We start from the raw sequence: 144,179 nt of genomic DNA, 5'->3' as shown, positions 1-144,179 counted from the left end.
CGGGGATGCAATAATACATTTAGATACATTAAGATGTCATCCTGCAAGTGAACCAAGCAAGGTTAATAGGTATATCTTTATCCTTGCCACTTATTCAAATCCCTTATTCCTAAAAATAATAAGAACTAGCTCCTTAAACTCTATGATCTATCCTAATAATTCTCCTCTTGAATTCATAAGGGATTATAGATGTATTTTAATTGTGGCCACTCATCAAAATAGGACGTACAAGTGAACAAGAATAACCTATATGATAAATCAACATTAAACCACTTTAAGAATGTCAAAGTATAATCTTGTTCCTAGCCTCAACCATAGAACACGGGTTTTTAGCCACTCACGTTTGAAATCAACAACAAAGTAATATAACTAAACATACGTAAAATAAATATTCGAAGATGAAGTGTTCAAAGAACACTAAGAAAAGTCTTGTAATCGTTTTAGCCTTTATTGTCCATCTTCAAAAGTCCCTTCAATTGATTTGAAGTGTTCCTTTTATAGTAGGACATATTTTACTGAAAAATAGCCTTCACCACGTCATGGGGCTCAACGTAGGGACTAGGGTCTACAACACAGTGGTCATCATAAGGACTAGGGTCTGCACCACGGCGCTATCATAGAATCTCACTAGAATGTGACTTGAGAATTAATCAAGCCTCAGCGACGTGCAGCTACCATGGAGACTTACTGGAAGCTGCCATTGATTCAAAATCACTCATCGCATCGCAGAGCTCAACGTGAGGACTAGGGTCCGTGCCGTGGAGATTAATATTTTCATTCCTTTCCAGCTCATTGCCTATTTTGTTACTCCCATATTTTGTTTCATGCTTTCTGATCCCAATTCTAGTAGATTCATGCCCAAAAATTCATTCCCAATGCTTCCATCATTATTAGCTTCACGTTAATACATCCAATTATGTACAATTTTACGACAATTTAGCCTTGCATCAACTAACCATGTCCATTAGATAAAGACTACAATTATTGCTCAAACACAATTAGAATAACATAATTTAGCTCATAGAACAAGTCAAAATATGGGTAGATGTTGGCACTTTGATGTATAAATATGCCCAAGATCACCTGCAGCATCTTATGACCCAACAAAATTTTAATGCTTAATAGCGTTGATGGATGGAGTTTCTTAAGGAACATGATATTTCCATATTGTATCATCCGAGTAAGGAAAATATAGTGGTTGATGCCTTAAGTTGCAAGACAATAAGTATGGGTAGTTTGCCTTGCATATTAATTTCTCAGAGGCCGTTGGCATGGGACATTCAATCCTTAGCCAATTTGATGGTTCACCTTGATATTTTAGATCTTAGGAGTATTTTGTCTAGTGTGGAGGTGAGATCCTCACAACTTTAGCATATTTGTTATCATTAGTTTTAGGATGGCAAGCTTCATTTTCTTTATGATTGGGTGTCGAGTCATGAGCCTGAGAGGGATACTATTGATTTTGAGGGCATTTTGAGGTTTGATACCCATATATGTGATCCTCAGATTTGTGATTTGATTTAATAAATTCTATGTTAGGCTCAAAGCTCTGGATATTCCATCCATCTAGTACGACAAAGGTGTATAAAGATTTGAGGTAGCACTATTGGTATAGTGATATAAAGATATGTAGAAGACTTTGTAGCTTATTTTCTATGTTGCCAGCAGGTAAAGGCAGAGCATCAACATCCTGGTGGTTTGACTCAGTGGTTGGCCATTCTTAAATGGAAATAGGAATGAATTACTATGAACTTCGTTAGTGGTTTGCCTCTACTTCCCATGGTTTCGATGGCATTCGGGTGATTATGTATTGTTTGATCAAGTCAAAATATTTCATTCCTATTTAGATGACCTTCAGTGCTAAGAGATTAGCCCATACTATGTCTGGGAGGTAGTTCATTTGCATGGGGTTTCCATTTCTATTATTTCAAACCATGGATCTCTATTCACTTTGAGGTTTGAAGAGTATTTCAGGAGGATTTAGGTAATCTAGTGGAATAGAGTACAACCTTTCACCCGCAGACCAATGGTCAATTCGAGCGGATGATTTAGGTACATGAGTATGTGTACCAAACTTGTGTTATTGAATTTATAGGCTAGTGGGAGCAGTATAAAGCCTTGGCAGAGTTTGCATACAACAACAGTTAACATTCGAGTATCAAGATGGCACCTTTTTAAGATTTCTATGGTAAGATATGAGGTGAGGCCCCATGGTACATATTTTCTTCAAGACTCATTAAATAGAGTAGGGGTGATTCAAGATAGGCTGAGTGCAACCCAAAGTAGGTAGAAGTCCTATACAGATCGTAAGCTTTGTTCCTTGAAATTTAGAGTAGGTGACTGCATGTTCCTCTATGTATCACCCAAGAATAGTGTGATGAGGTTTGGAAGGAAGGGTAAGCTCAATCCTCGATACATTGGTCCTTTTGAGATTCTCTACATAGTTGGTGATGTAGCTCACGAGTTAGCCTTACCTCCAAATTTTGTTGTTGTCTATCTAGATTTCCATGTATCCATGTTGAATTGGTAAATTCGTGACCCGCCCCATGTTCTTAGATGGGACTCAGTCCAGTCAGACGAGCATTTGACCTTTGTGGAGGAGCCTGTGCTTATTATGGCTAGTGGTGTGAGGTGGTTATGTACTAGGGAGATTCCTATAATTAAGGTTCATTAAAGGCACCACCCATGAAAGGAGGCCACATGGGAGATTGAGAGTGAGATGTGGGCCTAGTATCTTCAGTTGTTTGGGACTTCAAATATTTTCTCATCTTTATCGTTTTGGGATGAAAGTTCCTTTAGTAATGGATATTGTAATTACTCTTCAGGTTGTTTTCTATATTTCTACCTATTTTTGTTTTTAGAGCTTTTCCATAGCTTTCCCAAGTCATTTATGACTTTTTGGAACTAATGGCACAGTTACCAGGCAGCTCGTTTGTTTTTTAGAATTGATTCCCTAGTTAGAAGTCTTCAATGGTTCCAAATAGCCATCGGGCAAAAAGTTCAGTAAAGGGATCTCAGATACAAATTCCTAATGCACCAGCAGCTCCAGAATATTGATTTTAGGCTAGGTAGATGTTTGGTTCGAGCCCCAACACACCCAAACCCATTATAACCTTTTGGTTAGAAAGTCAGAAAATTTGAAGTTTAGGTGTAAGACCTACATTTGGTTGAAATTATCTCGGATGGAAAATCTTACTTCACTTATGTTCGAAACGTTGAATTTAGTGTGGTTACATAGTTTATTTGGATATGTCGAATTTTGAATGAATCCCGAGGTGTCATTGAAAAACTTAGAAATTTCCCAAGTTTGTTTGTGGGTCATGATGCTAATGATTCTAAAAAGTATACTTGTTGACAACATGGGAAGTTATGCTGCTAATTATGCATGAGAGCCGATGATAATTGTAATGCTCATGTTACATTTATATATGTCTATTGAGAAGTTTATGTTGAAGATGAATGATGAGTATTGGAGGTATGATCTTTTTTACTTCTTCTTTATATTCATTTACTTTTGCCCTCGTAGGGATTGTCATTTATTTTAGCCCTTGAGGGGCTTGTTATTTATTATCGATATTAAATTACATATTGTGATGCTATTGATACCTGGCAAGGCTGGAGGTATTGTGATGATGATATTGACACCTAGTAAGGCTGAAAGAGTTTGTGATGATGGTATTAATACCCAGCAAGGCCAGAGGATGTAATGATGATTATATCGATGCTCAGCAAGGCTGGAGGATGTTATGATGATGATATTGACACCCTGCAAGGCCAGTGATTATGATGAGATACCCGACAAGGCCAGAGAATGATTGTTGATATGCCTATGGGTACATCTATCGGTTCAAGTTCGGCTAGCCTTATGTTTGCAATTGTATGCTCATATGTGTATATATTATTTATATTTAATATGGATGGACTGTTGACATTTGGATACCGATTGTAGCCTACTAGTGTTAATTTATTATAAAGGGGTGTAGTTAATGATTAATAATAACCGAGAAGTAGTGATGGGTATTGTTTAATTGACCAATCAATACTAGATAGTAAGCGAAAACTAGTGTAAATTGAAGATTAATTTAGTGAGTAATGATAGTGATAATTGTTGGTTTGATAAGTAATGTTTATTATTTAAATGGATATTTGGTGAATAGTTTCCTAATAAATGATTCTAACATATAATGGCTAGGAATCTAATAGACTATTTAATGATCCTTGCTTAGATAATTAGTAATGGCTAATGGGTATTGATGATAAGTAGCCAATAATGGTCATTGTATGGAATATGATGATATGGTCAATGCTGGTAACAAGTGAAGGTTTGGTAAAATAACCAATTGATGATAAATGTGAAATACGGTTGAATAATGATGAGAAGTGTATTCGTTGTTGGTTAAATGCATTATTATTATCTCTCCTGGGTGTACTCTCCTGTAATATGGGATACGGTGCTGAGTTCCTTACATTATGAACCAGTTGGCGTATGGGCACCAACTAGTTACTTATGCTTGCTTGTGTGTATTCCTTGTGATGCATTATATTTCTTAATTGCCTATTTCCCATGTGTGATGATATTGGCATGTGTTGATGCCTTATGTTATACTGTAATTTCTATTTAACTACTTATTATATACAGTGATGATGGAGATGATTCGGGTTTGATTCTATACCTTGATTTACTTAAGTTTATCTTGCATTATATCATAGATCAGTCAGTCGATGATGCCTATTGATTACCCATTGTTTTGGTAATCATACTACACTTTTGTACCTTTTGTTGTATATTCGAGTACTATCCATCGCTATTGATCGTGTTCATACAGTGATTGATTTTTGGAGATAGGGTGAGCTTATGTAGTACGAATCACCCATTTTCCATATATCTTTTACATTCAGTCTTTAGTATTTGAGACAGATGTATTGACTATATTATAACTTTTTTGATTTGTATTATTGACATTAGATGCTCTTGTACTGGATTTACAAGGTCATGGGATTGGTATCTTATGGTGACTATTTATCTATGTTAGAACATTTTGTTTATACTTAAACTTGTGTTCATTAATTTTTTCTGATATTGGTATTTCTCGCCGACTTAACCCATTATGATAGCTCTAGGTTATGCTATCAGCATACTTACTAGCGGGACTTTCCCATCATGACCTCTAAATCGGGACGTGACACTCATATGCAGCGCCAGATTTATTGTCACTACAAGACTAAACTCACAATTCTTAACCAGAGTCTCTTATCCTTTTCCTCTTTCTCGGTGCCGATATTCTTGTTTTTTTACCTCTTGAGTTCTTACTCTCATGGTTTTCATCTCTTTATACACTTACCTTTACAGGATCCTCTACAAGTTTGTCAATTTTGAGTTTAATTGTTAATTAGGACAACTCTATAAGAGAGCTTGAAATGATATTTAGAGGTTTCACTCCTCGAACCCACATTCATGTACTTCTATAGCTATAATCATGCATAAATATTTGTAGCGTGATGGTGTATTGAGTGTTTTGTACACTCTAAAGACCACCTTTGTAAACTCTAAAGACCACCTTTTCATCACTTGCTTTGGATTTTCTATACACTAGGAAAACCCCCTTGAGGTCTTGTGTTCTACGCCTTATCTAACTAGCCTAATTGTATCTCTAAAATCATCGAGCTAGTTGCTAAATTTTTTTACAAGCATTTATTCATTGTTATCTAGGTTATTTTTAAAAATATCTTTTGTACTGCTGGCCTGAGTGTTTTTCTAAATGCTGTATTGTTGCTAAAACGTCTAAGGTTGATTATTTCTTCATGAGTAATTGGGCTGACTTTGCCAGGTTTGGTTGTAGGAATTACTGTAATTCTAATTTCCCTTTTGTACATTGCCCACAAAATTAGCTAACTCTAAATTTACTCCATATATGTCTTTAGAGTGACCACTATCTCTACAAATTTTACACCAAGTCTGACCCTGCTTAATTGTACTAACTTAGGCCCAAAGTTGATTCACACTCAACATGTGAATTGCGTTATTATTTGGTTCTAAAAGGAGGCCAATTGTGACGTCACGGTTGGGATACTGCATACCTTGATCATACCTGCAATCTTTATCACCTCATTTCTGGATACATCATCCTCAATTCAAAAGTACCATGTGCAATTCAGTTAAGGAGAGTATACAACTCAAAATAGTTTTTTCTCCAATGATTAACCACCTGCCCCTGAATCTAGAAAATTTGTTGTGTTATGGTCAATTCTTTTAAGAAATGTATATGCTAATACATATTGGTTTTTTGGTGATGCAGATAATCCCTGAGAAGGGACTTGAATCTCTCATATGCATGATAAAGATTCTCATTTGGCTTCTATTTAAAACTTATTATCTCAATCTTTAGCCTTGCTGTTGCCAGAAGGAAACAATCAGATGAGGAACTTCCTAACCAAGTCACCGTAAGTTGTGATTGAGTTAGAAGGTTCTGCCTTTAACTATTTCTTACCTTCCCCTAATAGTGAGAATGGGAAGAGTATGAGCCTTATGCAACCTATGGGAACACCAGTAGAAATAAACATGTCATTGATATCCAAGAAATTCTATAAGTAGACCTGTAGACCCGCATGTGACAAGTGTAATACCCCGCAAAATCCTAGACACGTTTCCAGCTACTAGTATCGTGTTTAAAGAGTCGTAAGGAATTTATTTCAAACAAAGTACAATAGACTTAGCCATTTTAACACTCCAAGATTTTGAATATTTCATTTCTGGCTTTCCCAAGTTTAAAACATTGTTTTATGAGTTGAAACATGTTTAGGAGTATCAAAAGGGTCATCCGTGAGAGTTCCAAAATTTTTGGAAGAGGTTAGGGATGATTTTGGACCGAGGAAGCTTTGAACATGTCACAGAGACTGGACCTCCATGATACACAGAGATTAGCCTCCGCAATACACGCCGTGTCACGTAGGCTAGTTTTTCCTACTATATTTTTAAACGTCAAAGGGGGAATTTTTGGGTTTCCCCTCTCCCAAATCACCCAATTGACGAATTAAAACCCAAAAGGGTCATTATTTACCCCATTCCCCATCAGTTATCAATGTGAAACCATTCCCTATTCCCAAGAACTCAAATTTCAAGCTTCGTCCCAGGGAATCAACCATTCAAGGACTCAATTCAATGCTTTTTTTTCAAGAAATATAGCTACTCAGGTATGTGGGGAATTATCAATGGGTTCCTTCCACCTAATGAGTCCCAAAAATTCCTTAACTTTCAAGTATAAACCCTTATCCCTTTTTTTATTAAAATTTTAAGGTTAAGTGTGGATTTACTCAATGTTTCCCTTGTAGTTTTGAATTCAGGCCATATCTATATGTTTACGCATGTGATTATATTAATTACATGCTTTAGATTTCAATCATCCATATAATTGTTAGTTGACACCATGCTAATTTACTAATTCATGAATTAAACCATGTGAGCATGTGGATAAATTTAATATATTCCTATACTCAAAATCATGGGTTTCATCAGTTAGGGGTATATTCTGTATTTGAGTCTCTAAAACCTGAATTTCCTAATAGTGTGGTTAAATGATGTATTGTTTAAGGCATTATTCAGTGTTGGGGGGTTATGAACACTTGATACTTGTCTGCTTATACATCTTTCCATTTTCAAGAAACAGGTCAGTTGGATCATGGTTTTATTATCATACTAAGTTGGTCACAATCATGTTGAGAATTATCAGCTGTGAGATCCAATTGACTATAATCAGTAACAGTGTTATTTCATTTAAGAGTAGGATTTAGAATTGAGTAAACCCAAGGATGGGGGCTCACATGCCAGTCGAGGGTATGACCTTTAGTAGCAGTCCCTAAGTTCCAAAACTACGTATTCAGTATAGGTTTTGAGAGGTATTACTTCCAGTTGACACTCTCTTAGGGACACCTGCAAGTAGATGGTGACATCTAGTACTTTGGGATACTAGTTTAGTGGATCCACACAGCCAGTGTCGGTACCCATGGCAAGGTATTGACACCCTTCTAATTGAGCTTAAAGTTTGGAACTTCATTTTCTCAGATTGGGGCATGTCGATTACATGATAGCTCCCATGGTTTCAAATCAGTATTCATATCATATCTACTTAAGTTTGCATGACCAAGCTTTTAGTTTATCAGTTATTCAATTTTTTCTAGATATTTTCAGTACATGTTTTACTTGGTCTTGCATTTGTTTTACATGTCCATGTATTCACGTTCAGTATCCCTATGCATTTCAGTTAGTCCCTATCCCATGTACCAGTACATTCAAAGTACTGACTATATACTCTCTTTTGCACTATATTGATTTCATAATATAGGTTTGGATGCTCAGTTTTGCGATCACCCTTAGCCAGGTCAGTGCCACTCATAAGTTGTAGTGAGTCCTCATCTATTGTGGACAAGTTATCTTTAGTTATTTTCAGTATTTTTTATCTTAGACAGTCGGAGTTAGTTAGGAGTTTGTTCCATCAACTCCTCATGTTCTTATAGGCTTTTAGACAGACATATTTGCCTTCAGTTTTATCCTTTTTTAGGCAGGTTAGGTGATGTTCCACTATTCCTCCTTAATCGTATTTCTGTCTATTTAGCATCGGAATATAATCTTTATCACTATCTTATTCAGTACTCACAGCAGGTACCAGATCATGTTTTAGCTTGGGTTCACTTCTGGCCTTAAGCGTCGTGTTACGACTAAGGGATAGTCTCACATCGTGATAATAGGCCTATGAATGTCTGCTACTATGCAATAATTGCACCATGTTCTTCTTAAGATCAAATTGACCTCTTATTGTTGATCGTCAAATACTGGCGGTAACATTAGTTGCGAGTGGGATTACCATATTATGCATTACCCTGCGGGCTGGTTATTCATCTCCCGTGACTATAATAATGGTCTCGCCTTATAAAACTCATGGGATTACATAGAGAAGTGCTACTTCTCTCTGCAATTGGTGCAAGCATCGCTCAGGTTTGGGATATGGTTCAACTAAATCCCTTTCCCTTGTCAGCTTACTTGAGATTCAAACTTGTACGTGAAAGTTCAGGAGGTAAGACCAAGTTCTCAGTACTTATCAAATAGAATATCAAAACAAAGTATTAAAAGATTACTAATTTTAAGTCCCCAGCAATGACGCCAAAAACTTATTGCGTCTTACTGCATATGTAAGTGTACGTGGTCATACAAGTAATAAAATGTCCCTTTTGAGACAAATATTGATCCCTCAAGGACATGGTAATTAAATATTGATCCCTTAAGGACATGGTGATTAGCACACAATCCAATTCAAGTGTTGCTGTTGAAGTTAGGCTAGTCTAACTCGTAACCCAAGTGAATTTAAATTTTGAGGTCTTAAAAGTGAAAATAAATGATAACAAGAAAGTAACACATTTGAAACAATAATTAGGAGAAATCTAGAGTCTAAGGCAATGTAAAAAATTCTACAAAGTTGCCACAACCCAAACTAGGTCCTGGCTGTGATGGGTATCCTGAGTCCACCAAAGACCGAAGACCACCCATGTATCCTAGCAAACTGAAAAACAATACAGCTAGCAGCAGATGAATTTCAAACGTATAATAAGATAGACACTACCAGAAATTTGGTATTTTCCAATAGCACATGTAGTCGGAAAATAAGGTATTTCAACCGCATTCTGACTGTTTAATGGTAGTCGGAAAAATATTTCTGACCATATCTGTCGGAAATTTCTGACTACTATAGTCGAAAACATTAAATTAAGAATTAAAAATAATTATTTAATAAATAAAAACTTTCCAACTAATATAGTCGAAATATTTATTAAAAATTATTTTATAAATAAAAACCTTAAACCTTCCGACTAAAGTGGTCGGAATATTAATAAATAAAAGCTTTCCGACTATAGTGGTCGGAAGTTTAATAAATAATTATTTAATATATACATTATTTTTTACTTCGGTGGTCAGAAATTTGATAAAAATTATAAATTATTTCCCACAACAGTATTCAAAAATAATTTATATATTAAATAATTATTTATTAATCTTCCAACTACCGTAGTCAGAAAATTAATAAATAATTATTTAATATATACATTATTTGTGACTACTGTTGTCGAAAATTTGATAAAAAGTTATTTAATAAATAAATTATTTTCAATCATTGTAGTCGAAATACCCTCTCATGTTCAACTATAATTTAAAAATTACAAATAAAATTGAAATTTAAAAATTTAACCACTTTAAAACATAGTTTAAGCATTTCAAGACAAGTCTAAACGTCACAATTTAAAATAAACACCAATTGTAATAGTTTAAGTCTAACTGTCAAACAAGAACCAACCACTACAAAATAATCTAATCATCTGATTCACTATCTTCCCAATCCTCAAATACTTGCAACATATGCTTCTTGACTAACACCTCAAACTTGGAAAATTTGGCATCACTAACTGCATAGAATATTCAACAATCAAAGAAGAAAAAGAAAAAAAAATTTACAGCCCCATAACTTTTTGCACTGGGAAAACATAACTAATAGAATAAAACTTGGAAAACCAGAGGATCAGAATTTTGAACCAGTTGATCAAACATTCAATAAATATTAGCAACACCATGCAAAGTATTTACCTTTGATGACTTATCGAAAATTCACATGCAACAAAAATGTGCAAGAAGATTCAACAACCACAAAAACAGAAAATTTAACCAAAAAATAAACCAACCCCAACACTAGCAGATAAATAAAGGTAAGGGAAATGAGATTCATACTCATTATCAAGACTCTCAATATGACAAACATTATCTCCAATAATAGCAAGTTGTGAGGTATTAACGTTAACAGTTAGCTATCTATATATATAACATCAATTGGATTATTAAGCGACAATTGTTGGAGATTTAATGGCCTTAATATTATTTATAGGAATCAAGATTAGACAAAATCTTTATTTTTGGAAACTTAGTAAATTTAATTCTTTTTATTGGATATGTTGACACCTAGGATTTTTGATAGTATTATAAAATTTAGATTAGACCGAATATTTAGGTTAGCCTAATCATACGTAAAATATGCACATTGTAAATTCTTAAAAAACCAAAGCAACAAAAAGACATAGTTTCCTCTAAACAGAACTTCATACCTCGCTCAAAGTTTATCAAGAACTAGTACTAACAAACAGTACTATCCCAACGACAACAATCAGAGGTGGAATTCTAGTCCTCAAGTCCATTTCTGATTGTCAAGTAGGTCTTGCAAATGGTTTTCAGTATGTTAATGCCACTTCCTATATATACTATCCTTCACTCGGAGAGTAACAATCCGACAAGTATTTACCTAATATCTGTGATCCACATTTATTCCTATCATACAAATGTAACAAATTGAAATTCTACACCGTTAGTAAAGTAATAATAAAGCGATACAAAACTATCTAGAAGGATTAAGACACACAACAAGAATGAACTATCCACCAGTGTTGTCGACCATTATGTACGAATCTAATATCTTAAACTAGAGCAGAACTAGCCATCAATAAAATCAATGGTGTCCTGATAACCATTAAAAAAAAGAATAATTAACTTTAGATCATATCTTTATTGGAGTCCCTTTTTAGGGTAAGAACAACTACTGCTATTATGATATCTTTTAATAAGAAAATAACACCATGACACCATATACAGGAGAATTCTTCACCGTTACAAAATTGGTAGCCAATATAAAGTAAGCATTTCAAATCAATATGAAACATTGGCTTAAAATGCAAGAGTTCAAAAACCAATGGTCAACTAGCATGGCAAAGGAGACAAACCTACAAACTGTACCGAGAAATTCTTTCATGCAAATCCTCACAATCCTCCTGCCTTTTTTTTCAAGTACCTATACTTACACATTTTTTTAAAACTTAGTTCCTGCTTTATTTCTGGTAACAACATTTGATCAGTCAAAAAGATGACATCCCTTTACTTAGCCATGCATAATAACACATTATTTGATTCAAACAAACTCCGTTAACTATTGCTGGAACTATTTTACTGAATTAGCAGATTTATTTTAGCAAAACCTGAAAAAATAGAGGATGTAAGAAGTACTATTATACATTTAGGCACACGAATAAGAAGTACTTCATCACCTTATACATATGGTACTTTAATTCCCACACCATTAGAGAAATTACAAAACACAGAAATTGAAAACTAGAAAAACAATAACTGTGCATTGATCAGTAGCGTAACTAACTCAAAATACATAATGGAAACAAAGCACAAAAATACATTAGAGACTCACTACAGGGACATTGTATACAAAAATTAAAAACAAGAAAAATACTAAATTTGCAATAATTAGTAGATTAACTAACTCAAATCGTCACTCCTTTCCAAAAAATAGTTGTCATGTTTGTCTTTTCAACAGATAATTTAACTAGATCAAGTACTATAACTTCCAATTTTTCTCATGTCAATATTGTTTGACTCTTAAAAAGGAAACCACGACAAGTAAAAAGGAACACGGAATACATCATAATAGAAATAGAGCATAAAATACAGTAGAGATTCATATCAGAAGAATCACCATTAAGTTAATTCAGTAATTTAGTAGGAGAAATATTGAAGGGTGGTATGCATATCTTACCCCTACTTCACATAGATAAAGACGTTGTTTCTGATATCCATATCCATCTTAGTTTTGGGATATGAAGAAAGTAATTTCAACCAACGAGCTACCTTCAAAGACATAGAAAATTCAAATTACTGAGTTATATCTAGTAGAAACTCCCATTAGCATCAAAGTGAAATTAAGCGATTACCTACCAGAATCATGACACTTTCATCGAAGAAACTCTTAGAAGTAAATACCCAAAATATGTCATATATGAAGGCACAACCCAAAAGAACTGAACCAACCTAATATTTAATACTATTTAATATTTATTGGAGATGATAAGATCATTATAAAATCTGCTCTGTAAAACAGAAAAGCCAGTAAAGTTAGAACTAGAGATGCTAATAATAAGATAGACAAGGTTGGTTTGACACCTTAATAATAATGACCAATAGTGACTGATGTTAATCAAGGAGCACTTAAGATAGTAAACACCCGTAGCAGCTAACGAAGAAAAAATGGTAGGTTATCATCGTCGGGCTGCTGTCATCACCGAATAGCTGTTGTAGTAGACGAAGAATGTGAGGTTGTTAGGTTATGGTATGTTGAATATGAGGGCAGGTTAGGGTATTTTGATTGAAATGAAAATCTAAAAACATGATCCCAACGAAAGAAGCTCAGTGAAAGATTTGCAAATGCTACAACTGGAATTCCAAGGATGTAATTATGACATGAAGATAAACTTCAAAACACCATCTGGGTATCATTTATTTAAGTCCCATATCAATCTATATAACTAAATGAGGATGATAAACTGCCATGTATTATAAATATTTGAACTCTCTAAATTAAGTACAACTAAAAAGACAATGAAAATGAACTTATAGGGCAGAGATTAGTTGTTAGATTTTTTGATGTATGTCTTGCCAAATAAAAGGGTATCCAGATAGAGAAATCAAGCATATAGCACAACTAGGACAAAAATTAGTTGTATATAAGAAAACAATTGATCAAAATAGCATAACCGAATGAGAATAAGCCCATCAAATTCCTATAATTTAACTCCAAACTGAATGACAAATCAAAAATACAAAATTACCCAGATAAAGAAATCAAGTATTAACATAGCTAGGACGAAAATCACATTTACACATAGCATAACTGAATGATACATTTAGCCCTAAACCACTAAATTCCTAAATTGTGACGCTAGCCCTTACAAATCATGGATACAAGACAAACCAGAAGGAGAAATTCAGCTAATAACAAAATTAGGAAGAATATAAATCAAATTGCAACAAACCTTTTCTAACTCGCTGTTCCCATTACCACCAAGTCGCCATCACCACCAAGTCATCATCCTCGCATTCAAACCATCACCATCACTGAGATTGTGAACCCTAGTTTTTTAGATGTAGTCAGAAAGATATTTAATAATATATTTAATTATTTATAATATTTTCGATTACAATAGACGGAAATATTTTTAGTAATATAGTTATTGAATTATTTAATTTTTCAACTACAGTAGTCAGAAAAATATTTACTAATATATTTATTGAATTATTTATTTTACCGACTACAATAGTTGAAAAGATATTTAATAATATATTTAATTATTTATAAAGAGAGAGAAAGATGGATCTTCACTTGGAGGCGAGAGGGGTCTTATGGTGTACATCAAAGCAATTAAGGACATGTAAGAGGGGGCAAAGACTCGGGTAAGGATAGTGGAAGGAGATTCCAAGAATTTCCCATTCTTGACTGGATTGTACCAGGGATCGACTCATAGTCCGTTTCTTTTTGCCGTGGTAATGGATGTGCTGACGAGGAGCATACAAGTAGAGGTGCCTTGGTGTATGTTTCTTGTGGATGATGTAGTTTTTATTAATGAGTCGCGACAAGGTGTTAATGATAAGCTAGAGGTTTGGCGACAAACCTTGGAGTCTAAAGGTTTTTGGTTGAGTAGGACTAAGAGGGAGTACTCTGAAGGCAAGTTTAATAACTCGAGGCAAGAGGATGAGGTGGTAGTAAAGTTGGATTCCCAGGAGGTTTACAAGAGGGATAGTTTTAAGTATCTTGGGTCTATGATTCAGGGGAATAAAGAGATAAATGAGGATGTCTCTCACAGTATTGGGGTAGGTTGGATAAAATGGAGGCTCGCTTCAGGAATTTTATGCGATAAGAAGGTGTCCCCCAAGATGAAAGGTAGATTATATAGCGTTGCAGTCTGACAGACTATGTTATATGGAGCGGAGTATTGGCCGGTTAAGAATTCTCATATCCAAAATTTGAAGGTGGCGGAAGTGTAGATGTTGCATTGGATATGTGGTTTTACAAGGGCTGACAGGGTTAGAGATGAGAGTATTCAGGAGAAGGTGGGAGTGGTGTCGATGGAGGAGAAATTATGCGAAGTTAGGTTGAGACAGTTTGGCCATGTGATGAGGAGAGGCACTGATGCCCCAGTTCATAGGTGTGAGAGGTTGGTCTTAGAAGGTTTCAAGCGGGGTAGGGGTAGACCAAAGAATTACTGGAGGGAAGTGATTAAACGTGATATAGAGCAGTTACAGCTAACTGAGGCCATGACCCAGGATAGGAAGAAAAGGAGGAAAATCATTATGATAGACGGCTAAAGTATGTGGTTGAGTCATAGGTAGTAGGTAGGAGGGCTTTGGTTTCCTTGTTTAGCAGTGTTCAATTTTTTGGTGGATGTCACACCTATGTTATTTTATCATGTTCCAAGCATTTTTTTTATCTTTTTATTTTTATATATATACTGTCCTTTGTCTTGAGCCGGGGGTCTATCGGAAATAGCCTCTCTACTTCTTTAGAGGTAGTGGTATGGACTGCGTACACTCTATCCTCCCCAGACCCCACGATGTGGGAATTTACTGGGTTTGTTGTTGTTGTTATAATATTTCCAACTACAATAGTCGAAAACATTTTTAGTAATATAGTTATTGAATTATTTAATTTTTTGACTACAGTAGTCGAAAAAATATTTAGTAATATATTTATTGAATTATTTATTTTTCCAACTATAGTAGTCAGAAACATATTTAATAATATATTTAATTATTTATAATATTTTTGTCTATAATAGTCAAAAAGATTTTTAGTAATATAGTTATTGAATTATTTAGTTTTCTGAATATAGTAGTCGGAAAAATATTTAGTAATATATTTTTTGAATTATTTATATTTCAGACTACAGTAGTCGTAAATATATTTAATAATATATTTAATTAGTTATAATATTTCCAACTACAATTGTCGAAAATATATATATTAATTCATATATTTATTTAGCTGTTAGTATTTCCGACTACAGTAGTCGGAAATATATTTAATAATTTATATATTTGATTATTTATATTTCTGACTACAATGGTTAAAAATACAATAGTAGTAATTTATTTAGATAATTATTTAATTTCTATATAAGAATATTAATATATATTTAGTCATATATTTATTTAGATATTAGTATTTTCCACTACTGTAGTCGAAAATATATATTTAATAATTTATTTATTTGATTATTATTTTTCGATTATAGTGGTCGAAAATATATTGGTAATAATTTATTTAAATAATTATTTAATTTGGTATGATTATATATTTAGTCATATATTTATTTAGCTATTAGTATTTCCGACTACAGTGGTTAGAAATATATATTTAAAAATTTATTTATTCAATTATTTGTATTTTCGACTACAGTGGTCGAAAATACATTGGTACTGATTATATATTTATTAATATATTTATTTAATTATTTATATTTTCGACTACAACAGTCGGAATATATATTGTCTGAAATTTACCGCCAAATATTTTGACTGTTGTAGTCACAAATAGTATCAAAAAAATATTTAATTAAAAAATTATAAAAAAGTAAACTTTCCGACTGAAGTAGTTGAAAATTTGCGACTACTTTTTTTTAGTCAAAACTTTCGGCTGGAAAATAGCAAATTTCTGGTAGTGAGAGCTGAGTTTAAAAAATATAAAAAGATTGGAAACTCAACTAACTCATAAGTAAATCTAAGAACTTTAACATCTATCCCAATCCACAGTAATCCACAAAGCTTCTAAAATCCAAGAACAACCTAATTCTTCATATTCCCCCGATCATATCCAAAAATAGTCCAAAAAATTAGTCTAAAACAAAATGAAACAAGAACATAACATGAGGGTTTTCCGAAGTATGGAAGTTCACTAATTTAAGATAACTCACGATCGATTGAGGAATCACCTAATCAATGTGTATGAAAAATAGAAGTGTCGTCATTCCCTGTATTGCATGGGGATACAACATTTATGAATGGTTAGCAGGGTGAGCTTTAGCATGTAACTCAGGGCAGGGATAAAATAATGCCAACTCAAAATCTAATCCAATCTAAATGTACGTGTGCATATACAAGCATATATATATATATATATATATATATATATATATATATTGGGACAAGGAACAAGGTTTAACATGAGATTTAAAATTATTAATTTGGACTGTGTAGCTTTAACCGTCCTAAGGTCACACACGAGTTATATATGTTCAACTCCCCCTACTAAAAGGGTCCTTATGGATGTTAGCTGCATGAACTAGGAAAAATACAAGGATGAGCCAGTGAATACCTCGACCCCAGCCTATCCCAAATATATATATATAAGTATGAACCATATACACAATCATAAAGACCCCCACACTGGCAAATGTGGTTTCTAATATCGGTCCCCCAGGACCTCCACCTTCCACAGTGAGATACACAATCCTCTTTAATCCCTATTAAAATAAGTTTCACATAACCCATCCATTTAACCAAGGAATTATCCATTAAGGAATCAACCATAGGTATCGTCATACTATTATGCTTGCAAGCTTATAATAATGACATACCAATTCCATCCACTTAGGGGAGTTTCACAACCTCTTTTGTTTATTAAATTAAGTTGAGATAATATAATGACCCCCTTTGTTAATTAAATCAAGTTTAAAATCAAAAAATGGCCAACAAGGCCTTCAATATCCTTTTATCCATTTAACCATTTATGCAATGCAATTGTTTTGGGAAATAAGCCAAATCATATGATTTACCATTTTTTAAAATCCAATTATGCAAATGGGTTGAGGGAACATAATTTCCAAACCAAATTTCAAAATGAAAATCATCAATTTAGAGGAATACCTCGCCACCTATCCCATTTACATACCCATGCACCCCAACGGGTTTCAAAATACATAAATAAAATATGAACACTTGCATTAAAACCATGGGAATTTAAATCGAGTAAAAATTCTACCAAAACCCTTAACCCAATTAAACATCCATATCCAAATCTATATGAATAAACATTTAAGCACATGCTTAAAGTAAAATAAGTATAAGCGAAGAGGTACATGCCTAAAAGTATCACAATTATGGTGCGAAATCAGCACTTGAAAGCTCTAAATGATTAACCTTGAGAAACCCTAGCTTGTTCTAGACTTAGGAATTTGAGACAGTTAAGAGTGTATTTGATTATGTCTTATGGAAGATGGTGGGGTCCCAAAAGTGTTTTATTATCATGGGTCATAATTGGTCAAAAACGTAAATGTACAAACAACCCTTAATAAAATACTAACAATTTGCCACCTAGTCATTATGGATCACCTTACAAATCATAATGACTGACTACGAGTTATTCCATTGACTCGTAGTCTAAGCAATATCCCAGGTATCCCCACTTTTGTACCTATTAGTAATACCATATGACTCGTACAGAAACCTTATGACTCATAGGTTCCTAGTCATAACCACAACAAAGACATTGGGCACCTACACTGGTTTGACTACGGAAAGCACCCTATGACTCATAAAGAGTCATTACGACTTGTGATATCCCAGTCATAGTAATAAAGGGAACATGGGCAAACCTTACTGGTCACCCGACGACTCAAGACCTATGACACATAAGGAGACCTTACAACTTGTTAGGTGAGCCGTAGTCTGGGAAGTAAGCTCCAAACTCCAAAAATTTTCAGAGGAAAAATATTTAGGGTGTTACAAATGTTATACAATCTCATCAGTTAAGTTAATTATCTTGGTTGTTGGTTCACGGGGTTAATAACATGATTAAAGTCTTTTGAGCCTCATATCATCTATCTAAATTATCCCTACAACTACATCATTGAGAGGGAATATGAGAACTAATTTAAATACATTTGTATGGCATCCCGTATTTGAACCAAATAGGTCAAATTTGGTATATTCATATCCTAACCGCGAAACCTATCTTTAACTCATATAAAAGACAAAAACCCACTCCATATGTTCCACATTCTAATCTAATGTACCTTTTTTCGGGATCACAATAGAAATATAAATGTATTGTAAAGCTTGCAAGTTAATAAAATAGTGATTACAAGAACATATGAACAACCAAATATGATAATAAACTTTAAACCAACTTGATTAAACACTAAGTACTAAGGTTCATAGACTCAGACATAGGATGAGGATGTTTATCCACTCATTGTTATATAAAGAATCACAATAATTGAATTCATAAGTAAAACCCACAATAAAATAAAAGTAAAGAAACAAACATCTAACGTAGAGCCTTTGATGCCTTCTTCTCTCTCCAATCTTGCATTTTTCCAAAGGTTAGGTATAATTGTGGATATGTACACTGGATATAGTGTTTAGGTCTTTTATGGGATTCCTAATATGAAACATCTGCATTTATAACTTTTCCCCCAACTTAAAAAAGTTAAGAAAATAGCTTTTTGACGTTCAAGGGGTTGTATCACAATCAAATCACATAGATAGGGGTGCAGTCTAAGTGCATAGTAGGGGTGAAGCAGTATGCCATTTCCCTAGAGGGTTTGGCGCAAGGCCCTGTACTATGATATAAGGTGTTTTAATGACCCTCTAGGTCATTTCCTTGATTTGCATGCATTTTTGGGATTTTGATACTTTCTAGAGCGGTTATAGGTTATTTATGACTTGTCAAAATTATCGGTTCGGTGATCGGATAGTTCATTTGATTTTAGGATCATTTCTATGTTTTGGAGCTTTTATTGTTTAAGATTTGGTCTTGAACTGAAACTAATTTTAGTGAAATTGAATGAGAATTCCTATTCAACTAACAGCTCTAGAACATTTATTTTAGGCTAGGGTGACCCTTGGTTCTGGTCTCGAAGATTCCTGACTTATTTTGGGCTAATGGTCGAATTTTATGAAAAGTAGAACTATAGGTGTGGGATAAACATTTAGTTAAAATGATCTCAGAGGAAAGTTTTAATGATTCCATTGTATCTAAAATGGGTTTTAAAATCAAATTTCACTATTGGATAATGTTCATAGGGTTCCAGATAAGTTTCGTTAGTCAAAAATAAATTTTTTACTTTTTTGGTGTTGGTGTGTTCGCGAAAGTGATCCTTTCACCATTTCACCTATTCGATTAAGAGAAATTTTGGTTGCTTAAGTTACATTTTTACACTCTGATCAGGTCGCTTAAGCTATCAAAATGTCTCTTAAGCGACCATCGCTGAGTATAAGACCCCATATTCGTATTTTTGGAATTTTGAGTGCTAGAAAGCTCCGATTTGGATGATTTTCAATGTATTTTTCTCGCCTAATCTTTTATGTATCAATTTATAAATCTATTACCCCCATTTCACAAGAAATTATTTTTTATTTTACATGATTTTCACCCAAGATGAGAATCAAAAACCCATTTTCACCATTTTTAGGCTTGGGAGCTCGGATTTGGGAGATTCCAAAGGCGTTTTCAAGATTTCTTCTATGGGTAAGTTTTATAATTTTATAATTATCATTTTTTCCTCAATTTCATCTTTAAAATAACTTCAAATAATTGATTTCAAAATTTATCTTAGGGGTTTTGCGGTAAAGCTTAAAAATGATTTTTCTTTGATTTGAAGCCCAATTTTAATTTATTTTTGCATAGGTTTTAAGTTGTAGACTCGTATGAGAATGGAGAATATGCACAAAAAAATTATATTTTTTATCTCTTTTATTTTTTGAACCCATTTTTGGATTCGTTTTTAGACTCGTCTTGAGTATAGGAATTTGGGTTTCATTTTACTCCTAATAATGTGTACATAATGATTTTGATAGAGTGATGGTATTTTGTGATTGTGGATCAAAGACGGACAATTTATGGGAGATTGAAGGATTTTTGTTAGGCATCAAGGTAGGCTTTTGTCTCTTCCTCATTAAATAGTGAATTTTATATATGGCATGTTAGATAGGAATGTTAGGATGTAATATTGGGTAAACTACCATGAATTATCCCAATTTATGAGTTTGGAGACCAGACGAGAAATTAACCCATAAGGTGAAATACTTTTTACACTTCTATAATCCTATTACCTTCTTTTATATAGAGCTAATTTGTATTATGATTATGATATTATTCTAGATATGTAGTGGATTTAGGTATTAGAAGCATAAATATTATAAATAGTCTTATTTGTACTTTTTAGCTTTTCTTGGACCGGAAATTTTCATAGAATTGACTTAATTGTTTGTGTTATAGGTGGAATTTCTATCTTAGTGCTAATTATGACTTATTTAACATCAAGAAATGAATTTAGATACCGTAGCCTAGATCAAGGTAGATGTTCATGAAAAATGGATTTTGGAGACTAGAAGTTGACCCCCGACCTACCTTAGGCTAAGATTTATATTCTTAAGGTAGTATGTTAGACATAGTTGAGACTAATAAATCTTTAATATTGTGTTTAATATATTACTTAGTGGATTGCATTAGTTTTTTGTAGGATTATGATGTTATTATTATTATTCTGGATATATATTTGATCCTATGGCCATGATTATTATGTTGTATTTATTTGGGACAGATTATAGGACCCAAGGTCATGTTTATGATATTGGTTGAATTTCGGGAAGTGTTTATCATTGTAAAGGATGTGGTCGTAGTCTGTAGACATATTAACGCTTATAATGGTATTTTTTGTGACTATTGGTGATGGAATGCAAAGATTCTATACATTCATGATCACTTAAATAGTAAATGGTATGAGTCCAAATGAAAATATGATATTACTACTCTTTTCCTAAAATGGGATTCGTTCCAACTTTTTACTTTAAAAATAGGTTTTCTCATAATGGGTATCATACAATCTTAACGAATAACTTATGAGCCTTGCACACTAATAATGATGTTCTTAGAGATTTGACTGAGATAGATTTTGATCCATAGTATTTACCTCATTGAGGGAGATTTTGACCCTTTCTACACTCGTATGATTATTTAGTCTTGGTGTTTATCCCAGGCATTAGATTTATGATTTACATTCCTTTAGCCATGGTTCTTTCCATGCACTGATATATATGTATATATACACACACATATATCTATGGTATTGAATAAATAGTCAATTAATGATGATATTAATGATTTGAGTTCTGGTTCAAGTCAAGCGATTTATAATGAGAGTTTCAGTTCAAGTTTGATGGTTGATGAGGATATTAATGATGTGAGTTCTGATTCAAGTATGGTGATTGATGATGATATTGATGATGTGAGTTTTGGTTCAACTACAGTGATTGATGATGATAGTTAGATATAAGTTTTTGTTCAAATCAAGTGACTGATGATGATATTGATGATATGAGCTTATACACTGGGTTACTTTATTGCATTCGAATGGGTTATGGTATTATTGATTATATCTTGGCTTTTATTCTTGCATGCGTATTACCTATCACCAGTTTGCCCTATATTTATCAGCCTTATGGAGGGTTGCGAATGTATAGGTATGAGTATTGCTCGCAGTATAATGTTTGGAGCTTGTATCTATCAGAATTATGGGAGCTTTCATAAGTATAGGCTTGGACTATTGTTTTTTGAGTGTTGATTAAAACTTCGGAGCCTATGACGGTGGTGGTTAATGAAAAGCACTATTAGGCATTGTTTGTCTGGACTATCTGGTTACCTTATATTGTTATTGTTATTTTTATTATGGTTAGTTTGTGACAGGTTAATTATTGGATCGATATTGATACTTGAGGTATATTTCTATCCTTTTATTTTACGATTATATTATTACATATAATTATCCCATGGTTAGGCATTATGGCTTTAGACCTTGATATATGATCCCTTTCTTTATGGTTTCCTTATATGGATAATTATCTCTTGTATGGATGTATAGATCAGAGACCCTGATTATATTAGTACTAGTTCCTACTATGATTAGGAGGCTTGGAGATGCTAGTGTGATTACTTAGCTTGTATCCTTTAGTTTGCCTTATTATATATATATATATTTATCTATAGTAGTGATGGTATTATTGTATATCCCTTTCTTCTTTCAGTTATTCATGTTGTATATCCATTCCTTGTCCTTGAATACCACTATACATATTCTTATTCAACTCTTTATTCGTATATTGTCTTGTGATACACGGTATACTGCTAGGGTCTCAGAGTATGGTTGGAATATGGTAACTCGTCCTTACTGTTCTGTTAGCTTACTATGTTAGTTGCTTGGTAATGGATAAAATAGTTATGCTTATGGTCTTATTAACCTTATTAGGTAGTTTGCTAAATATTTAGGTGTAGTTTACATTCCTGCTTGCATGCAATTTATATTAGCATTATCTTTGGAGCTCAATCGCTAGTTGCCTACTGATTACCACGTGTTGGTACTCATACTACATCTTTGTAGCCTGTAGATCATAGTACGGGTTCTCATTATTGTTGTGTGCATCATGGGGCCAGCTATGGTTCAGATACATATGGTGAGCTCCTGGCATTTGGAATATTTTTACTCTCCCTTTTATGTACTAGACTAGTATCTGTATTGTATTCAGAGATGGGTTATGTCAGTATATTTATGTAACACCCCACATTTTTAGGATAGAATTTGAACCGTTATTCTTACATTTATAAACTCTAATCCCATGATTTGTATATGAATATATATGTATCATTATCATTTACCTAGTGTGTAAAGGGCTTTTGAGGTAAGTTAAGAACTTTTAATTTGACCAAATTTTTGTATTCAGTCCTACAAGGGTCAACTTTGAATGCATATAACTTCTTGAATTATGGAATTTGGAGCTCAAGACCCACCAACTTATAGATAAATATTTCCTCTTTCTAATGCATCCAATTTTACCTCAAAATCTGTCTTTGAATCACCAAGTCAATGTGTAGGAGAAGTGGAAGTATGGTCGGTTCCTACATCACTTGGGGATACAACATCCAAAGATGATTAGTGGGGTGAGTGAAACCATGTAACTCAGGGATAAAGATAAAGTAATGCCATAAATCCAAAACCATTAAAACCAATGTACATAACCATATGCAAATACATATATACATATATACCATGCAAGGATAAGGAACAAGGTTTAGCATGCATTTCAAAACCTTAACATGGGCTGTGTAGATTTACCACCATAAGTCCATTCATGGGATATATGGGTCCAGTGTTACCCCCCTGAACGGGTCCTAGTGCGTGTTATCCCCAGGAAATAGAGATATCATAAATGGCCAAGGATTCTCTTATACCCTTCGCCTTCTATGATACATATATCTATGTATAGACTTAGGGGAGTCCCTTGCACCACACAAGAACACTATCATCAAGACCAACCCTAATGTCGGCAAACATGAGTTTCTAGTGTCCATTCATCGGACTCACACCTTCATGACTAGCTATCACAATATCCATTATTGACCAATTAAAACATTTAACACATAACCAAACAACCAATTCCAGGAGTCAATTATTGAGGCATTATTAAGTAGTATCGTCACGCCAACTGTAGTTTGTAAACAATGTCATTAACCAAGATTTAGGGGATTTCTGTGTACCCCGCATACTCTATTATTAAAATCACTTAGGGATTCCCATTTACTCTACGAGGTTTTCCCAAATCGTTGACTTCGGTGATTCCATTGTACCCCATAAGGTTTTAAAACCACCCTTAACCATTTAGTCATTTACACCATGTATTAGTTTCAAGAAACAAGCCAAGCCAAGTAATAATTCATAAACAAAAATCAATTATGCAAGAGGGTTGAGTTTATTACCAATTACCATACCAAAAGAACCAATTTGGGTATTCCATTATACCCCTATTTCCATCCACTGTTACCATGCAACCCAATGCATTTACTAACCATTAATTTGAACACACTAGTTCCATAAATATCATGGAATAAATATTTAAACAATTTAAATTAGAAATGTTTAACCCATAGTTCAAAACCCAACATCAACAGTTCATGAATAACACTTTAAATCACATACTTTTACAAAATGGACAATGAGGGATGAGGAACATTCCTTTAACACCAAAAAGTATGGAGCGAAATCAATCTTGGAAAGCCTCAATTGGTTAATCTCTTGAAAACTGTAAGTGTCCTTGACCTTGAGGATTTGAGAGTGTTTAAGAGTCCATTTTATGTGTTTATGAGGGTTAAGGATAACCTAAAGAGGTTATAAGACTGGGTTTCAAGTTGGAAAAAAAAGGAAATGTCCAGAATGCCCTTAACTTAAAAGCGGGGAAAATATTGCCTTTGACTATGAGTCAACCACTGACTCATAACCACTCCTTAAGATATGTTACCCTGAGTCGTAACCAGGACTGTCTTACCAAGAACACAAACTATCATCCTTACGAATCTATCAACCAACATATAATAAGACCCTATGACTCGTAAGGGCTAGGCATAGTCAACACAAAACCCTAATAGGCTAAACACTGGACTTCTTTTTGACATCATCCCACAACTCGTAAGATATCTTTACTGCTCTTAGTGAGCCACTCGTACTCAGAGAAGAATCTTCCACAAACTTACATTATTTGGTTACGAATCCACTTGATGATTCATCACGAGCCATTAGGACTTATTCCCTCAAGTTATATCCAGGTCAAAAACTCAACACCATATGATGATCACCTTACTGCTATATTCACCTGACCCATCAAGATACTATACGAATCGTGGGTCAAGTTGTAACCAAGACAGTGAGATCAAAGCTAAAGAAATTTTTAAGGGCCAAAATCTGGGGTGTTTCTACTCTCCCCCACTTGGATCATTCTTCCATAAATTATGGGATAAGCTATTTACCCACACGATTAGACCCCAAACTTCACTACTCTTACATTTAAGACATAAAACAAGAATACCAAGGAATTTTACAATTTTCCCTTTAATAAAGACAAAAAATAAACATTTTAGGAATAACACATAACTTAAGCATGATTTTCAAAAGATGTAATAGGAATCTATATTTGACTTGATATCCTCTTCTGCTTCCCAAGTATCCTCTTCAACCTTGTGGTTCTCCATAAAACATTTATCGAAGCTACATCCTTAGTCCGCAACCAATAACTTGTCGTTCCAAGATTTCAATTGGGACTTCCTCATAAGAAAAGAAATATGAAATACCAATATCCTTGATAGGCACAATTAACGATAGGTCACCCAAACTCTTTCCCCACATCAAAACGGAACACCGAGTAAATAGAACTCAAAGTAGAGGGAAAGTCCAAGTCATACTAAACACTACCAAACCTTTTTCAACACAAAGTTTGGACCAACATAAAAGGGACTGAGTTTCCCCTTCTTCCCAAATAACATCACCCCCTTTATGGTAGACACCTTCAAGAACACTCTATTCTTCACCTCAAACTTTAACTCCCTATGCATAATATCTTCATAGGACTTTTGAATACTTTGGGAGGCTTTAAGCCTATCCCAAATTACCTTCACCTTCTCCATTTCTTGATGAACAAAATTTGGGCCAAATATATTTGCCTCACCGACTCTAAACCACCCAATATGAGATCTATAGCTTCTACCATATAATGCCTCAAATGGAGCCATCCCAATACTAGAGTGGTAGATATTATAATAGTCAAACTCTATAAGAGGAAAATGATCAACCCAACTATCACCATAGTCACTCACGCAAGCTTGAAGCATATCTTCCAATGTCTTAATAATCCTTTTCACTTGCTTATCCTACTGCCGGTAGAAAGAAGTATTAAGGTTTACCGTGGTCCCCAAACCTCTCTAAAATGAATGCCAAAATTGTAATAACAACTGAGTACCATGATCTAACATAATAGAAATAGGCACCCCATAAAACTTCACAATTTCCTCAAAGAACGATTATGCATAATCTTTTGCTAAAAAATTAGTCCTCACTGGCAAGAAGTGAGCAGGCTTAGTTATCCCATGTACAAAGACCCAAATCAAATCAAAAGTAATTCTGAGACCAAGAGCAATAACGAAGTTCATATTAATCACTTTCTACTTCCTCATGGGCAACTAAATTTCATGATACAACCCCCTGAGCCGCAAATTCTTTACCTTTACTTGTTGGTACACCATGCATTTAGCTATAACACTTTCTATATCTTACTTCATATTATTCCACCAATAGATTTCCTTAAGGTCATGAGATATTTTTATCGAATAAGGATGAATGGCATCACGTGACTCATAAGCCTTAGCCAAGATCCTCTCTCATAATCTATCTACATCAGGAACACATAAACTGCCTTGGTACCTGAAGGTACAATCTCTATGAATTTTAAAGGTCATCACTTTCTGCTCACCTACATCCCCCTTGATTTCCATCAAGATAAGATCTAACACATGCTTCTCAATCAACTCAGCTTAATGATATAACTTTTCCACCTCTTGAACAAACACACCACCATCTTCAGACTCTAAGATATGAACTCCAAGGTTAGCTAAATTGTGAACATCTTTCACTAAATCCCACTTATGTTCATCCACATGAGCTTGAGTCCTTATGGATAACCTGCTAAGAGCATCACCAACTACTTTAGCTTTACCTATATGGTAGTATAGACTCATGTCATAGTTTTTTAATAACTTAAGAAATTTCCTTATCTGAGATTAAGCTTCTTCTGGTGAACATATATTGCAGGCTCTTATGATCAGAAAAGATATCTACATACCCCTCATCAAAATAGTGACACCAAATTTTTAATGCGAAAACCACACCAATAACACCAAGTAACAAGTCAAATAATATTTTACATGCACTTGTAACTATCTAGAGGCATAAGCTAACACCTTGCCATGCTGCATCAAATGCAACCAAGCCCCACACGAGACACATCACAATAGATAACAAAACCATTAGTGCCTTCAGGAAAAGTCAAGACCAAAGGAAAAAATAGGTTATCATTCAGCTTGTCGAAACTACCCTCATAAGCATCAGACCATAAGAACGCCACCCTTTTTTGTGTTAACTTAGTTAATGTGATAGCTATAGAAGAGAAACTTTCCATAAATCTCCTATAGTAACCAGCTAAACTCAGGAAACTCTGGATATCGATTGGAGTTGTGGGTCTAGGTCACTTCTTAACTACTACAACCTTCTGTGGATACACCATGATCCCTTCACTATATATGTCAAGGCCTAGAAAAGAAACAACATTCAAATACAATTCACACTTAGCAAACTTAGCATACAACTACTGCTCTTTCAAGTTTTGCAACACAATACGAATGTGATTGACATGATCTTCTTTAATCTTAGAGTACACCAAGACATAAAAATTAAATATGATGACGAACAAATCCAAAAATAAAAATCTCAATTCATCAAGTCCATAAATGGTGTCGAGGCACTAGTCAACACAAAAGATAAACCAATAATTGAAAATGCCCATATTGGGTACTGAAGGAAGTTTTAGGGATATCTACCTCCCTAATTTTTAACTAATGATACCCAGATTGAAGATTGATCTTAGAGAAGAACTTAGCACCATAAAGTTGATCAAACAAATCATCTATCCTTGGAAGAGGAAACCTATTCTTTATCATCACCTTATTTAATAAATGATAATCAGTACACATCCGAAGGTAACCATCCTTCTTACGTACAAATATTATTGGTGTACCCTACGAGGACAAGCTAGGATAGATGAAACCCTTTCCTAGAAGATCTTTTAATTACTCCTTAAGCTCCTTTAACTACGCTGGAGCTATTCTATACGGTGGAATAGAGAATGGATAAGTGTCCAAAATAAGATCAATCCTAATATCAATCTCCCTATTAGGGGGAACACCAGGGATCACATTAGGGAAGACCTCTAGGAATTCATTTACCACAGGGACATAATATAAAGGACCCTACAAGTTAGAATTTTTAACCCAGACCAAATAATAGCGATACCTCATGGAAATTAATTTCTTGGGTCTAATATATGATATGGACCTTCTTGTAGGAACTAGAGATCCTCCTTCCCACTTAATAACTAGCTCATTAGGGAATTTAAAGATGATCGTACGGGTACAAAAATCTAAAGAGGCATAGCACGAGTCTAGCTAGTCCATCCTCAATATTACATAAAAATCAACCATGTCAAATTCAGACAGATCCACCAAAATCTCCCTACAACCCATAGATACCATATAACCCCTATACATTCTTCTAGATACCATAGATTAACCCACCGAGGTAGAAATAGATAATTGGTCCGAAATATACTCAGGATTAAAACCAAAATACACCGCCACAAATATGGTCACATAAGAGAAAGTGGACCCTGTAAGAGGTAAATAGTACTCATCAAAATAAAAGAGTTTTAATGTACCAGTAACAATATCAGGCAATGCCTCAGACTCTTGATGGTTAGTTAGAGCATAGAGTCGGTTCTGACCTATACCAAAGCCAGATGGTGTACCCTTGGTGCAGAAGCTGATAAAGAGGCAACCAAAACTTTGTTTTCCCAAGATAAAACCTTACCCACGGGATAGTTTCTTATCATATGCCCTAGCTGACCATATTTAAAGAACTTTTCCATTCTCTTATCACAAAAACCCCAATATAATACACCATAAAATCTATAGAGAGGATATAATGGAGCTTATTGGTCGCCACTAGCCTGAGATTGATCACCCTGTGCCTTGGTATGGGGCACTAGTCATCGAGTAGGACATAGAATTACCCCACTTCTTCTTGGGCCACTTTTCACCATCCCTTCCACTCTGTTGTTGACCTTCCTTATATTTAAAATGCCAAAATTTCTTGCTCTTCCTTTCCCTAATCTCAACTTCTTTTCTTTTCTCTATCTCAACTTGATGCATATAAACCACAAGTTGATAATTATCTATGTCCTTGTTCAATATGGCAGCCTTAATGTCTAGACTCAAATCATGGGACAACCTAGAAGTAAAATTTTTCATTCAAGCCCTTATGCTAATACCAACTCAGAAGTATATCGGGATAACTGATGGAGCTTCAAGTTATTCTCCTTAATTATTATCCTTCTTTGCCTTGGATTCACAAATTATTTAATATTTACCTTCCTCAAATATTGAGAAAAACCAATCGAGAAAAAATTTAATAAAGTCCTCTTGGAAGGCGGACTCAACATCTACACCCATGAGCTGCTCCCACTCTTCATACCAGTTATGTTCTACATCATTCAACTGACAGGATGAAAACTTCATACCTTCCACCTCAATGACATGCATAATATGAAATATCTTTTAAATCTCATATATAAAATATTGAGGATCTTCCTCAACTTTCATACCAATGAAAATAAGAGGGTACAATATCATAAATTGGATAATTTATAGCATTAGATGATTTGAAAGCAAAATCAACATGCTCAGCTTAGAGGCAACCAACTGAGTAAGTAAATGGATCGACTGGCAAAACTTAACATTAGATATATCAGCTTGAGGATCTAAGGAAGGATAGAAGAAATCGGTGGAGCTCTATTAGGACCATCAGAGATAATGTCCCTAGACCTAGATTGATTTTTGGAGTAGGATAGGCTCCATTTCTATTATCCTCAGATGGGATAGAAGGCTTCCCACGGACATCAGATCTTCTGGGTGGCATGATCTAAACAACAAATAAATAAGAATTAGAGAGATACAGGTCCTGAGATTGCAATAACCTGAGTTTTAATGTCATAAACCTCTTATCTCTTCCCTTTAAACTCAGATCCAACCGAAGGTGATAGTCTTCCTTAATTTCATTCTTTTCTAATCATAGATTCGGCTATATAGCTATTTTATTATGATTTCATGAATTCCCAAATGTACTTAAAGGATTAGAATGATGTAGCATCAGTTTAGTGATTTATTTTAGATGTGCATCCTCAATTTTCTCAGCTTTGAGAACAAATGTTCCCAAGGGGGAGATATTGTAATATCCGGAGAATTTCAACTGATAGTAGAACCACACTTCAAACTCATGAGAAATAAATTTTAGTGATTTGGTAGTTTTATGATCAAGTTTAATATGTATTAAGGTGACAAATATGTCCTAGCTATTAGGCAAATCAAAACTTCCCTCACCGATTGAATTCTTAAGAAGGATATTGGTACAGTCAACTTCAAAAGAGAATATCTTTTGTTCTACTACAAACTTTTAAGATCATGACCCACCAAATGATAGATAATTAAATTATCTTTTCAATGATACAAATTTTGATAAATTTTTGTATCAGGGTAAAAAGTTATGGCAGTTTTATAGTGAGCTATTCGGACTGCCAAAGTGCAACGGGAAGGCCGATAGACCATCGTGCCTGTGATGGACCATCGTCCAAACCATCACAACTGAGGTAGTAAGATTATTTCTTGCCAAAAAGTGATGGGTCGAAAGGACGGTCCATCCCCAGGGCGACGATTTGTCGCCCAAACTATTGGGGATCTCTGTTTAGCAATTTTAAGCCATTTTAAAAGGATTTTTGGGTTCTTTCCACCCTTTCTAATGCCTAATTCAATCAAATCAAAGCTCATAACTTCATATTCATCCATAGCTGCAAAATTAGGGTTCCTTTCAATATCAAACCTCAATAATAAGGTTCAAATCCTTCTTCAAAAAAATTCAAGAATCAAAACATCATCATTCATGAACCTTCAAGAAAAGCCTCCAAGAACATTCTCAAGGCTTCAAAATTCAACTTGTTCCATTGAATCAAGACAAATGAGGTATGTGAGGTTTGAAAAAGGAAAATTTTTTTATTCGTGTTCCCAAAACCTATTTTAATTACAAAAGTTATTTGATTTTTAGTGATTTCTCATGAAATTGAAGTTACGATTTATGCCCAATTTTTATTGTTTGAAGATTATGATATTTCAAGCGATTGAATATTGAATTACATGACTATTTTCATACATTTATGTATGTAATGTGGTTTTCCAAAATTTTCCAATTGAGTTTAAGCATGATATTGAGATTCTTGATTTCATTATTTTGATATTGTTGATGTATTTTCAAGAAGCTATTGAGTATGATATTTTGCTATGATATTACATGACTATGTTTATATTTTCATGCTTATTTCTGAAATTTCTAGATTTTGAGTTGATTTATCATTAATTACATTATCGAGCATGAACCTTTTGGTGTTTTAATATAAGTTTGAAACATGGACTTTAAGCCCTAAGATTTAGCCTTGATATTTTAAGAAGATCATGATTTTAAGCCTCCTTGATGATTGTTTATCATGTTTTAAGAAAGAAAGTTGATCTTTGAATCCTAAACTAAAATTGGAATCCGCAGTATTTATGATTTAAAGAAAAGAAAAGCATAATTGACTTCCTCTGTACATCCTTGTAATGTTGTAAGGAGGATTTCCTAAAAGTTCTACGCCTAAGTATTGAAGTTGTATTTAGCACCGAGTTAGGCTTGATTCTAAGGTCTCATGCCTCAGAACTATGAGCCACCATAGGATTATGATTTACCCCAAGTGGGTTAAGATAGTGATCACTAAAGTTAAGGTTCTACCTTGATGGCAAGGTTAGAACAACTCTTCCAAATATGGGTAAGATGTTGGACTCCATGTCAGCTCGCATGAGTTTTGTTGGTTAGAATAAACTCCTAAGTTCCCAGAGTTTACAAGTCTTCAAAGCTTTATAGTCCTAAAGTTCCCAACTTCTTGTGTTCCCAAAGTCCTATTCTCCACAATATAAAAGCATAAGTTTTGAAAGTTATTATTTTAAGATTTCTTTTGCTTACAAGCTTTAAGAATAAAAGGAGAACTGTAAATTTTAGAACTAAGTATAATGACTCACGAGATTTATGCCACATATTTCATTATTCATGATTTTTGAGATTTAGATCTTAGATTTATTCAAGGTATATGAGTCATTTATATCAGCATACATGGTTTTATAAAGAGAAATGATATTGTTGACTTAATGCATACACCCCCATATACTCAGTACATCCTCAAAGTACTGATCCACATATATGTCTATGTGCTACATTATCTCATAATATTGGTACATATTCTAGGAGACGTATTTAGACTCAGACAGTAAGGTGATGAGTCCTCCTACTTCAGGGACTACAACTGGATTTATTTATGTTGTGCCTTTTCTTATTCATATGTATTGATTAGCGATAGTTGGAGTAGCTTCTTAACTATTTATAGTCAATATAGTAGAGGCCTCATAGATGTCAGTTAGAATCAGTATTGTATATTTAGTCCCTTTCTTTAGATTTTATTAGAATGTAAAAGTGGTATCAGTATTGTATTTTATAGATTTTAGCATTTCTCTATGTTTCTGCATAGTAAACTCAGTCATCCATTTTTATTTAATCAGTTACTTATTAGTATGCCATTAAAAGGGTTATCTTAGGATCACTTGTGGTTCTAAGCACCATGTGACGTCTCAGGACAGATTTTTGGGGCATTACAAACTTAGTATCAGATCACAGAGTTCAAGTATCCTAGGGTGTCTGTGAAGCCGTGTCAAGTAGAGTCTTAAGAATGGTACAGAGATGTCTGTACTTTTCTTCGAGCATCAATAGGGCATTTATAAAATGTTTTTCTTTTTTCATGTCTCAAATTGTGCTATAGAAAGGTTCTCTAAAAAACTTATATAGATTCTCATCTTTCTCTATTCAGACCATCTCTGCCTTACTTTTAAGGTAATAAAAATAGTCATGCTTAAATCTTTATAGATAGAGCTTTCTTAGATAGTCCCCACCGATAGTTATGCGATTATACGCAATCTCAAAAGTATTTCATCAATGCTTTTATGTTTCAAGTTTTGAAGAACTTCATTCATGTTAATGGAAATAGTGTATTAAGACCAAGTCAGATATGCTTTCAGATTCCTTCTTAGAATTCGTAATGTTAATCTATACTTACCCATCTAACATTATTCTTGAGATAACACAATTAGCAAGTTCCAATTTTCTCCCCTGATAATGCTCTTAGATATGCTAGCAAGAAGTTTCAGAATGCACCCAAAAGGGTAGGAGAGGATCTCTTTAGTGTTTCATAAGTCCCTTAAGCTGAAAGTTATGTCCTCATTCTTATGAGTTGATCAATTGATGCAAAATTAGATATGCATTCAGATTGACCATTCACCCCTTTAATATAGTTAATGCTTATGAGAGGAGATAGTATAAACCAAGACTGTTAAGTATAGTATGCATTCGAGGGATATTATGAACTTCAGTGTTATGATTTATGAATAGTAGAACAATATTATAGTTGGAAGTATAGGTATAGAAGAGTAGTGTCAAGAAGATGTGGGATTGATAATTGGTAGGAAGTATAGATGTAAGCGTGTGCATGTTATTGAGATGCATTAAGGTGATGTGTCCTTGTGTGTTAGTTTAGTGGAAGGTAGAGAAAGAATTATTAGTAAGGTGAATTATTGTTGCTTGAAGTATGGGAAGAGTTATTGATAGTATTTATTATGTTTGAAAAGTATAGGATATTAATGAAGCATCTAGTGGTCTATTGGCATTGATTTAGGTTTCCCTTGAGCTGGTAAAAAGCGTGTTTAGTTGAGACTTATAAAGCTATGATAGTAATTCAGATGTATAAAAGGGTAAATAGTAATGAGGTGTAGAAGAAGGATGTGTTAATGGGTTATGAATAAGATAGGCCATATAATTTTGATCAATTATTGTTGCTCGAAAGTTCTAATGGAGAAGTGTTTCTTGATGTTATATTTTATAGTTTCCGAGGGAGAATTATATGTAAGGTGAGTTGTCAAATCATGCTTGACACTATACATTAAGTTTGAATAGTGGATGGTTACAAAGGTGGGTGTAATGATTCCTTAGTTAGTATGGCTAATTATATGGGAGTGATCTTGTAAGCTTGAACTATGTAAAATTGAGTTTGCGTTTAGTTATTCGTTATTAAGTATGGTGTTGCATGTATAATATGCGACTATATGCTTAAGGTAATATAGTGTTGCCTTGTATTTCTAAGGTTATTACATATTGTGTATGGTTGGTAATACCCTTGAGTTGATAAGTATGAATGAGGTTGTATAGTATATGATGTTCTTGTCAGTTAACTTATGGGTTACAGATTGGTGATATGGTAAGTTAGAGATGTAATATTAGCAGAGTATGAAGGAAGTTCAACAAAGGCTTATAGATATCCATGTTTAGTGTGAGAATCTAAGTTGGCGAGTTTTGAAGTTGTTATATGATGGATTATGGGGCTATAGAAATCTAAGAGTTGAATCTTAGAAAGAGGTGTTACAATTGGGTGTTATACGTGAAGATATAGTCCTTCAGGGTAAGTTTAGTTGTATGTGTATTGATTTTATCCCAGACTCTAGAATAAAGTAATTTCAGTTTAGATTAAAGTTTATATAATGGTTCACAGACTGAGAGTGATAGATTAAGTCTAAGAGGGAGATGACAGAAGAAGTAACCAAGTCAGACTTCCAGATTCTTATTGAGATGCCTGTGTAGTGTAGAAAACCCATAAGAGAGGATGATGCCTGAGCTATTCTTATTTCAGTATTTCCATTTATCCCATTACCTACTCATGCCTTATGTTTCAGTTCCATAATCATATTTCATGTTCATGCATATGATAGAGAATCATGTACCCTCCTAGTTCCCAATATTATGAGTTCTAGTTCTTTCGGCAGTTGGAGTCACATTCTATAAGTGATGAACTCCAAATTTAGGTCATGCAGCTCATGACACATGTACTCAAGCTTTATAGTATGTTTAGTTCAAGCACTCAAGAAATACTCTTAATGATCAGCGAAATTTTGATTTATATCATGTATGTCCTCAGATTAGACCTCTTTGATGAGTTCATGATGTTAAATATTTTGTTCCTCAAGCCTCAGTTGAGTGTCAAGTTGTACACATTATCCCTTCATCTTTCAGTTCCTCATGTTCTAACCTTTTATTACCTTTTCTTAGGTCAAGGTAGTGATGATGAACAGTTGTCTGGATGGGAGAGAGTAAATATTTCTTGTTAATAGAAAATTGTTGTATGCTTATTTTAGCTAAGGCTATAAGTGTGAAGTAGGATTAAGGCCAAGTCATTGATACACATCATGGTAGGTTAATATTTTATATGCTATGTGTGAGTAGTTGAAGTTTTATGTATGTCTTTTCGAAGAATAGTGCATGGAGCTGATCTTGATAGAGGTTTGTAGGATATGTAAAAGATGTTTTATCAGTGTTTGTTTAGAATTGCATATGGGGTTGTGAAGATAGGCTTGAATGTCATGTTTGTATACATGCGGAGGGATGTATTGAGTGTTAGTAAATGTCTAGTGCTAGGTAGATTGTAGTTGTTGGAGTGGTATTGACGATTATTCTGGAGATAAAAAGTTGTGAAAAGTGCATATGCATGTGAATTCATGATTCTGACTGGTGTTATGTTATGGTGTTATGTGTGGTACCTTGTGATTTCGAGTTAGGTTTGACCATAACTAGAGAGTTGAATTTTGTTAGACTTTTGTAGATGGATTTGTCAACGGACAGGTAAGAATTATAAGTTGAGTCAACAAGTATGGTGTTTAAGGGGAAAGTTTAGTTGAGAGATTATTTTAGAAGTATGGTTAATCTTTAAAGAGAGAAGTTGCAGTGCTTGAGGCCTAGTACTTCTATCTTAACTTATGATTCACAGGTCTATGTTCCATGCTATATTTGGAGTAATGTTGTAATTCTTTATTCTGAAGTCTTCTTCAGATCATGCCCAGAGTCCCTTACTCCCTAATGGCCTTAGAAATTTCTTAGAAAGGTATTGCAGAAATACCCTATTTGGGGGAGAGCATTCAACATAATTTAGTCCATGCAGCCGGAAATCCAGTTTACATCTTCCGATTTAGTATAGTCTCACAACCTAAAATTTTATGAGTATGAACATTTCAAAAGATAGTTTGTTCGCATCCATGTAGATTGTGAAATTCAGTTTATTTCATGCATCATGAATCGGTTTAATATTCAAATATTAAGTCATGGTTCAGTCCGTAAGTATCTTGTATATCATCTTAGTCTTTTCTAGTATTTCAACTAAATAAGTATAATTCGGGGATGAATGATCCCGAGGAGGGGGTGTTGTAATACCCAAAGTTTTAATGTTATAAACCTGTTATCTCTTCTCTACGAACTCAGATCCAGTCGAAGGTGATAGTTTTCCTTAATTTAGTTCTTCTCTAATCAAAGATTCAGCTATATAGCTATTCTTATTATAAGTTCATGCATTCCTAGAAGTACTCAAGGGATTAGAATGATGTAGAATTAGTTTAGTAATTTATTTCAGTTGTGCATCCTCAATTTTCTCAGCTAGCCAACCTTATTCGAGGATGAATGCTCCCCAGGGGGAGATATTGTAATACCCCGAGAATTCCAACCGATAGTAAAACCATCCTTCAACCTCATGATAAATAAATTTTAGTGATTTGGTAGTTTTATGATCAAGTTCGATCTGTATTAAGGCCTCAAATATGTCCTAGCTATTAGGCAAATCAAAACATTCCTTATCGATTGAATTCTTGAGAAGGATATTGGTATAGTCAACTTCAAACAAGAATATCCATTTTTATACTATGAATTTTTGATCTCATAACTCACTAATAGATATATAATTGAATTATCTTTCCAATGATACCAATTTTGCCAAAATCCGGTATCGATATAAAAAGTTATGGCCATTTTACAGTGAGCTATCTGGACTGCCAAAGTTTGATGGGAAGGCCGACGGACCATCGCGCCTGCGACGGACCATCGCGCCTGCGACGGACCATCGCGCCTGCGACGGACCATCGCCCAAACCATCACAACTGAGGCAGTAAGCCTATTTGCTAGACAAAAAAGGATGAGTTGAAGGGACGGTCCATCCCCAGGGCGACGGTTCGTCGTCCAAACCGTCGGGGACCTCCGTTTTGTGATTTTAAGCCATTTTTAGAAGGATTTTTAGGTCATTTCCACCATTTTTAATACCTCATTACATCAAATCAAAGCTCATAACTACATATTCATCCATAGCATCAAAATTAGAGTTCCTTTCAAGATCAACCCTCAATAATAAGGTTCAAACCCTTTTTCAAGAAAACTCAAGAATCAAAACATCACTATTCAAGAACCTTCAAGAAAAGCCTCCAAGAACATTGTCAATACTTCAAAATTCAACTTGTTCCATTGAATCAAGCCAAATAAGGTATGTGGGGATTGAACAAGGATAAATATTTCATCCTTGTGCCCAAAACCTATTTTAATTACAAAAGTTATATAATTTTAGGTGATTTCTCATGAAAATGAAATTAGGGTTTATATCCAATATTTATTGTTTGAAGATTATGAGATTTCAAGTAATTGAATGTTGAATTACATGACTATTTTCATATATTTAGCATGTAATGCGATTTTCCAGATTTTTTTTATTGAGTTTAAGCATGATATTGAGATTCTTGATTTCATTATTTTGATATTGTTGAAGTTTTTTCAAGAAGCATATTGAGTATGATGTTTTTCTATGATATTGCATGATTATGTTTACATTTTCATGCTTATTGCTGAAATTTCCAGATTTTAAGTTGATTTATTAATAATTACTTTATCAAGCATGAACCTTTGGTGTTTTAACATAAGTTTGAAACATGGGCTTTAAGCCCTAAGATCTAGCCTTGATATTTTAAGAAGAGCATGATTTTAAGCCTTATTGATAATTGCTTACAAAGTTTCAAGAAAGAAATTTGATCTTTGAATCCTAAGCTAAAATAGGAATCAACATTATTTATGATTTAAAGCAAAGAGAAGCATAATTGGCTTCCTCTATACATCCTTTTACTGTTAAGGTGGATTTCCTAAAAGTTCTGAGCCTAAGTATGGGAGTTGTATTTAGCACCAATTTAGGCTCGATTCCGAGGTCTTATGCCTCAGAACTACGAGCCACTGTAGAATTATGATTTACCCCAAGTGGGTTAAGATAGTGATCACTAAATTTAAGGTTCTACTTTGATGGCAAGGGTAGAATAGCTCTCCCCAACGTGGGTAAGATGTTGGAATCCAAGCCATCTCACATGGTTTATGTCGGTTAGAAGAAACTCCCAAGTTCCTAGAGTCTCAAAGTCTCCAAAGATTTATCGTCCTAAATTTTCCAAGTTTTTGAGTTCCTAAAGTCCGATTCTCCTAAAGATAAAAGCATAAGTTTTGAAAGTTATTGTTTTAAGATTCCTTTTTCTTACAAGCTTTGAGAATAAGAGGAGATTTACAGATTTTAGAAATAATTATAGTGAATCACGAAGTTTATGCTAAATGTTTCCTTATTCATGATTTATAAGATTTAGATTTCAGATTTATTCAAGCTATGTGAGTAATTTATATCAGCATGCATGATTTTATAAAGCGTAATGATATTGTTGATGTAATGCATACACCCCCATTTACTCAGTACATCTTCAAAGTAATGATCCACATAAATGTCTATGTGCTACATTGTCTCATAATATTGGTACAAGATCTAGTAGGTGCATTCAAACTCAGATAATTGCAGATTCCAGCTAGCATAGTGATAAGTCCTCCTACTTTGGGGACTTCAACTGGATTTATTTATGTTTTGTCTTTTCTTATCCATATGTATTGATTAGCGATAGTTGGAGTAGCTTCCTAATTATTTATAGTCAGTATAGTAGAGGATTCACAGATGTCAATTAGAGTCAGTATTATAATTTTAGTCCCTCTTTTCAGACTTTATTAGGTTGTAAAAGTGGTACCAGTATTGTGTTTTACAGATTTCACCATTTCTCTATGTTTCTACGCAGTAAACTCAGTCATTCATTCATATTAAATCAGTTTCATAGTAGTATTCCATTAGAAGGGTTAGCTTGGGATCACTTATGGTCCTAAGAACTATGTGACATCTTAGGACAGATTTTTTAGGCGTTACATAGACTCTACAACCCAAAAATAGAATAGAAGAAAGAGAAATATTCGTAAATGCCTCATATCCTATCCCTTATATGTGTGGCACGCTACACACTATAAAAGAGACTCTACTTGACACAACTTTTTGGACACAATATTAACCATGAACCTAGGCTCTGATACCAATCAGACATAACTCGAACCTACACCTAATTGTGTAGGGTATCTCAAGTCCAACAGGGATAGGTGACCACTCCCAATACCAAAACCATTACCCATCTTACACCCACGTTGGATGAATTATAAAAATATAACAAGATACGAGAATATCATTTTGATAACATTATAATAAGTCTATTAAAAAATGAACCATTTACAACCTAACATCTAACATATACAAAAACTAATGCGAATGCTAACAAAATTACCGACACTGCCAATGCCCAAAGTAGTCCAACAAAGCCTTTAATCAAAACCTAATAATATCCAGTCGGGATATGACCCCGACCATAGCCAAAACAAAACCAAAGGGAATAGTAAAGACATAAATAAATCCATTGCATGAAAAGGGGTCTTCCAAAATATAGAAACTCACCATTTCAGCCTCACTCAAAGGTTGTCCCTAAATCTTCTAATCACTATGCAGAAAGAGTTGAAGTATAGCCAGTTCCTACATCCCATGGGGATATAATATCCAAAAAATAATTATTAGGGTGAACTCTAGCATGTAACCCAAGGATAAAGATAGTTTAATGCCATTAATCCAAAATTAATCAAACCAATATACATAACCATATGCAAATACATATATATATATATATATATATATATATATATATATATATATATATATATACCATGCAAGGATAGGGAAAAGGGTTTAGCATGTATTTTAAAACCTTAACCTGGGCTTTGTATCTTTACTATCATAAGTCAACCCAGGGGCTATATGGGTCCAGTGTTTCCCACTGAATGGGCCTAGTGCGTGTTAGCCACACGAACCAGAAATATCATAAATGGCTGGGGATTCTCTTGTACTCTTCACCTACCATGATTCATATATAATTGTATAGACATGGGGGATTTCTTGTACCCGACAGTCACATGGTCATCAACACCAACCCTTATGTTGGCAAACATAAGTTTCTGTGTCTATCCATCAAACTCACACCTTCACGACTAGCTATCATAACCCCCATTATTTCCCAAATAAAACCTTTAAAAATAACAAAACCAACAATTCCAGGGGTTAATAATTAAGGCATTATTAAGTGTCATCGTCATACTGACTATAGTTTTCAAACAATATCATTAGCCAAGACTTAGGGGATTCCCATGTACCTGCAGGCTCCATTATTTAAATCATTGGGGGATTACGGTGTACCTTACAATGTTTTCATAAATAATTCACTAGGGGATTCCATTGTACCCCATAAGGTTGTCAAAACCATCCTTGACCATTCAATTAATTACACTATGCATTAGTTTTAATAAATAACCCAAGCCAAGTAATAATGCACAAACCAAAATAAATTATGTAAGAGGGTTGAGTTTATTACACATTTCCATATAAAAACAACCAATTTGGGGATTCCATTGTACCCCTATTTTCATCAACCATTCCCATACACCCCTATGCATTTACCAACCATCAATTTAAATAAAATAGTTCTATAAATATCATGGAAGAAGCATTTAAAAATTTATATTAAAAAACTCAACCCATAGTTCAAAACCTAACATCAATAGTTCATGAATAGCACTTTAAATCACATGCTTTTACAAAATTAACAATGCAGGAATATTAACATTCCTTAAACAATAAGAAGTACAGAGGGAAATCACCCTTGGAAGCCTCAATTGGTGAATCTCTTAAAAACCCTAAGGTGTCGTTTGGTTGTGAATGTAGTTATGCTGGGATAAGTTATGATGGGATAAGTTATACTGGGATTAGTTATACTAGGATTATTTTTTATTGAGTGCTTGTTTTGTTGTTTTCAAATTAATATGCATGGTATAATTTCTAAGAATAAAGTATTTGATTACCAAAATACCCCTATCTTATTTAACTTCTTTTTTGTTTATATATATTTGTTTTCAAGCTTTAACTATTTATTCTTAAAAGTAAAACTTCCATCTTATTTACCTTAATTTTTTTGTGTGTGCATTTTCATGTTTATATCGTGTGTATTTTAAAAATAAAACTTTCATCTTATTTAGCTTTAATTTTTTTTTCATGTTCCTTCCCATGATTATACCGTGTGCGTTTAAAAAAAACTTACTACATCTTATTTAGTTTGAATTAAAAACTTCCAAATTAAGTTTAAAGTAAAAGAAGATTTTTTGTTTATGTCACTTCATTTAAATACATATTATTCATATAATATAGAATATTAAAATTCATTATTATTGATATATACAATATCAATTTTCAAGTTATTAAAAAACTATTTAATTTAAAATATGTAATTGAACAATAGAGTCGATTGTGAAATGATAATGTGTATTAAAATTAGGCAACACCTTTACAGTTGTTAAAATATTTTATAGATTACTAGTGAATGATAATTATTATTATAAAATCTAATTATTTTAGTTAATCTTTTCATTGCGTAGTAAGAACTTTTTGTGTTATCAATTCACAAAAATAACACTTGGAAGGAAAAAGTTGATGTTGAATTCCATTTTTCTATACTTAAAAAATTATAGTACCTACATTTTGTTGGATATATAAAAACTTATAGTACCTAGTTTTGATCCTTATTATGTATGAATCTAACATATTTTAATTTTTTATTTGTTAATTTTGCATTTTGATCCGTTATATAAGAAAATAGCGTATAAGTTTATAAAATTCACAAGCAATGGAATGAAAAAAAATGCAAAATTTAATTAATAAGAGGCTAATTTTTCTTAGTCATATATTTCCTTCGTTCCAAAATAAGATATTTTAGTCTTTTTAATTTGTCATAAATAACACATTTTAGATAATCAAGTAGATATCAATAATCTTTTTTCAATTTCAAAAGAAATAATTAAAGATGATGAGAAAGATTGGGGAAATGTGTTTGTAATCGATTTGGGATATTTTTGTCATTTTATAATTTATCCCGAGATAAATTAAGGTGGAATAACTTATACCACCAAATGTGTGGTATAACTTATCCCGAGACTATTATTAATCCCAGAATAAGTTATTTCAAATATTATCAAAACAAACGATGTATTAAAAAGTTAATCCCGGGACTATTATTTTATCCTGGGATAACTTGTCTTAGTACCTCACACCAAATGGCCCCTAAGTGTCCTTGACCCTGATAATTTAAGAGTATATTTGATGTGTTTATGAGGTAAAATGATAATCTAAAGAGGTTATAAGACATGGGTTTCAAGTTGGGCAAAAAGAGAAATGTCTAGAATGCCCTTAACTTAAAAGCTGGACAAATATCACCTTTGACTACGAGTCAACCATTGATTTATAATCACTCCTTATAAATCATCACCATGAGTCGTAACAAGAATAGTCTTACCAAGCCCACAACCTATAATCCTTACGACTCAACCAACCAATCTGTAATAAGACCTAATGACTTGTAAGGTCAAGTCGCAGTCAAGACAAAACTCAAATGGGTTAATTATTGGAGTTCCTACAATTTCATCCCACGACGTATAAAAATAAATATGTCTCTTAGTGAGCCACTCATACTTAGATTAGAATCATACCCCAAAATTACATGATTTTGTTATGACTCCACCTAATGAATAATCATAATCCCTTACGACTCGTGTCCATAAGTCTTACCCAGGACAAAAAATCAACACCACATATAGATCACCTTATGACTAGGGTCATCTGACACATCAAGACACCATATAACTTATGGGGTGAAGTCGTAACCATGACAGTGAACTCAAAGCTTAAGAAATTTTCAAGAGCCAAGATCTGAGGTGTTTCAGTTGACATTTTATGGTTTTGTAAGATTCTAAAGTTGGCAATTTAGTTATATTTCCTGTTCTTGAGTTTGAGACTCTTAGACTTGCCTCCTAGGTTACAAATGTTTTTACTTTAACTATTCCTCTCTCCATATGGTGCATTATTTGAGCTTGACTTATTTTGGATCCATTCTATGATTAAGGCTATCTTATTGCATGATAGTGTGTCTGACTTTTACATTGAGATATCTTGAGTTCATCTCTTAGATTTATTAGATTTTTCTCCTTGTGATCGTTTTCACTTGTTGTAAGTATAGAGTTGTATGATCCATTTCCCCCATGATATGATTTTTGTCTTTTTTAGAGTCAAGGGTTTAGAGACAAATGGTAGTTCCTATGATCGCTACTTGAGTTGCCAAATTGGAAATTTCTTTTCTCAAGTAGTTTGATTATTCTGGTAGTGGTATTGACTTTGACATTGGTTTTGAAACTAATGTTTGTCTTCTTTGATAATATGAGTCATGGATGGATCAAATGATGCTTGTCCTACTTAGGTAGATTTAGGAAATCCCTATCTCAGAGTATATTTGTCCTAATGTGGCTCGGTGGGAGTATTCCTACTTAATGATATGAGCCTATGGCTATTTTTTACTGAGATGGAGTGTTTGATTGGTTAGGTTTGGGATTGAGTTTTATTGTTCTAATTTGCCAGAGTTTTTGCCATCAGTATGTGTTGTTTTTGGACTCTATGAGTTCTTGAGTAATCTTTGATAGTTTATTCCCTCCAGCAGATATGGAGTGGATCTCTTGACTTTTCAGTTGATGATTTATCCTTTATTATGATTTTATTCTTCAGCTATGTATTGATTTTGAATTGACATGATTTGGAACAAATATGTCTGATTCAGATAATATGGTCGATATGAGTATTTGACTTTAGTTTGGATTTATTGGCTCAAATTTGGATTTGATGCCTTGGGATAATGATTTTTAAGATATGATAGATTTGGAGTATTAATTTCTATTCCATGGTTACCTATTTAATCTTCTTAACATTAGATTGATTATAGTTGATAATTATTTAGATAATAGAAAGCGAGATAGACATTTTTTCTTTCAGCTTTGACCTTAGGTTTTCAGTCTTTCTTGAGAGTTTTTGATAATATAATTAGTAGGAGCAATATTATTGAGTTGGATGGAGTATGGATTCATTTTTTGTTTATGGGACCTCCTAGAGTGTATTATTCAGTGATAAATAGTTCATCCTTGATCTTCTAGAATTAGGTTTTGATTACCATTTGGGTAGGTTGTAGAATTGGCATGGATTGTATTCCGTGATTATCTCTATTTGTGTGCCTATATATCACCTTATGAGTTTATTCTCATGGTTTCCATGTGGATTTTCAGTGGATTTGTTTTAGTTCTTTGAGTTTTCTATGATAAGATTGTGCTAATAGGACTCGGGTGATTTTTCTCCCAGTTTGGAGTAGATAAGTATAGATTGTTAATAAAAAATTAATTTTTTATCTAGAGTCATTGTATAACTCATGACTTGGGTTAGTTTTGTCTTTGATTAGTCTTTGTTGATTTATATGTATATAGGCATGATATTAATGCATTGTGGTTTAGATTTACATATATCAGCCATTTTGGTTCAGTTGAAGGCTAGTTGGTGGTAGAGGTTAAGTTTTAACTGTTTGAAAGTGAAGTGAAAGAGCTGGTTGAAGAAGGGATACCTGTGGAAAGTCCCTCAAAAGTGGACTCTCTTAGTCAAGGTTATTTTAGATGTCATGCTCAAAGCATGTGGGCTCAGTACGTTATACTTTTGAGCTTTTAAGATCTCTTAATTCGTTGACTTTTGGGGATGAAAATCCTTTTAGTAGTGGATATTGTAATGACCCTTTAGGTAATTTTTTATATTTCTAGTTACTTTCATCATTAGGAGGTTCCCTGTAATACCCTACAAAGTTCTCTCCTAGTCTAAGCCCTAGATCGTTTTCGGAAAAACAAAAATTTGAGTCTAAAATTTTTAGAAATATCTTCCCAAGTATGAAACACTTTGAATCGTATTGTATTTCTCTAATTTCAACTTTTTGTGATGTAGAGAATTGAATAAGCTTTCCACCAATACCAATTTCATCAAAATTCAACATCGGACAAGAGAGTTATAGCTGTTTTACAAACGGTATCAGAATCCCCTAGGTTTGACGGTCGACCTAGCGGACAACCAAGTCCTTGGTGGACCGTCAAGTTTCCCATCAGGATAAGACAAAACATTCCATTTCTATCCCCCGAGTGACGACCAAAGTAATGGACCGTCAAAAGTTGATGGACCATCAATAGGTTCGTCAGGTAGAAACAGAATGGCCCATTCCTGACACTCGGATGATGGACAATTTGGTGGACCGTCAGATTCCTAATGGACCGTCACTTAGACCATCACGTCGAGGCATAATGTCCCAGTTTTATCACTCGGGTGATGAACGACTTAGTGGACCGTCAGTCCCTCTGACGGACCGTCAGATCAACCGTCATAGACCCCGATCAGAAGTTTCCAACTCCATTCTTTAAAGGGAATTTTGGTCTTTTCCACTCTTACCCCAACCTCTATAAATACCCACTTAAGGGTTGAAGGCCTCATTTCTTTTCTCTTCTTTTACCCAAAATCTAGGGTTTTCATAATAAAAAATTCTCACTTTTTCCACCAAAAATTTAGAGAGAATCAATAGCAAAAATCAAGAATTCTTCCAAAGGCTTTCAAGAAAGAGTTTCTCCAAGGTATGTAGATGTTGATTCCTGGGTCCCTTTCATCCAAGAAGCTCAAATACCTTTTTCTAAGTCTCCAAAATTTATGTTTATGAATTTTTTTTAATGATTTTTGTGATTTGAAATTGATGTTCTTGCTCTGATTGAGTTATGGTTCATGTTTGTCTACAAGATTATCAATCCTCGGCCTTAGTAGGTGGTATTTGTGTGGTAAATGGATTATGTACTTGTTGTTGATGTTGAATGACCTCCAAGATGGGATACTTATGTCATTTTTATGAATCTATGATAATATATGAGTGGAAATACATAAATTTGGCTGTTCATGATGAGTAGTTAGGTTATTATACTTATGCCTAAGTTGTGCATGTGAGGTGTTCGATAAAATGTCTAAGAGACTAGAAATTAAGCATTGTAGTTAAATTGTGATCTAATGACTTTTAAAATAGGATTATGTGTTACGATTGTTGATGTGTTCATGACTTTTGGGTGTAGAATTGGTTGATTTAGCAGAGTATGTCTCCCATTGGTTGATAAAAGCTTTGAAAAAGAATATGGGCCATTATAGCATGTTGAATAGGAAGCCCCAAATTGTGAGCTAGTCTATACGTACCTAGTGTTTGATAAAATGACCAAGTGAATGAATTATTCCATGCTAGTAGGAAATCCCCAAATAAGTGTGAACCTACGCATGTCTAGTGTTTTTTGAAGGACCTTAGTTAATGAGTGGAGATGTGATGGTTGTAAATTCCCCATTATGTGCCCTTTAATATATGCTAATTTTTTAATATATGCCAAGTGATTAGCAAGTGACCTATGACATGATAGTATAAAGTTTCCCAAGTGCTGTGAAATCCAAATAATAATTGAGATGATGCATTAATGATGGTCACAATTAAGGTATGATTGCAATAATACATGAATAATTGCGATAATACATGAATGATTGTGATGGTGAATGGATGATCCTGATGATGTGAGAATGATTATATTTTACTTTTATGTTTTTGAGTCCTAGGGTATTTATACCCCACAATAGAGTTATTGTCTAAAGCATGTGTTAGTTTCGTGATAATTCCAATCGATCCATGATTCTCAGAACTTAGTGAACTATAGAACTATGTATCTTCAGAAAAGTACTGAGTTTAATCAGGCTCTGTAAGCTCAGTTATCTCTGTAATCTCTATATCCCTAGTAATCTAGCCTCCATCCTGTAATTAGCTCAGATCTAATAGTATTCAAGTGATTCAATTCTAATCTCAGAAGTGATTTGAATTATCTATTCAAGCTCTGCATCGTCAGTCAGCTGTTATGATTTAATACCTTTCCGTCAGATATGGAACTAAGTAATCTCAGTGTAACTCAGTCAGATTTCTTAAGAAATATAATCAGTATCATTTTCAGCTTAGTCTAAGTTCAGTAAAGAATCAAATAAGTGTCTTTTAGTTGGGAGTAGAAACTAGCACTGAGCAAGCTCAAGGATGGGGACTCACCTACTAGTGGAGGGTGTAATCCTTAGATGCGATCCTTGTGCTCCAGAACTATGTAGCCAACATAGGTTGAGACATCACACCTGCTAAATAAGGGTGGATGAGAGACATCATACCTGCAAGATAAGGATAGATGAGGTGGCTTGACCTGTTAGATGAGGGCTCCACCATTCTCGTATAAGGACCTGATAGATGAGAGTCATATAAATATAAGGTCTTTACCCGTGGCACGCTATTGAAACCCTCCCAACGGGGGTAGAGATTGGACCCCTAAGAGATAGTAGGGGTATATCGGTTAACTACTTTCTACAGTCTCAGTTTCAGAATCAGTCTCAGACTTTAAGAAAGACCTCTGTTCAGTGTACAAAATTTAAGGCTGTTAGATACAGGCCATCAAGTATGATTACTTACTAATTCGAAGATCCATTGCTGGATAGGCCGATCTCAAAATCATTTATGAAGAAGTATTGTTATCCATAGACTCAAAGACAACCTGTTAGATAGGGTTGCTATCCATTTTAGGAGCTTCAAATACTCGTAATCTCAGTATGTTTAGAGATTTCAGAACTTACTCCTTTAATAAATTTCATCCATATTTCCTAATTAAGAATATCAGATAAGTCAGTGATTCAGTATCACAGTGTCAATAGTGAGTTCAGTTTGTAGGAAAGTGGTATTTGAGTTATATTCTCTAGAGTTATGATAATTGTGATTATGATCTGCGCATTCATGTATGTGTTCTCGTGTGACATTTTCATGACTATTCAGTTTACGTATTATGCATGCATGAGCCCTTGCATTTAGCCTTACCTCGTCTACATACTCGGTATATTTTTGTACTGACGTATTTGCGCTATGGTGTTTTATTTCACACCATAGTTTTAGAGGCAGAGGATTTAGAGTTTCCTCAGCAGTTCAGTCCCAGTTAGCAGCAGTAGCAATGAGTCCTCTTCCTTCTAGAATGAATTTCAATTTACTATTATTGCTTCAGATTTTGTTTATATTCTTATTTGATGGAGTTAGTTTAGGACATGTCCCATTAACTCTATTGTTCAGATAGTTTAGAGGCTCTTTAGATGGATGTTGATGTATTAGTATTCAGTTTCCAGTTTGAGTATGTACAGATGTGTTGAACCTTATGGCCAGTTTTCGCATTTATTTTAGATACTATGCAGTGTACAGGTACCGATATCAGTAAAGGGTTAGCTTGTGGTCCTTCGGGTCCATAAGCACTGTGTGACATCACGATATGGGATCTTGGTGTGTTACATTCCCATAGTTTTCCCAAGTCATTTATGACTTTTTGGGACTGATAGTTTGGTTATCGGGCAGTTTGTTTGATTTTTAGAGTCAATTCCCTATTTAGAAATCTTCAATGGCTCAAAATAGACACCAAACAAAATCATTAGTAAAATAATCTCGAATGCAAATTCTGACTATTCCAACATCTTTGGAATATCGATTATTAGCTAGGTAGACCTTTGGTTTGGGTCCCAATTAGCCCGAGCTTATTTTGACCTATTAGTCGAAAAGTTGGAAAATTTGAAATTAGGGTGTGGGACCCATATTTGGACGAAATGACCTCTACAAAAAAATCTGACTTCATCAATGTGATTGAAATATTATATTTAGTTGGTTAGTTAATTTGCAAAAAGTAGATTTCGAGTAAATCCCAAGGCATAGTTAGAAACATTGAAATTTTTCCATATTTGTTAGTGTTGGTGTATGACGATTGCCCAAGGACCATCATCATCATTCTATGGCAATCGTAAGAGGTTTGTGGCAATCTCACAATCGTGATAGCTATCGTTGGATTTCTATAGCAACATCTACATACCTTGTATGGGTTTTAAACCCCTTAGGTAGTGTTTTGGCCATTCTCTCTTCATCCTAGAGAACCAAAAACCCTAAAAAGGTGTGATAACTCAAAATTGAGTCATGACTTGGGAGCTTTATTAACATTTGTTATCATTAATATCATTGGATTTTAGTTAATAATCCTTCAATTTCATGTTTGAATATCTTAATTATTTGACCAAATCCCTAAATCATATAGGGCTTGATTTTAGCCAAAAGTTAGCTTGGTTTTCACCCATTTCTTGAGGTTTATAAGTTATCTCGATTTTCACCCATTTCTTGAGGTTTATGATACCTTGATCATGTATTAATGTATGGTTGACCTAAAAAATATGATTTTTGTAAGTTGGACCCATATTGGATTTGGGGTGTCGTTTTTGGACAAGAAGCATAATGGTTCAATATGGGTATGTTTTTCTTGTATTAGTAGATTATGATTTTTATTATGTGATGGAATTTTGGGATAGTAAAATGAAGATGAGCATTGGTGAACGATGTAAGGATTTATGGTTCGGCTTTGAGGTAGGCTTCTATCTACTTTTCTTCATAAGATGATGCGTGTTATATATTTTGTGTGAATGTGAATGTTAAGTCTTATTATTGATAGAAAAACTTATTATTGAATATTTTGTATAAATTGCCTAAATATAGGAAATTAAGGATTAGAAGTGGGTTCTTTTGGTTCAACTTAGGCCAAGACTTCTGTTAGCCCTTGTGGATTTTATTGCAGCTATTAGGACTAGTTGAGACTATTGAGCTTTTAGAATAAGATTACTTCATGATTTGGTAAATCATGATGACTTTCCCTGGATTATGATTAATGTCCTATAGAGATGATTTTCCTCTTAGATATGACAATTGGCCTATACATATGATATTTTTTTTAGTTTTGAGTTATGCATTATTGATGCATTATGCCTCCTAGATATGAGATGCTTATCGATGTATTATGCCTCCTATATGAAAGATAATTATAGATATGTCTTATGGATCATAGAGATGTTATGCCTCATAAATATGCTATGGCTTATTTAAAATGAGATGATTTATAAATATAAATTTTACATAGGTTCCGGATATGTATGTAGGACAAAGGCTGTGATTATGATGTTATTATTGTTCTGGACACATTATTGGGCTAAAGGCCGCATTATGATATGAGTTGACCATCCAGGAAGTGTCTATGCTTTTAAAGGATGTGATTGTAGTTTATTGATAATGCATAGATTTGGTACTTTGATGATCTTTGCATCGATGATAGATATGATTCCGATTAGATTATAATATTATTATTGTTGCCACTAACTAAGGGTTAAATCACATTTCTTTCCTTAATAATGGATTTTCTCTAAAGAATAAATGGCACTTTTAATGAATAGTTTATATGTAAAAGAGGTAAATAATGCTTTTAAAGACTTGACCAAGAAAAGTTTCGATATATGATCTGCTATTACTAATTGATACAGTCATGCAAGATTTCAACTCTTTCTATACTTTTATAAGAATTTAGTCCCAAAGTTCACTCCAAGCAAAAACTAACAAATTTACACTCTTCTAGCCACGACTTTAGCCCATGCACCTATTATATCCAAATATAGATTTATCCGATATGGGACAGAGGAAGAAGCTAGATTGATAATATATATTCTAGGTAAAACCCAATGAAAGTTATAATATTCATGTTATATATATATGTAACAGCCCAAAAAATGCAAACCAATATTAGATCCATGTACCAAACTCATGCATAGTACATCATGGTTCTTTTATAGTTTTATGAGTAAGTTAGATGTATATTAAGGCTTCAAATAACTCCCAGCTATCAGATAAATCAAAACATTCCTAATCGATTGAATTCTTGAGAAGGATATTGGTATAGTCAACTTCATACAAGAATATCTCTCATTATACTTGGAATTTTTGATCTCTTGACCTATCAAAAGATAGATAATTCAATTATCTTTCCACCGATACCAATTTCTCCTAAATTTGATTTTGGAGCAAAGAGTTATTCCTATTTTACTCCAGCATGTTAGGTTGGAAATAGAGTGAGGACATTTGTGGTAGCTTACAACATTTGTGATGCCCTATCACGAAGGTCATCAGCCTTAGGTAGAAACAAGCTCCTAAGTGACGGCATTCGTGGTAGCTTACCATATGTTTTACGCCATGTCACAAATGTCGTCAGCCTTAGGCAGAATCCAGCTTCTGTGTGACAACATTTTTGACGGCTTACCACATTTTCGATGCCAAGTCACAAATGTCGTCAGCCTTAGGCAGAATCAAGCTTCTATATGATGACATTTTTGATGGCTTACCATATTTTTAACGCCATATCAAAAATGTCGTCAGCCTTAGGTAGAATCCATCTTTTGTGTGACGACATTTTTGACAGCTTACCATAGTTTTGACGCCATGTCACAGATGTCGTCAGCCATAGGCAGAATTCATCTTCTGTGTGATATCATTTTTGATGGCTTACCACATTTTGGACGTCTTGTCACAAATGTCGTCAGCTATTATTTTCAGCAACTGAAATTTTTTTTCATAAAGGTATTTTTATATTTTCCCTTTACTTCCCACGACTTATAACCCTAAAGAGGTGTAATTTTTCCCAATTATCTTCAGTTAAGCATCTCAAAAACCCTCACTTATGCTTTTAACCACAAGATTAGGGTTTTCTCTCAAGATCATCTCCTTAGGAACAAGAACATTCTTTCCCAAAGGGGTTAAACCCTATTCAAGAAAAATCAAGGCCAAGCCTAAGGATTTCTTCAGGAACCTTCAGAATCATTAAATCTCTTTCAAGATCAAGCTTTAAGGTATGCATAGTGTTCATCTATGGATTCAATTCATTCATAGAGCTCAGGAATCATGCTTTTAAAATTATTTTGTAAACTTTTTGTGGTGATATAAGAATGTACTTGTTGATGATTTTTCTTTAACTTTCAAGATGATATCTAAAGGTGTTTTCATGGAATATATGTAGTTGTTAGTTGAAAACCATGAGCTTTGGGTGGTTTGATATAATGCAAGTATGAAAACAACCTATGCCTTAAAGAATGCATGCAAGGTGTTTGATAAAATGCCTAGGATGCTAGAAATTCATATTTACATGACTCCATGATATCTAAATGACAATTCCATGTAAGCTATAAACTTCATTATGGATTTCCATGATATTTATATGTTGTTATTGTTGTGGTATGAAGCATGTATGGTAATGGAGATATGAATTATGTACATGAAATACATCCATGATTTCCCATACCATGTGTGAGATGTTTAATAAATACATGGTGTATAATATTCCCTACCTATGACAATGTGAATTGTTAACTCCAATCTAATGATCAAGTTAGTCATGTTATGTCTGTTTCCTTCCATCGAGTCCTGGGGGTATTCTTACCGGATAATATAGCTGTGTGCCTAGAGCCATGTCATGTTATCATGATACTCTTAGTCAAGCCATGATCTATAGAATTCAGTCAGTCATGTGTCTCGGGAAAATACAGTAACCCCAGTAATCTCAGTAGTTCAGTAATCTCAGTGATCTCAGTACTCTGTAATATCTGTAACCTCAGTATTCAAAGTCAATCTTAGTACTTTTAGTACTCTCAACCAGTCCTCAGATCTCAGTATATTTAGTCAGTCATCGGAATCCAATAAACTTAGTTTACCTACGCTAAACAATACCACTAGTATCAGACTAGTTAATCAGTATCAGTTCAGCTAATCAGTTCAGTTTAGTTATTTAGTTCAGCTCGATTATTTAGTTCAGTGCCTTTCAGATGAGAGTAGGATTCAGCACCAAGTGAGACTAGGGATGGGGACTCACATGCTAGATTAGGAATGATGTCCTTAGAAGCAATCTCTAAGTTCTAGAACTACATAGCCATCGTAGGTACGAGATGACACCCGTTAGATAGGACTGACATAATCAGGGGTCACCCGTTAGCATATTTATATATATAGGACTGATCCCAGAAGTCACTCTTTATATTAGGACTGACTCCATAACAGATGTCTTTACTGGTGGAGTGCTACTGACACTCTTCTAGTTAGGGCAGAGATTGGACCCCAGTCAACTTAGCTTGGGGTATGTCGGTTAGATGAACACATCCCACAGTTTTAATTATAGATTTAGGATTGTCAAACACAGTTAACTCAGCTTAGTAGTACAGATTCTGTACTATTAGATACAGTCAATACTTATCATTGTAAATAAACTTCAAGATCACCCATTAGCTAGGATTGATCTCAACTATGATTAATCAATATCAGAATTATTAGATTTAACGATCACCCGCTAGATAAGACTGATCTCAGACTAAGTTAAATCACCCTTATTATCAGTATACTCATGATAACCCGCTAGATAAGACTGATCTCATAGTTAGTTACTCCAAGTAGAATTGAACTCAGATAGTTCTATTAGAACATAGACTATCAGATACAGTCGCTTAGTGTCAATTACATCTGTTAGGCCGATCATCAAAGTTATATTAGTTATATCAGTTTATTGAAGTCACGTAATAGTCATATCTGTTATCAAAATTTATGATATCAGTATTCAGCTTCAGCATTGTCAGACACAGTCAACCTGACCAATTCTTCATAATTCGAACTGCCAGAAATAGTCGTTCACCTATTCTGTATCTCAGTATCAGTACACTCAGTAGTCAGTATCTCTACGAGTTCAGTTACAGTTATGTATGCATGTATGTATTCTCATGTTCATATTAGTCAGCATTGGTCATGAATATAAACCTTTGCATTTAGCCTATCTCACTCGTATACTCAGTACATTTATACTTATTGACGTATTTACGCTATGGTGCTTTCTCTTATGTTACACCATAGGTTCATAGGCACAAGCTCCAGATCAGCAATAGCATTCCAGTGTTTAGAGTTTGCAGTAAGTCCTTTTCATTCGAGGACGATATGATTATTGCTTCATTTGCTATTTTAGTTCAGTTAATAGATGGAGTTAGTTGGGGACATGTCCCATCAACTCCTTATTCAGATAGTTTAGAGGCTTTCCAGACTATAGCATGTCAGACAGTTATTTCAGATTTGTTTTGGCATTGTTATACCATTTTCATACATTGTCTTATCAGATGTTTATTCAGATTTGAACCTTATGGCCATTCAGTACATGTTTCCACATTTTCATGTTATATTATCCAATGTACAGGTGTAGATATCAGTCATGGGTTATCTTGTGTTCATTCGAGGTCAGGAGCACCGTGTAGCATTCTTATTCAGAAAATCGAGGTGTTACAAACTTGGTATCAGAGCCTATGGTTCAATAGAGTCGGGGGAAGTCTAAAAGTTACATCTAGTAAAGGCTTGTACATGTGTGTGTTGTGGACCACACTTATGTGCAGGAGGCTATGAGATGTTTTAGGAATAGTTTCCCTTCTTTCAGTATTCATGTCATGCCAGTGAGCATAATCTCAGTCTAATCCATTTGTCCCTTTCTTTTACAAACATGCCTCCTAAAACAAAAAAATGGAAATCAGTCAGCCCCTTAGCCCGAAGACCCTTAGGGAGATCGTGTTTCTCATGTGGAGTTCAGGGCCGTATTCACCACTCTTTCTCAGTTAGTTATTGCCCAGAATAAATGACCAGCTATCGTTCTAGCCAACCCAGTGGCCAGTTTAGCTGCAGCTAGAATTTGGGACTTTACCCAAATGAATCCTCCTACCTTCATAGGGTCTAAGTCAGATAAGGACCCGCAGAAATTCCTAGATTGGGTTAAGAAGGTGACAGCTATTATGGGGGTAACTACTATTCACAGTGTTGAGTTAGCCTCATACGAATTAAAGGATGTCGCTCATACTTGGTATAAGTAGTGGAAGTCTAAAAGGTTAGATGATGCATGCCCTATAGAGTGGGAGGAGTTTTCCTCTACTTTCCTTGATAGATTCTTTCTGCTAGAGCTTAGAAAAGCTAAGGTACTAGAGTTCATCAACCTCAGGTAGAGAATTATGATGGTAAAAGAGTATTCTCTCAAGTTTAGTCATTAACCAGATATGCCCCTTATGTGGTTGCAGACGGTAGAGCTAAGATGAGTAATTTCGGGTTAGGGTTTAATGATAGTGTGGTAAATGATTGCAGATCTACCATGTTGAATAGTGATATGACTTTGGCCAGACTTATGACACATTCTCAGCCGATAGAGAAGTAGAAGATGAGGATGATAGAGAGATATAGTAAGAGAGCAAGAATAGGTAGTTTTAGCTTTGCTCAGCCTAAGTCACAGGGTGGTCACCATTCTCAGCATAGTCAAGAATTTTTAGTCCTAGCTCTATCCCAAACTAGTGTGCCAGCACCTAAGTTCAAAAATGATCGTTATGGTGGAGCGCCAGGCTCTGAGGCCCAGGGTAGTGAAAATAAAGGTATTACTTATCCGCTTTGCGAAGTGTGTGGTAAGAATCATCTAGGTGCATGTATGGCAAGAAGTGATGTATGCTTTGGGTGTGGCAAGATAGGCCACAGGATGTGAGAGTACAGGGTTCTAGCACAGAGGGGTAAGGAGTTGCGTTAGCAAGGTACCAATAGTGGTCAGCATCAAAATAGACTTTATGCACTCCAGACACGTCCTAATCCGAAAAGTTTCCCTGACTTAAATTCAAGTATATTACCAGTATTTCATGTTCATAGTATGCATTGTTAGATCTTTTTCTCTCATTCGATCATATGTTTCACTATGAGTTAGCTAGTAAAGCCAGCAAGTTACTTTTTCAATCGAGTAGTCAGATTTTTATAGCTTGTTTTCTCATCCTTGCATCTATTCATGCTATCCAAAATCTCAGAGAAAGTAACTATTTCAAGGTATAACCTCCTAGTAGTTGCAAGTTCAGTTTATCTCATGCATCATGTATTAGTTTCAGACTCCCAAAGTTTAGTTATAATCTAGTTCATAGATGCCCTGTGCATCACCCATTATCTTCGTAAGGTAAGCATTCTTAGAGGGACATAGCATCCCAAGGAGGAGATACCTCACTTTCTCTTAATGCTCTTATTCCTTAGATCCTTTAATTTCCCCTTTTATAACGAATTCAGTCTAGAACAGAGGGTACTCATAAGTTGACCTTCAAGTTAGACCTCAATTATAAGTCAAGTATTCAGAGGTTAAGTTCAGTTCATGATATTCAGTCCATATGTCACGTAGCAGAATTAGTTGTGTTCTTATGTTTCAATTCAATCTTAGTGTCTTTACCATTGCATGTTCAGTCATATGTTCATGAGTCAGTTCAGTTATGTATTCATGCATCAGATATGTGTGGTCAGCTTATCATTACTTTCAATCATGCATTCACGTATCATGTCAGTCATATAATCATGCATCAGATATGCATGGATTTAACTTATCAGTTAAGCATCAGATATACATTCTCAATTGAGAAACTTAGTTTATCGAAACACTCACTCCAACATTTATAAATCAACTACCTATGCATTAGATATGCATGTACAGTATGATATGCTCAGTTTTCAGTCATGTCAGCCATGAAATCATGATCAGTAATTCATGCTAAATATGTGTCATGTTATCTTTTCTCCCCTCTCAAGCAGTCATCATTCGAGGAGGAATGTTTCTAAAGGGGAGATACTATAGTACCCCAAAAAATCCAAACCAATATTAGAGCCATGTACCAAACTCACGCATAGTACATCATGGTTATTTCATAGTTTTATGAGTAATTTATATGTATATTAAGGCTTCAAATAACTCCCAGCTATCAGACGAATCAAAACATTCCTTACCGATTGAATTCTAGAGATGGATATTGGTCTTGTAATATTTAAATAAGCATATCTCTAATTATACTTGGAATTTTCAAGCTCATGAACTGTCAACAGATATATAGTTGAATTATATTTCGAACGATACTAATTTCTTGAAAATCTGATTTCGGAGCAAAGAGTTATTCCTAGTTTACTCTGGCATGTAAGGCTAGAAACAGTGTAACGACATTCGTGGTAGCTTACCACATTTGGGACGCCCTATCATGAAGGTCATCATCCTTAGGCAGAAACCATCTCCTAAGAGACGATATTCATGGTAGGTTACCACTTTGTTGACGCCATGTCACAAATATCGTCAGCATTAGGCAGAATCCAGCTTCTATGTGATGACATTTTTGACGGCTTACCACACATGTCATAAATGTCGTCAGCCTTTAGCACAATCCAGCTTCTGTGTGACGACATTTTTGATGTCTTACAAAATTTTTGAGGCCATGTCACAAATGTCGTTAGCCTTAGGTAGAATCCAGCTTCTGTGTGATGACATTTTTTACAACTTACCATATTTTTTATGCCATGTCACAAATATAGTCAACCTTAGGCTGAATCCAACTTCTGTGTGATGACATTTCTGATGGATTACTATATTTTGGACACCTTTTCACAAATGTCGTCAGCAATTATTTTCAGCAACTGGGAATTTATTTCATAAGGGTATTTTAGTCTTTTCCCTTCACTTCCAACGACTTATTACCCTAAAGAGGCATAATTTTTCAAATTTTTCTTCAGTGAAGTACCTCGAAAACCCTCTCTTATGCTTTCAACCACAATATTAGGGTTTCCTCTCAAGGTCAACTCCTCAGGAACTAGAACATTCATTCGCACAGGGGTTAAACCCTAGTCAATAAAAATCAAGGGCAAGCCTAAGGATTTCTTTAGGAACCTTCAGAATCATTAGATCTCTTTCAAGATCAAGCTTTAAGGTATGCGTAATGTTCATCTATGGATTCAATTCGTTCACAGAGCTCAAGAATCATGCTTTTAAATGTTATTTTGTAAACTTTTTTTGGTGATATGAGCATGTACTTTTTGATGATATTTCTTTAAGTTTCAAGATGATATCTAAAGGTGATTTCATGGAATATATGAGGTAGTTAGTTGAAAACCATCAGCTTTGGGTGGTTTGATATGATGCAAGTATGAAACCCACCTATGCCATAAAGAATGCATGCAAGGTGTTTGATAAAATGCCTAGGATGCTAGAAATTCATATTTACATGATTCCATGATATCTAAATGACAAGTCCATGTTAGCTATACACTTCAATATGGATTTCCATGCTATTTACGTGTTGTTGTTGTTGTGGTATGAATCATGTATGATAATGGAGATATGAATTATGTACATGAAATCTATCCATGCTTTCCCGTACCATGTTTGAGATGGTGAATAAATACATGAAGTATAATATCCCCTACTTATGAAAATATTAATTATGGACTCCAATATTATGATCAAGTCAGTCATGTTGTGTCTGTTTCCTTCCATCGAGCCCTGGGGCTATTTGTACCTGATAATATGGTTGTGTGCCTAGAACCATGTCATGTTATCATGATACTCTCAGTCAATCCATGATCTATTGAATTCAGTCGGTCATGTGACTCAAAAAATGCAGTAACCCAGTAATCTTAGTAGTTCAGTAATCTCAGTGATCTCAGTACTCTATAATATCTGTAACCTCAGTATTTAAGGTCAATTTTAGTAATCTTAGTACTCTCAACCATTCCTCGGATCTCAGTACATTCAATCAATCATCGGAATCCAGTAAATTTAGTTTAGCTTTGCTAAATAATACCACAAGTATTAGTCTAGTTAATTAGTATCAGTTTAGCTAATCAATTCAGTTCAGTTATTCAGTTCAACCCAGTTATTTAGTTCAGTGTCTTTCAGATAGGAGTAGGATTCAGCATCAAGTGAGCCTAGGGATGGGGACTCACAAGCTAGATTAGGACTGAGATACTTATAAGCAATCCCTAAGTTCTAGAACTATATAGCCAGCGTAGGTATGAGATGTCACCCATTAGATAGGACAGACATACTCAGGGGTCACCCATTAGCACATTTATCTGTATAAGACTTATCCTACGAGTGACCCACTAGATTAGGACTGACTCCACAGTATATGTCTTTACTAGTGGCGCGGTACTGACACCCTTCCATTCAGGGCAGAGAATAGACCCCAGTCAACTTAGCTTAGGGCATGTCGGTTTGATGAACACATCCCAAAGTTTCAGTTATAGATTCAGGATGTCAGACACAGTAAACTTAGCTTAGTAGCACAGATTCAGTACTATTAGATATAGTCAATGCTTATCATTAAATAGACTTCAAGATTACCCATTAGCTAGGACTAATCTCAACTATGATTAATTAGTATCAGAATCATTAGATTTAAAGATCACCCGCTAGATAGAACTGATCTCAAACTAAGTCAAATCATCCTTATTATCAGTATACTCATGATCACCCGCTAGATAGGACTGATCCCAGATTTAGTTACTCCAAGTAGAATAGAACTTAGATAGTTCCATCAAAACTTAGACTATCAGATACAGTCGCTCAGTTCAGTTACATCCGTTAGGTCGATCATCAAAGTTATATCAGTTATATCAGTTTTCTGAAGTCATATACTAGTCATATTAGTTATTAAAATTTATGATATCAGTATTCAGCTTTAGGATTGTCAGACATAGTCAACTATACCAGTTCTTTATAATTTGAACTGTTGGAAATAGTCATTCATATATTCTGTATCTCGGTATCAGTACACTCAGTAGTCAGTATCTCCACGAGTTCAGTTACAGTTATTTATGCATATATGTATTCTCATGTTCATATTAGTCAGCATTGTTCATACATATAACCCTTTGTATTTAGCCTACATCACTCGTATACTTAGTACATTCAGACTTACTGACGCATTTGCGCTATGTTGCTTTCTCTTATATTACACCATAAGTTCAGAGGCACAAGCTCCAGATCAGCAGTAGCATTCCAGTGTTCAGAGTTTGTAGTGAGTCCTTTTTATTTAAGGATGATATGATTATTGCTTCATTTGCTATTTTAGTTTAGTTACTAGATGGAGTTAGTTAGGGACATGTCCCATCAACTCTTTATTCAGATAGTTTAGAGGCTTTCCAGCCTATAGCATGTCAGACAGTTATTTCAGATTTGCTTTGGCATTGTTACACCATTTTTAGACATTGTCTTATCAGATGTTTATTCATATTTGAACGTTATGGCTATTCAGTACATGTTTCCACATTTACATATTATATTATGCAGTGTACAGGTATAGATATCAGTCATGGGTTAGCTTGTGGTCATTCGAGGTCAGGAGCACCGTGTAGCATTCTGATTCAAAAAATTGGGGTGTTACAAACTTGGTATCAGAGCCTAAGGTTCAATAGAGTCCTAGGAAGTCTGAAAGCTGCATCTAGTAGAGTCTTGTACATGTGTGTGTTATGGACCACACTTATATGCAGAGGCTATGAGATGTTTTAGGAATAGTTTCCCTTCTTTTAGTATTCATGTCGTGCCAGTAAGCATAATCTCAGTCTAATCTATTTCTCTCTTTTTTCTACAGACATGCCTTCTAAAACAAAAAAAATGAAAATTAGTCAGCCCATTAGCCCGAAGACCCTTTGGGAGATCGTGTTTCTCATGTGGAGTTCAGGGCCGCATTCACCACTCTTTCTCAGTCAGTTGCTGCCCAGAATGAATGAACAACTATCATTCTGGCTAACCCAGTGGCCAGTTCAGCTGCAGCTAGAATTTGGGACTTCACCCAAATGAATCCTTCTTCCTTTACAAGGTCTAAGACAGATGAAGACCCGCAAAAATTCCTAGATTAAGTTCAGAAGGTGACAAATGTTATGGGGGTTACTACTATTTAGAGTGATGAGTTAGCGACATACCAATTATAGGATGTCGCTCATACTTGGTACAAGCAGTAGAAGTCAGAAAGGTTAAATGATGCATGCCCTATAGAGTGGGAGGATTTTTTCTCTACTTTCCTTGATAGATTCTTTCCGCTAGAGCTTAGAGAAGCTAAGGTACTAGATTTCATCAACCTCAGGAAGGGCATATGATAGTAAAGGAGTATTCTCTCAAGTTTACTCAATTAGCCAGATATGCCCCTCATATAGTTGTAGACGGTAGAGCTAAGATAAGTAAGTTCATGTTAGGGATGAACGATAGTGTTGTAAATGAGTGCAGATCTACCATGTTGAATAGTGATATGACTTTAGCCAGACTTATGACACATGCTCAGCTGATAGAGAAGTAGGAGATTAGGATAAGAGAGAGATATAGTAAGAGAGCAAGGACAGGTAGTTTTAACTTTGGTCAGCCTAAGTCAAAAGGTGGTAACCGTTCTCAGCATAGTCAGAAATTTTCAGTCCTAGCTCTATCCTAAGCTAGTGTTCCATCACCTAAGTTCAAAAATGACCGTTATGGTAGAGCGCCAGGCTCTGATGGCTAGGGTAATGAAAATAGAGGTATTACTTATCCGTTTTGCGAAGAGTGTGGTAAGAATCATATAGGTACATGTATGGTAGAAAGTGATGTATGCTTTGGGTGTGGCAAGACAGGCCACAAGATGTGAGAGTATAGAGTTCTAGCACAGAGGGGTAAAGAGTTGCGTCAGTAAGGTACCAATAGTGGTCAGCATCAAAATAGACTTTATGCACTCCAGACCTATCCTATTCCGGAAAGTTTCCCTAACTTAGATTCGGGTATGTTACCAGTATTTCATGTTCATAGTATGCATTGTTAGATCTTTTTCTCTTATTCGAGCATATATTTCAGTATGAGTTAGCTAGTAAAGCCAGCAAGTCAGTTTTTCAATCGAGTAGTAAGATTTTTATAGCTTGTTTTCTCATCCTTGCATCTATTCATGCTATCCAAAATCTCAGAGAAAGTAACTATTTCAAGGTAGAACCTCCTAGTAGTTGCAAGTTCAGTTTATCTCATGCATCATGTATTAGTTTCAGACTCCCAAAGTTTAGTTATAATCTAGTTCATAGATGCCCTGTGCATCACCCATTATCTTCGTAAGGTAAGCATTCTTAGAGGGACATAGCATCCCAAGGAGGAGATACCTCACTTTCTCTTAATGCTCTTATTCCTTAGATCCTTTAATTTCCCCTTTTATAACGAATTCAGTCTAGAACAGAGGGTACTCATAAGTTGACCATCAAGTTAGACCTCAGCTGTAAGTCAAGTATTCAGAGGTTTAGTTCAGGTCATGATGTTTAGTCCATATGTCACATAGCATAATCACTTTGTGTTCTTATGTTTTAGTTCAATGTTAGTGCCTTTACCATTGCATGTTCAGTCGCATATTCGTGAGTCAGTTCAGTTATGTATTCACGCATCAGATAAATGTGGTCAGCTTATTAGTACTTTTAGTCATGCATTCAAGTAGCATATCTGTCATATAATCATGCATTAGATATGCATGGATTTAATTTATCAGTTAAGCATCAGATATGCATTCTCAATTGAGAAACTTAGTTTATCGAAACACTCACTCCAACATTTATAAATCAACTACCTATGCATCAGATATGCATGTACAGTATGATATGACCAGTTTCTAATCATTTCAGCCATGAAATCATGATCAGTCATTCATGCTATATATGCATCATTTTATCTTTTCTCCCCTCTCAAATAGTTATTATTCGAGGAGGAATGTTTATAAAGTGGAGATTATGTAGTACCCTAAAAAATCCAAACCACTATTAGAGTCATGTACCAAGATCATGCATAGTACATCATGGTTATTTTATAGTGTTATGAGTAATTTAGATGTATATTAAGGCTTTAAATAACTACCAGCTATCAGACGAATCAAAATATTCCTTACCGATTGAATTCTTGAGAAGGATATTGGTATTGTCAACTTAAAAGGGGCATATCTCAATTTATACTTGGAATTTTTGAGATTATGACCTATCAAAAGATAGATAATTAAATTATCTTTCCAACAATACTAATTTCTCCGAAATCTGATTTCAGAGCAAAGAGTTATTCCTATTTTACTCTGACATGTCAGGCTGGAAACAATGTGACGAGATTCATGGTAGCTTACCACATTTGTAACGCCCTATCACAAAGGTCATCAACCTTAGGCAAAAACCAGCTCCTATGTGATGATATTTGTGGTAGATTACCATATTTTTGACGTTATGTCACAAAAGTCGTCAGCCTTAGGCAGAATCTAGCTTTTGTGTGACGACATTTTTGATGGCTTACGACATTTTTTATTCCATGTCACAAATGTCATCATTTTTAGGCAGAATCGAGCTTCTATGTGATGAAATTTTTGATGGCTTACCATATCTTTGACGCTATGTCACAAATGTCATCAGCCTTAGGCAAAATCTAGCTTCTTTGTGCCTATATTTTTGATGGCTTACTATATTTTTTATGCCATGTCACAAATGTCGTCAACCTTAGGCTGAATCCAGCTTTTGTGTGATGACATTTTTGATGGATTACCACATTTTGGACACCTTTTCACAAATGTTGTCAGCTATTATTTTCAGCAACTGGGAATTTATTTCATAAGGGTATTTTACTCTTTTCCCTTCACTTCCCACGACTTATAACCCTAAAGAGGCATAATTTTTCCCATTTTTCTTCAGTTAAGCATCTCAAAAACCATCTCTTATGCTTTCAACCACAATATTAGGGTTTTCTCTTAAGGTCATCCCCTCAGAAACAAGAACATTATTTCCCAAAGGGGTTAAACCCTAGTCTAGCAAAATCAAGGGAAATCATAAGGATTTCTTCAGAAACCTTCAAAAACTTTAGATCTCTTTCAAGATTCAGCTTTAAGGTATGCGTAGTATTCATCTATGGATTCATTTCATTCATAGAGTTCAAGAATCATGCTTTTAAAAGTTATTTTGTAAACTTTTTGTGGTAATATGAGCATGTACTTGTTGATAATTGTTGTTTAAGTTTCAAGATGATAGCTAACGATGTTTTCATGGAGTATATGTGGTTGTTAGTTGAAAAACACAAAATTTGGGTGGTTAGATAAGATGCAAGTATGAAACCCACCTATGCCTTAAATAATGCATGCAAGGTGACTGATGAACTACCTAGGATGCTAGAAATTCATATTTACATGATTCCATGATATCTAAATGGCAAGTCCATGTTAGTTGTACCCTTCAATATGGTTTTCCATGCTATTTATGTGTTGTTATTGTTGTAGTATGAAGCATATATGATAATGGAGATATGAATTATGTACATGAAATATATCCATTCTTTCCCCTACCATGTTTGAGATGTTGAATAAATACATGAAGCATAATATCCCCTACTTATGACAATGTGAATTGTGGAATCCAATCTTATGATCAAGTCAGTCATGTTTGTCTGTTTCCTTCCATCAAGTCCTGGGGGTATTCGTACTCAAAAATTTAGTTGTGTGGCTATACCCATGTCATGTTATCACAATACTCTCAGTCAAGCCGTGATCTATAGAATTCAGTTAGTTATGTGACTCAGGAAAATCTAGTAACCCCAGTAATCTTAGTAGTTTAGTGATCTCAGTGATCTTAGTAATCAGTAATATATGTAACCTCATTATTCAAAGTCAATCTCAGTAATTTTAGTACTTCCAACCAGTCCTCAGAACTCAGTACATTCCGTCAGTCGTCGAAATTCAGTAAACTTAGTTTAGCTCCGCTAAACAATACCACTAGTATCAGTCTAGTTAATCATTATCAGTTCAGCTAATCAGTTTAGTTCAGTTATTCAGTTCAGCCCAATTATTTAGTTTAGTGTCTTTCAGATGGGAGTAGGATTCAGTACTGAGTGAGCCTAGGGATGGGGACTCACCTGCTAGATTAGGACTTAGTTACTTAGAAGCAATCCCTAAGTTCTAGAGTTACGTAGCCAGCGTACATAAAAGATGACACCCGTTAGATAGGACTGACATAATCAGGGGTCACCCGTTAGCATATTTATATATATAGGACTGATCCCAGAAGTCACTCTTTATATTAGGACTGACTCCATAGCAGATGTCTTTACTGGTGGAGTGCTACTGACACTCTTCTAGTTAGGGTAGAGATTGGACCCCAGTCAGCTTAGCTTGGGGTATGTTGATTAGATAAACACATCCCACAGTTTCAGTTACAGCTTCAGGACTGTCAGACACAGTCAACTCAGCTTAGTAGTATAGATTCAGTACTATTAGATATCGTCATTGTTTATCATTGTAAATAGACTTCAAGATCACCTATTAGCTAGGATTGATCTCTATTATTATTAATCAGTATCGAAATTGTTAGATTTAAGGATAACCCACTAGATAGGACTGATCTCAGACTAAGTCAAATTATCCTTATTATCAGTATACTCATGATCACCCGCTAGATAGGACTAATCTCAGATTTAGTTACTCCAAGTAGAATAGAACTCATATAGTTCCATCAGAACTTAAACTGTTAGATACAGTTGCTTAGTATCAGTTACATCGGTTAAGTCTATCATCATAGTTATATCAGTTATATCAGTTTTCTAAAATCATGTATCAGTCATATCAATTATCTAATTTTATGATATCAGTATTCAGCTTTAGGACTGTCAAACACAGTTAACCAGACTAGTTTTTCATAATTTGAATGCCAGAAATAGTCGTTCATCTATTTAGTATCTCAGTATCAGTACACTCAGTAGTCAGTATCTCCACGAGTTCAGTTACAGTTATGTATGCATGTATGTATTCTTCGTTCATATTAGTCAGCATTGTTCATTCATATAAATTTTTGCATTTATCCTACCTCACTCGTATACTTAGTAAATTCATACGTACTGATGAATTTACATTATGGTTCTTTCTCTTATGTTACACCATAGGTTCAGAGGCATGAGCTCCAGATCAGCAGTAGCATTCTAGTGTTTAGGGTTTGCAATGAGTCCTTTTTATTCATGAACAATATGATTATTGCTTCATTTGCTATTTTAGTTCAGTTGCTAGATGGAGTTAGTTGGGGACATGTCCCATAAACTTCTTATTCAGATAGTTTAGAGGCTTTCCAGACTATAGCATGTCAGACATTTATTTCAGATTTGTTTTGGTATTTTTATACCATTTTCAGACATTTTCTTATAAGATGTTTATTCAGATTTGAACCTTATGGCCATTCAGTATATGTTTTCATATTTTTATGTTATATAATGCAGTATACAGGTATAGATATCAGTCATGGGTTAGCTTATGGTCCTTTGGAGTCATAAGCACCGTGTAGCATTTCGATTCAGAAAATCGAGGTGTTATAATATATGTCTTTTGATAACGTGATATCGATGATGAATGATGCATTATGGAAATATACTCTACTATGATTCTCTTTTTATGTTTCATTACATTATACCTCGTGGCACTTGTATTTTGCTTTATCCCTCATAGGGTTCGCTCTCTATTATTGACATTGTTATAATATTATGATGATATATTGATACCCTACAAGGCTGGAGGATATCATGATGATGTGATTATGCCTAGCATAGCTAAAGGATATTATGATGATATAATGATACCCAATAAGTTCAGAGGATATTATGTTGATGTGATAATACCCAACAAGGCCGAACGATGTTATGATAATGTTATTGATACCTTGCAAGGCCGTAGGATGATTATATTGATATGCCTATATGTGTATCTATTGGTTTGAGTTTGACTATCCCAATGTATGATATTTATATATATATTTCTCTCTCTCTCTCTATATATATATATTTAACAAGGCTGGAGACTGATTATGATGATTATGGTTATGACAATGATTGTTATGATGTTGGCATTATGATGTTGTGGATTTTGTTGCATTCATACTTTCATGCGCATCACCTATCACTAGTATGCACCCATGTCTATCATCTCATATGGGAGGGTTGCATAGATATGGGTTATGACTATGCCTTGTTGTGATGTATGTTGATTAAACCATCTAAGCCTAGGGCGATGGAGGTATGAGTAAGCTTAGATAGGTATTTGGTTGTTCAGAATAGCCTATTTCTTGCATTGTTATTCACATTAATATAATTATCATTATTATTATCATTGTTATGATTATTATTATGGATAGTTTATGATAGATTGGTCATTGATTCAATATCGATACATGAGGTATGACTCTAACCTTTTTATCATACAAATATATTAGTATGCATGACCAACTAATGACTTGATATATGGATTAGAACCCTGAGTATTTGAACAATAGCTCATGGTATGATTATGAGGACTTAAATAGCTATTTTTGGTTAGATACCCTTATATATATATTTATATGCATACATAGCTATATTAGATAAGTGGTGAATTTACCACTTCTTTTCACTCAATATTCTTGCACATTACTGTGATTTAAATGTATAAATAAGATTTTTTGTGATTAAATACACTAATTTCCATATTTTGTAGGCATACAAGTTATGATATGTAAAGATGTGGATTTGAGCTAAAAGGATCAAAAAGTTATGGGTTGCTATTTTTCCCTCTTAGGGTTTTGTTTAAATAGTGTGCAAGTGTGTGTGGGTTGTGATTGTTAGCCTTAACTTTTAGTTACTGTTGTTGGGTTTCCCAAATGTTTGACTATAAAATAGAGTTTGTTGGTGAAAGTCACAAATTCTCTAAACCCCACATCATTATTGATAAAGGGATGTAGGTAGTCTAGATCGTACATCATCATTGAAAGAGGGGTGCAGATGACATGATCATTTGTGAACAATAAGATAGATGATAGTTATTCCCTTTTTGTTATCTTAGAAATAAGTATGAATTGTGGAATTGCTATATCTTGGGAATCATCCTAGAAATAGGGATGCCCATATTAAGGCTTTATGATGAATAGTTGACCTCACCCAAGAGGTATTTTAAAGAATCTCTGGGTGATAGTTTGGTACTTTCTTGAATGGATAGTATCAAAACTCCAAACAAAGCCTTCCCAGGCAAACCACAACTAAAATATGATGTCAATTTTCATGTACCCCCACACTAGCTGTCTCTAGTAAAAGCATAGCCAAAAGATCCATTGATAATTGATTATGCTATAATTATTTATAGCCTAAAGTTAGTCCTTTTAAATCCCAAATTTTTTATCTTTTTAAAAACATTTAAAATCCCTCAATTGTTTGTATCTTAGGTTTAAATCTAGCAAGCGACTTTCATTTCTAACTTACCTGATCACCACTCACATTGTTTCTCGTGGATTCATTCCCAACTAAAAGTTGGGGAATTTAATTGAAAGTAAGTGCCTTGCACATAAATTAATTTGTGAGTTGAGTGTTATAAAAAATGGCACCGTTGCCGGGGAAAAATTTAGCGTATCGAGTTACTTTGAAATTTTAGCTTACATGATTGGATTCAAACTTGAAAATATGTGTTTGTGATTTTCTTTTGTTTCTTATGTTAGGTACATTTTTATTTTTGCTTATTTTTTTTACTATGGCATTTTGGAATAAATATGAGTTTGGTGGTTACAAATCTTATCTTGATAATCCATGTTCATATTGTGGTTGACCCCACTTTTGGCAAGATTGCAAATATTCTCCCCAAAAAAAGGTGTGTGCACCATCTCAATCCTATTGGGAGTATTATTTTTCTTTATGTGGTGGTCGATATGGATATTGGAGTGATTGTCCAAATTCCGCTGCCCCAAGTTATGCTAAAAACTGCTAGTTCATCTTACGAGTTGGGTAGGTCTCATGATGTGGTAAGGGAGGAATAACGCACCGGATAATATAGTGTTGAAGCAATGCTTCTAACTATTTTGGATCGAGTAACTACATTGGACGAGGATGTGCATCACTTGTATCAATCCATGGCAGCATTTGAAATGGAGAGTGAAAAAAAGAAGAAGTAGCTGAGAAGACTAACCCTTAAAGTGCCACGAATATGTCCACTCTTAAATATGAGGATGATAAAGAAAAGGTATCAAGCTATATGGTTGATTATGAGCTTGATAGTGAAGAATCCATGGGATTTTCCAACCAACTGAACCAACACTAATGAATGATGCCAAAGTTGTGGAAGTGGTAGTAAATTCCAAAGAAGAATCTAAGCAAATCCTTTGTGAAGTCTCTAGTATATTCCCGAGTGAGGACAAGAGGAATGTGACTCTAGAATTAGAAAGACGAACTCATTCTAATCCCTTCTCAACATTATGCTTGGTAGATGTGATGAAAGTCGAGCTACCCGATAATATTACTAATTTGGGAGATGGGGTACAAAATCCTTATATTTTTTGGAGTTTGTCATTTTAAAAGGGCAAGATGACGTTCCTAAGTTAAAGACCAAGCAGCTAAAAATCTGATGTTCAACTAGTAGTCTTTTGATGTTCTCATCAATACCCAACAAGCCTATTTGAAAGTTTGATATGAAGTTGGGTAAATGGTCCAAGTCTTCAAAATGGAGAGATAGAGACATCATCAATATTCCCTCAACTCTGTTTAGTCTCATTTTGGATGATTTGAATTTTCTACCCGACTTTTGCTCAAAACATAATGGTCGCAAGATGGGACGTCTATTCAAATCCTCTAAGTGGAGACATAAATGATTGTTGAAGGGGTGTCATGCCACGATATGAAAATTAGGAACTTAATGGGAAGAAATCCATCATTCCATGAAAGTGGATTGTATCTTTTCCTTTTTGAATTCATAGTGTAGATTTTAATTTGGTGAATGATTAATCCATGTATGTGTGGCAATTTGGAGTGTATTAAATGATTTTAAAATAGAGAAAGTATGGGATTTTGTCATATTAGACTGAACAGGGGAAAAACATAGGTTCAAGAAAGCCCTCTGTTACCGCGATCGTGGGCTCTATGTCACGATCGTGGTAACCTGCGTGTCTGCGATTGTGGACCCTTTACAGTGATCGCGGTCACACTAGTTTTAAATAACCATCGGTATTCCATTTCCTTACCTTTCTTCTCAATCTTTTCTTTCTAATTGCACCCATTGTTTGTTATATTTAGAGCATTCCAAAAGCATCTTTTCATCCATTTTGCATCACTCTTTTGATAAGTGCTTTAAATTCATGTTTTAATTTTTTTGAGTAGGACTTACAGTGCATGAACTAGTTAGGGCCTAGAACTATATTTTTTATTTCTAAAGATTATGGAATCATACTTGTTTGTAATTAGCTATTAGAAATGGTGTGCATATATGTGGGGAAGTCTTAAGTACCCATATTGTGTGAAATTGAATAAAATATATGGAGCACACCAAGTGCCCAATCAAATGCTCAAAAGTGTCTATAACTAGTCATTTTCGCATTGTGGGGGAATGATTGAGTACTTAGAAGCTGTGTTTCATATGCTTACTAATTAACTTTTGTTTTAGAACATATTTTGGTCCTGAAAATAAATTGTTTAATTAGTGAAAATCTGGCATGCTCTAGTCTCAGGTACCGCTATCGTAGCTCTATTTATCCTTGTCATTTAGTCGTGATTATAGCTGCTTCCGTGATCGCAGATAAGCTATTGCAATCTCCATAACTGAGACTCAATCAGCCTGGGCCAAAATTCCTACAGTTCAAATTTTTGTACCACTTAGAACCCATCCCATGAGCTTTATTAGACAATATAGTCTAGCTTAAGCATGAAAATATTGATGAATAAGGTTTTTATGTTGTCCTAATGGTTGGAAGGTTTACATCATGGAGAATTATGACCAAATTTGATTCATGACTCTGAGTAATACAACAAGTACTATGATGAGCTTCCAAGGACAAAACTGCTCCCAAAAGGGGCATATGCTTGGAGAAAGTGACGAAAAAGATTTTTGCATTTCATGATAGGATCATGTGAACCGGATGGAGATTTTTTGCCCCGGATCCTTGCCGGTCAAATGAGCAGTGGGTGCAAGAGTTCTACGCTAATCTTAGCACAATAAATTTTGCAAACATAATTTTTAGGATTCGAGGGTGGAATGTGCAATTTGGGGTTGAGTAAATTAATGAATCATGCCGGAAAAAATATTGATATGGCTGACTTTAAAGGAAAGGGATGTGAGCCGATCAATTAGATAGAAGAGAGGTTGTGCCCGAGCAAGGAGGTCTCATGGAAGGCAACCAAGACGGTCATTCGGATAAATGATTTCACAGCTGAGGCTTGTATATGGAAGAACATAATTTATAGCTAGATCTCTCCTTTCACTGACCTAATTGTAGTTATAGATTTGCATGCATGCATGGTTGCCTGTATACTGGACAACATTCTTTTAAATATTGGTCATCTAGTAATATCTGATATGAAGTTCTTCAGGGACCACGGTGGTATGCATCTCTTATTCCCTTTTCTTATCACTGAGTTGTGCAAAAGAGCTGGGGTTGTGGAGTCCTCGAGTGACACTTGGGTGAGCCCTAAAACACCTATTTATCCTCTCAAAATCCAGGGTGACGGTCCACTAAACAAGAGAAAAAAAGGACTATCGACTTGGGCAAGTCGACATGTGAGGAGCCAAAGTCCTATAGGCCATACACTGTTGGGCCATTTTAAGATATTGTCTTTGATACTAGGGTTATTCAAGAGATTATATAAGGATTGACCCAGAGGCCGAGAGAGCCTTTCACAGCCCGATATTCATATGTGTCCAGCACGGATTCTGAGAAGTATCAAGAAGACCAGTAAACTGAAGGAGCCATAGTTTCCTGGATCAAGTCTCACAGGGGGCTTTGGGATTAACACGAGAAGATAAAGAAAAGGGAGAATAAGAGAGGTAAGTTTTCTGATAAGATGTGGAAGGGTGTCAAGAGCTTGTGGAATGTCATCAAAGAATAAGGCAAACTACTTTCTCCAAACATGAAAAATTATGATGAGGCCCCAACTGAGTGGTCCAGTGCTGATGATGATGGAGATGATGCAGAGTCCATAGGCGAGAGCAGATCCTTATGAAGTTTTAGGGAGCACCTGTATCTCTTTTTTTAGCTCTATTATTTATAAAGTGAGGACACTTCTAGCTTTTAAGTTAGGGGTTCCTATCTTTTGATTTGTATTATTTAGATATTTCTGGATGTTTTGATGATGTTTGTTGACATTTTGGATGATTTTTACTCTTTTACTTTGTCTTTATTTTGGTTATGGTTATGTTATATGAGCTTTTCCCTATTATAGATTGAGTGACAACATTCTTAAGGGAAAAATGCCGTGATTGCATTTTGATCCATGAATATAGGGAAAGTCTGAGTACCCACAGCATCGAGGTCATAAATGCAAAGGAAATCTGAGTACCTATGGCATTCTGAATTCGGGAACGCATTTATACAGATGGTGATGTTTGAGTGGCCATATTGTTTGCCTGTGTGAATGCCAACATAGGAGATGAAGACTTATGTTGGTGCCATAACTAGTAGATTGTGCATGGTGCAAATGAAAAATAAAGCACCCCTCTTCATTTAAAATGTGTTTCAAAAATCAAATTCATGAATATGATCAACCTTGTAACAATACTTTTTCTATTTTTTGTGACTCCAAAATTTTTGCTTGTAAAAATAGTAGATACTCAAATTTTGCCTCTAGCGGGAGGGGTAATTAAGCCACCTTGTTGAATTTTCATTCCATGTGTAGTGAGCTTATTTTTCAAAATCTCATGTATACTTGTAACATTTAAAACATTCCCCATTAGTCTTTTAAAGAAAATTTTGATTGTACTTGGTTGGTAGGATGATCCTAGCCCATATTGTGACATTGTAAGTCCACTCTAGACTAAAAAGACTACCTTTGCATAGATGTTATCCCTTGTCATCCACTTTGAGCTATTGTAACTTTCTTTGGCAAACATATTTCAAGCTGTGAGCATTCAATTTTTATCCCACTTTTGAACTCTACCTTCCATGAATTTAAAAATTCAACTTGAGGCTAAAAGCCTAAGTTAGGGTGGTGATGATTGGAAGAGGTAACTTTGGGCCACAAAGTTGTAACTGAGCGCCTAAGATCTTAAGCATTGAGAACAAATGAATAATAAAAATAAAGGATCCAACAAAGAAAAGAAAAGTATGAAGTGTACAAGAAAAGAATTGAAAAGAAAATGGGTGAACAAAGGAAATAAAAGTAGGCACATGTGTAAAGAGTGAAAACAAAAGAAATGGCCCACGATAAAAAGTTGGATGGAATAGTGTGATATAGATATTTAAGGAGGGTATAACCATGTTGTTCCTAAATGATATCCTATCCTACCCCGAACCTACATTACAAGCTCAGAAAGCCCTTTCGAGATCTCCAACCAAGTGTATTCATTGTAGTGGCAATTGATAATAGGGGAAATCCTATGGCATGCTACTTGATAGCATCGAGAATCCTTGTGAGAAAAAGATCTTTGCACTTAATTCTCTTTTGGTATCTTTGATAACTTGGTGTGTGAAGTTTTCCTTCTTTTGAGGAGGCATGTAAAAATGTTGAGGTGGGTGATTTTGTCATATCCTAAAAAATAAGGTAAAAGGAGTATAAGGTAGTTGAGGTCAAAGGTGAGTTACTTCAACAGTATTAGGGATTTTCACATAGTTGCTCTTTGAAATCCTTTGCACTCTTGAACATTGCATTTTATGTTGAGGGAGGTTGAGAGATTAACTTTGCCTATGTTGGAAGAGCTACTTGGGAATAAATGTGCATTTTCTCATAGAAAGAGGTAGTGTTGTTTGAGGATAAGTAAAGCTTTAAGTTGGGAGTGTTGATAAGTGGTGAATTTATGACTCATTTGCACTCAATATTCATTCACATTGCTATGATTTGAATGTATAAATAAGACATATTTGTGATTAAATGCCCTAATTTCCACATTTCATAGGCATACAGGTTATGAGATAGAAAGATATGGATTTGAGGTAAAAAGGATCAAAAAGTAGAAAGAAGTACAGCTGGAAGACCTGAAGCAGGAAATCTGCCTCAATTACAATGATTGCGGTCATAGGTTGCAATCAAGGGCAGTCAAGCTAGGTCAAAGTATCGCGTTTGTAAGTTGTTGACTGTAGTCGCACTATCCGCGATCGCAGACAAGTGTCAACGATCGTGGTAATGCGGGATTATGCCCAGGGGCTTTTTAATTTCACAGAGCCGTCCATAATTCCCTTAAGAAGCTCGAATCCTTCCTCGTTGAGGGAATCCCTAAAGAAAAAAATTCTTGGAAGTCTTTTTCCACCATCTTGGTTTCAATTTTTGAGGGATCTATATGGAACTAATTTTGGGATGAATAAGACTTTATAGGAATTCCTCAATGGAGAATTAGAAAGTTCCATTGAAGATTTATTGAGATTCAAACCTTGAATTTGCATTCTCTTTATCTTTCATGATATCAATTTGATAAAGGTTTTGGTACATCTTTGTTTATTATCCTTATGAATTTCTAGTTTTCCCTCTTAGGTTATGTTTAAATACGGTGCAAGTATGTGTGGGTTGTGATTGTTAGCTTTTTCTTTTAGTTGATGTTTTTAGGTTTCACAAATGTTTGAGTCTCAAATGGAATTTTGATGAAAGCCTCAAATTCTGTAAACCTCAAACCATCCTTCAAAAGGGGATGTGGGTAGTCTAGATACTATATTATCCATATCTGACAGATGTAAGTGATGTTAGCATTTGTGAACAATAAGATAAATGATAGTTATTCCCTATTTGTTATCTTGGAAAAAGGGATGAATTGTGTAATTGCTATATCTTGGGCATCATTCTAGAAATAGTGATTCCCATATTGAGGCTTTGTGACGAATATTTGACCAAACCCATGAGGTATTCATAAGACTCTATGGGTGATAGTTTGGAACTTTTGTGGAAGGCTAGTATTGAAACTCCTAACCAAACCTTCCACACACACTTTAACTAAAATTTGAAGTCAATTTTCATGTACCCACACACTAGTTGCCCCAACTAAATGCATAGCCCCAAGTTTCATTTCTAATTTATTATGATCTAATTATTTGTAGCCTTGAGTTAGTCCTTTATAATTCTAATTATTTTATCATTCTGAAAAAGTTTAAAATCCCTCAATTGTTTGTATCTTAGGTTCAAATCTAGGAACTGACTTCTATTTCGAACTTACTTGATCTCCACTCACATTGCTCCTCATGGATTCGACCCCAACTCAAAGTTGGTAAATTGTATTGATAATGACCGCCTTGCACTTAATTTGACTGTGAGTTGAGTGTTATCAATATGTAGCTATGGTATTACTGTATATCCCCCATTTCCTTCATTCTCTCGAATTATATACTTACTCCTTGGCCTTATATACTTATATGTATCTTCTTTCCACTCATACTTGCATATTGGCCAGTGATATATGGTATAGTGTTGAGATTCCTAAGTATGGATCGAATAGGATAGTGCATTCTTACTACTTCCTTAGCCTTAATATGGTAGTCTCTTGGACATGAATAGGATAGTTTATATTTATTATCTCATGGGTTGTCTCATATTGGTGCTAGACATTTTGGTGTAGTTTCCATTCTATTTATATGTTATATACACTTTCTTTGTCTTGGGTGTTTAGTCGGTAGTTGTCTACTGAGCACCATGTGTTTGGTACTCATATTACACTTTGAAGCCTACACATCATAGTACAAGTTATCGTTGTTTATGTGTGTGTCGTACAAAGAAGCCATGGTTCAGAGACTTAGAGTGAGCTCCTAACCTTCGATGTATTTCTCTCTTATGTATTAGACTAGTATCTATGCTGTATTAAGAGATAAGTTATATCAGAGTATTCATTTGTACCTCACTTTGTACTCTTTTTATATTAGCAGCTCTTATACTGATACCACCTGGTCTTGGGATTATATTGTGTAATTGATCTTGTATTTTAGATATTCCACATTCTTTCCTTTATCTATTTGAGTAGTCTGTTATTAACCATTTCGAAGTACGAGTTTGGCTTGCCTATAGATGGGTTATAGTAGGTGCCATCTTGACCTGAAAAATTGGGTCGTGATAGTAGGCATCATTACCGATAGAGCTAAATCCTTATATAAGTATGACAATATGCAAGATAGATAAGCTAAGTGAAAGAATAAAGGCAAACCCAGAATAAAGCTCCAATACTGTAAGTAAACACTAAAATAAATATACTATGGAACATTGCATAAATAATACTACAAGGTTGTCCCCTATAAGATATTAAATGCGAAAAAATATATAACCTAACGCGGCCCCCATAGGCCCAGAGGGTGTAATCAATAAAGTAAATAATCAGAACTTTATAAATTTATTGAATATCAAGCCATAACTGGGACTCCATCTATGCCATAACATACCATGAATAAAATCTCAAGGTCAAAATCAAATTGGAACTCACATTATCATCATCATCATTTACCGGAATTGAACTAGAAATCATGTCATCAATTGTGAGAGTTCAATCAAAAATCAATATCGGTAAATCACCAGAATTAGTTTAGATTTAGCACCAACAACAAAGAGCAAATATAGAATAACTATGAAGAATCTAGTCTCTTCACACTCTAAAATATGCAACTTTAAGGATACAATACGCCCATTAAGTCTAAAAAGAAATAACAAGAATTCAGACCTAAGGTTGGTCAGAGGGGCCCACTCCCAATACCCAAAAGTCTGTATCGAGAAAAATTCTACCCCAAACTAGAATAAGGTATTAAAGTTCACTTATAGATGTTAAATAAGTCACAATTAACCCTAAGGTATCAATTCTACCCTAAACATGAGCAACTAAGCTAATTACACCTAATTTATTATTCCAAAATAGTCCAAATAATGCTAATTAGCTCAATGTATGAGGAAGGTTAATCTAGCATACCTGGATGCCAAAGAAAAGTCCAAAGAAATCAGTAAAACCTTTAATTTCCCCTTTTGAGATGCTTCCACAATATACCATTCTATCAAAATCACAATGTACTCATCAAAATGAGAACAGTCATACCCATATTGCACTTTTGTTTGTTGGGTCAAAATTACATAAAAATTCAATGTGGGGCACAGTTGCGGAATTGAACTAGCAAACCAAAAACACATCACTCCATGTTCAAGGAATAGTTACCCCTGAGAATGGGTGAAACAAAATATCATATGGCGCTACAATCAACCCACAAATATTTTAGACATTTTGGAAATTGATAAAGGATTTAATCATTAAATTGATGGATGTTTTCAAAGAATTTGATGAAGAAATATGATACTAGACCATATAAACTCCCCAAAATCACCCACTAATAGTTCTCCCAAGTTTTCACACATTTTAGGGTTCTACACTCTTGAAAATATGACAGAACGGTCTAAGTGTGGGTATTTATAAGGTTCCCATATGTCCTAGTGTTGCTTAAGTGAACACTAGTTCTCTTAAGCGGTCAACACTTAAGCGAACAATGTTGACCACTTAAGCGACCAAGTATCTCCTTTGCGATACTTTCATACCCCTACACATGCAGCTTAAGCAATGCATGCTGAGTAAGCTACGCCGCTTAAGTAACATGCACAAGCACTAATAGAGACTTGAGAATTTCCAAATCTCTACCGGCCGTTCAGGATTTATTTGAATTCCCATATATGCAAATAAGATATACTACCCAATAAAATTAGACGATCGAACTTAATATCACTGTCAAAATTACCATCCTAGGTCATTTCAATGAAAATTCCTTCCCACAACGACATGCCATTTTCTTAACTTTTGTCCAATAGCCTGAAATTAGCCTAGAAATGTCGAGATCCACATCAAAGGTCCACCTATTCTAAATTTGATGTTCTTGCGATGTCAGAACTTTAAGAATTTGCATACAAGGTCATTTCAGTGAGGTTTTTGTCCAGTTGCTAATTTTAACAAACAAAGACTTAAAAATAGAGAATTGGCTCTAAAAAACAAACGAACTTCCTATTAATCGAACTATCAGCTCCGATGAGTCATGAATGACTTGATGCAGCTATAGAAAATCTTCGAGAGGGTCATTACTATATCCACTACTAAGAGAACTTTCACCTGCTAAAGTAAAGGGTTAGTATATATCTAATAGGTGAGGATATTGGGTCCAAATCTCATTTAATATCTCTAAAGTAGGCTCCTCTATTAGGCAATTTCTCCAATAAACCTTAAAAATTTATATCTCTCTAGTGCACAATCGTCTAACATCACTGGCTAATATGAGCACCGGCTCATCTACAAAGGTCAAGAATCATCCAACTTAATCGAGTCCCCTCATAATCCACCTCACCAGCTATGCGAAGAATCTCAAAGCGTCTAATATATCTAGGTATGAGCTTACCTTTCCTCTCGAACCTCATCATACCCTTAATGGGTGATAAACAGATAAAAACCGTTCATCAACTTTGAAACTTAAGTCATAAAATTTAGGGTCTGCATTACCCTTCTACCTACTCCGAGCTACCCTTAGCCTTTCCTGAATCACCCTAACTCTATCCAATGCTCCTGAAGTAAGTCAGTACAATGGGATCTAATCTCTGAGGTCTCAAGCCAACTAATCGGAGAATGGAATCATATGCCATACAAATCCATAAATGGAACGATATAAATACCCGAATGGCAGTTGTTATTATATGGAAACACCGCCAAATCTAAGTGCTGCTCCCAATTACCTCCAAAACCCATAACATAGGCTTAAAGCCTATCTTTTTGAACCTAACTAGTCCACTTTAACTAGCAATCAGTATGAGGGTGGAAAGATGTACTAAGATCTACTTGAGTACCCAACTCCTCCTGAAAGGCTCTTCAAAAGCTAGAAGCTAATGAAATGATAGATATAGGAACAACATAAAAATGAACTATCTCATTAACATAGATACAGGCTAACCTATCAACACTTAAGGACATCTAAATAGGGATGAAATAGGCCGATTTGGTCAACTGATGACAATGACCCAAATACAATTAGAGGCATGGGAAGTGCGAAGAAAAGGATTAACAAAGTCTGTAGTAAACCACTCTAATTTTCACTCGAGAATGAGAAATCCCTGAATCAAGATACCGGGTCTCTAATGTTTGGCCTTCACCTCTTAACAACATAGGAAATAAGCTATAAAGTCTGCCATATCCCTCTTCATACAACTCCACCAATAATGTTGCCTCATATTTCTATACATCTTAGTTGTAACTAAGTGAATGAAATATCTAGAGTTGTGAGACTCACAAAGGGTTGACTAAATCAGATTTTCAACCCTTGGAACACAAATGCGGCTATTGAAACTCATAACATTATCAGAATGCATATTAGCCCTCATAGACTTACCACTCAACATCTAATCACGAATGATTCAATATATCATATACTCAAACTAAGGACTCTTAATCTTCTCAAATAAAGTAGACCTCGCCTCAACACTATCAATAATCCTCCTAGGGTTTGAATTTTTAAGTTGCACCATCAATTTACTTAACAACCAAATGTCCCACACCAATGACCTCTAAGAAACTAAAATAAAAGCCAAGATACCCAAAATCATAACTTTTGGCTCAAGGCGTCCACTACCACATTCGCCTTGCCCGGATGATACAATATAGAGATGTCATAATCCATAAACAACTCCTTCTAACTACGCTTCTTATAATTAAGCTCTCTTTGGATCGTAAGATGCTAAAGACTATGATGATCCCTGAAAATCTCAAAACGTACTCCATAAAGATAAAACATCCAAATCATAAAAGCAAAAACTACTGCTGCCAACTCCAGATCATGGGTGGGTTAGATTTTGCTCATGCACCTTCAGCTTCCTAGATATATAAGAAATAACATGATCGTAATTCATTAATACAAAACCTATTGCAACACCAAAAGCATCACAATATATAGTGAATTACTCACCCTCAATAGGAAAATCCAATATAGGAGCTAAAGTGAGAAATCCCTTGAGCATTTTAAAGCTCTACTCACACTCATTGGACAATAAAAAAGGAACCTCCTTCTAAGTAAATATAGTCATCAGTGCTATAATAGTAGAAAAACTCTCAATGAACCATAAAAAGTAACTTGCCAAACCAACAAAGCTACAAACCATAAATAGGTAGGCCTGGCCTAATTATGAACAACCTCAATCTTTGACAGATCCACCATAATCCCATCATCTGATACCGCATGCCCAACAAATGTCACCATCTAAAGAAAACACTCATACTTTAGAAAAAAGCCAATAATTTCTCAAAGTTTGGAGCACAAAACTCAAATGTTGAATATACTCCTCTCTACCCCTCGAATACAAAAGGATATTATCGATGAACATAATAACAAAAGAATATAGATAAGGCCTGAACACGCGATTCATTAAATCCATGAACATAACTAGTGCATTGGTCAACCTAAAAGACATTATCAGGAACTTATAATGGACATAAAGGGTCCTAAAAGTTATCTTTGGGATATGCTCAGCTCAAATCCTAAATTAATGGTAACCAAAACTCAGTCAATCTTAGGGAACACTCCCTGAAGTTGGTAAAATGAATCATTAATGTGAGGTATAAGATATCAGTTCATTAACGTTACCTTATTAAGTTGCCTATAATCAATACATATTTCCTTGGAACTATTATTTTTCTTTATGAACAAGACAGGAGCTCTCCAAAGCAACACACTCAATCTAATAAACCTTTACTGAGAATATACTAAAGCTAAGAATTTAACTCCTTATGATTAGAAGGACCCATATTATAAGGTACCATAAAAATAGGTTAGTTTCTCAACTTAAGATCAATGAAAAACTCAATATAACTGTCAAAAGAAAGACCTAGTAGATCGGTTGGGAAAATATAAAAAACTCATGAACAATAGAAATAGAGTAAAGCAACGGACTCTCCATAATAGCATCATGAATACAGGAGAGCTAAGACTCACAATCCCTCAAAATAAGTCTCTGAGACCAATTATAAGAAATAATTCCCATTATCTTGGGACTAACAGCTCTATGCCATATAATTATGGGTATGCCAAGAATAGCTAAGGTAACTGATCACTCTCACCTATACCATTGTTTTGGTGTAGGATGATCATTGTAAAATATAACAAACAAACATGAGTTGGGATTGAATCCACAAGGAGTGTAACTGTATTAGATTCTTATGTATTGTTGAAAGCCTCTAAGTATTTACCTACAATATAAACATTAAGTTACAAATAAATTAAAATTGGGGGTATGGTTTTGAAGGTTTTTGAGCAAAAACTACTTGAGCTACCGATTTAGAGTAATAATTGTAGGTAAGATTTTAATAGGAGATAATCATGGGATTGTGATTTCCTAGCGGAAAATAGTGCATAGGTTCATGAGAATAAAATGGAAACTCTAGCTAATGCCCATATAGGTAGGCTAGATTAAGGGTTTTGATGTTAGTTTTCAACCAAACACAAAAATATCACCCATGGATCCTTTTGGATACCTCATGGGTATGGCAAACAAATAAACTCACAATCTCAATTAGACATCCCTATTTCTAGGAAGATGCCTAAGACATAGCAAATTCATCATTATTTCTATGAAAACGTAAAGGAATAAGCTAACATCTAATTTTTGTGAATAAATGTAATGCCCCGAGATGTCACATAGTGCTTATGACCCTGAAGGACCACAAGCTAACCCTTTATTGATATCTGTACCTGTACACTACACAATGTCTAAAATAAATGCAGAAACTAGCCATAAGTTTCAACACATCCATGAATACTCATAATACAGAAAACCAAATACTAATACATCCGTCTAAAAATCATCTAAATTGTGGAGTTGATGGGACAGGTCCCAAACTAACTCCGTAAACTAAAAATAAACAAAATTTGAAACAATAATAGTAAACTAAGATTCATTATCAAAAGAAGAGGACCCACTGCTACTGCTGCTGACGGGGACTGAACTGCTGAGGAAAATGTGGATCTTGTGCCTCTGAACCTATAGTGTCAAATAAAATAACATAGTGCAAATGCGCCAGTAAAAAAGTGTACCGAGTGTGTAGACGGGGAGGCTAATGCAAAGGTTCATGTATGTACAATATCTAAACTGAATAATCATGAAAATGTCGCATGAGAACACATATATGAATGTGCAGAACACGAACACAATTATCACAGATCTAAAAACTAAAACTCAGATACCACTTTACTACAGACGGAACTCACTACTGAGAATAAGATACTAGATTACTGACTCATCTAATACTGATATTAGAGGATCTGGATGTGCTTACATCAATGACTAAATTCTTTGACTTACTGCTTTCGACTGACAAGATTAGAGATCAACCTTTCTAACCGATGATTTCAAAAGCTTTATCAATGATAAGAAATATGATTATATCTAAATCTGACGAGAATATTCAATAGAAATCTGATACAGTGATCAAGCCTGTCTGACAGTATAACTCTAAATATGATATCAAATAACTGTATGTTAGACCAAGTCTATCTAATGGGATGGCCCATAAATCAATGGAACTATTTGAGTTCCTCATAATGATAGATGACTATATCTGACAGTCCTGATTTCTGAATACTGATTCTAAACTGAGACTGAATCTGAAACTAAAACTGTGGGTGGTAGTCACCTAACTGACATGCCCTGACCTGCCACAGGTGAGGTCCAACCTGTGCCACAGTTGGAAGGGTGTCATTACCGCACTACTGGTAAAGACAACTCTATGTGACCTTTATCTAACAGGTCCTCAAGCGAGAATGGTGGAGCCCTTATATAGCAGGTCAAGCCACCTTATCTACCCTTATCTAGCAGTTATGATGTCTCTCATCAACCCTCAACTAACAGGTGTGATGTCTCAACCTACGCTGGCTATGTAGTTCTAGAGTATAAGAATTGCTTCTAAGAATTATACCCTCTACTAGTAGGTCAGTTCCCATCCTTGAGCTCGCTCGACGTAAGTTTCTACTCCCAACTAGAAGACTCAGAACTAAATTCTAAATTAAACAATGGCTAAACTAAATCTGACACTAATCATATTACTCAAAAGGTCTGACTGCATTACACTAAGATCACTTGGTTCCGTATCTGACGGAAAAGATATCGAATCATGGTTATCTGACTGATGATACAACCATTCATTCACCATTACGATTATGCATGTATTATCACAATCGTTAAAGAATCACTTCAAGTAGTTGGGCATCATAACATACTTTCCCTCTCAAGATCCTTAGGACATCACATTAAGAATTTAGGAAACATAGACCTCTATTCATCATCACAACCACCAAAGGGTCACTCTAAACCTTTAAGGATCATCAACATCGGTTCACCATCATATACTAGCCTAGGAAAGACATGGTATTAGATTATACCCCATTCAACGAGATCTTACATCAAGTACTTCATACCTATATCTGTCTTGTCATGTATTTGGATTTTACTTGATTTGGGAAAAACTTCATACTAACACGTTACTATTTTCTTGTTAACCACTTGACACGTATTAAAAGCTTAGCATTATTCAAAGAGCATAAAATCAGGGAATCTTACAACTACCATATCTCGATTTGTTCACTTGGGTCTTTCAATATCCACTAGACATGACTGATTTTACACCTACTTGGGGATTTCATGCTATTTGTCACATTTCACTCACTAAGGCATTTTATCAAACACTAGGCATGCATGGACTAGCTCACGATTAGGAGTTTCACCTTCAACATATTATAATGGCTCTTATGTTTAACCTAAGCTCTTTATCAAACCTATAGGGAACATTCTTCACTTATTCAACCATTTCAATACCTAAAAGTCATGAACACATCACATGAAAAAAAACAACTTCAAGAGGGTCTAATACAAACATCACATGAGTTCCACATACTAGGATCAAAGCTCATAAATCTTGAAGAAAAACATAAATCAAAACACAAAAAAAAATTGAACATCCATTTCAACTCATACGAATTATTAAAACTTCATAAACATAAAAGTCTTTGAAGTTTGAAAAGGCTTCTTGAGCTTCTTGGATGAAAGGGACCCAAGAATCAACATCTACATACCTTAACCTTTGAAATTGAATGAACTCTAATGTTTGAGACTCTATCCGCACTTATAATAAATAATTCTTGAAGCCCACACTATGTGAAACTTTATTCTTGAAGAAATCTTGAAGAATTTATGGATGATTTTTGGAAGATTAGGGTTCTTGATTGAAACCCTAGTTATTTATCTTCTCAAGAGAATTGAGAGAATTGAAAGAGAAAAATGTTGAAATTAGGTTTTGAAAGAGGTTTCCATATTTATAGAGGCTCAAAAAGGATGCAAAATGACCAAAATACCTTTGTAAAAATGTCTCTAAGTTTGAAAAAAATGGCTGACAACATTTGTGACAAGTCGTCAAACCTGTAACAGGCCATCACAAAATGTTGTCACAAAAAAGGAGGATTGTATGATTTTATACCCAGGGCTGATGACATCATCAAAAATGTCATCAGAATCTGACGATATCGTCAAAAAAGTTGTCAGAAACGTGATAGCCCGTCAGAAACGTCGTCACCATTTTCCAGCTTGACAGGCTGGAGTAAAATAGGCATAACTCTTTGCTCTGATATCGGATTTAGGCAAAATTGGTATAGTTGGAAAGATAATTCAAAGATATTTAATTTTATATTCAGGACGCAATCCATTTCTCTATATACAATAAGTTTTGGTCGATTGAAGTTGACCCAAATTTTGACGGTCACTAAAACTTGAACTATAGGAAAGCTTTCAACTCGACCATGGGTTAGGGGACCTCTATGATATTAATTCATGTTCAAATAGATTCTCACATGATTCAAATTATTTAATACTTGGGAGATATTTTTGATAAATTTTGACTCGGATTTTCATTTACCAAATACGTTCTAAGGCTTAGACAGGAAAAGAATTTTGCGGGGCATTACATTATCTCCCCCTTGAGAACATTCGTCCTCAAATGTCATTTGATAGACAAAGAATACGGATCAACAAAACTTACAATAGAAATGGAAACATCTCAGATTAGGACTACGCAACTGGAATGACTGACATATAGAGTTCCCACACTGGGCATCATATATGATGCATGGAATACTCAACTAATGATACGCATAGTTGAATTCTCATAGCACACATGCATATCTGATGCATGGAATCATAATTGGGTTGATCTCATGTAAACATAACTGAACACACGCTGACAAGCTGATAAGCTGACTATTGAAAGCATGACTGACAATGCAACTATGATTGATGCTAACTTTATAAATAAAATCTGAACATGCATCGAGATGAATCTAATGGCATGCAACATCATAATACCATGGGGTATCTCCCCCTTGGGAATCTATGTCCCTCTAAACACACTTCACTAAAATACCGAAGCGGTGCGCGGGGCACCTACAGACTGGGTCATAATTGATCGATCAAGATCTGAAACTTATGCATGACTCATGCTAACATATAAATCAAAATGAGAGCAAAGGATCTATCAATGCATAAAATAAATATGAAGGGCTCAAAACATACCCGGGCCAATTTCAGGGGATCTTTCCTGATCAAGGCGATCCTGAAGTGCATACTATGTATTATAAGCTGAAGGATGACTACGCTGACTTCGGGGACCTGGCTTAGGACATTCTCAAACATTGTGACAGTCTCACCATATCCAAAACACACATAAATACCGGCTCTACATACACCTTTATGATTCTTACCACATTCTTCACACAACGGGTAGGTACGAACACCACTAGTACTACAATGGGTTTTGGAGCTTGGCGCTTCCTCAAATCTGACACCCCCAAATGCAAGTGCGAGTACACTAGCTGAAGATGGAGCTAGGACTAAAAATATACGACCACATTGAGAGCTACTACCACCTTGAGACCCTACCTTCGAGAAGCCACGACTACCTATTTTGGCTCTCTTACTCACTCTCTCTCTCTCCTTCATCTTATTTTCCTAACTTTGTTGCGCATGTATCATTAGCGTAGAAAGATCCACATCTATATTGATCATGGCATCTCTACACTCTTTTAATACATCACTTGATAGCCCAGTCAAAAACATACTCATACTCGCTCTAGGGTCAGCTATCAAGTCGGGAGCATACTTAGATAATTGGTTAAACTTAATACAATACGCTTTCACAGTCATAGAAACTTGACTTAGGTTCATGAACTCTTCTACCTTAGCTTCTCTCATTTCTAGTGGGAAAAACCTATCTAGAAAGGCACTCTGAAACTCTAGCCAAGTCACGGAAGCTGCATTTTCCCCTCTACTCTTCTCCCATATCACTACCCAATCATGAGCAATATCTTTCAGCCTATAGTATGCTAACAAAACACTCTCCTCCTCTAAAATATCCATAATCTGGGTGATCTTCTTCACCTCTACAAGAAATAACTATGGATCCTCATCTACTACTGACCCAAAGAATTCGGGAGGGTTTATTTTTGTGAAGCTTCTAATCCTGGTTGCAGAAGAATTCCCATCTTGCTGAGGTGGGACTGCAACCTGACGATTGCCATGAACATTAGTCACTACCTGGGCTAGCACCTGGAAAGCTGCCCGAAACTCTGCATGTGACATACTCTCATTTTCAGGATCTACTGGCTGAGGGGGCTGATCATCAACCCTATGGACAAAGTCTTTGCGAGAAGGCATACTTTGTAAATAAAAAAATGAAGTGTATTAGACTGAGGATCAACTTGAGCTCATGCTCACTTGTACGAAATAATCATTGAAAGAAGAGGAACTACTTCTAAGAACATCCTGTAGCCTCTTGTACATAAATGTCGCGTGCTACACACCCATCCTGTAGCATCTTTTAGACTCCTTAGGATACTTTTGAACCTTAGGCTCTGATACCAAGTTTGTAATGCCCCGAGATCTCATCTCGAGATGTCACATGGTGCTTCTGACTTTGAAGGAGCACAAGCTAACCCTTTACTGATATTTGTACCTATACACTGCACAATATCTAAAATAAATGCAGAAACTAGCCATAAGTTTACACACATCCATGAATACTCATAATACAGAAAACTGAATACTAATACATCCGTCTAAAAATCCTCTAAACTATCTGAACTGTGGAGTTAATGGGATAGGTCCCCAACTAACTCCGTCAATTGAAAATAAACAAAATCTAAACCAATAATAGTAAACTGATATTCTTTCTCAAAAGAAAAGGACTCACTGCTACTGTTGTTGATAGGGGCTCAACTGCTGAGGATAATCTGGATCTTGTGCCTCTGAACCTATGGTATCAAATAAAACACCGTAGCGCAAATATATCAGTACAAAAATGTACCGAGTATGTAGATGGGGTAGGCTAATGCAAGGGTTCATACATGTGCAATATCTAAATTGAATAATAATGAAAATGTCGTATGAGAACACATACATGAATGCGCAGAATATGAACATAATTATCGCAGCTCTAGAAACTGAAACTTAGATACCACTTTACTACAGACTTAACTCACTACTGACACTGAGATACTGAATTACTGACTCATCTGATACTGATAACTGAGGATCTGGATGTGTTTACATCAATGACTAAATTCTTGGACTTACTGCTTTCGACTGACAGGATTAGAGATCAACCCCTGGTAAAGACAACTCTATGTGACCCTTATTTAGTAGGTCCTCAAGCAAGAATGGTGAAGCCCTCATTTAGTAGGTCAAGCCACGTCATCTACCCTCATCTAGCAGGGATGATGTCTTTCATCCACCCTCAACTAACAAGTGTGATTTATTACCCTACGCAGGCTACGTAGTTCAAGAGCACAAGTATTGCTTCTAAGAATCACACCCTCATCTAGTAGGTGAGTTCCCATCCTTGAGCTCCCTCGGTGCTAGTTTCTACTCCTATTTAGAAGTCTCAGAACTGAATTCTCAACTGAACACTGGCTGAACTGAATCTGACACTGATTATATTACTCAAAAAGTATGACTGAGTTACGCTGAGATCACTTGGTTTCGTATCTGACAAAAAAGATATCGAATCATGGTGTCTTACTGGCGATACATAGCTTGAATAGATTACTCGAATCACTTCTAAGATTAGAATTGAATAACTTGAATACTATTAGAATTGACATGATTGCAGGTCTGAGGCGAGATTACTAGCAATACAGGGATTACAAAGATAACAAAGATTACCGATCTTTATTAAGCTTCGCAATTGTCTGAGGATACAGAGTTCTATAGTTCACTGAGTTCTGAGAATCATGGCTCGATTAGAATTATCGAGAAACTGAGATGGGATCTAGACACTAACTCTATTTTCGGGTATTAATACCCCTAGGACTCGATTATACAAAAGTAAGACATAATCATTCTTTATCACAAACCATTCATGTATCATCACGGTTATCCATTCATTCATCATTACAAGCATTCATTCATGTATTACAAGCATTCATTCACCATTACAATCATTCATGTATTATCACAATCGTTAAAGCACCACTTCAAGTAGTTGGGCATTATAACATACTTTCCCTCTCAAGATCCTTAGGACAATGCATTAAGCATTTAGGAAACATAGACCTCTATTCATCATCACAACCACCAAAGGGTCACTCCAAACCTTTAAGGATCATCAACATCGGTTCACCATCACATACTAGCCTAGGGAAGACATGATATTAGATTATACCCCATTCAATGAGATCTTACATCAAGTACTTTATGCCTATATCAGTCTTGTCATGTATTTGGATATTACTTGATTTGGGGAAAACTTCATACTAACACGTCACTATATTTTTGTTAACCACTTGACACATATTAAAAGCTTAGCATATATCAAAGAGCACAAAATTGGGGAATCTCACAACCATCATATCTCGACTTGTTCACTAGGGTATTTCAACTTCCACTAGACATGACCGATTTTACACCTACTTGGGGTTTCATGCTATTTAGCACATTTCACTCACTAAGCCATTTTATCAAACACTAGGCATGCATGGACTAGCTCATGATTTGGAGTTTTACTTTCAGCATATTATAATGGCTCTTATGTTTCACCTAAGCTCTTTATCAAATGTATGGGGAACATTCTTCACATATTCAATCATTTCTATACCGAAAATTCATGAACACATCGCATGAAAAAAAACAACTTCAAGAGGGTCTATCACAACCATCACATGAGTTCCACATACTAGGATCAAAGCTCATAAATCTTGAAGACAAACATAAATCAAAACTCAACAACACATTGAACATCAATTTAAACTCATAGAAATTATTAAAAATTCATAAACATAAAAATCTTTGAATTTTGAAAAGGGTTCTTGAGCTTCTTGGATGAAAGAGACCCAAGAATCAACATCTACATACCCTAACCTTTGAAATTGGATGAACTATAATGTTTGAGACTCTATCCGCACTTATAATAAATAATTCTTGAAGCCCACACTATGAGAAACTTTATTCTTGAAGAAATCTTGGAGAATTTATGGATGATTTTTTGAAAAATAGGGTTCTTGATTGAAACCTAAGTTATTTCTCTTCTCAGGAGAATTGAGAGAATTGAAAGATAAAAATATTTAAATTAGATTTTTGAAAGAGGTTCCCATATTTATAGAGGCTCAAAAAGAGTGGGAAATGACCAAAATACCCTTGCAAAAATGTCTCTAAGTTGCTGGAAAAAAGTGGCTGACGACATTTGTGACAGATCATTACAAAATGTTGTCACAAAAAGGGTGGATTTTATGATTTCCTTCCCAGGGCTGACAACATCATCAGATATATCGTCAGAATCTGACGACGTAGTCAAAAAGGTCGTCAGAAACGTGGTAGCCTGTCAGAAACGTCATCATCATTTTTCAGCTTGATAGGCTGGAGTAAAATGGGCATAACTCTTTGCTACAATATTGGATTTAGGCTAAATTAGTATCGTTGGAAAGCTAATTCAAAGATGTTTCATTTTATATATAGTAGGAAACCGATTTCTCCATATACAACAAGTTATGATCGATTGAAGTTAGCCCAAATTTTGACGTTCACTAAAAATTGAACTATAGGAAAGCTTTCAACTCGACCATGGGTTAAGGGACCTCTATGATCTTAATTCATATTCAAATATATTGTCACACGATTCAAAGTATTTCATACTTGGGAGGATATTTTTGAAACATTTTGACTTGGATTTTTGCTTTACCAAATATGTTCTAAGGCTCAGACTGGAAAAGTATTTTGCGGGGCATTACAATAAATACTTGTCACCCATATCCCCCTTTCAAGGATTATATGGGATCTAAATGAATACCCATACCCCTCTCTGAAGAATGATGTGGGATTTTGGGAATTTGGGCTTTCTCCCACAAATTCTAATCTCTCAATCAAGCATTAGTGAAACCCAACATCAATAACCAAGAATTTACACTTACAATCAAGACCCACACATATTTTCACCCTATTCCAACATAACCCCGAGATAGATGCTTAGCTATTTATGATGTTTGAGAAATGAGATCTATCTAAATTCACATTCAATGTTTCCATGGTAAATGTAAGCATGGGTGTTCTTCAAATTCAACTTCAATTTCCACTAAAATCATTGGAAAATTAACCACAATAAACTTTCCCAATTTAGAAGGGTTTTTACAATGAAAAAATTTGAATTCTAATTACAAGATACATCAAATTGAAAGGGCTTTGACCTTTTTAAAATTGGAACTAGCTGTGAGAAATAATGAATCTACCTCTGTGCTATTTTCCACTCTATCATAATCGCCAGTTTGTGATCACGATTAGGGATCCCACAATCATGGTGAGCCTATCGCGATTACCACTTTGACTATTTTTGTTTTTTCATGATCGTGACCCTTAGACCGCAATTATCATAATTAAGGATTCGTTTAAGCTTCAAATTTTCAGATTCAATACTAACATTGCGCGTTTTGTTCTCTTTTTAGCTCACTTCACTGTTTTTTCTTTATTTACCTATAAACCTGCAAACCAAGGGAGTTAGTTTATTTAAATTGCAAATTTGACTTATTTACACAATTTAATCATAGTAGTGTGCACAAATTTAGATATACATGAATGTTAACTTTACCACTCATCACCACTCTCAACTTAAATCTTTTCTTGACCTCAAGCAACACTACTTCTTACTCAATAAGACTATGCAATTTTAAGCCAATTTATATGACTCAATAAAAACAATGACTTTGAACTTGATTAGCATCAAAAAGTAGCTCTCAAGTACTACTTATGGTATTCTCACAACTCCCCTTAATGTGAAGTACAATCTCAAGGACACAAAAGTTCTTAAAGAACACTGATACGACAATTCCTAACTATCCAAAAGTGTCTCTCCGTTGATAGTGACTCAGCTATGATTCTTTTCTTCATTTTTGGAAGATGAAAATTTCACCTTCCTCAATTAGTCTATATGCCTCCTAACAAAAAAGAAATCCCACACACTAAGTTTTCTATCATGTAACAAGGAATGTAAGTGCAAACACTCACTCTCATAATCAATATCTCAATGCAAACGAGTATCACACCATATGATTTTCTTTATTTTCGATCACCACTACTATTAATATGCTTAATTTGTGATCTCGATGGACTTTTTCAAGCCTTTAATATAGGATCGGTGAAAGGGTATGATATCGTTTAGGAATAAAGTGACTACACCCTCCTTGAACATCTGCATCACACTATTCAATTAAACTGTGGACCATGGGCTACTTCATTTGTTTCCAACTTCACACATGCCTACTTTAACTACCATGATATACCCATCTCTTTGAAAGAATTTCTTCGCAATCATCTCCTTTATGCAATGTATGTTTTTTCCTTCTTTTGATGATTCCTTTCTTTTTTATTTTCCACTTGCTCTCTTTGTTTATCTTTTAGGATTCCACTTATAATTCTTGAGCCCAAGGTCATCTCTTCTAAAACTTACCACCTCCAACTTAGTCTTTTGGCCTCAAGTTACATTTACAAGTTCAAGGAAGGTAAGGTTAAATATACGGGTAAATATCAAATGGCTCAAGGCTTGTAATGTGGTAGCATAAGAAAGGGTTGAAGGCTCAAAATGTGTGACTAAGGGTACTATTCTATGTACAGGTAGGCTATTTAGGATAAAGTGGGAAAAGAAGGCATAAAATTATTTTACCAACCAAGCTTAATCACATTTAGCCTTGAGAGGCTAACATGGCAAGTTCTAGATTATACAAGCAAGCCTGAGAGTTAAACAACTATACTCACCGTACATAACATCCAAATTTTCAAGAAGTCTCAATTGCATTTCCTACTAGAGACAATAGGAGGTATTTACCATGTACTACAAACTAACGACTCTGGAGTCACAAAAAGAGGTAAAACATTGTTACAAGATTCTTCAGGCCAGTGCCCTTGGTTTTAAAAATTTTCAAATAGAGGACGTGTTTTCTTTGCATTTACACTATGCAAAATTTGTTCTTAAGGGCACTAAATTAGCTATGTCTCATAGTTTGGCTCTCTTGAGGGAAAACCTTATGGCTACTCAACTTCACCATAGGTATATGAGTGATCCTAAAACTCCAATGCTATAAGTACTTAGATACCCCCTATATGTATGGCTCCAAATCCAATCACGATGATTTTCCCTTAGGAGTGTAATCACTCAATATATCATAGGAAAAGGCTCATCTGATATCATCACAAATAAGATAAAAATAAAATAAAATCTAAGAATGAAACAAATAACTAATCCATAAAATATAGGCACCATCAGGGTGCCCAATTATTACAACCCAATGATTAAAATCATACTAATCAACATCGAAACATCCAACAAATATCTCAATAATACATACAAAGGAAAAATAAATCAATACGGAGACAGACATCCCAACTAAAATATTACAGTGACGCCACTGTAAAATCATGACATTATAAAATAAGTAAAGGGTGCTCCCAGTATCCATATCAAGGACTTTTATTTCCTTCATCCTCTGCATCATCTCCAACATCATTCTAATTTGACAATAAAATTGTGAACTCATCATCACTCTCCACTCTAGGAGAAAGAAGTTTGTCCTTGGGTTTCAAGACCTTCCAAAGGCCCTTCACCCACTTCCACATATTAATTAAGAATTTAGCTCTTTTCTTTTACCTCTTCTTCATCTTCTAATATGAATCCCTAAGATTTCTATGTGACTATGCCAATGATTAGTAGGCCCTCCCAATCCTATAAATAGTGGCTCCCTAATTCTTCTACAATTTTATGTAGGTCTAATAATCATACTGAGCAATATAGGAGTGACGGATGGTGGAAAGCTCTCTGGATACCATAGGAAATCCAACCATATGCTCCTTTATTTCCCTTATCTCAAGAGAGATATCCTCAAAGGGACATGCTTTTAATGGTTTACAAGTGTCGATGTCCTCATCTATCAACTTTCCTAAGTAAATCTTTCTTTTTTTGCACTTACTATGTATTCCCTCACCCTAAATCTTTATGGGGTAAATCAGAATCTTTAGGTGTGCTCAAGTATATCCACGGTAATGTTCAATCCCTTCTCTCCTACAAAGGTTAGTAATCAAGGATGGGAAGAAAAGTAATAAGCCACTTTTAGTAATAAATCATTTCACGTCTAACAGAATAAGGAACCCAATATCCAGAGGAATGTTATCCAAAATGTATGCAATTATTCAGGCTCTAACACAAGGGACATTGGTCCTATTACTATAAGGAGAAATCCTTATACAGATAATAGCCAACCAAATTAGAGCCTCATTTGTGAAGTCCTGCAATGATATCCCTATCTTCATGGGATTCAACAAAACCTCTGTACCAGGACACAACGTATCTATGAGCCAACTCTCAATTTTATAATCCTTATCCTCATATGGTTTTATGTTCGCATCCGATAGCCTATATGTGTTGTTTATATGCTCGACTCTAAAGTGGACTACCTTCGCTTGGATTCTCATAACTAGGTATAAGATAGACACTAAACTGAGATTTTCATAAAAATTCTTCACCTAATATTCATTTGCCTGGCATGGATCTAGGGAAAAGTGCCTCTACCCAATGGCCTCCAAGAGGTTATGTAAGGATGGGAGCTTCTCTGACACTCTGTCCATTCAGATGTATCTCTTTGGGAGTAACTTGGTTCTTGGAAAGTTAGCATAGTTCAAATTATTCCACACCTCCTCCATGAAATGGGTTTGGTCTTAATCTCGTATTTTCAATGTTAGAAACTTGAGAATACCATAAAATTATTATTTATAAACATTTACATATAAAAACTATACTATCTTATTATATTAAGCTAATAGGGTGGTGTCTTGGCAATTTCTTGGCAAGAAATGGATTTGAAAAAATTTTCATCCTAGAAGAAAAAAACGTCAGATGTCGCAATCACAGGCTACTGAGCTGAGATTGTTCTAATGTAATCGTAACCCTGTAACAACAATTGTTGTAACTGAAGCACGGTTAACCAACAATTTCAAAATTCAAAACATCCAATTTCAATGCCCATATGTTCTCCAAATAAAAAATTTACATTATAAATAAGAAACATAGGCCCTAGATGTTTGATCATGTCTTTAAAATATGTGAAAATGATTAAGGAATTCATTTGGTAATTTAATTGAACATTTGGTTTGCACATCCTAATACTATAATATTTAACAAATTAGGATACACAAGACTTCTCCATCAATGTACACACCAATACTAATAGCTAAACACACCAAGCACAATTAAGAAAATATTTATCATGCAAATCTCAAGTTTAGGCCATTCCTAAGACATTATTTCTAAGTCCTTCACATACATATATAGAGAAGGAATTTGAAGCACATACCAAATTGGGGAATTTAGGAAGGATGCAATGCACGATTGGATGCCAAAAATATTATAAAAATGAGTGTAATTTAAGAGAAATTTGAAAGGAGTGTGGGGGAAAATAAGGATTGACTGGTTATTCTAGCTAGTCCTGACCATGATCTTTATCATAGTTTCATGATCATGGTTAGATAGAGATTGTAATCCTAAAAAAAACGCATACCCCGATCGCGGTTGTTGAGGTGCCCTTTTTTGTTCCTTTGTTTCCCCTATTCTGTCCGATACTCAAATTAACCATACTTCCTCTTTCTCAACCTCATTCAAAACCCCTTATAGTACCATAATTTTATGGATTAATTATAAAAAAATAAACCTACTCTACTATTTAAAATTCAAAGGACACGGTCCACTTTAGTGGCATTGGTGGGTTGCCTCCCACCTAGCACCTAATTTATCATTACAACACAATGATCTTTAACATTAAAGTTGGATCCTTGAGGGATCATTCATCAACCCCCTTTTTCACCACATCAATGAAAGACACCACTTGATGTTCCATTGGTTGTATTTTAGTTTTACAAACCCAAAAGAAGTTTTATAAGTTTGAACTCAAAATTTTATTTTTTTCTTGATCCATATAAACAATTGCTCTCCCAATTTACAAAAAGGGTCTTCCAAGTATGATAGGTATTTCTTGGTAAATTTGACAATCTAGGACTACAAAGTTCGCTGGCTAAATGAAACAATCAACCTGGAAAAAGACATCATACAAAACTCCAAATGGTTTCTTCATTGAACGATCTGCCATCATGAGTTTGATAGTTGTATAAGTAGTAATGTCTAAACCAAGGATTTTTTAAATTGTATATAAAATGAGATTGATGCTGGCATGAAGATCATACATGGATTTTTCAAATTTGTGTGTCCAAATAGTGCAAAGGATTGAGAAGGCTCCCAAATCTTCTTTTTATTCTGTCATAGCACTAGTCATGATAGAACTATAACCATGGTTAACTTCAATTGTTTCAGCATCCACAAGGCATTTTTTTACATCAATTTTTTCATTATCTTAGAATATCCTAGAATTTCTTGAATGGCTTCTAGCAATGGGATATTGATTGAAAGATTGCTAAGCTTTGCGAGTAACTTCTTAAATTTGACATTATCCTTCTTTTTGTTGAGTCTTTGAGGGAAAATATGAGGGGTTTTCATTTGGGATAATGGTTTACATTGTATTTTATCACCCTCAACTACCGTAGGAGTTCCCTCCTTATTAACTATCTTTTTATTTATCATTGGTTCTTGATCATCCTCTTCTTGAGACTTTGGAGCCTCATTTTTAAAATCACTCACTTGCTTCCTCTTTGTGTTCACTAGATCTTCATGAGACATTTTCATGACCTAAACCACTTGTGTACCAAGTTCTTTACCTATTCGGGTGACAATTTCTAAGATTTGAGCATTATTTTTTAGATTTTCCACTATACTACTAGGGAGGCCACCTTTTGGCCTAGCATTGAGTGTGGTTGAGATTTGGGAAATTTGGGTCTCTATTTTCTTGATTAAATAAGAGTGTGATACAACTATTTTGTTGATTTTAGAAAAGTATCTTTTTAATTCTCAAATTATCTTTCTTTTTCCCTTCACTCTCATCAAGATCTTTGGCAAGTACATCCTTGGCCTCAAACTTTTTTAGATTGATGTAATTTAACTCTTTCCTTTTCAATCGTTCATGGGGGTCGGGGTGGGGGAGGGCACATATAAATCATAATCTCTTTCCTTCTCTGTCCAATCATGATCTCTATCGCAATTATGCCAAGACCTTTCTCAATCATGATCGGCCAAACCTTAGTTCCTATTATGGCTTTTATAGGCCAGGTGAGACCCCCGAGTAGTTTGCCAAATATCTAATTTCTGCATTAAGTCTTTTTCTTCTTATTCATTTTATCCTTTGGATGATGTATCATTTACCATTTTTTAGGTGTGATGAGTGGTGAATTTACCGCTCATTCACACTCATAATCTATGTACATTACTAACTTTTTAATAAATGAGGCATGTTTGTGATTTAATGCACAAATATCCACCTTTTGCAGGAAAATAGGTAATGAGATAAAAATATGTGGATATAAGCTGACAAAGATGAAAAGAAGGAAAAAAGTGTAGTTTGAAGACCTGATCGCGGTCATTCATGATTGGTTATCTTATGTGATCGCCAAGATTCTATCATGGTCGCACATTCTCTATCGTGGAAACATAGGATTTTGCCTAGGGGCACAATTTTTATTTTAGTAATCCATTCCTAAATCCCAAAAAGAAGTCTCAAACCCTATCTCTATGATATAATTCCATTAATCCAAATTATTGTAACTTTGTCTAGTGCTTAGTTTCCATTTTTCAAGAAGAAAATATTGTATTAATTTTGGGTGAAGAATACATTGAAGAAGCTTCCAAGTGGAGGATTAGCTATCTCCCATTGAAGATTTGTGGATGTTAAAAGTTTGATATACCATTTCCTTAATCTTTAATAAATCTAATCAATGAAGGTTATTGGTATAGCTTGCTTACTATTTTTATGTGTAGCTAGTTCTTCCTCATGGGATTATATTTGATTAGGGTGAAATTATGTGTGGGATGTGATTTACTTGTGTATTTACTTGATTGTGATGTTGGGTGCTATTATTGTTTGAGTAAAGTGGTTGAGATTTTCGGTCGAGCGCCTCAAATACCCAACAATGGGTTTGTGTCTGAAAATCCCAGGCTTTTGAAAGACTAAACCATCCTTGGGCAAGGGCTTTGGGTGAACATTTGGAACGCACATGAACCATGAAAGAGGGATGTGGGAAACAAGGAAATAATAGATAATTATTGGGTTTGGTTTGCTAATTTTCACTCTCTTACACATACGAGCGATAATAAGGTTGACTATACTTAGGGAAGCATCCTAGAAATAGGGGTTCCTAATTGAGGTATTGGGTGGTTTTGATTGACGCACTCATTATGTACTTAAAAGGGTCAATTAGTGACACCATTGAGGTTTTGTTGGCAAACTAGCCTCAAAAACTTCCAAACTAGGCTACCACATCACTAGAGTTTAGAATTTGCATCAAGTCATTACACTCTCATCCATATGTTTCCCCTAAGAAGGCATAATCCCAAGATCCGCTCTTAGTTGATTTAACTCTACTTAGTCGTAACCCCAAATTAATGCTAGAAAATCCAAAAAAGAAATATTAATTGTGACATCATTCAAACCCCTTATTTTTTACATACTTGTACTCTAGGTTTGAATTTTATCATGTATCCATTATTTCAAGCTAATTTGATTGCCACTCACATTGTTCCTTGTGGATTCGACTCCAACACAAAGTTGGGTAAATATATTGACAACGACTGACTTGCACTTAAATTGACGTTTAAGTTGAGTGTTATCAATAATGGCAGTATTATCGGGAAGTAATTTGGCGTATTGAGTTTGTTTAGAATTTTAGCTTACTTTCTTAAATTCAAACTTGTAAATAAGTGTTTGTGATTTTCTTTTGTTTCTTTTGTTACGTATATTTTTTTGTTTACTTTACTCCATGGCATCTTCGAATCAATATGATTTTGGTAGTTGGAAATCTTATCTCGATGATCTATGTCCATAGTATGATGGATCCCACTTTAGGCGAGAATATATATGCTCTCCGGAGAGTGATGGAAGCACCATCTTGATCCTATTGGGAGTATGATTGTTCTTTGTGTGGTGGTCGAGATGGACATTAGAGTGATTGTCTGAATTCTCCCTCCCCTAATTATGCAAACCCAATTACGGGTTTTTTTTTATGAGTTTAATAGGTATCATGATATGACAAGGTAAGAACAATATGCCAGGTCCAACAGTTTTGATGAAATAATTCAAACTATTTTGGATCGAGTAACCACAATAGGGGAGAATGTGCAAGACATACATCAATCCAATGAGGCATTTGGAAGGGAGATCCCCAAGATATATGACATGGTCAAGGAAACAAATCTTGTAAATACCATCACCTTGCCCACTTCTGAAGAGGTGGTGAATCAAGAAGACAAACCAAGATATGTGGTCAATGATTGGCTTGGTAGTGAGGAGTCCTCAGTGATTTCCCAACCAACCGAACTAAATATTGTTGAAGTTACTGAAGTCAAGGAAATGGTGAAAAATTCAAAGAATAAGCCAAGCCAATCTCTTATGATGAGTTTAGCGCATTTTGGGATAATGATGCTAACAAGGATGCAACCTCAGAACTAAGGGAAAGACCTCATTAAAACCATTTTAAAACATTATGCTTAGAGGATGTAATGAAAGTCCATCTACCTAAAAAAATAATGGATCATACGGAGAAGGAGAATTATCCCTATATTTAGGAGTTCATTATTCGAAAGGAGCACATGGGAGCCTTTCACTTGAAGGAAAAAGATCTCAACTACTGATGTAAACCTAGTGTCCTTTTAATGTTTGCATGATTACCTAAGGAGATAAATTTGAAATTTGGGGTAAAGTTGAGTAAAAGATTCAAGTTTTCAAAGTGGAAAGACAGAAACTGTATCATCATGTCCTCATCCCTATCACATTTTCTCTTAGAAGATCTGAATATTCTATCACTCTACCACTCAAATCACGGAGAGCAAAAGTTGGGACGAAGATTTAAATCTTCTAAGTGGAACTATAAGTGATATTTTGGAAGGTGTATAGATACCAAAGATGGGAAATAACTCATAACACCATGAAAGTCGCACATATCTTTTTATTTTTGCATGGTAGAGTAGATTTTATTTTTGTTTATGCATAATCCATGAAGTTGTGGTGTTATGAGGAGTGTTGATAGAAATTAAAAAGTGAAAGTATGACATTATCATGTTTTGAATTAAACATGTTAGTGAAGGAGACCTAAAAATTGGTCTTAGTTACCGCAATCGTGGCCTATGTCATCGCAATCGTGATAGCTGAGTTTTTCTAATCACAAAAATAGGATCATGATCGTGGCCAATTCAGATTAAAAGACCATTCAACTGCCATTTCTCTCCCACACCTCTTTTAAAAATTATCTCAAATTTTCTATGAATTTTAACAGTGCATTGAGTATTCAAGTGTTAATTTCAATCCATTTGCATCATCTAACTCAGTATATGATCTCAACTCTCTTGTTTTTATATGGGTTGTAGGATTGAAACTTATTTTTGAGTAGGCATGAAGTAGTGTTACTGATTCTAAATCCATGCATGCTTAAAGTTATTATTGTGGTTAGCTGTTGTAGTATGTGTGCACATCGATGAGGAAGTCTTGAGTACCAAAACTTTGGCGATTAAAAGGTTGAATTTAGTGTGTACACCACATGTTTGATTAAATTCCCCAATGAATTCTTTATTAATTTCTTATTGTTTTGAGATCAGTTCTAGTTTTGACCAAAATTTCTGTAGCTCCATTTCTTATACTAGATACCACTATGGCACTACCCAATAAGCTTATCTTAACAAATGAACATGGTTTAGTTTGAAAAATGCTAAAGATGGTCATTGTTGTGTTGATCACATGTACTAGGCCAAAAAAAAGGAAGACTTTGACCATACCAAATTCATGGTTGTGGATTGCCAAAACTTCTGCTACAGTGACCTCCCAAGGACCAAACTACTCCTAGAAAGTAGTATTTGCCTAGACAAAGTGGAGGAGAAACTCTCGGGATTCCATTCCAGATTGATGGACAACATTCTTAAGGAAAATGCGTCATGACTGTGTTTTGAGCCATGGATGCAGGGAAAGTATGAGTACTCATAGTATCAAGATCATAAATTCAAGGAAAGTCTAAGTACCTATGGCATTGTTGATTTTTAATTGTACCCAGTCCATTGGAGAAGTCTAAGTAGCCATATGGTTTGTTTGCCCATAGTAAGCAAAAATGTGAGAAAAGGACTTAGGTTATTACCATGGTTAGGAAATTATGCATAGTGTAAATGCAATGAAAACACCCCCCTCCATTCAAAATTTTTCCAAAATAAAGGGCATGGACGCAAGCGACCTTCTAACAAAACTTTTTCTCTTGTTGTGACTCTAAAATTTTTTACTTGTACATATTGATAGATACTCCATTTTTGTCTCCAACATGAGGATCAATTTAACCTCCTCTGCTAGTCCACATGCTATGTGTGGTTAGTGTATTTGTTTGAATCTCATGTATACTTGGGTCTTCTATAACTATCCATATTAGTCTCTTAAGGCTAAGTTTTGATTGTATTTTGTTGGTGAGATGATCTAAGGCCATCTTGTTGACATTAGAAGCCTACATAGCCTAAAAATCCTACCCGTAAATAGATATTATCCCTAGTCACCCACTTTGAGCCTTTGGACCTTTTTTGGCAAACACATTACAAGCCACGTGCCTTTAAACTTTTATCCCTCTTTTGAACCATACCCTTCTTAAACTTAAAAATGCAACTTGAAGATAAAATCCTAAGTTGGGGGTGGTGAAGAGTGAAGGAAGTAAATTTGGTCCACAAAAGTGAAAGTGAGTGCCTACATGCTTAATCATTGATATAAATAAATAGAAGCAGAAAAGACCTAACAAATGAAAGAATGGTGAGAAATTTGCAAGAAAAACAAATGGAAGAAAATGGCTGAGACAAGAAAATAAAAGTAGTCATATGTATAAAAGAAATTAAGTGGTCCATAGTGAAAGGTGGATTAAATAAGTTTAATGTAGCCATTAAATATGGGTATAATCTATGATTGTTCCTAAATGATATCCTACCCTATCCAGAACCTATGTTACACGCTCAAAAATTCCTTTGAGATCTCCAACCATTTACATTCATTGTAGTGGCGATAGAAAATAGGGGAAAGTCTATGGTATGAAACTCATTATCATAGAGAATTCTTGTGCAGGAGAAAGTTTTGCACTTAAATTCCTTAGAGCATATTTGTTAGCTTGGTATATGAAATTTTCCTTCTTGTGAAGAGGCATATGAACAAGTTGAGGCGGATGATTTTGTCATCTTTCGAGAAAAGTGGAAAAAAAGAGTATCGTGTGGTTGAGGTTAAAAAGTGAGTCACTCCTAGAGTATCGATGATTGTTATATTGTTGCTCTTTGAAGTCCTTTGCAATATTGATTATTCCATTTTATGTTGAGGGGAGTCGGGAGAATAGCTTAGCCTATGTTTTAAGAGCTACTTGAGGTAGTAATTAAGCTTGATGTCATTGTGATCATTGGGTCATTTATTTTGGGAAGTACATGTGCATTGTCTCATGGTAAGAGGTAATGTTGCCTTAGGAAAAGGAAAGCTTTAAGTTGAGGGTGTTGATGAGTGGTGAATTTACTACTCATTCGCACTGATCATTTGTACACATTAATATATTTTGAAAGAATAAGTGAGGCATATTTATGATTAAAAGCACTAATATCAACCTTTTGCAAACACATAGGAAATGAGATAAAAATATGTGCATGCTAGCTGAAAAAGATAGAAAGAAGGAAAGAAGTGCAGTTTGAAGACCTGTAGCAGAACATATCCCCAGTTACTGTGATTGTGGTCATCAATATTGGCCATGTAATGCGATCATCAAAATTTTATCACTGTTGAGCATCCATGATCTCGGTAAAGCTAGTGCGATCACGACAGCACAGGATTTTACCTAGAGGCAAAATTATAATTTCAGTAATCCATTTCTAAATCCCTAAAAGAAAACTCAAACCCAATCTCTTGGATATCATTCCATTACTCCAAATTATTTTAACTTTTTCTAGTTCTTAGTTTCCATTCTTGGAGAATAAAATATTGTATTAATTTTGGGTGAAGGATACATTGGTGTAGCTTCCAAGTGGAGGATTAGCTAACTCCCACTAAAGATTTGTGGATGTTCAAAGTTTGAAATAACATTGACTTAACCTTTCATAAATCTAATCAATGGAGGGTATTAAGTATAGCTTGCTTACATTTTTATATGTATCTAGTTTTTCCTCTTGGGATTATACGAGATTAGGGTGAAATTTTGTGTTGGATGTGATTTACTTGTGCATTTACTCAATTGTGATACTGTGTTGAATTATTATTTAATTAAAGTGGATGAGATATCTGGGTGAAAGCCTCAAATACCTAATAATAGGTTTGTGGATGAAAATCCCACACTCTTGAGAGCCTAAACCATCCTTGAGAAAAGGGTTTGGGTGAACATTTTGAAACCACATCATTCTTGAAAGAGGGATGTGGGAACCAAGGCAATAATCGACAATTATTGGTTTTAGTTTGCTAATTTTCACTATCTTAGACATAATAACTATGTGTTTGACTATACTTAGGGAAACATCCTATAAATAGGGGTGTCCAATTGATGTATTGGGTGGTTAACTCAACCATTAGGTACTCAAAAGGGTCAATGAGTGACCCTCTTGAGGTTTTGTTAACAAATTAGCCTCAAGGACTTCCAACTTAGCCTACCACATTACTAGCATTTAGAATTTGCATCAAGTCATTACATTCATATGCATAAGTTTCCCCAAGGAAGCCATAATCCCAAGATTTCCTCTTAGTTTATTAAACTCTACTTATTCATAACCCTGAATTGATACTAGAAAATCCTAAAAAGAAATATTAGTTGTGACTCCTTTCAACCCCCCCCCCCCCCCCCCCATTTTTTACATTTTTGCTCTCTAGGTTTCAGTTTTATCAAGTATCCATTATTTATAGATAATTTGATCACCACTCACATTGTTCTTTGTGGATTTGACCTCTACTCAAAGTTAGTTAAATGTATTGACGACGACTGTCTTGCACTTAAATTGACGTATAAGTTAAGCGTTATCAGGGTGCACCCATGACATGCTTTGTAAGGAGGTCTAATTGTGTCATCATTTTTTCCTTGTCTTCCCACCACTCTTTTTCTCTCTCCTTTTTCTCTTTATCTAGATAGAAAGTGGTAGGGGGGATTTAGCTACCTCAGTGTCCCAGGTGTTCCACCCACTATTTTTCTTTATGATTTGATCAAGAAAATTTGAAGCCACTCCATATGACAGCCTCACAAGTGATCCAATAGTGTTGTTGCCCACCACGGTCTTATTTAGTTGGTCCAATTCTCTATAGAATATTTTTAAGAGCATTTTTTCAGTACCTCGTAGTTATGATATTGCACAAGATTTTCATTAAACCTCTCCCAAACTTCATATAGAGGCTCCCCATTAAGTTAGCAAAAATTAATGATGTCATCCTATAATTTCAATATATTTGATAGTAGGAAGTAATGATACAATAAAACATAGGTAAGCTAGAACGATGATGTGATTGACAGGACAAGAAAATACCTTAACGAAAACACTTCCTCACCTGTTAGAGAGAACAAGAAGAGTCATAGTCGTATGGATTCTTATAAGATATGAGCAATGTCAAATGAGGTGCACACTTTCACAAAAATTTTTCAAGTGCAAGTTTATGTCTTCATGCGCTTGACCCTCAATGATTCCTTTCATTTGAAGAATTTGTAACATCACACTTGTGATGTGGAAGACCCTACTTCATGCATTCAGTAGGATACAGATCGCACTAGAACACCCCACATTACGAAAATGGTTTTTATCATCAAGGGTACCATCAAAGGTCCCGGCATTACTCACATGATAACTCATTATGTCTTGGCTACTATTGAAATCACCTACAAAGAAACAAAAACAACAACCAAAATAAATAACACACACTACGGGTAAATCCAAAGACAATATCAACACCACACAAGCGAAAACTATGTTCACTCCTCGAAATGATGCCATTTTGATCATGCTCACCTACACCATTGTTTAAGTGTATGATATTCATTGTCAAATATAATAACCCAACTTCAGTTGGGGTTGAATCCATGAGAAGTGTAAATAGTATTAAAGTCCAATGTATTGCTTAAAGTTATTAAGTATTTACCTACAATGTATACATAACATAAGACATAAATTAAAATTGGGGGGAATTGTCCTGAAGGTTTCTGAACAAAAACTACTTGAGCTACCAATTTATAGTAATTACTTTAGTATGATTCCAGTAGGGGAATAATCTTTGGATTAGGTTTTCCTTGGGGTAAATAGTGCATGGATTAATGAGAATCAAATGCAAACTCTAGATAATGACCATATGGGTAGGATAGGTTAGGGGTTTTGATGTTTGGTTTTCAGAAAAACACTAAAACATCACCCATGGTGAAACACCTAGGCCTTGAATCCCATAGAAAATTGCCTAGGATGGAGATTCTAGACAATATACGACTAGAAGGTACTAGTCATATGTTGTGATATAGTTTGGGGTTCACCTTTTCTCTATATGATAGTGTTCTTGGGTTGGTTGCTTCCCTAGGTATGATTAAATATCATACCACTCATATGATAGTGTACGACTGGTAAGTTACAAAGTCGTAGAATGCTATGAGTCTTGTCCAAAGTATTCTGCCTAGGGTACGGATTGTAGGTTACTACGTGTACCATAGGGTATGAATTAGACATGAGGGGTCATATATTGATTAGTATGGGATCCTATAAAAAGTATAGGGTATTAGTTAGGGTGCCACTTATACCCTAGGGTACGGATCAAGGGGGTGAGTCGTACCCTTCTGGGTGTAATTTTTTAGCTTTTAAGCTGAGGATATTTTAGAGTTTTCCCACCCCTAAACCCTTATGACCCATGACTTATAACATTTTTTCCCTTAATTCTTCACTTGGACAAGATCAAAACATTCCAAAACACTCTTCAATATTTCGCAATCAAGATTGGGGCTAGGGTTTATTAAAGAGGCTATCTAGAGAGTTGAGGACTAAGAATATCTTCATGATTCTTCTTGTATAAGGCATGTGACTCTTCACTTATTGTTATTTCTCAAATATCATGTGTTTTTAACCTTGGTTATGATTTTTAAATTATGGGTTTGAAATGAAATATTGAGGGTTTTCATGCATTGTGATGAGTATTTTTTGCTCTTGTTTAACATTGTGTTTATATATCTTTTGGGTGATGATTTGCACATGTGGTTGCTTGCTGATTGTGGATTTAAAAATGGACCACAAGTAAACCTAATATTGATGATTTTTTCACTTTTGTTTTGGTCATGGTAGAGGTAGCCCTCAAGATTTTTGTGAATATGTCAAAGAGAAATAACTAGTTACATACTAATAGTGTTTTGAAGTAAGGCAATGGTTATGAGTAAGAAAGGTTGGTAAGTAACTTTAAAAGGACATATTTGTCATGTAATGAGTTAGTTGGTGGCTTTTTTTGGATTTCTTGGATTAAGATTTTAGAGTTCCTATAATGAAATTTAATTGTGTCTGGAACTTTGGTATCATAATGCTAATGAAGAACTAATGGTGTTGTATAGGTCCTAATGAAAACAAATAGAATTGAAGGATGGTCGAAACTATGGTATTGTCCTATTAAAGTGATTGATTGATAAATGTTTCATGAAGAGCTTATGGTCATATTTGGTGTTGAATTTTAGCCTTGATGGATTGATTTGGCTAAGTGCGAAAGATTCCTCGAGTGTTGAACTGAATAAATGTGAACGTATGGACAAAGGGTTAGAGTCCCAATATCCACTAATAATGGTCGCCTCATTTTGAGGTTAGAGTCCTTTACCTAATGAAATGACTTGAGGTTAGAGTCCTTTGCATAATAAAATCGCTTAAGGTTAGAGTCCCTTGTCTAATCAAATAGTTTAAGGTTAATGTCCCTTACCTAATTAAACGGCTTGAGGTTAGAGTCCCTTGCCTATAACTTGTGGTTAGAGTCCACTTACTTTGTAAGACGACTTGAGGTTAGAGTTCTCTTACTTAATTAATTGGGAAGTTCAAATTTTCCAAGCTATGCATGAGGAAGGTTAGATTCCTCTACTTTATGTTTCATGATAGGATATTTGAGATGCATGCTAAGTCTTTGTTCTCTTTCCTTATACTTGATGTATCTATATATCTATATGTATGACTATGTATATAAATGTGGTTACTTATGGTGGTTTGACTTGGATTTGAACAATGAATTTATTTAATCCTTAGCCTTGAGTTACATGTTTTTGCTCCAATCGATAACCATCTCTGGATGTTTTTTTCCCACAAAACACTAAGGCCGGAGCTTCTTCTTCTCATTCTGCACAGTGATCAGGTGTTTGAGTAGTTCGTGTGTTGACTTTAAAGTTGTGAGTGTCCATACTTTTAAAGGAATACATTTTAGGAACTTTCTATCTTATATTATAGACTTGGTTTATATTTGGTTTTTGGCTACTGTTAGGGGCATGTCCTAACATATTATAGACATTGGATTTGTAGATGCTTTGTGGATGACTGTAGACTTTGGTACGTTGGTTTGGTATGTTGACATTAATGGATTGATAGAAACTTCTTAAGTTATGATTTTTAGTCTAGATTCTGCTAGCTTGTAATATGTTTGGAGTTCATCCGACACTTATAAATTGATTTGATGGTTAGGTTGTCTTAATAGAGGGATCTCCGATCCTTGTTGGGCACGAGATGCCCATACGACATGTCTCGGTTATGGGTCGTGTTAAGTTGATATTAAAGCCTAGTTTCAAGGTGAGTTATTAAAGCCTAGATGCCCATACGACATGTCTCGGTTATGCCTTGAAATTCCATCAATTGTCTAGGTAAGCTGCATAGATAAAGTTAGATATGAGGATTTAGATGGAACAACCAAAGCACATAAAGCATAACAACATTCTTTTATAGAACGAAACTCTCAATAAAGTCAAAATCATGTCAATAAGTATCAAGCAGTCAAGTTTATACTCTAATTATGTATCATAATTAGTTTACTAATGCACTCCAATAAATCGAAAGAATAGTAAAAGAACTTACCTTAGTTGTTTTTTAGAAGAGGAGTGAATGTGGTTTTCCTTTCTTTCTTGATAAAAATTTGAAATGGAAGTCTAGGGAGAATGGGAATGGGGGATGGCTCGCATAGGGTTTAAATAGGAAAGAGGAAGTGGGAAATAAGGGGGCATTTTAAGGGAGAGGGTTAAGAGGGCACCAGGTCGTGTTAAACCCCGAGATTAAGAGTGCTCTATGGTGTAATGCTTAGCTCACGCGAAATCCTCCTTGACACGGGCTTATCACACAAGACTAGTGGAATCAACCAAAGCCCTCTATGATGTGCGGATTAATCTATCCTATGACCTCTGCGATGTGGGATTAACGTATAAGGACACTAGAGTTTACACTTGGGGGGATATTTTTTCCCACTTTTCTTACCTTCCTTGGGCATCATATTAATGCATATTTAACGTACCTGAGAGCTTCCAAAATACACAATCTCTCTTGCTTTGTTTTATCCCATATGCATTGGAGTTTCTCATTCCTACAAACTCATCAAAAACAACAACATGACATAATAAAAAATGGGTTTCCTCCTACCCAGCACCAAAGTTTTTGTCGTGGCACCACATATCATTTTGTACTTTTTATTTCTTTTCTCTTTTTTCCTTCAGACAACTAAGAAATAAACTACAATATAACTTTACGTTAGTGGGTTTCCTCCAACACAGCACCTCTACGTCGTGGCACAACCCAACTCAGCTTTGTTCATCTTCAAAGGTGATGGATGTCTTGTGTTGATCCCCATGATACACCCAATAATGTTTTATTCTCTATCCATTCACCATGAATTTTTCTCTCTTTTCTTTACTCAATAGTTCAATAGCCCTATGAGAAGTCATTCTGACAGCTTCAAATGGCCTAGACCAATTGGACCTCACCTCACCTATAAACAACTTCAATCTAGAATTGAATAACAACACAAGTTGTCCAGCCTCAAAAGCTCGAGTTTTAATAAGCTTATTATGCCACCTTTTGGTCTTTTCTTTAGAAAATTTTGCATTTTCATTATCATGTAAGCAAAACTCATCAAGTTCATTTAGTTGTAGCAATCTCTTTTCTGCAGTAGCCTTTATATAAAGATTCAATTTTTTCACTACCCACTAAGCCTGATGCACAAGCTCCACTGGTAAGTGACAAGCATTTTCCTACACTAAGCGATAAGGAGAGGTCCTAATAGGTATCTTATAAATTGTTCTATATGGACATAATGCATGCTTCAGCTTTTTCGACCAATCCTTACATTGTCCATTGACTATTTTTTATAATATTTTCTTAATCTCATGATTCGACAACTCTACTAGGACACTTGTTTGTTGGTGACAAGTTGTGAACACCTTGCGTCTAACACTATATTTTTCAAAAAAAAATAAAAATAAAACCAATTATTCTCAAAGTGCCTACCACAATCAATGATAATCACTGTTAGTGTACTAAAACGAGTGAAAATCTGCTTCTTGATAAACTTCATCACTACTCTTGTATCATTTATGGGGAAAGAAACAACTTCTACCCATTTAGACGTATAATCAACAACCTCCAGAATGTACAAATTGCCATAGATGGTGGAATTGGCCCGATAAAGTCTATACCCAACTCATCACAGATCTCCACTTCTAGAACATATTCAAGGGAATTTCATGCTGCCTTAATATTGTTCCCATTCTCTGGAATTAGTCACATCTTCTAACATAGTGTGGGGCAGAAAAAACCAAACTGAGATACATTCCGAGCTGTCCTCTCTCAACCATGAGGACCTCCATAAGGTACTGAATGACAACTTTCAAGTTCCTCTTTAGATTCTTCTTATGCAACACATCTTCTCATTATTATATCTAAACCACTCTTAAAGAGAAATGACTCATCCCAGACATAGGCACGAGAATTGAAAAACATCTTATTCTTTTATTGATTTGTGGCCTCTAAAGGATAGATACCAACTACTAGTAAGTTTACTATGTCAGCATACCATAGAACTTCAGCTACGTCCAGTGCCAATAACTACACAAAGAAAAATTCGTCTCAAATACAAAGAGTATCATCGACTATGTGATCATGACTCTCATGTCTTGAAATATGATCTACCAGTTGAGTTTTAGCTCTTTTTTATCCCGAACTACTAGAACAAACTCTTGGATCCAAAGAATCCACCTAATCAACCTTGGCTTCGTATCCTTCTTGTTGTACAAATATCGGATGGAGGCATGGTCAGTATAAACAATTAGTTTTTTACCCACCAAGTATGATCTAAATTTATCAAATGCATACACAAGGGATAGTATTTCCTTCTCTATGACTTTATAATTAATATGACTATATAATTAACCTAGGATGCATAAAATATTGTACTAACTTAATCTATAGACTGAAATACCTTCTCTTTACACTGACCTAATATTGCTTCAATAGACACATCACTCGAATCATATATCAGCTCCAATGGTAATGCCCAATCAGGAGAAATTAGAATGGCCGCCTCTATCAATTTAATCTTTAGACAATCAAATGCTTTCTGACATTCATCCCCAAAGTTGAGTTTACCTCTTTTTCCCACAACATTCATATTGGACCTACAATCTTCGAGAATTCTTTGATAAAACCTCTGTAAAATACTGCTTGCCCAAGAAAGCTTCTTACCCCTTTCACTGACACCGGATACGGGAGATTTTTAATGATCTCTACCTTAGCTCTATCCACCTCAAGTCCTCTGTGTGAAACCTTATGACCAAGGAAAATACCTTTCTTGAAAAAAAAGTGTCACTTCTCCCAGTTTAATACAAGGTTAGTTTCAACATAGCGTGCCAAGACCTTGTCCAAATTCTGGAAGCACACATCAAATGAATTACAAAAAGAAGAAAAATCATCCATAAATACCTCGACAAAGTATTCCAACATATTATAGAAGATATCCATCACACATCTCTGAAAAGTTGTTAGTGTGTTGCAATGAACGAAGGATATGCGTCTGAATACATATATACCATAAGGATAGGTGAAGTTGGTCTTCTCTAGGTCTTCAGTTTCTATGGTTATTAGGTTATACCCCGAATACCCATCCAAAAAGTTGTAGTATTCTTGTACTGCCAATCTATGAAACATCTGATCAATAGGCGAAATGGGATAGTGATCCTTCCTTGTGGCATCATTCAACTTTTTGAATCTATGAAGATCCTCCACCCAGTCACTATGTTAGTTGAAATCATCTCATTATCTTTATTAGTCATAATATTCATCTCTCCTTTTTTTAGATGAAGTTTACAGGGATGACCCATTTACTGTTGGATATCGGATAGACTATCCTAACACCAAGCCACTTAATGACTACTTGTCTGACCACATCTTTTATCACCAAATTCAGTCATTGGTTGTTTTTTACACTCGCTTTGTATACTTTTTCCATATATACTTTGTGCATACAAAAAGCTAGATTGATGCTTGTAATTTTTGACATCTGCCATCTGATTACTTTCTTCTTTCTTTTCAGCACTGTCAATACCTCTCTCACCTGCATATTAGACAAACCTATAGATAAAATAATAGTCAGAGAATTATCTTCATCAAGGAAAAAATATTTTAAATAAAGAGGAAGAGCCTTGAGCTCTAGTTTTGGTGATTTAGTAACAGATGCCTTCATAAATGGTCTAATTGATCTATTAAATGGCTCAAATTTAGAAAATCTAGTGTGAATCCCTACCAAATCAATAATAACACCATTTCAAGTGCCTCAACATCACTATAAAGATCATACCCCATCAACACTCGCTCAAGTGGGTCATCAGATAATAAAAGGTGGAGCTCAGACTCAAGGTTTATGACTGTCACAGTAGAAAATTCATCATATATAGAAAAGATCATTTCCTTGTACACATCAAAACCCTAGACCTTTTCATAACATCTTATGGTCATCTTCCTTGTAGTTGCATCAATAAGTAATTGCCTAGTTACTAAGAATAGACATCCCAAAATAAATAGGATGGCCAGATCAACATCGAAATCAAGAATAACAAAATCCACTAAGAAAATAAGTGATCTCACTAGCACCAATACATCTTCAATGATCCCATCAGGCCTAGCAAGGGACCCTTTCTCTAAATGAAAAATAATTGTAGTGGTCTTTGGACTATCTTGTCATGCCCCGAGGCTACCCCTTAATCACGACAATAGTACTTACAATCAATAGTGACCATAAGCTAATACATGAGTTGGTACCTACTATGAGCACTGCACAAAGTAACAAAATACATATTTATGAAAGTAAACTATCAACGCCATAAGGTTTAAATATCGATAAGATAATGTAAAATTGCATACTGAAATACGTATCAAAATGTATCTGAAACATTTGATAAAACCAATTGACTATCTAACTGACTGACTGTATATCTAAAAGATTCTAAACTGGGTGAAAAGACTTGATGGGTTAGGCCCCAACTAACTCAAACTGACTAACTAACAAGAAATGAAGAAATACTAAACATAATAGGTCCTCGACATCTAAGGATTTACCACAACTGCTAATGCTAATAGGCTGAATTTTCTAAGCACGGTCAGGAAATTGCGCGTCAAAACCTATGATATTAAACATCATAAGGAAAAGAAGAGTATGCAATCAGTACTTTGAATGTACTGGTATATGAGATGAGGTTAGGCTTAATGTAAGGGTTAACTGTGCATAAAATAATGACTAGCTGAATAACATGAGATAACTGAGTATGTATGTATGAAAACTGAAATACTGAGAATGCAAGACCAAGCATGTAATATTTCTAAGATAATCTTTAAACTGAATTACCAAAATCTGATAACTGAATAACTGAAAGTTTGCATGCTATGGTCAAGAAAACTTGAACTAAATGTTGTATTGAATACTGTACTGAGATTGTGGGAGGTATTATCTAACTGACATACCCCAATATGAGCAAATTGGGGTCCAACCTATAACCCAAGTTGGAAGGGTATCAGTACTATGCCATGACTACTAACAATGGCTATGTGGATCCACTCAACTGGTGTCCTAAAGAACCAGGATGTCAAGCCTAACTGATGAATGACCCTTGAGAAAAATTCAAGCCTAAGTGACGAGTAACTCCTTAGAGGAAGTCAAGCCTAACTGATGGGTGACTCCTTATATCCTACGCTGGCTCTACAGTTCTAGAATACATGGAATGCTACTAAGGACTCTACCTAACAAACACGGAAGCCACCATCATAGCATTTACTCAATGCTAAATCCTACTCCCAACTGAACTGACGTTGATTATTTGACTGAACTATGCTTAACTAAACAAACAACAATTTATAATAATAGAATAAAATACAATGCTCATGGTTTATTTGTAAATCATTATGAAAATACTAAAATTTTGTACACAAATAGGTATCGGGTGTTCATAACCCACCAACATTGAATGAAAATAACAATACGGACATATAAAAGAATTGAAACCATAGTAAGGGATCATTGCTAAAAATCCAACACCTAGACATTTCATCAAACATATGAGAGTCATGAACTTAATCATATAAATTGGTAAATTATGTTATATTAACATAATTACAATACTAAAACCATGAGTTAGGGATTTGACATGAAAATTTTATCATTTGAAAGTGTAAAGGCTCATTCAATCAAAACACTTGTAAACACAGTACATAAATCAAAATTCATAAGAGATTCATGGAGATAATTCATCATAAACATATAAAGTTCATCCTTTAAAACATAAAAATAGATTCTTGGACTCCATGGATGGAAAGGGCCTATAGATGAACATCATACATACCTTAAACCCTTAAGCTTGAAAGAGAAACACGATCTTGATGCTTTTCTTGAAATTTCTTGGATTGGAAAACTTAAGTTCTTGGTTTACTTTGAGAGGAGGTAATTGAATTTGATGTTCTTAGGGGATGTTTAGGGATTCTTTGAGGGGAGAATTGGGGAAAATGGGCATGTAATGCCTCAACCGATGCTTTAATTCATGTTTTTACGAATGGGATTGAGGGGAAAAGACATAATTCCCCTGAGGGAATTAAATTCATAATAGGAACGTGGTTTAAGAGGTCACTGTAACGCGATAATGCCTCTACCATTATAACCATTGTGAAGCACCACTATTGCGGTGAGCTACTGGAATTGAAATCCAAACACTACTCAATCCTCATTTGAAAAATCCTAAACTTCCCTGAGAATTACTACTCACACCCCTAAACATGAATTAACTCAAAAACCTACGTCTCGAGGTCAAGAAGACCAATTTAAAAATTCTCGAAGTTAAGAGGCCAAAAATAAGACTTATGTCCTCAATACTTAGTGAAATTTTCAGTCTTTAGGCCTCTTATGTATCGGAACTACGAGCTGAACTGAGCTATGAATAATATAGGGTATTATAATATCTCCCCCTTGGGAACATTCATCCTCGAATGAGACTGATTAGGTTAAGATTTCTAAAGGAAATGAGATAATATAATCAACATGCATAACTTAAAGAATGTTTACATGACTGAGTTTGAAATACGATACGTGAACTAAATATAATGAACTGAACTGATTAGTTTAATACATGCAATGACATGAGAATGGTTATAAGGCTGAGATAGAAATGAGAGAGTCAACTTATAAGTAAACATTGCCTCAGGCTAGATTTGGTTTGGTGAAAAAAAAAGTTTAGAGACTTAGGAAATGAAAACTTGGGGTATTATAAAATCTTACCGTTGGGATTATTCGTCCCCCGAATAATACTGACTTGGCTGAAATACTAAGGAAAGACTGAGATAATGCAAGAGGCACTTATGAACTGAGTCATGACTAAATGTCTGAATCTAAATCATGATGCATGAACCAAACTGAATTCACAATTTACATGGATGTTCACACATTTTCTCTTTTAATGTCAATATTCATGAAACTTCTTATATTAAGACTAGACTGAAAGATGAAAAACCATAGGAACTTGTCCAGCTGAATGCTAAACTAAATTGCTGTCTATACAGACTGAATTATACTGAAAACTTACGCTCAACTAGAGAATTTCTTTATTACAATTTCTAAGAAGTTATAATAAAGTAGGAAGCAAAGAACTTGAGCATGATCCAAATAAGTTATATGAGTAATGACTCTTAATATGGCTATAACACTATAACATGCAACATAGGCCTATAAAACATAAACTAGAATTTCTATGCCTAATACAATGCATCTGATACTCTCAAGCATAGACATACTCCTTAAATACTCTTTCTACTGTACATTCTGCTTCAATACCGGACTTCACTTGAGGCTACTAAGAACGTTCACATAGGGACTAATAACTCTATCGACTGAAGTCTGAGTTGAACTAATTCTCTCACTATGAACAAGCTAACTTGAATTTATAATGTGCGCCCATAACACTGTAATACTAGTCGGAATAATGAATTTAATACACCCTGTGTTTTCACAATTTCTTATTGTAAGAATAATTCTTCTTACCACTTCAACAACTAAATTCAACCTATTACTAGGAATACACTTATGCATAATGTACCCTTCTACATATATACACCAATATGACCTTCAAGCCTATCATCATAAAAACACATGATCTTCTAGGAAAACAACCCATCAAACCATCTTTTTTGTACTCTCTCATACTTTTTCATTAACAACTTTCATTCGCTATTCTTAAGAAAATTACACACAAAATTTCAACTAGTCATGAAATATATCAAAAACTTGTACTCAATCTTACTCCTCACTTATAACCTTAGATCAAACAAGCATACAATAGGCTTTCCCCAATATGAAATATTTACTCTCTCCCATCTAAACAATTGTTCATCACCACTACTATTTCATAAGGAGAGGTCACTGAAAAGTTAGAGCATGAGGACCTGAAGTACGAATGAAAATTGTGAATAACTTGGATGCTTAACTAATGCCTGAGAATAGAGTATCCACGACCAAGATTCATTACAGATATTAAAAATGAAGATATACATGGTATAATCTTAATTTCACTGATCAATAAGTGTATAGCATGAGTATTGGAACTGAACATACTATAAAGGATGGGTACGTAAGACATGAGCTACATGACCTGAGTTTAGTGTTCATAAATTTGATAGAATATGATTCATATAACTAAGCAAACTGGAACTCCTAATACTAAGAACTGGAAGCATACATGATTCTATGGAAGCTGCATGAATTTGAGTTATGACCAAGGAACTGACATGCAAAGCATGAGTACATATCTTGGTAACTAAAGTATGAATACTAAAATAAGCATAGGTCAGGCATCTTCATACCTAGTGTGGTTCCATAACATACTAGCATCACTATGAAAATCTTAGTGCCTGACTTGGTTACTAGTCCTATCAAATCCCCCTTAGCTTCAATACATTATCCTAAGTTTGTGGTATAATAATAAACATAAACGATAAACTCACCCTCACTTTACTGTTGCTAAACTTCTGAATTCATACTTTGAACTCTAGATCATATGATATTATAAATTCTGAATAGGGATCTGAAAACATATCTTAACCCTAAGCACTGAGGTACTACCCCACCATTCAATGACTAGTTTATTGAGAAACTACGATTAAATAACCCTATTCTTGCAATCAGCTGAAGTGATTTTATGGGATACTATAACCAATCAATTTTTGTATATTGTCTAGCTATGATAGACTTACCCACTAGAGTTGGCACTGAGAAGAGTTCGATTAGATTTTCAAGATGGACACCAAATTTAAAAGCTATATAGGGGTTACAAAAGAAAGTGAAGCTCTGAGGTCTAGCAAAACATACATACAAAGATGAAAGACTTCTAACATACTTATAACCACATCAAGAGAACTTTCCTGATCATCATGGAACTGGAATACATACAATATGTTCTAGCGCTGATAATGGCGACACTGTAAGTAGCGCCCTACTGAGTTGGGCGATCAGTTGGAACTATAGGACGACTGTGCTGACTATGTTGACCCACCTTAGGGCATATTTTTGACTTTGTGGACTGGCTTTCCATATCCAAAGCATACATCACTACCAGCCTTACACGTACCCTGATGATTCCTACCATACCTCCCGCATATTGGATAAGTACGACCACTGTTCACACTACTCTATGGCATAGAGCCTAGCGCTCTATCTCGACTGTTATTCCTAAACTTTCATACTGGCACACTAGCTAAAAAATGAGCTGGTTCTGACAAGTTATTATGGAACTAAGAATGGTTACCACTCTCTGACCTTGACTTAAAACTACCTATTCTGGCCCTCTTATTCTCTCTCTCTTTCTCTCTACTCTTTTTTTCCTCACTCTGCTAAGCATAAACTATATGCCTAGATAGGAAAAATACCAGCTGATTATTCTAATCAACTATTGAATAAGCAAAGGTAGTGAAAGTATCTATGAATTTGGCGTGAGAGATATGCTCATTCAGGGGATCTTTATAAATAGGTAGATATGTAAGCTATTTCCCATTCCTTCTTTCATTGTTTCTTTTGGGAGAAATTGACTATAAATGAAATGAAGGATGAGTTAGTAAGAGAGTTTAAAATAGTGAATATGCTCATTTTCATGACATGAATACTGAAAGAAGGGAAACTATTCCTAAAATGTCTTGTAGCCTCTTGTCTGTAAGTTTGCGTGCTTCACACCTATGCACATGACTCTACTCAACGTGGCTTTTTAGACTCCCTAGGACACTGTAAAACTTAGGCTCTAATACCAAGTTTTGTAATGACCCAAGGCTTACCCCTAGTCGCAGTAACGTACTTATGGTAACTAGTGACCACAAGGTAATCCATGAGTTGCTACCTATTGTGAGAAATGAATAAAGTACAAAATACATATGTGCGGAAGTAAATTGTCAACATAATAAGTTTTAAATATTGATAAGATAATATAAAATGAGATTTTGAAATATGTATCAAAACGTGTCAGAAACATCAAATAAAATCAACAGACTATCTAACTGACTAACTGCATGTTTCAAAAGCCTCTAACTTTATGAAAAAAGTTGACGGGACATGCCCCGACTTACTCTAACTGACAAACTAGAAAGGCATGTAAAAATACTAAATATACACAATAGGTCCTCGACATATGAGGGCTCACCATAATTGTTGCTACTGATATGCTGAACTGTCTAAGCATAGTCAAGAAACTGGGCATTCAAACCTATGATATTAGACATCATAGCACAAAGAAGAGCATGCGATCAGTACTTAGAATGAACTGGAATATGAGATAATGTTTGGATGAAATACAAGTGTAACTATGCATGAAATAATGACTGGCTGAATAACATGAGATAACGGAGTATATATGCCTGGAAACTGAAATACTGAGAATGTAAGACCAAACAAGTAATGTTTTTGAACTAATCTATAACTGAATTACTCAAATCTAATAGCTGAATAATTGGAAGTTTTTATGTTATGTTCAAGAAAACCCAAGCTGAAATGTTGTACCGAGACTATAGAAGGTATCATATAACCGACATGCCCTATTCTCAGCTAATAGGGGTCCAAACTATAACCACAGTTTGAAAGGTGTCAGCCCCGTGCCACGGGTACTAACAATAGTTGCGTGGATCCACTCAAATGGTGTCCTGAAGGACTAGGATGTTAAGCCGTACTGATGGGTGACCCCTGAGAGAAATTCAAGCCTAACTGACAGGTGACTCTTTAGAGAAAGTCAGGCCTAACTGACGGGTGACTCTTCCTATCCTATGCTGGCTACGTAGTTCAAGAATACATGGACTGCAACTAACAACTCTGCCTAAATGATGGGGAATCCCCTATCCCTGCATTCACTTAGTGCTAAATCCTACTCTTAACTGAACAAACACTATGTACTAGACTAAACTATGCTTAACTGAACAAATAACTATTTTTAATAATTGACTGAATAACAATGCTCATGGTTTATCTAAAAGTAATTCTTCAAATATTGAAATTATGTAAACAAATAGGTATCGATTGTTGATAACCCTCAACCATTGAATGGTAATAACAATACAGACATATAAAAGCTTTGAAACCATAGTAGGGGTTCATAGTTTAAAATCCAACCCTTAGACATTTCATCAAACACATGATTCATGAACATAAACATGGGAATGGGTAAATTATTTCATCATAACATAATTACAATAGTAAAACCATTAGTTAGGGATATAACATGAAAATTTCATCATTTAAATATGTAAAGGCTCGGTCCATCAAAACACTTGTAAACACAATACATAAATCAAAATTCATAAGAACTTCATGGAGACAATTCATCTTAAACATGTAAAGTTCATCCTTTAAAATATAAAAATTTCTTCGACTCCATGGGTGGAAAGGGCCCATGGATGAACATCACACATACCTTAAACCCTTAATCTTGAAAAAGAAATATAATCTAAATGCTTTTCTTAAAAGTTCTTAGTTTGGAAAACTTAAATTCATGGTTTTCTTGGAGAGGAGGTAATTGAATTTGATGTTCATAGGCAATGTTTAGGGTTTCTTTGAGTGGAGAATTGGAGAAAATAGGAATATAATGCCCTAAACAACGCTTTAATTCATGTTTTTATGAATTCGATTGAGGGGAAAAGACTCAATTCCACCCCTGAGAAAATTAAATTCACAACTGGAATGCAGTTTAAAAGGTCAACACGATGTGATGAGGCCTTCACCGTTATAACCACTGTAACATGCCACTATCGCGGTGAGCTACTGGAATTGAATTCCAAACATGACCCAATCCTCCTTTAAAAAATCAAAAAATTCTCGAAGAAATGTTCCTTACAGCCCTCAACATGAGTTAACTCAAAACCTATGTCTCGGGGTCGGGAAGAATAATTTAAAAGTACTCAAAGTTAAGAGGCCAAAAATAAAACTAAGTCCCCAACACTTATGCATGCAACTAGGAGCTGAACTGAGCTAAGAATAATACCCGATATTAAATCGCTAGACCCATCTTTTTTAATAAAGATATGGGGATGAGATTTATGCTTTCCCCTAAATCACATAAACCCCGAGCACTGATGGATTTTGATAGTAATTTACAAAGTAAAACTTCCTGGATATTTTGACTTTGTGGGAAACTTATTATGATTTTTGGATGTGCACTCCTCAATCTTTACTACTATAGCATGTTCAGTTAATTTTTTTTGTTTTCCACAATATCTTTCACATACATCGCATACTTTAGAACGCTCTGCAAAATATCGACAATAGGGAGATTGATATGAACCTATTTTAAAAACTCTAAAACTTTCTTGTAACTATTTTCCTCTTGGTGCTTCCAAATCCTTTAAGGGAAAGGCAGAGGTAGAGTCGACTTCTCCACTTTGATTTCCTAGGTTTTATTTTTTTCTTCAACCACCTTCACTCTATTCTTTTTACGATAACCATACGTTGCCTTGTGATTTACCTGCTAAGGTTTTAATTCCTTTTACTGTAGACCACTTCTAGTTATGACTGCATTTACCTATTTTAAATTAGGTTTAGTATCACTAGGTAGACCTCCCTGAGATCTAGTGTTTGGTGCCCATGCAATCTTACCCAATTGAATCTCTAAGTTCTTTATAATCAACTATTGACTCTTCACATCTTATACCAACTATTTTTGAGTATACCTAATTGCTTAAACATATCTTCCATAAAGCGTATTTGAGTCATAGCATGATTACACTACACTTGCTACTTTTGATTCTGTTGTATTGGCCCCCTGTACTAATTGATATTCTGTTCTTGATTTTACACCCCATGACAAATAAGGATATTTCTCTAATTCATATTGTAACTGTTAAAGAAGTTCTGTTGTTCTTGACCATTAGAAGTTCCCACATAATTAAAATAATCTAGATAAGTTGCACAAGCATCTATTGCATGCTCACTACTTCCATAAATCTCACACCAAGTATTAGCCTAATGCACTGCATTAGTTGTTGTTGCAGTCTGTGTAACCCCAAATTTAATATTGCTGGGCTTAGTAGCTAACTGATGTTGTAGTACAGCAATCTGAGCTGATATAGTAGTAAACTGGTCCACCTCCAACACACCTGCAACCTTCTTTTGAGCACTATTTGAGTTAACATGCCACTCAGGATTCCCTTGTGAAATTTGATTCAGTTAAGTGTATAATTCATCATACGTCTTCTCATGAGCTTGCCCACCTACTACTTAATACAAAAGAATCTTTGTATTGGGCTAAAGACTCTTTATGAAATTATAAGCTGGTACATTATTAGACTAATGGTCGTGGGGGCAATTTCATAGCATACCTTTAAATATTTCCCATACTTTATAAAGATTTTCTTTTTTTTAAGCTGGTAACTCATAATCTTGCTTCTCAAATGTGCTCTCTTCACAGATGGAAAGAATCGAATAATGAACTTTAGAGCTAAATCATCCTAGGAAGTGATGGAGTTTGGTACTTCAACATATAACCACCTCTTGGCTATCCTAACTTGGAAAAGAGAAAGAGAGTCAGTATGACATATTAACAACATACCCCTATAGGATATATGTATCAGTGATTTCCAAAAAGGTCTGTATGTGCCACCATCGGTGTTCATGTGAGAACCCTGCAAATTTTCCACTCGAACATAACAGTTGTACCATATTTTGATTCAATTCAAACTAACCACCCACCTATTTCTTGTGGATACAATTAGTAGCATGGTTAGTAAGTAGGATTTCTACTTCATGAACAAGTCTAGCTTCTGCTCAAGTAGGAGCCACTAGAATCACTAGAGCTGGGGCATTGGATTATTAAGATTTGGATCTCTTTGATCAGCCATTTGAACTTGCTGAACTGGATAGTGAAGTGTTGTTGCTCTTTACCTCGGATAAAATGCCTATTTTGATTGTGAATAAGGCTCCACATATTTTTTTTCCCTTGCCTGTCCGATAAGTCGCTAGCCCTGCAAAATTAAACCGCTAAGAGCAAGTTGTTAACATTTAAATTTATTATCAAAAACCAAAATTTTTGAGAATTACTAATTATTTGGTCCTCAACAACAACGCCAAAAACTTGTTGCATTATATTGCACACGTAAGTGCACATGATCATACAATTAATATAGTGACTCAGAGAGTCAGATATCGTACTCACGAGGACTACTTAACTTGCATTCTACTAAATTTTGTTTCGATAATAATGTATTAAGTGTTTTATTTTGCAAATGATAATGAAGATTTAATGAATAATCTAACTAATAAAGATATAACAATGTGAGACAGTAGCAACGTAAGCAAAGTTTCAAACAATATGATGGAGAATTCAAGGATTGAGTCACTTTTATCAATCTTACAAATCTCTATTCGTATTGTGGTTTCGTTGATTATCAGGTTATTTGTTCACAAGGTTTAGAATACGATCATGGTCTCTTGATCCTCTAATCATCTACCTAAATGGAGATTACAACTACATCATTCAGTGGGGATGAAATAATCCATTTAAATGAATTAAGATATTATCCTGCAAGTGAACCAAACAACGGTTCTAGGTATATCTCTATCCTAGATGCTAATTCAAATCCTTTATTTTATAATAGAATAAGATCTTGCTCCATAAATTCTTCGATCTATCCTACTGATTCTCCTCAAGGATTAACATAGGAATATAGGTGTTTCTTGATAGTGTTCATTTATCAAAATAGTAAGAACAAGAGAATAAAAATAACAGATATGATAATTCAACAATAAACCACTCCAAGAATATCAAAGTGTAATCATGTTTTTAGCCTCAACCTCAGAACAAGGGTGCGTATCCACTCATGTTCGAATTCAACACCAAAAATAAATGATTAATCATACCAAAAATTAATGTTGAAAGAATGAAGTTCCAAGAATCCTAAAAGAAGTACTATTAGTGTTTTTAGCCTCTGTTGAATCTATGACAAAGTATCCTCAATTGTGTTAAAGTTTTCCTTTTATAGTAGGTCAAAATTAACGAAATAAATAGCCACCACCGCGTTGCGGAGCTTAATGCATGAAATGGTGTCTGTGTCGCGGCATTTGGAGCAGGGACTAGGGTTGTATACTGGAATTTGTCTTGGGAATTAGTCTAGCCACCGCAACACGGGTATATTGCGGAAGGTCACTGGAATTTCCATCTTACCTAAAAATTACTTGGCGCAACGCAGAGCCAAGAAAGAGGACTTAGGTGCGTACCTCCTTGATCAATATTATGTTCCTTTCCAGCTACTTGCCTATTCCCTTACTCCTGTCTTCAGTTTTATGCTTTTTGAGCTCAGTCCAAGTCTTCTCATGCCTAGAATATCATTCCCAAAGAGTCAATAATTATTCGCTTCCCATAATCCAATTGCATACAATTTCATCAAAAATCAACCCTTCATAAACTAATCATGTCCATTAGCTAAATCATGCAAGTATAACTCAAACACAATAAGAATAACACACTTTAGCAAATAGAACAAGTCCTATTGTGGGTAAATATTGGCGCTTGGACATGTAAACATTCCAAAGATTAGTGATATATGGTAATACTATAGCTAGATATTTGTATATACATATAAGTGTACAAGACTAACTTAATAGGTAAGACCTAAGTTAGTCAATCTAGCATCTCAAGGCATCCTAATCATGTAGAAAACTAATGCCGGCATATACAGGGTCCCTAATCCAAATGACTAAAGGTGAGATAATTTTCCATAATAAAATAACAGTAAACAAAGTATTCAAAATTATACCTCAGATATCATTATGAATACAGGATTAGCTAGCAAAGAACTAACAATAATAATAACAAAAATGTAATAGGCTAGTCTAGAAAAATTATGCTTAAATTGGGCCCCATTACCTGAAAGTCTCAATCAACATACAACACACAGTAAACAACATTCATTACCTATACATATGCAACTCCCCATACGACTAATTTATATAGAAAACAAACAACATACAAGTGATAAACAATGCACATGTGAGGATGAATGCAAATTAATTCAACAATACCATGAACGATCAAGGTGCAATAACATAACATAGAGTATAAACATCCTCCAGCTCAATGTCTCACAAAGGTAGTACATATGACAACCTCTCTTCTTTGACACGATAGCTCATGGATGAAGGTGCCCCTAAAGAGTTTGAGAGTACTAATATACACCTATCGAGTCTCGCTCTTGGATTTTCAATAATTATCATCATCATTATCAACATAGTCCGTCCAATATCAAAGATATGTATACAAAAATTTCATGGACTCAAATCTTAGATAAAAGAGTGTAAGTCCAAAAATCAACAGTCTGGGTAAATTCGAGGACAAAATCATCATAAAAGCATTTTAAGGGTTAAAATCTCTATTGATCAAACTAAATAGCAGTGGTAAAATTATAGACCAGAATTGATCTTGATACAATCTTTGAAACATTTTTTTTTCTGTAAAAAGATCACAAACCATCCATTAATGTGATATGATTCTCATTATATAAGATTTTATTTTAAAATTGAAAAGTGGGAATAAATCTTTTTTTTTTACAAGAAATAGTAGTAAACCCATGTATTTATTTGGAATTATACCATTAAGTGAGCATGAATGTATTGAATCTATGTGTGCCATTACCAGTATCCAAGTAATACTGTTATAAGAATCTAAACGTCCATAGACTATGGTTATATCCTTTACAAGGATAAATCACTCTACCAGAGTCCAACTAATATCATAATCACAAACTAGGGAAAATTAATATATATCTACAACATAACCACAATATTATATTGTAGAAAAACATTCTAATCCACCCATTCAAGTAGAAAACATACAAAAGGATCCATAGTATCAACTAGGTCTAGCATGCCAGTAACCTAGGGTAATAAGATTCCATAGGAATATAAGTATTTTATCTTAAGGGTTGATTCACCCTTCTATAACCCAAATTAATAATTTCACATAAGTCATGATGTTCTACCCATAATCACTTTCTAATAATTTTACCTAACATGTAATATATATAATGCACTTTCTCCTAAAGAAGAGTAGACAATAGCCTACCTCGATGCCGAACCACAAATCTTTGCATTGTCCTTGATCATTCGCCTTTCGTTAATAATTTTTAAATGACATTAGGCTATAATAATAGTAATCTAAAGTTTTTTAGGAGTAAAATGAGACCCGTGTTCTTGTATAAAGGGTCGGGTCAGAATTCGAGTCAAGAATGGACCCATGGGGCCTACAAATTGAAATTCCAAATTTAATCCATCGTGAGGTCTGTCGAATAACATTGAATGTGTGCTCAAATGTTGCACACATATGGTGTATTAATCGTGACCCAAATCATCCTCTAAAATTTAGGGATTGAAAGACATAATTTCTAAGAATTTACCATGAAATAGGATGGAAATTAATGGATAAATTAATGGAAAATGACCAAAGAGAGTTAGGCTAGCTTAGCTTAGCTTTAGTGTATGATTCCCCACTTTTTCCTCTCCTCAAGATTTCAAAATAGTGAGAAAATGGTGAATTAAATGATGGGAAATAGAGTAAATAAATGGGATTTGTCCACCCCAGGTGCCGTTAAAGGGGTCGTCCATCATCAAAATCTTGAATCACAAAATATTAGCCAAATACAAACTAATACCTTTTAAGTGTTTTCAAAACAAAAAATTGATTTAGAACACTCTGGAACCCATGTAGAATCATCCAACGATCCTCACAAATCATAAACAATATAAAGTAACTACGGGAAAGGATAAAATGATTATTACACAGACATTTATAATAACATTAAAACTAGTACAAGGGTGATTATACAGGAAAATATAATTCTCTTATATATTTGACTAACCTCTTTTTTGGAGGAAAGGTTTTGTACTTCTCTAAACTGAAGACCCTTGTTCTCCTTCGATAATATAATAACATCAAACTAGTCCTAAAAAAAGCTTGATTTAGGGGAACTTCCACTTAATAGGTTTATGGATTTTTCAATATTAGTTTCTAATATGTATGTTATTTGACTAAACCATTTTAATAATATGTTTTTGGATGTTTTTCTTTTCTGTTTGAATTATAACCTCTATAATATTCAAACAATTATCTTCTATATGCACCCTCTCGATTTCGAACCTAACAATATGAACACGATGTTGATAAAATCATTGATCAAGTTATGGATTATATCATTGATGATGTTGTTCTATCTAATCATGGTCTTGATGCTTTAATCTTTGACCTCAAAGACATTTGTCTCTTAAATCACTTTTATTACCCAGGCAAATAGTTTGAGTAAAACACTTCCTTCTTGCTTCTTTACCATTTCAATGTATTTATTTATACACACACAGAGAGAGAGATATGTGTGTGTGTGTGTTGTAACCCAATTTCTCAAGTCATTATGGAACCTACTATAACCCACTAGTACGGATACAGACCCATAGCCCTAAATCGCTAGTTACGGAATAAGACAGTCCCAAAATTGGGTGGAATCAGTACCAGATATTCTAAAATAACAAAAATACAATATGAAATACTAAATGAATATAATGATACAACCCATCTCATAATAAACCATAGATATTAGTCTAATAAAAAATTGAGAGAACAATAACACCCCGAGCACCAAGAGCTCACTCTAAATCCCTGATCCATAGCTGCTCTACAGGATGCACACAACAAGGGAATGCTCTTGCTTTGATCTGAAAGCTACAGAAGTGCAGTATGAGTACCAACACGTGGTACTCAGTTTGCAACTATTTACTGAACCCCAAATATAATAAAAATATAAATAACATGCAAGTAGGAATAGAAACTACAGCCAAATATCAGGGAAGCTAACATAATAAACTAGGGAGGCAATAAGAATGAACTACCCTATTCTATACATGCTCAGGAACGAAGTACTATACCATATATGACATAACCCAAACAAGGGTGTAGTTGTGTCGGGTGCCTCAAGCCCAACTGGGGCCGGAGACCACCCCTAATATCTAACCATAACCTCCCTATACCTTAAGTCGAATGAATTTCGAACATATATAAATATATATATATATATAACATAGACAAAAGGAACAACCATAAATCAAATCGTTCAATCGGTATCATCCGTGATACCAATAACATTTACACGACTTGCACCTACTCCGGCACCACCCATACCAACCCATAGTAGTCTCAATAATCCTTTATCCAAAATTAAAACAATATCTAGTTGGGATATGCCCCAAACCATAACCAAAACCAAATTCTAAGGAATGACCAAAGTATGAAGACAATACCATAGCATAAAATAGAGCCTTTCAAAGTCTGGATGCTCACAACTTTAATCCAACACAAGCTGTCCTCAAATCCAATCATAGAGAATATCGAGTAGTATTGTTGATTCATGCATCGTATGGGGATACAACGCACGAAGATGGGTTTGCGGGTAATTGCTAACATGCACCTAGGATAAGGATAAAATAAGGCCAATATTTAAAACAAGTAAATAACCATATGTAGTCACATCCATACGTATCTATATAATCCATCTAGGGAAAGTAAATGGGGTTTAGCACGCATTTAAAACCATTAACCTGGATTTATGTAGCTTAAATATCCTAAAGCCACCTATGTGCAATATGGCTCCGGTGTTACCTAGGTTTGTAGCCGCATGTACTGGAGATATCATAGGGGCATGTGATTTCCGTGTATGCTTCACCCAGCATGATACATATATGTAAGTATAACTAAGGGGATTTATGTGTACACTACAAGTATATGATCGCCATGACAAATCTTCATGTTGGCAAACATGAGTTTCTAGTGTATGTCAATTGGACTCACACCTTCATGATTAGCTATCACAACCTACCCTTATTTCGCAATTAAAACCATTATCACACATCAAAACAACCCATTAAATATATTATAAACCAAGGCTATATGAAGTAGTATCATCATACCGACTATAAATGTAAAGAAATGTCCTTAGCCAATCACTTAGGGGATTCCAATATACCCCATAGATTCCATTATTAGATTCACTTGGGGTAATCTTGTGCACCCCATAAGGTTTTTAAATCAAATCCATATCCATTAACGTCTTACATTTGGCCATTAAAATCATTTAATCAATTTAGGTTCCATTACCATATTATAATATGCCCAGTTTTCAATGAAAGTCCAACTATGTGGTAAAAGCATTTGTTATAGACATTTTAACAAATATATTGAGGGCATATAGGTTCCAAAATCAAAATAAAGTACCAATTGACCATTCCCATGCAACCACATGTTCAAACAACATTATAATATGAAAACCATAAGTAAAAATATAGGAAAATATAAATCATCCATTAAAAACAAAAACCCCCAACATATAATTCAAAACCCAAAACGATATCAGAATTTTTCCATGAAAACCATCCATAAAATATGCCTTTAATTAAACTAACAATGAGGGAGGAGTAACATGCCTGAGATGATAATAAAGATTGTGAGAAATCACCTCTTTAGGGCCTTAATTGACCACCTTGAAGGAAACACTAGCCTTTGCTTAACCCAAGTGCTTGAGGGAGTTTTTGAGTGTTTAAGATTAGAAAAATAGGGTAAATAAAGTCCCAATAGTGTTTTAGATCATGGGGTCATAAGGGGTGATGAGGGAAAATGTCTAGAATTCCCCCAACTATAAAAATTCCTACAGGAATATACGATTCCACTTCCCAAACAGTACCCTATCATATGAGTGGTACCCATAACTTATATCCTAGATAGAATGTTGGACCCCAACACTATCCACATATGACCATCAAGGCCCACTCATGCCTAGGCATACAAAAAGTAACCTTAACACATAACCATAACAAAATTAAAAGGGGTTGGACACTGTCCAACATATGAGTTGGATTATTCCACTTGTGCCCTATCCTCACGACTCATTGTAAGCCACTCGTACTCACATCCATGTTAAGTTACCAAATTTCACATTAAGTGAAGGATCTGCAAACTGACCTGTCACCAACCATACTACTCGTACCCATCAAATAGTAACCACACCAGAAACTCACCCACCAAACACTGGCCAACAAATGAGATTTGTCACCTGACCCATACCCTAACTATATGACTCATATTATAAGTCGTACGATCAGTAGCAGACTCAAAACTGAGGGAAATTTCTGAAGACCAGGACCCAGGGTGTTTCAATTCTCCCCTCTTGGATCATCCATTCTAAAATAATGGATAAGGCAGTAAAAGCATGATTTAAACCTCCACAGCCCTATTCAGACTGTTAAATAAGTTAGAAAACAAAGATGCAAGGAAGTCAACTTTTACTCTAACAAAGTTTGAAAACAAAAGTATGATGAATAACTCATACTTTACATACGAATTCCTAAAGAAAAAAACAAGAATGGATACTAGGACATAATGTCCTCTTTTACTTCCCAATTAGCTTCTTTAACCTAGTGGTTACTCCATAAAACCTTAACTGAAGCTATATCCTTGATCCACAATCGATGAACCTGATGATCAACGATCTCAACCGGGACCTCCTCAGATAACAAAGAATCTAAGATACCAATATATATAATAGGCATGATTTGAGGTAGATCACCCATGCACTTCCTCAATGTAGAAATATGGAACACCATATGAATGGAGTTAAAAATAGAAGGCAACTCCAACTCATATGCAACCTTACCAACCTATCTCAAATCCAATTAAGGAACCATATACCAGGGACACAGCTTCTCTTTTTTACCATATTGCATCACTCCTTTTATGGGAGATACCTTTAAGGATACCCTATCCCTAACCTCAAACTCTAACGCTCTTTGCCTCGCATCCTTATTGAATATTTGGGAACTTTGGGAAGCCTTAAGCCTATCCCGAATAACTTTCACCTTTTCCATGGCTTGGTGACCCAAATTTAGGCCAAACATCTCGGCCTCACAGACCTCAAACAACCAAATAGAAGATCTATATCTCCTACCATACAAATCTATAAATGGAGCCATCCCAATGCGAGAGTGATAACTATTATTATAAGAAAACTCTATAAGAGGTAAATGCTCAACACAGCTATCGTAACACCTCAATTTTCTAAACCAGAATGCTACACGATGTCCATGACCCCAAAGGACCACAAGCTAACCCATGACTGATATTTGTACCTGAGCACTGAATAACCATACTATAAAATATATGGAAACTTAATACTGTAAGCCCATTTGGTTCAAATCTAAATAAACATTTGATAAAATAATGTCTGAAAATAGTATAACAATACCAACACAAATTTGAAATAGTTGTCTCACATGTTATAGTCTGAATAAGGAGTTGAAGGAATATGTCTCCAACTAAATCCATCAACTAAAAACTAAAATGAAATGATAAATAAAGTAATAATAATATCATCCTAGAATGAAGTGGACTCACTGCTGACACTGACTGCTGAAATCTGCAATGTTACTGCTGCTTTGAAAGTCATGCCTCTAAACCTATGGTGTAACATTAAAAGAAAACACCATAGTGTAAATATGTTAGTACGACTGAATGTACTGAGTATACGACTGAGGTAGTCTATATGCAAAGGGTTTTTATGCATGAACAATGCCGACTGATATGAATGTGAGAATACATACATACATAGATAACTGTAACTGAACTCGTAGTGATACTGACTACTGAGTCGGAATGCTGACATATGAGTTTACTGATACTGACATACTAAATGATTGAGTTTATTGAAATTGATATCTGGTTCACTAATAAGTGAGGAATTGATATTGTATTTTGGAATACCGAGAGATTGATATTATATTTTTGATAAGTGAATGATTGTTTCTAACAGTTTTGATTATGAAGAACTAGTCTGATTGACTGTATCTGACAGTTTGAAAATTGAATACTAATGATATGGTTTACCGATGTCTAACATAACTGATAAGTTAGTTCTGATAACTAATATAACTGATAACATGAATAATTGTATCTAATAGTCCTGAATCTGATGGAACTATATGAGTTCCGTGCTGTATCTGAGTTGAATATAGCTGACAGTCCTGATTCTTTAACTGAAACTATGGGAGAATTCATCTAACCGACATGCCCCAAATTTGCTTCAATAGCTAAATAGGGGTCTAATCTATACCTTGATTAGAAGGGTGCCAATACCGTGCCACAGGTAAGGAAAAGTTGTAAGTGACCCTCAAATCTGGCAGTGTACCTATAAGAGAACGACGGGTATTTGCCTCATCAATTCTAAAGTTTGTAGTAATGATGTCTCAACCTATGCTGGCTATATAGTTCTGGAACACAAGGAGTGCTTCTAGGAATCTCACCCTCAATCTGGAAATGTGGATTCCCATCCATAGGTTCGTTCGGTGTTGAATCCTACTCCCATCTGAATAGACACTGAACATAAATACTGAGCTGATTTACTGAGTTCCGTTGACTGATAGAATACTACTTATGACTAACTGAGTTCATGACATTTCTGAGAATACTGAGTTAGTGCATTTTTCCTGAGTCACATGAATGACTGTGTTCTATGAAACATGGCTTGACTATGGATATCGTGAAAACAAGACATGACTCTAGGCACACAGCTGTATTTTTTGGGTACAAGTACCCCCAAGACTCGATAGAAGGAAACTGACACTTCTTGACAATCTTGAATACATGATCAATATCAACCATTCATAATAAAATAAGTTGGGGTAAATTTCATGAAGTGCATGGATATCATAAAATTGCACATGGTAGGAATGCATATAATCAATATCATGATTTCATACTCTAACATCATGGCATTCCAACAACAAATTCATTGTACAACAATAGTATGAAAATCATTCAAGCATAAGGTTAATGGCATAAATTTATCTTTTAGATCATAATAATATATAATACATATTTCTTGTTTCTCTTAAACATTTAATCAAACACCTTACATGCATAATTTATGCATAGGTGAAATCATAAAATTTTACATCATGAACGACCAAGTTTACATGATTCCAACTCATATAATATCATAGATTCATAGAAACACATAAAGATTCCAACTTAGAAATCATTCATCATCAACAACTTGACTATCAACATCCAACAATATAGACATCATAAACAACTAAGTTCATAGATTTCAACTTACATACTAACATAGCTTCATGAAAATACATAAAGATCCCAACTTGAAACCATACAACAACCATCAACATGAACATAATCATACCACAACAAGGTACTCATAATACATAATTTAAAACTTGATTCTTGAGCTCCGTGGATGAATACTACGCATACTTTAGATTAAGACTGTGAAAATTTGCGATGAAATTGGCTTGAATCTTTAAACCACCAATTGAACTCTTACTTGTTCTTGAAAATTTTAGAGAGAAATTGAGCAAAATGAGTATATTCTGGTCACAAATGTCATTAATCCTATGTTATGGAGTATATATAGGGGTGGAAGATGACCAAAATGCCCCTAAAGAAAGATAAAGAGATACAGCTATCTCTCTGTTGACTGTATGACAGGCTGAAGTAAATTGATTATAACATTTTACTCCGATATTCAAATTGGATGAAACTAATTGCATAGGAAAGAAGACTCAAAGATCTTTCCATTGATGTATAGCAGTTCTCACAATTAATTAAATACAAGAAGTTATGATCGTTTGAATTTGACTGAAATTTTGACCTAAAATGCGGGAGCATTTCAAAACAGTGAGTTAGCCACTGAAATGTGCTCAAAATGCACCCGGAATGTGTCCAATACGTACTAGGGGCTTTTCCCATCGCAACGCAACTTGAAAATCCAAAACCAGAGGTCGAGAAGGTCATCAAATAGATTCCCAAAGTTAGGAGGTCTAAAATGAGATTAAGTATTGAACTTGAACAATTAGCAAAATTTTATAAGTGTTGGAATCTCTCATGGAGCTTTACGAGCTGAATTTGACATGCAATTTTATGAGGTATTACAACTATCACGATAGTCAAACACACACGAATGAAGCATATCCTCCAATGTTTTAATGGTCCTTTCTGCTTGCCCATTCGAATACGAGTGTAAAACACTACAAAGACGCACCTTAGTACCGACCTTTTCTGTATTGATAGACAAAAGTGAGATATAAACTGCGTTCCACAAACAAAGATGATAGAAACAGGCATCCTATCAAACTTCACAGTCTCATGAAGATAAAAACTCGCATTATCCTCAGCCAAAAATTTAGTCCTCACTGGCAAAAAAGTGAATTAAATTTTTCATCCTATCTATGATGACCCATATCGAATCAAAATGATTTCGAGACCGAGAAAGACCGATAATGAAATCCATGTGATCACTTCCCATTTCAACTCTGACAACTTAATTTCTTGGTACAATCCTATGGGATTCATGTGCTTAACATTTGCTTTTTCACATACCTTGCACTTGGCCACAAAATCATCCATATTCCTCTTCATATCATTCCACCAATACATCTCCTTAAGGTCATGATACATCTTTATCTAATTAAGATGAACAATATAGCATGATTCATGATCTTCAGCCAATATACTTTCTCTCAAACCATCAATGTGGGGAACGTATAACCTCCCTTAGCACTACAAGGTATCATCACCACTAGTCTCGAAGTTCATGACCTTTTATCCACCAACATTATCCTTGATCCTTAACAAAATAGGATCCAACATCTACTTCTCCTTGATTTCAACAGATAAAGATGACTGTGCCACCTTCTGAACAAACATACCACCGTCCTCAGTGCCAAGAGGTGAGTTCTAAGGTAATTCATAAGATGAATATCCTTCTCTAACTTCCACTTCTCCTTATCCACATGAGCTAGACTCTCAATAGAAAACCTGCTAACGGCATCAACAATAACATTAGCTTTACCTAGATGGTATTGAAGACTCATGTCATAGTCCTTGAGAAGCTCAAGCTATCTTCTTTTACTGAGGTTAAGTACATTCTAAGTTAAGACATATTGCAGGCTTTTATGATAAAAAAAATTGTCCACATGCACTCCATACAAATAGTGGTTCCAGATTTTCAATATGAACACCATAGCTAACAATTCCAAATCATGAGTTGGAAATTCCTTGCGTGTACCTTCAACTGTATTGACGCATAGGCTATTATCTTACTATACTGCATTAAAACAAAACCAAGTCCCACACGAGATGCATCATAATAGACTACAAAACCCACAGCGCATTCAAGCAAAGTCAATATCAGAGCTGATGTTAGCTTAACCTTTAGCTTCTTGAAACTAACCTCACGCGCATCAGACCATAAAACATAACCTTTTTTGAGTTAATATAGTCAATAGGGCTGCTACAGAAGAAAAATCTCTAAAAACCTCTTATAACAACCACCTAAACAAATGAAGCTTTGAATATCGTTTAGAGTAGTTGGTATAGGCTACTTATTAACAATAACAACCTTCTATAGATCTACCATGATCACTTTAATAGAAATAATATGACCTAGAAAAGTGATAGCATTCAACAAAAACACACATTTAGAAAATTTGGCATACAATTGTTATTCTTTCAGAGTCTGCAACACTACACAGAGGTGATCGGCATGATCTTCCCCACTCTTAGATTACACAAAAATGTCATCTATGACTACAATAATGAATGAGTCAAGAAACTAATAGAAGACCCCATTCATCCAATCCCAGAATGCCGTCGGGGCATTGGTCAAACCAAAAGACATTACTAAGAACTCATAGTGCCCATACTGGTTATGAAAAACTATCTTAGGGATATTCACTCTCTAATCTCAAGCTCATGATACCCAGGCTAAAAATCAATCTTAGAAAAGAATTTGGCACCCTGCAACTTATCAAACAAGTCATCTATCCTTCAAGGAAGATACTTGTTCTTTATTGTCACCTTATTCAACTACTGGTAATCAATACAAATTCGAAGGGAACCATCATTCTTATGCACAAACAACACTAGTGCACTCTTTGGGGACATACTAGGATAGATAAAACCTTTATTAAGTTGCCCATTGATCTCCTTTATCTCAACTGGAGCCATTCTATATGAGGGATAAAAATTGGATGAGTGTCTAGAACAAGATCAATCCTAAACTTAATTTACGTATATGGAGGTAAACCAAGAAAGTCATTAGGGAAGACCTCATGAAATTCATTCACAATTGGAATCGAATGCAAATAAGGAATCTCTATGTTAGGATCTTTAACTCAGACTAGATGATAGAGACACCCCTTGGAGATTAATCTCCAACATCTATGATATGATATAAACTTTCTCTCAGGAACTAAGGAACCACCCTCCTACTCAATTATAGGAACTTTAGGAAATTTAAAGACAACCCAATGTTTCTTACATTCTAGGTACACATAGCATGAGTGCAACAATTCCATCCATATAATTACATTGAAATCAACCATATCTAATTTTATACAAATCTACTAAATTCTTCGTATAACAAATAGGTGCCACAAATACCTTATAGACTATTCTAGCAATCAAAAAGTCACCTATTGGGGGTAGAAATAGAAAAAGGGTCTGAAACATACTCCGATCAAAAACTAAAATGCATATCCATAAAGGGGGGTAACAGAAGAGAGTGTTGACCTCAAATCATATAAAAAATACACATCACAGGATCAATGTCTCTATGTACCAGTCATAACATCAAATGATGCCTCAAACTCCTAGTGGGTATTGAGAGCATAAAGACGGTTTCCACCAGTGCCGAAGCCAGATGGTGCACCCTTTTATGTCGGAGCTGAAGATGAGGCAATATGAACCTTGTTTTCCATAAGACAATCTTACCAACCAGACAGTTTCTAACCATATATCCTGGTTGGCCACAATTTACGGACCTATCCTTTCACTCATCATAGAAACCCCTTTGCAGATAACCACAAAACCTATTGCATATAGACAACCAACCTAGATATATCTATGTCCTTGATCAGCAAGGCAACCTTACTTTCAAGGATCAACTCATCAGATAGTCCCTAAGAATACTTTCTCATTTAGGCCCTCATATCAGACACCATCTCTGGATCATTTTGAGATAAGTGGTGATACATTAAGGCATACTTCTTGACCGACATCCTTCCTTACTTCAAATTAACAAACTCTGTGCTTTTACTTCACTCAACTCCTGAGGGAAGAAATGGTTTAAATATGAATTATTGAAATCCTCCCACAGTGATAACTTATTAGTGTCACCACTTTTCTAATCCTATTCCTCGTACATTTGGTATGCCACATCTTTTAGCTGGTGGGCCGTAAATTCTACCTCATCACCATTTGTGGCATACATAATATGAAAAATCTTTTCTATCATATTCAGAAAACCCCAAGGCTCATTCTCTACCTTAGTACCTGTAAAGGTCGTAGGGTTCAACCCCATGAACTAGCCAACCCTTATAGCCTCATAAGATGAAGTAACAGGAATACCATGCTCCAACTAAGTAGCTATAAATTAGGCTAAAATATGAATGTAATGACAAAACTCAACATTCATTATATCAGTTTAAGGAGTCTGAGAAGGACAAAAGGGAACTAATGGAACTTTAGAATACTCCAAAACTAGACCCCTAAATCTAGTATGGATCTAATGAGTAAAACATATACCATTAACATTGTCCCCATTTGGGACTGAGGAGTTTCTATGAACTTCATGCCGTCGAGGCATGATCTTAAAATCAAACAAACAGAAATTATAGATTATTCCTCTACTTCGACTTCAAATCATGAAAATAGAACATAAGAAAGAGAAATATTCCTAAAAGCCTTATAACCTCTCCCTTATGAGTGTGGAGCACTGCATACCCTAAAAAGAGACTCTACTTGACACAGCTTTGTGTACTCCTAATTGACCATAAACCTAGTCTCTAATACCAATCTAACACAAACCAAACCAGGGCCTAATTATGTAGAATGCCTCAAGCCCAACTAGTGTCAAAAACTACCCCCAATACCCAACCATAACTGCCCTACACCTTAAGTTAGATAAATTTCAAAAATATATATATATATATACAGACATATATATATCTATTTATATATATATACCATAAAAAATGAACAATCATAAATCAAAAATACTTAACCAGTATCAGCCATAATACGAATACCAATGCTAAGGCTAACACCAATGCCGATACCACCCATACCAACCCATAGTAGACTCACAAAGCCATTATGCAAAAGTAAAATAGTATTTGGTTGGGACATTCCGTTATATACAAAACCAAAGTCTAAGAAATAACCAAAGTATGAAGATAAGACCATAACATGAAATAGAGACTTTAATAGTATTTCACCACTTTAATCCAATACAAGCTTTCCCCGAGTCTACTGATAGGGAGGAGTAGTATGGCCGATTTCTGCATCACGTGTGGATATGAGGCTTGAAGATGGGATTGCGGCAAACACTAGCATGCACTCAAGATAAGGATAAAATAATTCCAGCATTTAAAACCAAGTAAATAACTATGTGCATTCATATCCATACATCTATATAAAATCTATGTTGGGAAAGAAAATTGGGTTTAGCATGCATTTAAAACCATTAACCTAGGTTAGTGTAGCTTGACTATCCTAGAACCACCCACAAGCTATATGGGTCCATTATTACCTCTGAATAATCACCAGTATGTGTAGCCGCACATACCAGATATGTAATAGGGGAAAGGAATTCCTGTGTTCCCTACACCCTCTATGATACATATATACAAGTATAACGTAGGGAATTCTTATCTACCCCACAAGTACATGGTCTCCATAACCAATCCTTATGCTAGCAATATTTTCAATAAAAGTCCAACTATGTCGTAAAAGCATTCTCATAGGCGTTTTAACAAACATGTAAAGGGTATATAATTTCCAAAATAAAAACTAAGTACAATTGACCATTCCTGTGAAACCACATGTTCAAACCACCATTATTATATGATCACCACAAGTAAAAACATAGGAAAACAAAAATTATCAATTAATAACCAAAACCCCCAACATATAGTTCAAAACCCAAGACAATATCACAAGTTTTCCATAAAAATCATCCATAAAAATACCTTTAATTGAACTAATAATAAGGGAGGAGTAATATTCTTTTGATTATGAAGAAGACAAAGAGAAATCACCCCTTTAGAGACTTAACTGACCACCTTGAAGGACAACCTAGCATTTGCTTAACCAAAGAGATTGAAAGAGATTAAAGAGAGTGTGTGAGTCTCTAAGATTTAAATAATAAGAAAAATAAAGTCCCAATAGTGTTTTAGGCCGTGGAGTCATAAGGGGTAAAGAGGGGAATTTCCAGAATACCCCCAACTTAAATTGTACAAATTCTTGCAAGAGGATATGACTCCACCTACCTAATCATACCCTATCATATGAGTGGTACCCACCACTTATATCCTATACAAAATATTAGACCCCAATACTATCCAACATACGACCATCAAGGGCCACTCATACACATATATATGATATGTACCCTTAACCCATACCTATAAAAGAATTAAGAGGGGTCAAACACTGTCCAACTTATGATTCAGACTATACCACTCGTACCCTATCCTCATGACTCATGGTGAGCCACTCGTACTCAGATCCAAGTTAGGTTACCAAATATCAGATTAAGTAAAGGATCAACTAATCGACCCATCATAAACCATATGACCCATACCCACCAAACCATAACCATACTAGAAACTCACTTATTAAACACTGGGAAACATATGAGATGGGTAAATTTACCCATTCCCTCACCATATGACTAGTAAGGTAGGCTGTATAAATAGTAGAAGACTCAAAACCCAGGGAATTATCCAAAGACTAGAACGCTGGGTATTTCAGTATATCACTGGTTAATACAATAATAAATGATAGAAGCATGATATATCATAGTATACAAGGCCAAGGAATGGATATACAACATGAATTAGCAAATAAAGATATGGATATATAATAATACTATAGCTAGATATCAGTATACACATAGAGGTGTACAAGACTAACTCAATGGGTATGACAAAAGATAGTAAATCTAGAATATCAAGGGATCCAAAAGATAGTAAATCTAGAATATCAAGGGATCCTAATCAAGTAGGAAACTAATGCTGGCATAAAAGGGGTCCCTAATCAAAATGTCTCAACATAGATAATTTTTCATAATAAAATAATAGTAAGAAAAAAAACTATAATCATACCTCAAATCTCTTTATGAATCTATGATCAGTTGGCCATGAACTATCAATTATAATAACAGTAGTAATTAGCTAGTCTTTAAAATGATACCTAAAATGGGCCCTATGACCCAAAAGGCTCAATCAGTATATCGTATACAACAAATAACACTCATTACCTATACCTATGCAACTCTCTATAAGAAGGATAGATTTAGAAACCAACAATAAACTAGTGATAGGTAATTAACACATGAGGATAAATGCAAACTAAACTCATAATACCATAACAAATCCAGGTGCTATAACATAAACCAAAGTTTTATAAGTCCTATAAATGAAAATTAAAAATTGAATCTGTCATGAGTTCCCTAGAATAAAAAGGAATGTGTGGTAAAAAGTTGAGGTCAAATGGTGCATAAATTAAGGCCCAAATCATCCCCTATAATTTAGGGATTTAAGGACCTATTTTCTAAGAATTTATCATGAAATAGGATTAAAACTAATGGGAAATTTAATAGTAAATGACCAAAGAGAGGTAGGCTAGCTTACCTTAGCTCCAGCGGATGATTCCCCACTTTTTATTCTTCTCAAGAACTCAAAATTGGGTTACAATGATGAAGGAAATGATGGGAAATTGGGTGAAAAAAGGATATTTATCCACCCCTTGATGCCTTTAATATGGCTGCCCAACCTCTAAAGCAGTTTCTCAACTGCTAAAGCAATCTAACATAAGGGGCGAGTATCTCTAAAGTGGTCGCTTGGTGGTAAATCAAGGTTTGCTTAAGCGACTATCTTAGCACTAGATCGGACGATAGCTAAATGGCCAAGGCTAATTAATCAATTGATGGGCACTAAAGTGGTTACATAAGAGATAAGTAGTCATAACAAATATCATATATCAAATTTTTTTATGTCCAAAATTGGACTTCAACCTAGTGATCGGGATTTATTTGAAACCTCATGTGTGTAAACAAACAATACTACTATACAAAATTCAATATTTTAAACTTAATGAAACCATCCAAACTTTTATCCAAGATCATTTATTACAAATATTGGACCCACATCTATAGTTTCATTTTTCATATTAACCAAACAATAGCCCAACATGAGTTTGGATGCCTCGGGACCCAAACCAATGGTCCCTCTAGCCTAAAATTAATATTTCAGAGTTGTTGGCATTGTCGTAATTTCCATTTGTTGTTATCTAGTAGGAGTTTTGGTCTGAGACCAAATCCTAAATAATAAAAGCTCAAAAATTAGGAAATGATCCTAAAACACAAATTAACAATCCCACAACCAAACAGACAACTCCATTAAGTCATATATTATATGTTACCACTATGGGAAACCATAAATTATCAACAATAAATGAAAACCAAGGGAATGACCTAGAGGGCCATTGTAACATCAACTACTAAAAGGACTTTCGTCTATGAATATCAATGTATAGGGGGTTCATTAAACATTGAAGGGATGAGGTACTAGGCCTATATGCTCTGAGCATGACTCACTAGATAACCTTTATTACGAAGCATTGCTAAGAAGGGATTTTCCACACATATCCCTTTTTCACCCAACTTCCTTCTTTTTTTCTCAAACAAAAAAAATTTAACCTTAATTACAAACTGACCTCCCAACGATCTAGGAATGCTAACGCATGCAAATACAATCCATAACACGCTGATACCAAATTGATACCAACATAAAAAAAATGAAAACTTAGCCCCACTTAAGGAAATATAAGCACTAATCACACAACTAACTCTAATATCCAATTACAATATTAATTTGGCTTTCCAAATCTGCTCCCTACTATAACAAATGAAGAAGGTAACTAAGTCCTGTCCATGTAACACAATTGCACTATCCTTGAATAATTATAGCTGATCCACAAAAATACATAATGACAAGCATAAGAATAAGGCCATAAGCCGCTACCTGGGTGTATAAATATAGATGGTCAATGTCTCTAATATGTTCCAATGCTACAACTGCTCTAAATATCTCTAAAAACTAACACTGAGGAGTCTGAAGCATAAACTCTCCCTACTGAATAATCCTCTTTAGGATATCTATTAAACTGTGTAATGACTGTTAAGGTTATTTTATATATTTCCACTTATTTTTCTCATTGGAGATTTTATATAGATACCCCAAGTCATTTATGACTTGATAGAACTGACAGTTAGGTTGTGAGGAAATATGTTTAAAGCCTTTGCTAGTTTCAAATAGCCACTGGGTGAAAACATTAGTCAAATGATCTCGTTTTCGAATTCTAACTATTCCAATAGCTCTAAATGTCAATTTTAGGTTAGGTGGACCTTTGGTTTGTGTTCTAAGACACCAAAACTTATTTTAAACTATGGGTCAAAATATTAAGAAAATGAAATATGGGTGTGGGACCAATATTTTGGTCGACCCAACCTCATATAGAAAATCTGATTGTTCCATTGAGTATTGATGTTGAATTTTGTGTGGTTACATATTTTTTTTGCACATACGAGATTCCAAATGAACCTTGAGATCTTTACGGGGATTTAGAAATTTTTGTGTCTTTTGAATTTAGCTGGTGCATTGCTATCGCGACCCAAGGGTTATGGTATGTAGTTGTGATCCCAACTAAGGCTATCAGCTAAAAGATATGGTGATTGCGAAGCCTCGAGTGGCAATAACAAAATCCATATTCCTGGTATGGGTATAAAAGGACTCTTTTTCCATAAATTTTGGCCATTATTCATCATTCTCTTAAGACCCAAAACCCTTAGAAGAGGGATATCTTGCAACTGAGGCTTGGGGATGATTTAGAAGCTTGATTAACATTTATTTTCACTATTATCTTCTGATATGAGGAAAGAATTCATCCTTTTCTTGGTGGATTTTATTGATTTCTTGCTCAAAAGACCAAAAACCTGAGGGTTTGATTTTAACCGCAATTTATATTGGTTTACACCTATTTATTATGATAATGATCCCTTGAGCATGTAAAAACTTTGGATTGGTTTCAAAAATGCAATTTCCATAAGTGGGACCCATATGACATTTTGATGTGATTTTTGGACCTTAAGTACAATAACGTAATATGGCGCCAATATTCTTATTTTGATGAGCACAATGTATTTTTTATTGCTTATATTCTTAAGGAGGCTTCTCAGAAGGGTAAAATAGTGGTTTAGAGGTCTATTGATCTTTCTTTGGCATCGAGGTACGCTTGTTTCATCCCTTGTTAGATAGGACTATTTCATAGTATTCTTATAATATTGTGTTAGATTTGGAATGAGCTTTAGGTGTTGTATTTATAAAATGCATAACTAGGGTTTGTTAGACCATTTAGGCCATTTTTTAACCGTAGAGTTGAACACTTAGCTTTTTTCTTTATTCTTTAGGTGAATTTAACTTCATTTCTCTTTTTTTGCATGGGAATGCCTTGGATCACTTAATATTAAGCAAAACTCCTCTAGTAACTCATGCTTAGGGTATGTTTTTCTTAGTTTCTTACGCTAAAAAAAGTTGCCTTAGTTCTATTTGACTTAGTTAATGTGTTTGGGAGGGATCTCTACCTTAAGACTAATTATGGCTTGTTCATCATCTAAAAGTGGATATTTGATAACTTAAGCCTTATTCGGGTAGAATTTTCCTAAAATGGAACTCGAGGATTAGAAGTGGACTATTAACCCACTTTGGGCTATGACACATATTTGCTTTTGTAAACCTTTAGGCTTGTTAGACTCTTGGAATTATGTAATGAGGAAATATTGAGAAATATTAATACTTAAAGGTTATGTTTGTTAATCAGAGGGTACCCGCCTAATTATTATGTTATAATTTACATGGATGATACTCCTTATGACGTCAATCTTCAAGTCTGAAAAATGATTATGTTGTTCATTATATATATATACTTAGTTTGAGTCCAGAAAATGATTATGGAACTATTGATTAATTACTTTTTCATGTTTGGCTATTGATTATTTACTAGATCAAATCCAGCTATTGTTTTATCTGCCGGTTCATGTCCTACCATTTATTATTTACTAATTTGAGTCTTGATATTAATTATATTTACCAGTTCAAGTCTAAAATATACATAAATGCAATGATTATATACTTATTATGATTAAAAATATCATGGTATGAGATTGAAAGTAGTAGTTTGGTTAAGTTGGAAAATAAAGAAATAGTTATAATATGGTAAGATATAAATAGACTCTAGTGGGAAAATATCTAGCTGAAAAATGGTTATTAGTTTAAAATAATGATGAGTGGATATATGAAGACTAGCAAATAATTGAATTAGTGATAAGAGATGAATAGTTAATTAACAAACTAGTGTATAAATGATGAGAAGGTTGTTATATGTTCGTAAATTATAAAATTATTGTTTAACAATGAATTAATTATTGTAAGCCATGAAAGGATTGTTTTATTCTATCATTGAGTGTACTCTCTAGGTGTATGAGAGTCTGTGATGAGTTATTTACATTCCACACCAATCCATATATAGGATCCAATTTTTTAGCTATGATTGTATGTATTGATGCTTTATGTTATCATAATACTCTAATTCATTAACGTATCTATGCACAAAAATGTCAAAGTTATTTCAAGTTTTCTTATACCTTGACCTAGTTATGTTATCTTGTATTTTATCATACTTATATTGTGATTTAACTTAGTCTTCCTATGATAGAAACTGAGTACCCATTATGTTTATACCCATACTATACTTGTATACCTTTTTGGTGCAGATCCTAGTACTAGTTGTCCCGATTGATCATTGATCGTGCAGTGTTAATTTTGCAGGGATAGGGTGAGTCATGGATTCAAAGT

The sequence above is a fragment of the Capsicum annuum genome, chromosome 9 (assembly GCF_002878395.1).
Source record: "Capsicum annuum cultivar UCD-10X-F1 chromosome 9, UCD10Xv1.1, whole genome shotgun sequence".
NCBI classification, from domain to species: Eukaryota; Viridiplantae; Streptophyta; class Magnoliopsida; order Solanales; family Solanaceae; genus Capsicum; species Capsicum annuum.
This window is presented reverse-complemented; position numbering follows the sequence as displayed.